At 40.8% G+C, this 144179-nt stretch overlaps 4 protein-coding genes across 4 annotated transcripts in view; 3 read left to right on the top strand and 1 right to left on the bottom strand.

Moving 5' to 3' along the window:
• The first annotated feature begins 28459 nt into the window (after positions 1-28459).
• Positions 28460-52955, top strand: LOC116889057 (collagen alpha-1(I) chain-like). Its single transcript, XM_032890246.1, has 3 exons — positions 28460-28481; positions 35540-36080; positions 52569-52955. Exons 1-3 carry the CDS (start codon positions 28460-28462, stop codon positions 52594-52596), a joined length of 591 nt encoding a protein of 196 aa, XP_032746137.1. The 3' UTR covers positions 52597-52955.
• Positions 35302-96695, top strand: Rai2 (retinoic acid induced 2). Its single transcript, XM_032889966.1, is given in 3 exon segments — positions 35302-35486; positions 94735-95161; positions 95164-96695. Coding segments are annotated over 2 exon segments (1587 nt in total). The 5' UTR covers positions 35302-35486; positions 94735-94758; the 3' UTR covers positions 96348-96695.
• Positions 96696-113342: 16647 nt separating this feature from the next.
• On the top strand, positions 113343-114153 carry LOC116889233 (prohibitin-like). Its single transcript, XM_032890384.1, is given in 2 exon segments — positions 113343-114124; positions 114126-114153. Coding segments are annotated over 2 exon segments (810 nt in total).
• Positions 114154-133885: 19732 nt separating this feature from the next.
• Scml1 (Scm polycomb group protein like 1) overlaps positions 133886-144179 on the bottom strand; it is a 19035-nt gene continuing 8741 nt past the window's right edge. The window contains exons 2-7 of the mRNA XM_032890244.1: positions 143368-143451; positions 140023-140127; positions 138585-138866; positions 137711-138452; positions 136296-136435; positions 133886-134116 (exon numbers count right to left, since the gene is read on the bottom strand). Coding sequence (XP_032746135.1) covers positions 133982-134116; positions 136296-136435; positions 137711-138452; positions 138585-138866; positions 140023-140127; positions 143368-143451 — 1488 coding nt within the window. The 3' untranslated portion in view covers positions 133886-133981. The remainder of the gene's footprint in view (positions 134117-136295; positions 136436-137710; positions 138453-138584; positions 138867-140022; positions 140128-143367; positions 143452-144179) is intronic.

Raw genomic sequence — 144179 nt, 5'->3', positions numbered from 1 at the left:
TTTCACTTAGAAGTATGTTTTCTAACTTCCAGTTGTGAGAAGAGCCCCATGCTTACTTATAAATACTGATTTCAGTTGTAATCCACTGGTATTTTACACCATAGGGCATAGTATTTTAGTTCTTTTAAGTGAGTTGAGGTTGGTTTTATGGTCAAAATACTGTGGGTTTTGGCATATGGCACTTGCAGAGAATACCTGTTCTTCTGTTGTTAAATAGTGTACTGTATAAATGTCTTTTGGGTCTTGTTTGTTGTTGGTATTGAACTCTTGCATTTTATTGCCTAATTTTCTGTCTAGATAGACTATGAGTTTTTTAAGAGAGGAACACTGTAGTTTTCAGACAATTGCAGATTTCCCTTTTCAGGTTCATATATATTATGCAATTCTATCGGATAATGTATACACATTTAAGATTCATATGTCTTCTTGGTGGGTTGATTCTTTATTATGGGAAACAATATTTATGATAATTTTTTCAAAATGAAATCTACTTTTTTGTAAAATCAACTTAGCCACTTCGGCTTTATTTTAGTGATAGCTACTGTTTGCATAATATATCTTTGCTAACAACCTACATCATATTTGAAGGTATGTTCTTGTAAATGCCACGTGGTAGTGTCACATTTTTAATTAAATAACTAATTCTAGCTCTTGATTGGTGTACTTAAACTGCTTACAGTAGATATAGTTACTAACATGTTGAGAAATAAATTTGCTATTTGATAATTTTCTTTTCTATTTCTACTCTATTTGGAATGTTCCTATCTCCTAATAATAAGTGTAGGTTATTTGAACACATTTATATATAAATTATGATTTATTCATGGTGTTTTGGAGTATTTATCCTTGTATAGTTTTTCCATGATTTCTCGAGTTATTGTATTATGGATTTATCAGTCTTTACTACACATTTGACCAGTTCAACTGAGTACAGAAGTTTTATTTCCCTTTATACCTTTTTAATTTCTTCTTTATAGATATAATTATGTCAAAACTTTTCTCTGTCTATACAAATTTAGAGACACACAAGGCAGTGTATAATTTTTCTCCAAAAGATAATTTAAAATGAAATGAAATATAAAAATGTATTTACTTGCTGTTTTTACTCTGTTTATCATTTTTTCTTCTTTTATTGTTTCATTTCTGTCTAAAGAACTTCCTTTAGGATGTGAGGTTGGAAGGTAGGGTAGAGGAGAGTATGGGGAGGGATAACTTTTGAAAAGGCCATAACAAGATCTACTCATGTAGAAGCTTACTAGAATATATACACATACAAAAGAAATTTAAATGGAGTTACCCTATGACAAGGTGGGGGTTGGGGGTAGTGCTTAGCTCCAATGACATCTATACCATGGCCCTTTCTTCCAAGGCTTAGGGATCACTGTAAAAGATGACGTACAAAAATTCTAAGACTCAGAGGTAGTGGACACCTACAGAGAAACAGTATTTGCTGGATGTGTCAGTCACACATGTGAACTCAAAGTGGTTGTGACTATATTCAACAAAAATTGCACAAGATGGAGCGGGTCAAGTCCCAGCATGGATGGGACAGAGGCTTATCCATAACTGAGACTCTTATTGGCAATTGTTGACTGCTAGAGTAGAGAAATAAATACATTTACTTCGGGCATGTGGGCTCTAAAAGGCTACCTATGCTTCAGCAGATGATTCTACATTCATGCACATATTGTCAGCACTAAGTGGATTCAGTGGGTTTAAGAAAGAGCAGGTAGAGAAGTAGGGAAGGAATTGAATAGGACAGAGAGGGTTGACCAAAACCCATGATATGCATGTGAAATTATCAAAAGAAAGCATTTCCCTTTGTGATCTTTCAGATAGATACTTTTCTGCCATCATTTCCCCTCTTTTTCCAAGATTTTCATGACCCAGATGCTAGATTCTTTTTTTTAAGTGCAATTCTAACCATTTTTATACTTTTTTGTTTTCCATACTGCTTAATTTTTTATTGTTCTTTTTTCAAGGATACTGACTATATCTGCTGTCTTCCAAATTTTGTATTTGTATTCACTCATTAAGTGCATTATTGTAATTTTACATCTATAATTTCCATTTGTTTTGTCTTTACATTTTCTCTTTGCTTAGACTTTGTACTTTTAATTTGCTTCAATTATATTTGTAATTGCCCAATGAGGCGTTTTTATGAGAGCTGTTTTTAATCCTAACAACTCTGCCATCTCCGTGTTGATTTTTATTTAAAACTTCTGTTTCAGTTGGCTTCTTTTGGTATTGCTCCAGAAGGGAAGTAGAACAGTCACTGTCCCTGCCAGCTAAGCAAAAAAGTCCAGGTTTCCTACTGAGAGTATGCTGTCATCTGAGGGACATTCCAACTGTCCTTGTAGACCCCAGTTTCCTGGAAGGGAAATTTAGTTACCATTTGGTGGGTGTAAAGCTTCCTCTGGTGCTCTGGCACAGCCAGGGTGGATAGAGAAAGTAGCTTGTTAATCCCAGCTGGTGGTAAAAGGTGGTTACCATCCAACAGGAATGAAATTTGACCTCCTCCTCCTCCTCTGACTCTTGTGACATTACTCTTGCAAGAAGCTGAAAAGGACTCAGTATGTTTCCATTAGTAAGTCTAGAATCTCCTCATGGTATTTTCCGTGGTTGGGTTTGTTTTGTTGTTTTGTTTTGTTTTTGTTTTGTTTTGTTTTGCAGTGGGGGAATAGGAGGCCAAGGGTTTTTCTTGAGGTCTACCTGGAACATAGTAGTTCCTTTTGAAAGATTCTGTCCTAGTACTTTAGTTGTAGGGAACAGTTTTGTCTGTTCCTGTTGATGTTCTCAAATTACTAGCTATTTCATAGTACAACTTCCAAAGACACCGTGTAAAGGATTTGACAGGACAGGAAGAGCAAGAAAAGTGAAAAGCATAACCAAGAGAATAAGGACAAAGAATGGAGCCGAGACTGAAGGAAAGGCCATCCAGAGACTGCCCCACCTAGGGATCCATCCCATCTGCAGACACCAAACCCAGACACTAATGCAGATGCCAAGAAGTGCTTGCTGACAGGAGCCTGATATGGATGTCTCCTGAGAGGCTCTATCAGAGCCCTACTGGTACAGATGTGGATGCTTACAACTAACCATCAGACTGAGTACATGGACCCTAATGGAGGAGTTAGAGAAAGGACTGAAGGAGCTAAAGAGGATTGCAACCCCATAGGAAGAACAACAATATCAACCAAACAAATCCCCCTACTCCACAAGAGTTTCCAGGGACTAAACCACCAACCAAAGGGTACACATGGAGGGACCCCTGGCTCCAGTTGCATATGCAGCTGAAGATGATCTTATCTGGCATCAGTGGGAGGGGAGCCCTTGGTCCTGTGAAGGCTTGATGCCTGAGCATAGGGTAATGCTAGTGTAGTGAGGCAGGAGTGGGTGGTGGGTGGGTGGGTGGAGGAACATGGAATAGGGGGGTTTTCGGAAGGGAAATCAGGAAGAGGGATAACATTTGAAATGTATATTAATAAAATAACCAATAAAATTTTTTAAAAAGAATTGTTAGTTTATACCATGGAAGGAGATATGTGGCAGAGGGGCTTGTATATGAAAGATGACACAAGGCATTTAGTACCTTAGCAGTCATAGATGAATTTGGGTAGCATATAAAGTCTTGACGACAACATAACCCTGGATCCATAGTGTCTGTGAAATGACTTTTGCTGTGATAGGAGATGGCAGTGAAAATGGCATCTGCACCATGTAAGATCTATCACCCCAGATGCATACTGGACCCTAAATACCCTCAAATAAGAAAGATTTCACTCCCAAGTCATCCAGGAAGAGCACTGGCTTGATCATTCACTGACTCGACCTGTTATTTTGTTATTCTAATAAAGTTTTCAAAAAAGCAAGAATATTTTTCATATAGTCATTTTGGGTATAACAGGTTTTAGAATATTTGAACACAGAGGTTTTCACCCTTCAACAAATTATAGTTATAATAATCAATGAATGCAATGAGGTCTTATTACTGAAAGTGTTTGACAAGTTTTAGGTCATTGAATCCTTACAACGACTGTAAAGTATACACTGATTATTGTATTATCTCTATTTTGTGCATGATAAATCTGGGGGTGTGGCAAATAAATCAGAAATATGTTCACATTTTCCATTGAATTAAAAACTGGCAAAAGCTGTCTCCTCTGTTGCCACATGCATTACAAAATAATCACAAAGAACGATTCCTTCCAATGCTTTCCCCCATTAATTATTGCATTCCATCTCTCCCATTTATTTCAGTTGCCAGGGTAAAAAATAATGGTTAGTCATGAGCCTTTCATCTCTGGCAATTCACTCAGTCTATTATCCGTATTTTTCCTGCCTTAAAAATTGGGACAGTCAACCCAAGGCACCCACCCTCTAGCCACGGAGAACAAAAGCAATAAGATATTATTGCAAAACATTTTGGAAAAAAACAAAACCCTGAACATGCATTAAATTACCATTCAACTCACAGGGAGTCAAGTGATGGCTAAAGGAGGAAAGCAGGGACCCGGAAGCCACAGTAGAAATAAGGGTTGCCGTGCAAGTTGAACAAAGGCACAGGGGAATTCGGAGATGGCAGAGGTTTCGTTCTGAACCTGATCTACATCCTAGTTGGCTCAAGACTCCTTTAGGCATAGTTCATGGGCTTGTCTTGGTCTCTCATAGATAACCTATCAATGCTTCTTTAGACTATTTCCCAACTCCTCACGCTCCTCCTCCCTTATCCTCCTCCTCCTCTTCTCATTCCTTCCCCTCCTCCTTCCTCCCCTCCCTCTTCCCCCTCCCTCCTCCTCATTCCTTCCCCTCCCTCCTCCCTCCCCCTTCCTCCTTCCTCCTCCGTCCTCCTCCTTCTTCCTTTCCATCTTCCTCCTCTTCCTCTTCCTTTTTGTCCTCCATCTGCTTTCCCAAAGGTTTTCAATATATGGTTTTTGTGTCTACCCACATTGATTTTTTTTCTTTATGCCTGGGCAACTCAGAGCCCCCGGACAGTGCTCAATGTTCTGTGTATGAGAGTGTGTACACATGCATGTGAATGTGTTTACAACAAAATTCTTCTGCCTAATGTAGATTTCATGCCACACAAATTGCATTTATCTGCACGGGGGGGGGAGAAGAAATGCAATGTGATCTTATTATAAACCATTTTTAAACACTGAAAATTCCCCCTTAATGATGCACTTCCAGGGTGGAGAAATTTGGATCCTTTTTGAGTCAAAACTATAAACAGAAAATTCTTCACTCCTGCATCGAAGGCCATCACGAATCAACTTACTCCCTGAAAATCTGCAGATTCTCCCATCAAATTGGCACAGACGCTGAGCAGACTTGAGGATTTCCATGCTGGCAGTTTTAGGAAAGCTTAAATAATGGCAGTTCAGAGCCTGGACTCCATGTATTTGCATACTCTTTCTGAGGAGGAATGGGGGCCGTGATTCTCACCAAAATATACCTCTTCAAGAGGCATTTTTTTTCTGCATCTCCAATCAGAAAGAGTAGCATGTAAATAGAGTTTTAAGCAAATTAAATAAATTTGCAATCTCTTTCACATTCTTTCTGAATTTATCTCTTCTCTGCCCGTGGAATATATTGCTGTGTACAGCACTGTACTGCTCTCCTCCCAAAGGCATGGTCATTGTTATTTTGAAATAAGAACAGCTTTGATTACTTGAATTTGACCCACAGAAGACTGAGTCCACTATCATTGCCTTATGGAAAGGGAAGAAGGTTCACATGCACACACGACACTGGAGGTGCATGAGGTTCCTCTATTCCTTCTCCCCAAATACATAAGCAATGGTTTGTTGCTAGGGGGTGGAGGAAGACTTCTCTCCTTGCCAGTAAATTGCCAGTGCTATAAATAACCCCTTATCTACATTCCTTTAAGTAACTCCTATTCCACATACTGGTTGATCAAGCTACACTTTGATGAATTTGTTTTTTGTTTTTCTTTGTTTGTTTCTCTTTTCATCTGACATTGCTCTCTGTATCTGAGATGTATAGAAATAGACTCCCCAGGAAAAGGCATATGGGAATTGTTGAAAAATCAGGTAGTCCTAAAATAAAATTTCAGTGTTATCTTCTTACTATTCAAAGACATTCAATGACTTTCATCTATCTGTAGGATAAATTTCAAAAGTAGGACCAGATTGAAACAGTGTCTTCTAGACACAACAGGACTACTGTACTCATGAAATCACATATCTGTGGTTTCAGACATAAAACTGCTCAAGATCAAGCAGCCAACATTCTAGCAAGGAGGGGAGTGGCTTGTGAGCTCCTACCCCTGATTGAGAAACATTTTTTTTTGAAAATTAATGGCTTCTTGGAGAGGGTAAGCCAGTTTTCAGTAAGGGTGTGCGTCCTGGTAGATCGGGCACACTGCAGTTGACAGCACTATATCCATGAATATATGAGCACCACAAACTAGATTCGGTGTTTTATTAAATGAAAGACAAGGGAGAAAGATGAGAAGTGGATTTGGAAGGAGTTATTGGAAGTAGTGAGATCAATATTTTGAAACTATATTTACAAACTAAGAATAAAAACATTATGTTAAAAATCTTGCTAGAAAATTTCACTAGGTAAACAGGGTTTATCATTAAGAGTGATAGAATTGTGGAATTGAATGCACCACAGAAAGAAACACATTTTTAGTCAAAACTACATTATCTTGTACACAGTCTATTCAGTTTGGAATCGTTATAAACATGTCTTCCTCTTTCTTTCACCTTATTTCTCTTGACTTCTTCCTTATCTCAACCTTTGAGAGCCCTCTCCCTTCTGCATAGAAAATACTCATTCGTGAAGATTTTCAAATTCTTCTCTCCAGACCAATAGCATGAGCTTCACTTGGGAACTAGTGGGAAAGGTAAGTGCTGGCTCTTCACCCCAGAACTGCTGATTCAAAAAGCTCTGGTGAGAGGAATCCACAGTCTGATGACATGTTCCCTCCCACTTTGACAGTTCTTCTGGTCATGAACTACACAGCTCCTGGATGCTTTCTTGATCACCAGAGTCTCTAAGACCTGAGAGACTTGCCTGTTTGCTTTCTTATTTAGCTATCATCATAAGCAGCCTTCTAGGCAGACAACTACCTTCTTTGTTTTTTCTCTCCTTTATTTCCATTTTCTCCCTGTTGCTTCCTCTCCCTTCCATCTTTCTGAATCTACCGCAGATACTCAGTTAGCAACTACTGATTGGCTGTAGTTTTAGGTAGCTGAGCAGAGTTTGCAAGTTTGCATGGTATCTTCTTAGATTTGGTGTCTGTAAGGAAGACACAGTCTCCCAAAAACCTATTCTTTAGTTCCCAGGGCTGAAAGAGAATGTCAAACTGATGGCTCATGGCCATGAGTCTTGTAGCACTTCTTGACATTTAATTTTCTTGACACACTGTAAATAATTGATGTATAGCACTAACCCATTAATTGCCAATAACTAAGGCATGTCTGAGAAACATCTTGACTTGCCAACCTTGTTAGTTAAGTTATTTAAGACAAAGAGTCACTCTAAATGGTGAATTAGAAATAAAACTTTGGGGCTGGAGAGATGGCTCAGCCGTTAAAGGCTAGGCTCACAACCAAATATATAAGAAATAAAACTTTGATTAACAGTAAGCTCTTCTGGCTTTCCACTCAAACCTGCTTCACTGGCCTGAGATGTTACCTTTGTCCACGTGAAGAACATCTAAGCCCAGTATCATGAGTGACAAATATTATTTCTGAATTCCTTGGAAGAGCAAGGCTCAGTATCAGTGCTCTGATATGATAACGTTCCAGTACCATTTGCTCTGCTCCATGAATTAAGTCATGAACCCAAACTTTTGACATTTTCATTTAAAACACAACCTGCCCTTAAATGCCATGATACCCAAAGAGAAGGTAAGGTGCAGTTAGTGAAATCTACTGAAAGCAGAGGTAGAGAGAGTTCTTTGTATGCCCCCTCTGGAGATAAATAAGGCTTTTGTGTTTTACATCTATCATTCTACTCTGGCCTGGAGTGTTTGACAGGATGCTTTAAGATCAAAAATTTTTTCTGAGGAGGTAGAGCAAAGCTTTTTCACTCTGGGGTCGAACAAATATACTTGTTTTTTAATTACATTGCTATCCCTATCACCATGTTAGATATTATACATGCAATATATAAATAGTAAAGTATTTGTAAAATATATTTTGAAAGGGTCAGATAAAGATAAAATGATTAATATTGATATGTTCATGTTTTAAAGGAATTTCCAATCATTATGCCTTCCTACTCTCATTCTTGCCTTCTCTCTGTCTCTCTTTTTCTCTCTCCTTCTTTTTGTTTATTACTTCCTAACAGATAGCTATGTAACCTAGCCTAGCCTTGAACGCATGACCTTGCCAATGCCCCTAAGTGCTAAATGTACAGGTCTGCATCACACGCCAAGCTCTGCTTCCACTTTCTGAAGGGTCATTGCACTGGCAGATGCCACCAAAGCACAACAGTAGCAATCATCGCCAGAGTGTCCTTTATGAGCAGTTGCTTTAACGTTTCCATGCATGAAAGCATTCTCTAGATGTCAAAATGATTAAAGTCTGAACAATGTGCACTGAAGATACCTGAAGTTCCGGGGAACAAACACCCCAGAAATGACTCCCTTTGGGCAAAGACAGGAATCACTGAAAGAATATTCTAACTTCTTGGAACCTCCAAGGGACAAACCAGGATGCAGTCTGTCTGGGGGTACACAGAAGGATGGAGGAGCCCTGGCTGAAACAAAGTAGTAACTCACTAGTCATACTTTATGGGCCTTGAAAAATTTATATGTCACTTTCCTGCCCTCCAAGGGTATTTCCAGGAATTATCTCCTAGTTATGATACTTGCATCTAAATCTTTATTTTTATGTTTGTTTGAGAAAGAATAAGATACTTGACAACAGTATATTTAAAATAGCCTCTGATTGTGCCTCTAATTGTGTCCTTTGCTCTATCATTCTAATTAGATTATCGCTATTTTGCGTAATGTGGCTCCTACTAGGGTAGAATTGTCAGTGCTGGCATCATTTTCTGGTTTGATATACTTACATAAATAGCTGGGCCTTGAGCTATAGTTTCTTTATGGGGATCATATTTCAAGTTACAGAGCTATTTTTAGAGGGTTATTAGTTACAGCTGTGTAACAGTTTAAAATGATACCTCACCTGGAATGCACACATGGTAAGACTTTGAAATACACTGACAGGTACAATCACATGAAGCCTCCATTGTCAACTCTGCCCACTGTGAAACATTCCTTCATCCCACAGGACCCCTCAAAAAACCCATAGGACACAAAGGGAGGGCACTGGCAGTGACTTACATGGTCAATAGCAGTATCATTGAGTCTGCGTACTTATCTATTCATTCTAACATTTGCTCTCTGCACTGCAGTGATTGGGCCATTCACTTCTGAGGTTTCTCCTTTGCAGGCCAGTTCTCTTCAGAATCTAAGGCCTCATTCAAAGAGTCAAAGCCAAGCAGAGGATTGAGGTTAATAACAACAAAATACTGTCTTAAATCACTTACCATGGGGGTTGGCAAGGGGATACTGTAGGCTGAGCAACATTAACTCCATGAATTAATGCCCACAAGTGTTTTTTTTAAGTTTATTAGTTTTATGTTTGAAAGAAGAAAGAGGATTTAGGTCTATGAAGTATGGAGAAAGAGAAAGCTGGAGAGATTTTAAATATTCGTTCCTGTTTTCGTGGCATGGTTTTGATCTTCAGCAGAGAAAGGTAATGAGATATGACATGGAAGGAGCCATTTTATGACATATATACTCTGGCGAGACTAACACAAAGTCGTTCTGCTTTGGAGCTCAGGTGACAAAATAATACCACACAGTGGAGAAGAGAGACATTCTCTGGCTGACTGCCCCAAACAGAAGGTCTCTCTGGGATTGTGTCATAGACTATTTAGATAGCATAGCTACAGAGTGAGGTTGGTAGAGAAACTGGAATTCTCACTAGCAGTAGCAGCCAGGGTAGGAAAAGGCTATTTATTGTTCCTTATCTGAGATGACACTGACCAGGAGAAGATGTTGCAGGAAAGAAGAAAATCCTGCTAATGGTGGTTGTGTGGAGCCTACAGCAGCCATATTGGTTCCAGAGACCTCTGTGAAATTTTGCCAGGAATGTACAGAAACACTCATTTGGGAAAGGGAGGACTATTCGTGAAAGTTAATAATGTTAAAAAGCAACTAGGATCATGAAGCTAAGGACTTTGGATTAATTCGACTTCATTTGTATCCTCAAAGAGACATTTGAGTTAGAATAATTTGTTTTTTTATTAAATAAACAAATGATCATTTATAGCAAATAATTTCTCCACCTTGGATTGGGAGTACAATGTTGGCCTCACTTCCTTAAGTACTTTTCAGAGTACTTCTTTGGTTGCCACTAATTTTTTTCCAGAGGTGAAGATATGCTTTGGAGGGAGGAGCCTAAGCCATCTTTTCCAGACAAAAACTTTCCAGTTGTTACTTATTTTAAATACAATACAATTCAAGAAAACATAAGGGCGATGGCTTTTCTAGACGGTTTATATCAAGGAAGTTTTTCGGTGAAAGAGAATGTTCTGAAACTTCACTTGCTATTACAATTTAGAGCAAGTGAAGAGGGAACTACTACAGTGCTCCTTCTCAGCAAGTCTGCATGGGCAGACCGCATGCTTCCGTGAGGAACAGAATTATATGTGCTGAACATGCCATCTGAAAGAGTACCTTATACCTCATGGATATCATCTGTATATCACTTGAATATTTTGTGAACATAACCTTCCAAGTAAAGCAAGAGTTCATACTAACCGACACTTCTGGAAAAATGCTCTGAATTTTTTTAGATAAGCACGTACTATATTCAAGGGATTTTTGGAGTGGAAGACATAACATGCTGATGTCTTTGAACTATTCATAGATTTTTTTCCCAAGGGTCCCTTCTATTTCTAGATATGTGTTTTCTATCTTTTAATGCAACAGTTGCAGACCATTTGTCAAAATACATTGACTTTTTATACTGCATAGCTAAACATACCATATTTTCATTGAGGATGCTACCTGTACTTGGGCACACTTGTGCATAATTTTCATAAAGGATTTTTGGGAGGGGTGAGAGGGAGTGCAAGCTAGGTCTTGTGTTTCAAGCTTATTTGAAAACTAATTTTTTCTTTGAAAAGGAATCTAAATTCACTATATACATATTCTACTATGTATTCCTTCATATATATATATATAATCACTAAAACACACACATACACACACACACACACACACACACACACACACATATATATATATATATATATATATATATATATATATATATATATATATTTACACTTTCCCCAGGATCAAATTTTAGAAATATAATGAAAGACTAAAATACTTTTAATTAGAAAGTAGTCAGTTAGATTTTATTTGGAGTCCTGTATATACTGTTCAGAAGAAGTGTTTAGCTTACATGGACAATGAGCAAATAAAACTCAGAGAAATATAAATTATTAGAAGTTAGCATGAGACTTCCAGTTTCTAGCTGGGGCCTGAACTTCACTGATCCTGGCCCACAGCTCCCTGCTACCAAAACCTGTGGGAGAGAGAGTTCATCGCCCAGACAGGTGGGCATTCCTGAGATTGCAGGACAGGACAGACCTACAGTACTGCCTACCCTTGCCCATATCCCTGGCCCAAGAGGAAACTGTATAGGGCCTCTGAGAACAGGAAGATAGGGGCACTCAATGCTGCAGTCCAGACACTGCCCGGATCTGAAAGGACCCGGTCAAACAGCTACCTGCACACAATTCCCGTGGGAGGGAGAGCTAGACCTTCAGAGTGGCAGACACGCCTGGGAAGCCAGAAAGGACTACTTTCTGCCCACATTTCTGACTCTAGAGGAAAATGCCTAGTGCCATCTGGGCCCCCTGGCACAGGGTCCAGAGAGAAGGCAGGGCAGGCCCTTCTGGTTGCTGCCCTCATGGAGAGCTGAAACCTAGCACCAAGGAGTGACTATAGGCCCAAGACCAGAGGTAAAACCAACTTTTCTGCTTCAAGTGACCTGACTGGTGGACTTAGGACACATGCCCACAGGAAGAACTGAAAGCCAGTAGAAAGGAACGACTACACGCCTGAAAGGAGAACAATCTGTTCCCATCGCTGGTTGAAAGAAAACAGGAAAACAGGTCTACAGCACTTCTGACACACAGGCCTATAGGATGGTCTAGCCACTGTGAGAAATAGCAGAACAAAGTAACACCAGAGACAACCTGATGGCAAGAGGCAAGCGCAGGAACCCAAGCAACAGAAACCAAGACTAAATGGCATCATCGGAGCCCAATTCTCCCACCAAAGCAAACACTGAATATCCAAACACACACCAGAAAAGCAAGATCTAGACTTAAAATCACATTTGACCATGATGATGGAGGACTTCGAGAAAAACATAAAGAACTCCCTTAGAGAGATGCAGGAAAACACAAATAAACAAGCAGATGGCTAAAGAGAGGAAACGGAAAAATCCCTGAAAGAATTACAGGAAAACACAATCAAACAGGTGAAGGAATTAAAATGGAAATAGAAGCAATAAAGAAAGCAAAAAGGGAGACAAACCTGGATATAGAAAACCAAAGGAAGAATCAAGGAGCCGGAGATACAAGCATCACCAACAGAATGCAAGAGAGAGAAGAGAGAATCTCAGGAGCAGAAGATTCCATAGAAATCATCGACACAACTGTCAAAGATAATGTAGAACGGAAAAAGCTACTGGCCCAAAACATACAGGAAATCCAGAACACAATGAAAAGATCAAATCTAAGGATAATAGGTATAGAAGAGAGTGAAGATTCCCAACTCAAAGGCCCAGTAAATATCTTCAACAAAATCATAGAAGAAAACTTCTCTAACCTAAAGAAAGAGATGCCCATAAATATACAAGAAGCCTACAGAACTTTAAATAGATTGGACCAGAAAAGAAACTCCTCCCTTCACATAATAGTCAAAACACCAAACGCACAAAATAAAGAAAGAATATTAAAAGCAGTAAGGGAGAAAGGTCAAGTAACATATAAAGGCAGACCTATCAGAATCACACCAGACTTCTCACCAGAGACTATGAAAGCCAGAAGATCCTGGACAGATGTCATACAGACCCTAAGAGAACACAAATGCCAGTCAAGGTTACTGTATCCAGCAAAACTCCCAAGTAACATAGATGGAGAAACCAAGATATTCCATGACAAAACAAAATTTATACAATATCTTTCTAAAAATCCAATCCTCCAAAGGATAATAAATGGTAAAGCCCAACACAAGGAGGCAAGCTACACCCTAGAAAAAGTAAGAAACTAATCCTTTTGCAACAAAACAAGGAGGAGACAAGCACACAAACATAATCTCACATCTAAATATGAAAATAACAGGAAGCAACAATCACCATTTCATAATATCTCTCAACATCAATGAGTCAATTCCCGAAAAAAAAAAAAAAACCCCATAGATTAACAAACTGGATACGCAATGAGGACCCTGCATTCTGCTGCCTACAGAAAACACACCTCAGAGACAAAGACAGACACTACCTCAGAGTGAAAGGCTGGAAAACAACTTTCCAAGCAAATGGTCTGAAGAAGCAAGCTGGAGTAGCCATTCTAATATCAAATAAAATCAATTTTCAACTAAAAGTCATCAAAAAAGATAAGGAAGGACACTTCATACTCATCAAAGGAAAAATCTACCAAGATGAACTCTCAATCCTAAATATCTATGCCCCAAATACAATTGCACCTACATACATAAAAGAAACCTTACTAAAGCTCAAAGCACACATTGCACCTCACACAATAATAGTAGGAGATTTCAACACCCCTCTCATCAATGGACAGATCATGGAAACAGAAATTAAACAGAGACATAGACAGACTAAGAGCGTCATGAACCAAATGGACTTAACAGATATTTATAGAACATTCTATCCTAAAGCAAAAGGATATTCATTCTTCTCAGCACTTCATGGTACTTTCTCCAAAATTGACCATATAATTGGTCAAAAAACAGGCCTCAACAGATACAGAAAGATAGAAATAATCCCATGTGTCCTATCAGACCACCACAGGCTAAAGCTGGTCTTCAATAACAATAAGGGAAGAACACACACATATACATGGAAGTTGAACAATGCTCTACTCAATGATAACCTGGTCAAGGAAGAAATAAAGAAAGAAATAAAGACTTCTTAGAAATTAATGAAAATGAAGGTACAACATACCCAAACTTATGGGACACAATGAAAGCTGTGCTAAGAGGAAAACTCATAGCGCTGAGTGCCTGCAGAAAGAAACAGGAAAGAGCATATGTCAGCAGCTTGACAGCACACCTAAAAGCTCTAGAACAAAAAGAAGCAAATACACCCAGGAGGAGTAGAAGGAAGGAAATAATCAAACTCAGAGCTGAAATCAACCAAGTAGAAACAAAAAAGACCATAGAAAGAATCAACAGAACCAAAAACTGGTTCTTTGAGAAAATGAACAAGATAGATAAACTCTAACCAGATTAACCAGAGGACACAGAGAGTGTGTCCAAATTAACAAAATCAGAAATGAAAAGGAGACATAACAGCAGAACCAGAGGAAATTCAAAGAATCATGAGATCCTACTACAAAAGCCTATATTCAACAAAACTTGAAAATCTGCAAGAAATGGACAATTTCCTAGACAGATACCAGGTGCCGAAGTTAAAGCAGGAACAAATAAACCATTTAAACAACCCCATAACTCCTAAAGAAATAGAGGCAGTTATTAAAAGTCTCCCAACCAAAAAGAGCCCAGGTACAGACGGGTTTAGTGCAGAATTCTATCAGACCTTCATAGAAGACCTCATACCAATACTATCCAAACTATTCCACAAAATTGAAACAGATGGAGCACTACCAAATTCCTTCTATGAAGCCACAATTTCTTTTACCTAAACCACACAAAAGACCCAACAAAGAAAAGAACTTCAGACCAATTTCCCTTATGAATATCAATGCAAAATACTCAAAATTACTCAATAAATCATTCTTGCCAAACATGAATCTAACAGACATATCAAAACAAACATCAATCATGATAAAGTAGGCTTCATTCCAGGGATGCATGGATGGTTTAATATATGGAAAACCATCAACGTGATCCATTATATAAACAAACTGAAAGAACAAAACCACGTGATCATTTCATTAGATGCTGAGAAAGCATTTGACAAAATTCAACACCCCTTCTTGATAAAAGTCCTTGAAAGGAACAGAAATTCAAGGCCCATACCTAAACATAGTAAAAACCATATACAGCAAACCAGTAGCTAATACTAAAATAAATGGAGAGAAACTTGAAGCAATCCCACTAAAATCAGGGACTAGACAAGGCTACCCATTCTCTCTCTACTTATTCAATATAGTTCTTGAAGTCATAGTCAGAGCAATCAGACAACAAAAGGAGATCAAAGGGATACAGATTGTAAAGGAATAATTCAAAATATCACTATTTGCAGATGATATGAATGTATATTTAAGTGATCCCAAAAGTTCCACCAGAGAACTACTAAACCTGATAAACAACTTCAGCAAAGTGGCTGGGTATAAAATTAACTCAAATAAATCAGTAGCCTTACTCTACACATAAGAGAAACAAGCCAAGAAAGAAATTAGGGAAACGACACCCTTCATCATAGTCCCAAATAATATAAAATACCTTGGTGTGATTTTAACCAAGCAAGTGAAAGATTTGTATGATAAGAACTTCAAGCCTCTGAAAAAAGAAATTGAAGAAGATCTCAGAAGATGGAAAGATCTCCCATGCTCATAGATTGGCAGTATTAATATAGTAAAATGGACATTTTACCAAAAGCAATCTACAGATTCAATGAAATCCCCATCAAAATTCCAACCCAATTCTTCATAGAGTTAGACAAAAAATTTGCAAGTTCATATGGAATAACAAAAAACCCAGTATATCTAAAATCATCCTCAACAATGAAAGGACTTCTGGGGGAATTACCATTCTTGAACTCAAGCAGTATTACAGAGCATTAGTGATAAAAACTGTATGGTATTGGTACAGAGACAGGAAGAGAGACCAGTGGAATAGAATTGAAGACCCAGAAATGAACCCATACACCTATGTTCACTTGATTTTTGACAAAGGAGCCAAAACCAACCCATGGAAAAAAGATAGCATTTTCAGCAAATGGTGCTGGTTCAACTGGAGGTCAACATGTAGAAGAATGCAGATCGATCCATGATTATCACCCTGTACAAAGATTAAGTCCAAGTGGATCAAGGACCTCCACATCATACCAGACACACTCAAACTAATAGAAGAAAAAGTGGGGAGAAATCTCGAACAAATGGGCACTGGAGAAAATTTCCCGAACAAAACACCAATGGCTTATGCTCTAAGATCAAGAATCGACAAATGGGATCTCATAAAACTACAAAGCTTCTGTAAGGCAAAGGACACTGTTGTTAGGAAAAAATGGCAACCAACAGACTGGGAAAAGATCTTTACCAATCCTACAACTGATATAGGGCTTATATCCAAAATATACAAAGAACTCACGAAGGTAGACTGCAGGAAGACAAATAACCCTATTAAAAATGGAGTTCAGAGCTAAACAAATAATTCACAGCTGAGGAATATCAAATGGCTGAGAAGCACCTAACGAAATGTTCAACATCTTTAGTCATAAGGGAAATGCAAATCAAAACAATCCTGAGATTCCACCTCACACCAGTCAGAATGGCTAAGATCAAAAACTCAGGTGACAACAGATGCTGGTAGGTGACAACTGATGCTAGTGAAGATGTGGAGAAAGAGGAACACTCCTCCATTGTTGGTGGGATTGCAGTCTGGTACAACCACTCTGGAAATCAGTCTGGAGGTTTCTCAGAAAATTGGACATTGAACTACCTGAGAACCCAGCTATAACTCTCTTGGACATATACCCAAAAGATGTACCAACATATTATAAAGACACGTGCTCCACTATGTTCATAGCAGCCTTATTTATAATAGCCAGAAGCTGGAAAGAACCCAGACGCCCTTCAACAGAGGAATGGATACAGAAAATGTGGTACATCTACACAATGAAATACTACTCAGCTATCAAAAACAATGACTTTATGAAATTCATAGGCAAATGGATGGAACTGGAAAATATCATCCTGAGTGAGATAACCCAATCACAGAAAAACACACACGCTGTGCACTCATTGATAAGTGGCTATTAGCCCAAATGCTTGAATTGCCCTAAATGCACAGAACACGTGAAACTCAAGAAGGATGACCAAAATGTGAATGCTTCACTCCTTCTTTAAAAGGGAAGCAAGAATACCCTTGGAAGGGAATAGGGAGGCAAAGTTTAGAACAGAGGCAGAAGGAACGCCCATTCAGAGCCTGCCCCACACGTGGCCCATACATATACAGCCACCAAACTAGATAAGATGGATGAACTAAAGAAGTGCATGCCGACAGGAACCAGATGTAGATTTCTCCTGAGAGACACAGCCAGAAAATGGCAAATACATAGGCGAATGCCAGCAGCAAACTACAGAACTGAGAACGGGACCCCTGTTGAAGGAATCAGAGAAAGGACTGGAAGAGCATGAAGGGGCTTGAGACCCCCATATGAACAACAATGCCAACCAACCAGAGCTTCCAGGGACCAAGCCAATACCAAAAGACTATACATGGACTGACCCTGGGCTCCAACCTCATAGGTAGCAATGAATAGCCTAGTAAGAGCACCAGTGGAAGGGAAGCCCTTTGTGAGCTGTCCGAGGAGCTGTCCTCACATATGTGAGGAGCTGTCCTTACATACTCCATTACAAGATGGCACCAGCATCCGCAGAAGCGCACCTAGTAAAAAGGGCAATCACATCAGGCACCCTGGTAACTTCCCTACTCGAAGGGACACGACGTTATGGTATCATCTGGCATAATTGGGCGACCAGTCAAGTGACACGTCCTATGCAGGATAGTTTCCTATATAAGGGGTTATTCCTCACTCGGCGTCTCGCATTGTAAGCTTATGCTCTCCCTCTCAAGACGCATTAAAGCTTTTCTGCAGTAGGATCCTGTGTGTGCCGCGTCGTTCCTGCTGGCGAGACGTAGCGCGGGACAGCCCTTGATCCTGCCAAGACTGAACCCCCAGTGAACGGGATTGTTGGGAGGAGGGCAGTAAGGGGAGGAGGATGGGAAGGGGAATACCCATATAGAAGGGGAGGGGGAGGGGCTAGGGGGATGTTGGCCTGAAAACCGGGAAAGGGAATAACAATTGAAATGTAAATAAGAAATACCCAATTTAATAAAGACTGGGAAAAAAAGTTTACTGCAGAGCTCAAAAAAAAAAAAAAAGGAGTTTTCATGAGTAATTGTAGAAGTAAGAGCCTTCAAGGGGATAGAACTATTGCTACCAAACTTGCACAAATGCCAATAATAACTGAACAGATTTTCTCTGAAAGTAAGCACTTCACTTGGTAATCATCATCTCAAGATGAAGTCTTGAACATTCATTAAGTGCTCTCCAAGCAGCATGATTAAGCGGCAATTAATAACACATATTTAATACTAGTCAGATTCAGTAAACATTTATTTCTACTTCAACTTGTTGGTCATTTGCAAAATAGGGAAAAGGTTTACTTCATGGGTGCAGTACTTTTTCTAGAAGATGTGTTTGGAGCTTGAAAGCAGTGCTCTGGGAAACAATATTCTGTTTCCATGGTTTGGAATGTCATCATAATCTTGAATTCTATAACCATGGTCCAGCCAACCCAAGCGGCCTAATGCTTCAGATCCTCTGGCCCCTAATCCCATCATAAAAGAAATATAATAACAACCCCACTCAGCTTCTTAGTACTCTTCCCCCCTTAGTTGAAGGCTGTTCTCCAAAATCTTTCTAATCTCTCCTTTGCTTTGCCTGCTCTCGATGACATACCTAATATATTTGACACCATGAGATCATTTTAAATGCTTCTTCTCTTTTGCTTTCTATGTCAAATTATTTTAGTATCAATCATATGATAGTCATTATTTTCTTGGATTTCATAATTTTAGATCAAGTATGCACCAACTGTAAAGTTTTGTTTGGAGAAAATGACTTAGGCTCCTCCCTTGAAAGCATATCTCTAGACCCTGTGGAAAAATTAGTGACAACCAAAGGAAAAGTACTTGAGGAAGTGAGTCTTGGAATCTCATGACAGAGATGGCATGGCAGCAGGTATCTTCTATCTACTCTCCTCAGTAGGACAAGGCAACTCGGAACTGACATTTGCAGATCCATGTGGGAAGGCTTGGAGAGAAAAAAAAAGAAAGAAAGGAGAAATGTAACTGTATTATAATCTCAAAAAATTGTTCAAAAACAACAACAACAAGATGAGGTGGCTCAGAATCTTGATGTGCCAGGGTGGGGTGATAGCCAGGGGTCCTCTTCCCTCTCAAAGGACAAGGGGAGGGGTGATGTGGGGGAGTGACTTATGAGTGTGCAACCTGGAGCATGGGGGAAATGGCTATTGGGATATGAAGTAAATGAATACCTAATGAAAAAAACCTGAACTTTAGCTTGTATAGATTGAAAATACATAAATGAGTTAAACTGGAATTAGAGCAAAAAAGAATTGGTGCATCATCATATCTTTCCTACTATGATGAACTGTTTTCTCCCAAACCAGGCACCAAAATAAACTCTTCCTCCTTTAAGCTGCTTTTGTCAACTATTTGGTCACAGCAACGAGAAAAGTAACTAATAGAACAACCTAGATACCCCTGCCAGATCAAGCTGCCCCTCTGACAGTGTCAGTGAACCTGGAGAAGGAGCTGGGACCCGTATGAATAAGCAGCTAATGCAAAATCTGAGATATTTTTCTTCTGTTGTGGGACAGTGGATTGTAGATTGGCAGCAACTCGGTACTATACACTAAGAGCTGTCTAATCCAGAAAGCATTCTTTAGCCCTATGGGTCCAAGACTTCTTTCCTTCACCTTGAGTCTGCAGGTGGTCCTGCCTTCTTCAACATCACTGGTTCCTAAGGCAGAATCACCAGGGACTGACCAGGGCCTCCACATCACAGGGCAAATGACCTGCATCACAAGTGTTGCAAAGACTCTGAGAATTAAATGATTATTGAAACTACAGTTCGTAAAATTCCATCAGGCTTTGAATGCCAAACCTAACCAAGGTGATTAGCTCCTAAAACACAATAAGTAATGCCCATTATTTACTAACATAATAGAAAAATGTCCAGGATACAAATAAAGACATTTTTCATAACATCAAGATACAGGGAAATCATGATTGAAAATTAAAACAACTGACATGAATCAAAAGATGAATCACTTGCTGGGATCATCTGATGTAGAGTACAAAACTTTTGTGATTTTTTAAAAAGATTTTAAAATAAATAAATTCCTTTTTATTAAATGTATTTATCTATTCACCGTGCAACACATTATCAGTCCTTATTCTCCTCCTAGTACCCCCTCATGCAAGTCCTCCCCCATTCCTTTTTCCCCTTCACTTTTGAGAAAGGAAGTCTCCCTCTGGGTGTCACCCACACCAACACACACATACACACACCAAAGTTGCTGTAGTGCTAGGCACATCCCTTCCCACTGAGGTCAAACAAGGCTGTTCATTTAGGGGCACAGGATCAACAAGCAGGCAGGCAGGCAGGCAGTGGGCTCAGTGACAACCCCTTCTCCAGTTGTTTGGGGAACCCCCATGAAGAGCAAGCAGCTCATCAGCTATCTCAGAAATGATACTATTTATAAGAATAATGAAAAAGAAATTCCTCAACCAAAAAATACAATATCCAAACTTTTAAACTTGTTGGTTAGACGTAACAGTAAAGTAACTATGTCAACAGATAGAATCATTGAACTCAAGGACAAATTAATAAAATGTAGGCAGTCTTTAAAAAGAGAAAATAGACTGAAGGGGGTAGGAATAGATTTGTAGTGACCTATGACACACTAATAAAGGATCCAACATTCACAACATCAGAGTTCCAGGAGAATAGGAAAATGGAGCTGAATTATTATGACTCCACATTCATCACAAAGAAATACTTAGATACAAGAAACAAAATAAGCCTCAAACATAATAAATTCAAATGAATCTAAATCAACATACATTGTAATTATGTTTTGGAAATAAAGGGAGAAATAAGCTTCTTGAAAGCAGCAGAAAGGAATGATGCATTACCTACCAGGGAATAGCAATACAAATGACTGGATTTCCTACTGGAAAGCATGGGAACCAATTCTTTAAAAGCTGGAATATTCTTAAGGAATGAAATGGAAATTAAAATATTTGCATATGAAAGACAAAGAGAATATATTGTTCTCAAACCTATCCTTTATACCAACTAAGGAGAATTCTTCAAGGTGAAAGCATATTATGAAAAGGGGGCTCTTAAGGTATTAAAGAAGAAATAACTGAAATAGGAAAAACTGTGGGTGCATACCATAAACTAGCCTTATGAATTTTCCAATTGTATTTGATAATTAAAACAAAAATTACAACATCACCTGATATCAAACTCAAGGTTTTAATACAACAAATCCAAGAATGAAGCTAGAATTAGATTTTCTCCTTGTTATTTCAAGTGGAAAACTTTTATTGACAAGAAATGATGATACAACATATATCTATGTGGTAATATTCAAAATTCATTTTCAATTAAGAGAGTAAACTAAAGAGCTACACCCAGAAATACTATAAATAATTCAAACTGGGTAAATTCAAAAGTTCAAGTAGTTCATGTGAAATCTAGAGAAGGAAAATATAAGGCTGAGAACGTGTCTACCTGTTGTCTTAGTTAGGGTTTTACTGCTGTGAACAGACACCATGACCAAGGCAACTCTAAGGACAACATTTAATTGGGGCTGGCTTACAGGTTCAGAGGTTCAGTCACCAAGGCGGGAACATGGCAGGGTACAGGAGAAGCTGAGAGTTCTACATCTTTATCTGAAGGCTGCTAGCAGAATACTGGCTTCCAGGCAGCTAGGAGGAGGGTCTTAAAGCTCACACCCACAGTGACACACCTATGCAAACAAGACTACACCTACTCCAGCAGTGCTACACCTTCTATTAGTGCCACTTTCTGGGCCAAGCGTATGCAGACCTTTACACCTATTAATTATAAAATAGCAGAATTAGTTTGTAAATACCAGTATTCATGTTAAATATGAATGGGGGAAATTTACTAATCAAAAGATCACGATTGCTACAGTAAGTATAAAAAAAACTCCTCACATTCACAAAACGTCACCTCAAATCAGTGACATAAGAAAATTGAAAATAAAAGGATGAAAACAGATAAACCAAACATTAGTTATAACAATTAGTAGAAGCAATATCAATATTAAAGTAGAATTCAAAGAAAGGAAAATTGCTAGAGACAGAGAATGATATTGCATAATGCTAATGGGGAAATATACCACGAACATGTATATACCCATAAAAGAGCCACAAAATTAATTAGTGAGATGAAAGGAGAGATACATTAAATTTACAGGTAAGCAAGGGATATAATTACTAAACAGAAAGTCAGAAAGGATGTAGGAAAGATGAGGAACAGAGTAAACCAGTGAGCACCATGACAAGAAACAACACATCCGCAACAGCAAACATACAAATTTTTCATGCACTCATATAATAGTCACTAAAATAGACAATCTGGAACCATAAAATCAATCTTAATAAACTTGAAAGGAATGAAACTCACATGACCTCTGCCAATAAAAGAGTGAAACTACAAGTCAGGATTTTTTTTTAATTAAGTATCTGGAAAATAAGCAAAACTTCTAAATAATCTATGCACCTAGAAGAATGTAAAAATATCCAACTTTAAAAACCATATAGAAATGAATGAAACAGAAAATACAAAATAATAAAGCACCTGGAATACAGCAAAAGTATTATGGACAGGGAAATTTATAGCACCAAAAACTTACATGAAAAAAGATTTAAATTATAACCTGAAAACTAGAAATAGCAAAACAAGTCTAAAGCAAGCAGAAAGAAAGAAAAAATAATAAAAGTCAAGTAATCAATAAAAATTAAAGTAGGAAGAAATAGTAATAAATCATGAAATAAAAATAAAATAGCTCATCAAAAATATATAAGACTTTGGCAAAAAGATAGAAAATAGTTATCAATATCAAAAATGATTGGAATATATCACTACAGACCTTACAGAAATTGGAAGTATAATAATGGAATACTGCATATAATTTATATTAAAAACTTAGAAGTAAAGAATGAATTGTTTTAAAAGTATAAATTGTCAAAGCTCAACTAAAATAAAATAGATATCCCAAATAGTCCTATAACTGCAAAATTGGTTGAATGTATACTTTCATAACTTCTTTAAGAACATATCATGATCTAGTCAGCTTCAATAGAAAACAGCATTAAATATTTAAAGAAAAACTAATACCAATTATGCATAATCTTTTCTAGAAAATAAAAGTGAGGGAAAATATCCTACTTTATGATGTGAGGCAAATATTAACATCAAAATTAGACAAAATTAACACAAAAGAGAAGCCAGATAGACACCTATATTGTTAATGAACTTAGACACAACTATTTTCAAAATAACATGTATTAGATTATAATAAGATGCAAACTAATGCAAATAATTAAGTCTAATTTAAGACATGAAAAGTTCAACATCAAAAGATTACAATTTATAATCTTTTATATCAGTAAGAATAAACAGGTAATCAATATTAACTGACTTGGAAAAGACATTTGACCAAATTCAATACTCATTCATTTTTTATTTAAAAATCAACCTAGAAAAAGAGAAATTATTATCCTCAATTGAAAAATAGTATGGACATCTAGTCTGTAGATAATATCATGCTTACTACTTACAGACTGCTTTAGGATTAGGAATAAGGCAAGAATGCCTACTGAAAGCATTCATGCTCAACATCGTACTAGAAATTTTTCTTACTGCAATAAAGCAATGGAAAGAAAGATATATATTGCAAAGGCAGAAATAAAACTGTCCATATTTGCAGATGATATCATTGTCCATACAGAAGATCTCATATATTTTTAAAAATACCTCTTAGAACTGATAATAATAGCACAGAACATCAATCTTACTTCTATGTACTGAAAATGAATACACAGAAGCAGAAATTTAAAACTCAACACTGTTTATACTTATCTTCTTTAAAAAAAATAAAATAAGCTATAATGGTTTGAATATGCTTGGTCCAGGGAGTGGCACTGTTAGGAGGAGTGGCCCTGTTGGAGAAGGTGTGGCCTTTTTAGAGGAAATGTGTCATTGTGGGCATGGGCATGGGCATGGGCATTGTCCTAGCTGCCTGGAAGCCAGTGTTCTCCTAGAGGCCATTGGATGATGTAGTACTCTCAGCTCCTCTTGCACCATGCTTGCCATGTTCCCACCTTGATAATAAAGGACTGAACCTCTGAACTTTTAAGCAGTCCCAATTAAATGTTGTCCTTATAAAAGTTGCCTTGGTCATGGTGTCTCTTCGCAGCAATGAAATCCTTAGAAACAAACCAAACCTTAACAAGTTATGTACAAGATCAGAAAAATGAAAATTGCCGTGTGTGAATAAAAGAAGTGCAAGAATGTACTAAATGATGATATATTCAAAATTATGAATTAGAAAAATTGGCATAGCAAAGATTTTAGTTTTAACCAAGTTAACCTAAATACATAAAGCAAGTCTTACCAAAACTTATGCAAATTTTTCTGTAGGCATAGGAATATTATCCTAAAATTTTATATAAAAAGACAAAGAAGCCAGTCATTGGTGTTGCATGCCCTTAATCCCCGCACTCAGAAGGCAGAGGCAAGAGAATCTCCATGAGTTTGAGGCCAGCCTATTCTACACACACAGCCAAGACTCTCACAAAAAATAAAAAAAATATGAAAGGGAGGAAGGGAGGGAATTATTGAGGAAGAAAAGGAAAGAAAGAAGAACTAAAATAACTATATCTGGATAAAGAGTTTGGAGAAATCACTCTATCTGCTATTAACATTTGCTATACAGACGCAATAACTATGACTGTCTATGGGAAGACAAATAGACACATAGGTCCAGTGAAGAATCCAGTACTAGATCCACAGACACATGGCTAAATAAGTTTTGAAAAGATACAATGGTAACTGAAAAGAGGGTGAGTAGACAGTTTCAGTAAATAGTGCTCAAGCAAACGAACTCCCATAGGTAGAACGAAAATGAATCTAAATTAAATCCTTTGCCCTGTAAATGAGCACATTAAGAAAGTGAAAAGACAAGATAGAGAGAAACCATTTACAAAACCAGCAAAGTATTAATAGGTACTTTATATAAAGGGTTTTCTTAAATTCATCAATAAGAAAACAAATAATGTAATTAAAAAGTGGGAGCTATGAATGTATATTTCAGTGAGAAGGACACAGAGGCAAGTAAACACATGAAAAAGTGTTCCAAATTATTGGTCATTAAGGAGATAAAATTAAAATCACATCTAACTGCACTGTACACCAATTAGAATGGCTAAAGTAGAAAAAAACATGTCTGAAACCAACTGTGACAAGTGTTCGGAGAAATGGGATCCCTCATCTATTTCTGGGAGCAATATAAGTTGCTATGGCCACTCTTTAAAACAATATATAAAAACGGCAAGCATCCAATTACCTTATGACTCAACAGTTGAACTTCTCAGAATTTATCCTGGAGAAATACACTCCAGATGTACTCAAACCTGAAAAGAGAAAGAAACTATGGCATGTGCACATTGCATGGAATGCTATCCAGCAAAAAGGAAAAAAGTGAACTATTGATAAACACAGCAACATAATGAATCTCCAGTGAATTATGCTAAGAAAAAAGTACCCCCACAACAAGATCTCACATTGTATGACACCATGGATATAACACTTTTTTTTGAAATGACAACCTTGCAGACATGGGAATATATGGTGTTTGTCTGTTGCTGAGGACTGGGTGATACAGAAGTAGTTTTGGTTATAAAAAGACAGTAGGAGGGATCCTTATGGTCATAGAAATGTTACTTACTTTGATTATTATGTGGACAAGTGCATGAAGTCAAACACACACACACACACACACACACGAAAAGTTAAGGATGGTAAATTATATGAGGGCCAATATTCTGGTTATGGTACCACACTTTAATTTTGCAAGATGTTACAATTGAACAAAAGTGTGGAAAACGTACAGAGACATCATTATATTATTCTATATCTGGACATATGTCAAAAAATTTTAAAAAGCAAAATGGAGCCATAAAACATAACTGAGAGCCCAGAAATAAAATCCAAAAATATCAACTTAGAATTTGCTTAAAAATAAAATACAAATAAGGAAGAGGGATTTCATATTAAATATGTACAGATATTTGACAACTGCTTGCATAAAAGTTGATGGTGAAAATCCCAAAATGGTTTTGATTTGTGTTCCCCTAATTGCTAGGCATAATGAACACTTTGTGAGATAGTTCTTAGCCAGTATTTTCTTCTACTGAGAATGCTATGTTCTGGTTCGGTTTTTTTAACTCTTTATTTTTTAAGTTCTTTATGTATTCTGGATATTTATCCTCTTCCAGATAAATAACTGGCAAAGAGTCTTTCCCATCCTGTGGGTTTCTTCTTTCTTTTGTTGTACAGGAGCTCGTTAGTTTCATGAAGTTCTATTTCTTGGTTGTTGGCCTTATTTTTGAACAAATAGCGTCCTATTCAGGAAGTCTCTTCCTATACCTATATCGTGTAGGCTACTGCTTGTGTTTTCTTCTAGCAGTTTCAGTGTTTCAGGTTTCAGTTTAGATCTTTGATCTATTTAGATGTTTTTGTGCAAGGCCATAAAGACAGGTCCAATTTCATCCTGCATGTGGACATCCAGTTTTCCCAACCCCATTTCTTAAAAATTATTTCTTCAGCATATTTTGGCATGATTGTCAAATAGAAAGTGTCAGAAATTATAGGTACTCACGTTTTGGTCTTTGACGTTGTTCCAGTGGTTCACATGTCTGACTGTGTGCCAGTACCATACTGTTTTCATTACTATAGCTCAGTCCTGTGCCTTAAGATCTGGAATGGTAATCCCCCTGCCCCAAATTATTCTTTTTGTTCAGGGTTACTTTAGATATCCTGGTTCTTTTTGTGATTCCACACAGATTTTATGAGAATTTTTTTCCTATTTCCACAAAGAATAAGAGGGGGGAATTTGACGGGGCTTACATTGAATCTATAGATAGCATTTGTAACATTGTCATTTTCACAGTATTAATCCATAAGCATGAGCTATCTAAAATCCCACCTTAAAAACAACCCAAGTCTCCTACATGAGTACAAGTGGAATGATTGAAGATATATTAGGCCTTATCCAAATAACAAAAAAAACTGCAAAACAGATGATAGATATACATAATTTTTACAAAAAAAGAAATAAATTTTGTCTATTTAAAAAGTAACAGCCCTACTCACAGAACAACAACAACATCAACAAAAGCCCCACGATGTGATGTTTATTTGTTGTTACTACGACATTTAGTTGTGTTCAGTAAAGGTCATGGGTGTGCTAATAAGATGCAAGAACTGTGGTGTCACAAAGAATGAAACAAGGAAAATAAGCTGACAACGCCAATAGATGGGCAAGTAACAAGTTCATAAACAAACAAAAAAGCCCTGCTCTCTAGTAGTCAGAGAAAACACTAGTGGTGTAGTATTCCTGACAGAGCCCTCCAGATCTCATGTTCACGGGGTAAGTATAATCTCCTTTTTAAAATCAGCTTGGCTACATATGTTTCTGTGTCTGTCCTTGGAACATTACAGCAGTGTACTTTCTCTGAGGAATACCTTTCAATGGGGGAACATTTATGTACACGGAGATAAAAATGTTCTTTATAACAGCAGAATTTGCAAGTATCTCCTCCCAGTAGAGGGGGGGCGGAATAAGTATATGCTAATGAATCCACTGAAGAAAATCTAATATGACCATTGAAAATGTTTGTTATGATTTGGTAATATTCTTAAAATGCTTATTATTTGAATGTATTAAGGGACCTGTGCAGGAATAAAATTATCTGGAATGTTATTTCAGTTGAGAAGTACTATAAACAGGAACACTTGAAGAAAACATACAGGTCATTGGAGGTTCTTGTGATTGAATGTTTATACTGAAGCTAGGATAGCCTTTTACACTTACTCGCAATTTTTAAATAAGGATTATAATAAGCAATCCAATTAAAGAACACATTTACATATTTCTCAGTACTGTTAGATTAATTGTGAATTTTTAAAAGCAGTAATGTATTCCAAAAGTCCTCTCTGTTTTATTTATAAATGTCCTCATGAAAACAAGGGCCTATGTAATAGAAGGCATGAGAGAATTAATTAATTAATTAACTCAGGTGATGGTGGTCCACAATTTACGCAACATGTCCACTAACATGTCCACATGTAAGGAAGGAGATGACTGAATGGGAAGCAACTGTGTATCATGTGTGCAGCCATGGGGACATCAAAGACAGGTCAGGATACTTTATGGCTCTACAGAGCTGGCAGAAAGCCTAAGAGTGCTGCAAATATTCAACCCCAGGTGCCTAGTTCTATGTCTTGGGTCAACGTGGGAAGAAGTTACAGAGGTGATCATTGGCAAAAGGCTGTAGCTTTGTGCCAGAGTGATACCCAGGGTTCTTCCCTAAGAACAAGGGAAACCTATGTTAGAGAAGCCAGCTTCAGCTCAGCCCCAACTCTCTGGTACCACATTAGCTAGTCTTATGCCAACTTGACACCCAAACTAGAATTATCTGAAAGTAGGGAATCTCACTTGAGAAAATGCCTCCATATGATGGGACTGTAGGCAAGTCTCTGTAAGGTATTTCTCCAGTGGGGGGAGGGCCCAGCCCATTGTGGATGGAACCATTCCTGGGCTGGTGGTCCCAGGTTCTAGAAGAAAGCAGGCTGAACAAGCCATGATGATCAAGCCAGGAAGCAGCACTTCCTCTTGCCATTACATCAGCTTCTGCATCCAGGTTCCTGCCCTGTTTGAGTTCCTGCCTGGCTTCCTTCCATGATGAACAGAACAGTGGTGATATAAGCTGAAGAAACCCTTTCCTCCCCAACTTGCCTTTGGGTCATGGTGTTTGGTTTCAGCAATATAATCCCTAACTAAGACAGGTAGTGTGGCCCACAAATCAGGCCAGGATAACCTTAATGGTGAAGAATATCGAAGATTTTGCCTGAGAGGAAATATCAACCAGGATGGACAAGATAGGTTTTACACTTGTGCTCTTTTCCTCTGTTAAAAGTATTCAATTCATGGGGGCTAGAGTGTAGGTCAATGATGGAGCCCAATCTTAGGATATCTCAGGCCCCAGTTCAATCTCTGGCACCACCCTCTCAGATGGTTGTACAGGGTGAAAAAACAGACTAAACTCCCTTTTGTATTAGCATTGCCATCTTGTTCAAAACTGAATGACAAGGTGAGAGAGACTTACAGAGGACCCAGACTCAGTTCCTAGCATCTACATCAGGCATCTGACAATGGACATCAATTCTATGTCCATTAGATCAAGTGGCCTCTTCTGGCTTCTGCAGTACCCTTCTGCTCATGCAGACAAAACACTCATACACATAATACATCAAAATAAATAAATATGTTGAAGAGTGAAACTTTGCAATTCCTTCAATCTCAAAGTTACAGACACAGAAACACTACTGATTACATTGGAGAGATTTTTTAATGAATGAAGCAGGACAAATCTTACTAGTCTTAGACACACATAGGGCATGGCAGAGTGACAAATGACATGTATATTGTGGCAGGTACCATCTGGGAAACTGATGATCACATTTTCTTCATGATGTTTGTGCTAGGAAGATCAGCCAGGGCATATCTGTGGGATAAGTAAGTACTTCCAATAGTCAGTTTGGTTGGTGACTGAGAAAATCCTCAGCACTCAATGGCCCTTTCAAAAGATACTGCAAAGGTACGATCTTGTCCTAGGCCTTAAAGGTCTGTGTTTTGGGGGTAATTGAGGTTATTTATGGGTTATAGCTTTAACAATAATAACACTGATTCATTGGAGGCTCTCAGCAGTTAGTTTTTAATGATCACTTTGAGATATTCTTATTTGATACTAATACTTATGACTAAGGGTGCTTTCCCTAATTTTTGTTTTCTTAGAGACAAATCTGGCTCATCTGTGAATGAATTTTTAAGAAAGAAAAGATAAAAAGTTAGACAAATAATATAATTTGGCACATATAAAGGTATGTATGAGGGCAAGTGTGTGTATGTGTACATACATACATGTTTATGCACATCTGTGTGAGGGAAATGAGGTTCAGAGGAGAAACATATAAACACACACACACTCGTACATTGCATATGCACACACGCACATACATGTACATACATATGTCTTTGCTCCTTTGTGTGTCACACCCATGTCACAATTAATAAAGGTCCATGAAGCAAAGAAAGCAACTTCTTCAAAATAAATCTGGATCCATTTTCCACTAAATCAAGTCCACTGTCCTATTAGTTCATGCATTTGAGTCCAAATTTCTATCCTGGCTGTAATTTTCTGGTCATTTGTTAGTGACTTTCTATAAGATCTCCTGTGTCTCACATAATCAGCCTCCTCCCTTAGCTTGTTCAGAGCTCTTTGCTAAAGTGGAGAGCCCTCATAGCCTCAGATAATAGCCACATAATTCCAGCCCCAAGCTTTCTCTGTTTGTACCTCATCTTCACTCAGAAAAGGAAAGTGCATTTGGTTGTAATACTTGTAGGAGGATATGGAAATCAAAGCTTCTTGGGAACAGGAGAGCAAGCACAAAGGAGGATAATAATGAATTTGACAATCACATACTGAAGGCCTTACATATAAGAGAACTAAAGTGGAGTCAAGGAAAGATGTAAGCAGTGCATCTCCTTGATGTTTAAAATAAAGTGGGAAAGACAAGACTTGAAGGGAAAGATGGCTATCATTGGTATAAGGAATTAACAACCTCAAGATAGAAGGCAACTTCAACAGAGAAGCTGTTCAAAGCCACAAGGAGCAGTGACAACATCAGACAGAAATACTCTTCCAGCCCCTGGCTCGGGAGTCTCCCTGCTTTGTCAGGTGCAAAATCATGCTTTGACGGTGTTGATAGAGTGAAAACCACCAGATGTCCAGATGGCCTGCCAAGTTCAGCACAGCCATGGATCACAACCACATGTTTGTATATGAACGTCTTTAAGGGTCAGATTATACAAGCCATTTTCTAATCTATTTCTTTTTATTAGTACTATCTCAATAATGTGCCTTAATTTTGAAATAGGACTAAAACAAAGCAAAGATAATCCTAGTATGGTGTATCACTCTTAGGATGCTTTCAGTCTGCCAACAATAGAGATTTGACCCAAAGAAACTTAATTGAAAAAGCCGCATATGCATTTACATAAAAGGATGTATAGGCCCCAACTCTAGAGTTGACTGTTCTAGTTGAGTAATAGACATGGCCTTCAGTTCTTTCTCTATCTTGAGTGTATTGTCTTCTGCAATACTTCCTCCTGGACCTACTTCTCAAGACCCAAATTTGGCCCTAGCATTATTATTAATAGTAGCTTCTTTCACAGTGAGTAGGAATATGGTCTAGATGTTCAAGTATATGATTGGGTTACATTTCAGCTGCAAATGGAGTGTCACTATCCTCACATCCTTTGTGAGAGGGAAAGATAATTTCCTGGAGAGTAAGAACATATCCACAAGCCCCCAGAAAAATATCTTCTTTTATCTACTTGACCCATCCTATAGCATGATGGATAGAGTATTTCTTAGATCAAACAGAGCCACCCTAAATCTTGGATCAAATTAAACAGCACCTAAGTTTTACAGGAGAGAGATGGGCATCTGGGCATTAATGTTCTGCTAGTCAAAAGAAATGGAGACTATGGAATGACACTTCCATAAGCAAAGCTCTCTACAATGAGCTTGTTTCTTAATCAAGATACTTTCTCAAAAATCTCTTCAAAATAGAAAGAGATGATATGCTCATTATGAGATTAGACAGAGCTACCTCCTCCTGGACTCAGAGATTTCAACACAGGCCAAGAAGTTACATTATTACTCTTGGTGTTCTAGCATGTAGCTTAGTGTTATAAAGTCATTGTTGTTCAGTGTATGCTTACCAATTACCTAACTGGAGGACAAACTCACAAATCCTTTGATCTAGTCTTTGATAATTGTATCCAATGTGCATAATACAGGTGAATGTTGAATCCCTCACCTCTACCCATACAAACCACCTTAGAAATCACCATTATGTCACCATTGTCATCCTATCAAATGTACCTTTTCCCCCTTTCCCATGAGCTTTGACTATTCCTCATATAAAATTGTTATTTGCCCTGGACAGTTTCTTTGAATGGTTACTATCTACTTTCCCTATATATTTGATTTTAACCCTCATGTTTCAACTGACTCTTGTATTTTTCATCATTTATCATTTTGCATTGTGATTACTCTTGTCAAATGGCCACCTCATTCATGCAGTCAGTAAACATTATTCACCCCCTAAATAATTTGACAACAAAAATTTCAGCATTGGAGACATTATTTGGTATCAGTAAGAATGTTTACTGTACTCCTGCTCACTAACATTCTGCCATCTATAACTTCAAGGACTTTTATTCACCCCTTGAGAACTTCATGTGTTCTCACTCATACAGGTTATGTCAGTGTGCCACGGGATAATGAGCTCAGGTACCAAATCAATTCACATATATCATCTACAGGTTTATGTGACTATATATCTGTAGCTAGTTCACCAATTCTCACTATCTCCTGCTTAGATTTTGAACTCTACACCTGCCTATATGGCTACCCAGCAGGCCCATTACTCAAACCAAGTTACCTAGAACTCCCTGGCACAGATACTGCTTGACATTTCACCATTCATTAGATGGTAGCCATTACTATTTCCATGTGCTCCTCATTCATACAACTACCAGGATCTCTCTATACTTAACAAGAACTCTGTCCATCTGCAGGAAAATCAGTACCGCTCACCCACCTTCTTCACTGTTCACCTATTCACTGGGTGCCCATGGCTTTAAACTCCAACTCCTCATAGTGGAAATTGACTCCAATAATAAATATCCTGTCTAGCGCTCTTGCACTCACATCTCAGTTTGCATTCCTTACTTCTCTACTAGTGTTCTGTCTATGTTCAAATCAAGCTTTTACATTCCAGTCCTTGTCTTGGAATTCCAATGAATTTATCATCTTTAGTCCCAGATCTGTTTCCCAGGGTCTTCTATCTCTCAGTGAGTACACCCCACCTACCCCGACACATGAATCAGCCACTCCTCTTTCTCCGGTCCCCAATCATTAGTTGATTCTACATCTTGGCTCCAGTTCTCACTCTTCACTGGTGCCTACACTACCTTGGCTCTATCTCTTATTACTGCAAATATAGACAGTCTCAACTTGTCTTCCAGCTTCCAACCTCACTTACCTCCTCAATCATCCATTAACATCAAACTCCAAACCGATCAGCCCTCAATCTATACCTTCCTTTATCAGTTCAGTGCTTAGCACACTTGGATGTGTCTGGCGACTGACACATCCAAGAACCCTGAACAAAGAAAGTCAACTAAATGACTGAAGACATGTTCACAGGTAACTATTACCACAGGTACTGTGTACTCTAGGGTGGGTTAAACTCCCAAATCCCATCTGAAAAAAAACAAAACAAAACAGGAAGATGTTATCAGCTCCCAAAATTTGATTATTTATCTTTCTGTCCCTGTATCGACTGACTTTTCATTAAATGAACTCTTTTTCAAGAAAGGAAAATATAGTAGGAAGGATGGGTACTAGCTGGGTGACTTCCACTAATAGTACAGTGTTAGTCAGGGCACAGTATTCTGGAGGTACATATAGAAACAGTCTAAAGATTGAAAAGCTATACCCCCTCAAAAAAATACTTTACTTGAAACTGAAGACATTTTATTTATCCTTATACAAAAACAACTGTAGTGTAACTTTTAATATCTTTTTTATGAGGACGTCCACAAGCTCCCACAGAGTCATAATTTGGCCCTGGATACTATTGCAGTAGGTTTGCATAACATCATGGTTAGAAGGAACCCTTATACATACAAGTACAGGTTCCCGTATTAGTTATCAACAGGTGGGTTAAGGTGGCAGCTCTCTAGGTATTTTGTGTCCTTGTTGTCACCCCAGATTCTACTAGAGAAAAGCCACAACTAATAGCCACAATGCTGAAGCTTGAAGGGGTTTGAGTGTACAAAGGATTATAAGAGTCACACTGTTCTCTGACCAGGTTAAAGCAATTCTTGCTGTAGCATTCACTCTCAAATATCGTCATCCTGTTTTAACAGGAAAAACCTCAGCATCACTGAGGATACGTTAAACCAATAATACAGTTGCTTCCTTTGCATTCTTAAAACATTGTAAAATGGATTTAGACTTAAAACAATTTTGATGACCAGTGTTTATTGATTCATAGTGTTTATTTATGGGACACCAGACACGTATTCATCATGTCTGTAACTCCCGTTCTTACATAACTCAGTATCTGGCAAACACTGGGTGCATAATAAATGTTAAATTAATATGTGAATCACTTCTTGGTTAGACACGATATTCTGTTTCTGGACTAATTTTGTCTTTGCTAATGTCCTGCCTTGGGAGTGTCATCTCTGACCTAGACCGCAATCTCCTGAGGCATATTAGGGAGGGTGGTAGCTGTTCTTCTGAATGCTCCCATTTCTATCAACCAAACACTTTCCCTTTCAGGGCTCTGTTCTTTTTTGCTTTTCATCCTAAGATCTAGAACGGTCTCCAGATCTCCTGGAAGCAGCAAAGTCTCCACTCGTCCAGGCCTTCCCAACCCGAGAGCACGGACAGACACACAGACACAGACACAGACACGCATGTACGCGCGCGCATACACACACACACACACACACACACACACACAGAGAGAGAGAGAGAGAGAGAGAGAGAGAGAGAGAGAGAGAGAGAGAGCCTCCCAGCTCCCCAGCCTTCTGTCCTGCACCGCCCACAACCACCCCCTCCCCTGTGGGGCGAGATCACCTGTCCCTCCTCTGCCACCGCCTCCTCGGGTACCCTTTCGCCCCCCCTCCTGCTCCCCTTCCTCCGCCACCTCCCCCAAGCCCTCCCCTTCCCCGCCTCCTCCCACCCCTTGGTGTATATAGTAAAGGCCAGGCGCTGCACGCAGACACACACTCTCCCGGACACAGGCACACACGCGCACACACACAGTCGGCAGTGGCGGCCAGCGACAGCGGCTGGGTGACAGCAAAGACAGAGGATCCCATCGCTGTGCACCCCTTCAGGCGCCCAGCGGCGAGGCCAGACCAAGAGAGTTCCCACACCAACGTCCACCCCGTGGCTTCCTGGAGGCGGCAGCCCGGATCCCGAGGTAGCGGCTGCGGCACCCCGGTGCTGTTCGGGGTTACCCCCGCCCTCCCCAAGCGGACCTGCCACCAGGACGCAGGGGGCGCGCCGGACTGGGCGCGCCTGGCGGGGCCCGGCGCCCGGGGAGGGGCCTGCCTGTTCCCGGGGGCAGGACGGCGCCCAGAGGCCGGGGCCAGCGGGGAGGGCCGGGCGGGGGCGGGGACGCGGGTCGAGGCTACCACTTGTGCTGCTCGCCCAGGCCAGGCTCCTGCTGGCCGGCGCTACGCACTGGCCAGCCCGGCCGGGGACAGTCGGGAAGGCGGCGCCAGCCGGTGGGGCGGGGGCCCCGAAGTGGGTTTTGGGCCGCCACCCGCTCTGGCACTGGGCTTAGAGGGCGGCACGAAGTGCGCTCCGTGCCCGGGCACCGCACCGGGCTTGTCTCGGTATCTGCCATTCTGCCCCAGCCAGGAAAACCAGGCGCCTTCCAGGCCCTTCGAAAGATGGATTCTGTTGACGTATCTGGCGGCCCTGGCGAGCAGGGTGGAAAGTTGGTTTTTGCCAGATCGTGCTGGGATCTTCTTTGTGCCGCTCAGCAAGTCCCGCATCCCGCTGGAGCAGGGTGAGTGCCTGTCGGCGCCCTGGGAGCCCCGGTGCCCCCACAGTGCCCAGACCCGGGGTGGCCACACCAGCCCCGGCTTTCTGCCATGTTAGGCACCAAGCAGCGTTCTGGCTGCATTTTTTTTTTTTGTATGCGTGCATTCGGCGCCTTTTGCTGCGAAGGGAGTTATTGCCTTCCTGCGCGTTGGCTTTTTTTTTTCCCTCGGGGTTGGGACTGGTTCTGTGTAAGTTTGTTGTTTGCCATTTAAACCCCTACTATTGTTCAGGATAAGCTCCGCCTGGGTGGGGAAATGGCATCCCACCACAGTTGTTGGCGAGGGGTCGAAATGTTGCCAAACAGCTGCTGCTTTGTGTTTCCCTATCCGAAGTCCGCGGTGGGTTTGGGGCACGATGGATGGGTGGAGAAACAGATAGCAAGAAGGAAGACCGTGGCTTTGCGAAGAGTGACTTGTTACCCACCCCATGGTATTCAGTCAGCCTCTCTTTTGACTGCCAAACTTTTATGAATATTTCTCTTTTGGAAGAGAGAAACCTAATGAATTTAGCCGTTTTTTTAAAAGGCGGCAATCCAGCTTTAACAATGGTTTGGGAACTTAATCAATGAGAAAGGGAGGGGGAAGAGGAGAAGGCGCTGGGGGATGTGGCTGCTTCTTACAGAGTCAGGTAGAGAAGTGGGGGGCTGGGCAGGGCACAGCGCCTGGGTGGCCACATTCCTAAAAACTATCAGTTGTTCTTACCTGTATCCACTGGATACCATCCACCTGTGCCTCACCTCTGAGCTGCCCAGACCTGGCAATGGGCTTGAGAGGCGGCTTGCAGCAGCGAGAGGGCCAGCCTCCCTCATCTGGCGTTTTTTAAGGATGTGTAAATATTTTGCTGAGGATAAGTGACATCAACAGAATGATATTCCGCAGAGCCCGGGTGTGCGGCGATGATAAATAGATACAGCCAAACAAAGTTTTGATAACCGCATATTCTCATGGCTCGCTCTGTTTCGTTTGGTCTTTGTTTTTGTTGGTTTAGCATTATCTCGCATCCTCTGGTGTGATCCCTTTATTTAGCCAATTCTTGGAAGCGTCTGCTTTGAACACAGAGAAAAGCAGCCGGCAGGATGAAAACAATTCTTAGCCTCTCCTGCATCAGGCAGATTTTTCTTTGCTTTCCCAGGATCTCTTTCCCACCGTTTTCTAGCTGTTTTCCCTTCCCTCCTTTAGAGTCATCACAATTGTGTGCTGGTAGAGCAAGAGACTTCAGCTAACTTTGAAAACGCGCTGTGGCAGAGCCTTTGTTACAGTGGTATACCAGGGGGACAGTAGAGAGGCTTGTGGGGAGGGTGCACCTCCCTAGAGAGTAGCACCATGCACCCATACCCTGAGTTTCTTATTTTCTCCTAGAAGGGAAACGTGGGGTGCTGTGCTACTTTCAGAAGCAAGGATGAGTCCAAAGACACAGAATTATAAGCCATTAGCCTGATAGCATCCCAATTTCTCTGGCCCTTAGGAGCTCAGGGAAGCTATATACCAATTTTAGAAAGCCCCGTTCCCTCCCCACAGACACTGTATTCTGCAAATGGCTATTTCCTTCTCAGCCTGACAGATGTCCACTGGGTGCATGCCCAAGGTGGCCGTAGCACTTGGAGCCAAGTCACACCGAAACTTGTGGGGCAGGGAGCTGCTGACCGTTTTGGCACCAACTCCGGGCCATTCAGCCTATCCAAGGGGGCTCCTTCATTATTCAAAGAATCCAAGACCACATGCAGGGAGGTTTGGCCCAGGAAAACCTGTTCATCCCAGGAGCAAATGAGAAAACTGTTTCCCAGGTGGTGTCCAGTGCTTGCTTGAGAGCAGTTTGGGTGGGCATTTAGGCAAGGAGTATAAAGCTAACTGCAACATCTTTTACCTAGAAAACAGGCAAAAGAAAAGAGCAGGGAAAAAAAGAAAAGAACGAACAATAACAAAACAAACAGAAAAAAAAAAACCAAAAAAGCAAAATCGTAAGTTTGGAGGCATGTGAGCAAATGTGGCCTAAGAGCTCCAGTGCCAGCAGCCAGAAGATTCTAGTTCCAATGACCCAGGAACTGGGGACACCCTTGACCCGGAATGGAGCTATTCTGTATATGCAGACAGCTATACGCAGGGTGTGCTCAGAAGCCACAGGGAGCAAATAGCAAGTGTCTGTTCTCTGGCCCCTCCTCTGACCTTAGATTGCTGGGGAGGAGGGAAGTAGAGGGAAATAAATTGGAAAGGAAACCAACATTTGTTCTTGCCCTGTCTGCCAGGCACTGAATATGTGGCAAACCTTCTCAGTGACCCTGTGACCCCAGTGAAGCGTTATTTAACAGATAATTCTCAGAGAAATTGTCAGTCTTGTTCTGATCCCAGTCTTCAGTGGTAATGATTTAAGCAGCAATATGTGTCTCTGCCCTGTTCAAAGCCCCTTATTTATTTCTTCTGAAGGCCAAAGTCCTAAACCCATACGCCCTTCACAAAATATGGTATGCAAATGAGTGTGGTATCTGTGAGTGTGGGGGGGGACCCTCCAGTGGAGGCCCCCTATTCAGCTGTGTTTTGCGCATGTGCCTGGTAGCACCAAACCTGTTCCTAATTCAGGCGGTGCCCTTTCATTTAAGAACCCCCCAAACCTACAATTATTAGCTAAATGAAAGTTGAGTGACCAAATGATGGAGTCGATGGAGTGAACAGTGGCAGAGGGAGCCATAAATCATTGTCAAGGGAGACAGAGCAAGAGAGATCCAGAGGTTTGTATGTTTGATGAGGACTAGTTTTGGGTGTCATATTCCTATTTGAGCCCCATTCTGACAAACCGAGGTTTAATTCTTATAATGCCTATGTGAGACTGTGTGGCCAGATTATTAATTTCATTATGCAGATGAGATGCTCAAGGTCTAAGGTGGGACCAAAGTGTAGGTGAGTTTTGATGCTTTATTATTTCTCAAATACTAAATAAATATGAGGAGGGAATTTGCTATGCAAGGCCCTGGACCTCCTTCCAATCAGATGATAGCCTTTAGACCTTAGCAATTCCAAAACCACCAAAGAGTCAGGATTTGAGTGCATAAAATGAGGGGCTTTGGACTGCCGCCTCTCGGAGCAGACTATGAGGAGTACCTCAGAGAATGAGGCTTTCTATGAGGGGAAAGATGGCTAATTGCACTTTCCCCATGCACAAAAGCCTGTGTGGGCTTCTGAATTAAGCTTGATTTGGGGATCAGAGCGACATGCTTGCTGGAGAGTTGGAGGCTCTTTGTCTTTGGAGAATGCCTCTGATTGCCACTTCTCCCTCCCACCTGATCATCTGCCTGGGTGCCCAGCATCTCATTCTTTCTGCACTCATGGCCTCCGCTTTGTGACTCACAGTGTTTGATGAGCCTCTTGAGTCTACTGCTCTCCTCTGTCTTCTGATGGCAGCTGGCGAGAAGACCATTTTGGCAGCCACATTAGTCCTTCTGGATGTTACACATGACCCTTCTCTTTCTTGCCAAGAACACACAAAAACACATATGCATGCACAGGCCCAGGCAAGGACACAGGCACATGTAGTAATTTGATCATGTTTCTGTTTCTGTATTTGATTCATCAAATTAGATTGCTAATGCACAATTGTTATTGGAAGATGTACTTGGCCTTGGTGATTTTCTATCACAGCCACTGCCTTAAGCAAACCAGAACCGTTAAGGTGGACGTAGCTCAACCAGCAGCTGCCTAGAGCAATGCTGGTTGTACTTAGTGGTTTCCCCACATCTGTGGGGCTGCCCCTGAAATATATGCTTGATCTGTTTTAGTTTGTTTGGGCTACTGTAACAAAACTGGCTAAACTACATGCCTTTGAGCAATGGAAATTTATCACAGTTCCAGAGACTAGATCCAGGATAAGTTTGCTATCAAACTCAGTGTCTGGTGAAGGCCTTTTAAAGTTCATAGACTGTGATTTCTCATTGTGTTCTCCCATGGCAAAAGGCAAAAGTGAATTCTCTATCTCTCTGTCTCTATCTCTCTGTCTCTCTGTCTTTGTCTGTCTCTATCTCTGTCTCTGTCTCTCCCTTCTCTCTGTCTCTCTGTCTCTCTCTGTCTCTCTCTCTCTCTCTCTCTCTCTCTCTCTCTCCTTGTCCTTCTCAGGGCCTTGTGCATGTTAGGGTCTGCCACTGATTTACCTCTCCTAGCCTCTGAGGTCCCTGTTATAAAGGCACTAATCCCTTTGATGAGGGTTCCACTCTCATGATCTAATCATTTCTTGGATGTCCCCACCCCCCAATCCCATTACCTTGTGGATTAAGAAATCCACAAGGATTTAACAAATGAATTGCAGGGGTGGCACACAAACCTTCAGATTATGTATCTTTTATGTGCGTTTCTTACATTTCCATTTGAATCTCCACCGGGCTTCCAGAATATTCTAATCTTCACAGTTTCGAATTCTATTGTTATCATCAGCTTTAACAATTCCATACATGTGAGAATTTTGGAGCGCATCATTTTCATGCCTGTCACTCCCCTTCCCACAGCTTTTTAGCCTTTCAGCTCCACACTAATAGAAATTCTTAATGGTCATATTCTACATGAGTACTGTAGCATGCAAAAGCCATTGGTACACATGGGTATGGAATGCTTGACGGGCAGCCTGTCCTAAATTAGATAAGCGTGATGTATCGCTGGATTTATAAGAGTACTAAAAGAATGCAAAAGGGCTCATCCGGCACTTACAATTGTATTGTGATGTGGTGAAATTATATTTTGGATATATTGGTCAAGCGATATAGAATTAAACTCAATATTGCTTGTTTATTTTAATTTTTAATGTGATGACTATCCACCAATGTTGTGATGTCATAGCACCTGCAAATATGCTGGGGAGTGGGGAGTTAAATACCTCTGTCTCCGTGACAGATGGGAGGCCTTGTGCTGACTCAGTTTGCACAATGGCTGACATTAGACGATCGTGATTTTCAGTAACTAAGGAGCCATTTGGGGAGTTCTCCACCAGGCATGCCTGTGATTCTGTTCTGAGAATCTCGTGGGCTGCAAAAACCCACTTCAGAATTCAAGGCAGGGTAGGGGCCTAAAGGTTAGACTAGCTTGAACAAAATGGCTTCTTCCTTTTCTTTTGCTCTCACTTCTCCAGAACACCCAGCCTATGCTCTCATCCTTTGGAGGATTAGCTCCTGCCTAGACCACTGATTTCTTTCACACCTGCCCTGGTAACAGCTTAAAGTAATATCTTTCTCAGGGATTTGTGCTTGGAGAATAATGTGCCAAGTAGATACTCTCATGCGAAGAGTGGGTTGTTTCTAGCTGTGGCCATTCTTAAAGAAGAAAAGAGGATCCATACTCAGTCATTTTCTGACAGCTTCATGTGAGCAGCAACAAAGATACAGTTTCTCTAAGGAACACAGAATGATTTCAAAGAAACCCAATATCACACACCCCAATAATACCACAGATAAAGCTACCTGAGGAAACCCCAGGAGTGGGAGAAGGGTTTCAGCTGGCACTGTGGGATCATCTCAGCCATGGCCACACATTCCTGGACCCTTCCCTGGGTGCTAGGCAAGGCATGAATAGATGGGAGAGGGATGGAATAATGAACTTGGGACTGTGGTGATTTATAGGTCGGGCGCCTGTGGCTCTGGCTCCTGAGGGCGCTGCCCCCGCAGGGAACCCTTGGCTGACCTCCTCAGGCTCCTCGGAAGGAGCTGCTTTTGTTTCCCATGGCAGAAGCAGACTGTTTACTGGAGCGCAGGAAGAATCCGACATTCTGGCGAAAAATAATTCATTAACAGCCAGGGTATTACCAGTTCCCTGGAAAAGCTTCTCCAGCTGCACTAGAGCAACTGTTCTTTTTCAGCAACAGAGAAAGCCTTGCTGGCAGCCAAGACTGGGTGTGTTGGGGGCGTTTCTTGTTGTGAATATTATTTTTGTCTTTGTATGTATGGCCACTTTTGCCTTATAATTCCGAGAAAGAAACAGAGGTCTAGGAGAGCCCAAATGACTTATCTGTCAGTCTGCCTGTCTTTACAGATTCAATCCAGCAAATCTAAGCTGACTGGAGGAGGATAGGCTGGCCCCCTCCCCCACAATCATTCCTCACCTCCCAAGCTGGGGGCACTGCAGAGCCACATAGAATGTTCCAGAACAACAACAACAACAAAAATCCCAGGGAATCACAGCACCTGCTCTTACAATTCCTTGAAAAGAAATTGACTGAAAGATCCTCTTCCCACCTTCCCACCACCGTACACACCAGGCAGAACGTCCTATCTTGGCTCTAGGAAATTATTTTGCTTACTATTAATTGGTACAGTGGGCCAAAGTATGCTATTCATCATCCCAGTTTTGAGGGCATTTGGACAGTCAGGCAAGCATAACCAAAAGAATGGGCTGCATGTTTTGTTCACTAAAAAATGACTGAATCTATATGAGTACAATGAAATGATCCCAGAAGCTTATTATCCTCTCTAAAAATCTACTTTTCAGAAAGGGTTTTGTCTATTTGTTTATTTTTGATGCTCATGCTCAGAAAGCTAAACCCAGCTTGCAAAAATGAGAAAGAATGAAATTTCCCTGTTTCAGTTGTTTTAAATGAAACAACCCTAATTGAAGTTTAAGTGAGACACAATATATTGATTTTGGTTTTACATGGAACATAACTAGACAATCATTTTATTTTTATGAGATATTAATTTCCATCCATTTAGACTGGTGAAATAGGCATTTTAAATACCCCATTGTTCTGATATTTCTTTACTGTTCCAAGATGCTGGCTGAGAATCTTTTTCATGTATGTAGAAAAACAGTACATATGTCCTTAGTGAACACATGGATAAACTAACCTTATATTTTGAAGAAAGTAAAATTTTCCCTTTTGTTGACTGCCAAGATTATGTGTGTTAAGGGCTATGTATCCTTTTTGGGTTTTGTCTGGAGTAGTTTCTCCATATTGGTCCTATTGACACTTGGGCTGAGGCCAGCCTTTGTTGTGGGAGACTGAGTACTGTAGGATGTCTAGAAATCTTCCTGGTATCTATTCACCAAAGACCAGTGTCATTAACCCTTCCCCTATCCTAAACCCCAGCAAAAGACCCATTTGTGACAAAAATCACCACAGTTGAGAAACACTGGTCTAGAGCAAAATTTAATAAGTAATTTGTGGTTTTCAGAAAATTCAATTTGAATTTCGTTTTTTAATAAAAATTTCAATTTGCAATGTCCCTCTGGATTTTATATATACAATTCATTAATTAGCAGTTGGAAGTGGGTCATGTGCTTGATTTTAATTGCGGATGGATCTATAAGATTTCTAAGCATTCGGGATTTTTTCCTAACATTTTTAGGCAGGCAATTGAATAAGTCATAGGTAAATGGGGGGGGGGGCCATGTTGCAGGACCCTGCAGCTTCTCCGACTAAGAGAAGAAATTACTCCCCATAATTTCTGTTTTATACACACCTGATTGCAGGTATGACATCAACTCCACTAGACATCTTCCTGCACTGCCAATGCCCCACTGTTGTATTTCCTATAGCAGCTTAATTTCGGAGCCAATGGAGTTAGCCCTTTAGTGGATTTAGGAGCATTCTGTTCTTAGCAGGCACATCTCAGACTGCTACATCCCTTTTACTCACCACAAATTCTGTGCTTCTGGTACTCTTGACAAAAGCCAGTGATGGGAAGATGGCATATATTCAGCAATCATTGTGTGGGTTCTCCCACCCCTCACAAGTTTTTTTCTGGTTAGCAACACCTCTAGTTGGGAAACACTTCCAGGAAAAAGATGCTAGCAGGTTCTTTGGATAGCAGGAAAATATGACAAATTTTCATCAGGGCAAACTCTGAACCATATTTTTAAAAGACTAGCTATAGGAGTTACGCATGTTCCGGAAGGCATTGTGGGGGTAATCCATGTCTTGCCCATATGTGGAAAGGGAAAGACAGAACTGTGGATCCTTCTGTACACAAAGAAAATCTTCCCCACTTACCCTGGCTGTACCAGTCTGTGAGTGGAATGAGTGCACGGGGATGCATGTAGAGAGGCAGGTGTACAGAAAGGAAATAAGGTGGGGATGGTGCATCTTGTAGCCACTCCTATCAGACTTCCCTTTTCCACAGAGTATCTGTGGTATTCAGAAATTCATACACAAAAGAACTCCCTGGTAGGCTTAGCTGGTGCACAAAGATGGAAAGATGAGTCCTCAGTGACTTGCCAAGGCCACCTTCCTCAGTGAGTTCCAGCCTCGATTACAGAGTGTTGTGAGTCTTCCCTATTGTTGAAAAGGGAAAAGCAATAAGCTCACAGTAATCCACAATATGCTGGACCCAGCAGATAAATCATTGATCTGCAGCAGACTTGATCACTCTGAGTTACCAGTACCTTGCAGATCAGGGTGATGGTTACAACTCTGGAAGAGGAAGCAGGATCATAAATCTGGGCTTTAGAGGCCAGTATGCGAGTGCAGAGGCCACTGGGGCCACTGCTGTGTGCTACAGAAACAAACAGACAGGTCTGAGTGGTATGTTGTTCCTCAAAATAATGGCAATGGAAATGGCTGTGAAAAACATTTAGACCCTTGTCATAAAAAATGCAAACAGTCTTCCTGCTATAGGAAAAGGGTAAATAAACTCTATTGCAGCTGGAGTAAGCAGAAACATATTTGAAAATAGCATGAATTTCTTTCTTATTCTTTTTCTGAGACTCTTATTTATAGCAGGTTGGGCAAAGGCGGCCACTATCTTTTGTGACTCCAGAAGAGTGTTTTCCAGATGGTCCTGATGTTTTCTCTTTATTGCTTAGCTGAACACGCCTATAGAAACCCTGTTTTTTTTTTTTTTCAGATTAAGAAGCCATTGATTGGCTAACAAATCAATGGATAGGAAATGGCTGAACCGGTGCTGTTGAGTTTTGTATTTTATAAATAAGACAAATGTTAGGGAAGCACAAAGTGTGGTCTTTTTTTTATATATATATTATATATATATATATATATATATATATATATATATATATCAGGGCTTTTGAAGATGTTTCCTAAGCATTTGCATTTACTTTTTCTAATACAATGCTCTATGCTCTTTGCTAAAACTCAGCAACATTACTGGTTTCCTTTCTAACATCTAAAAAAAAAAAAACATGGTTACATTTCAGATTGAGCAATTAGCTCTGGCTGCAATTTCTTTCTTCGTGAAAAACAAACCCCACTAACCTTCACACTGAATATGAAATTATTAAATGTAAAAATACCAGTGTGAGATCATTTGTCTTAAGATCTTTTGTGGCATATCACTTGCAGGGTTTTGTTTGTTTTGTTTTGTTCTTTTGTTGTTTGTTGTTTGCTTTGGTTTGGTTTTTAAGAACAGAAAGAAGATTCTTCTCTGTTCTTCCAGATGAGACAAACCCACTCCAGGTCTTCCAGCTTGGAGTGCACTTTTTGTAGCTGGGTAGCTGGACCTGAAGTTAGCATGGCTGTCCTTAGAGTTCTGTGGCATTTTTTTTCTTAGTGTTAAAATCTCTTTATGATGGATCAAGATAGCCAATGACAATTGGGTTTTAACATCTTTTTAGTTAACAAAATTAAAATTTGTCTAATTTTTTTTCTTGTGTGTGTGTGTGTGTGTGTGTGTGTGTGTGTGTGTGTGTGTGTGTGTGTGTAAGGATCGCCAGAGGACACCTGGGCTATTGTTCTCAGGTACCACCTTGTTTTTAAGACATACACTTTTATTGACTTGCACTAATCCATTGGAGCTAGGCTACCTGGACAGTGAGCCTTGAATGCCCCCCACACCCATGTCACCATCTTCACCTCTCCAGCAGCAGGATTACAAGTGCACCCCACCGTGCTCTGATTCTTTAGAATGTGGTTTCTGAGGGTCACACTGAAGTCCTTGTGCACAGGTACTTTACTGGCTGAGTTCTCTCTCCAGCATGGATTCTGCATTTAAAAATAGTCACATCTTATTTTTAATTATATGTATGTGTGTGGATATGTACATGCAAGTGAGTGTGCCCACAGAAACTAGAGGCATCAGATCTCCCAGGATCTAGAATTACAGGCAGAGTGAGCTGCCCAATATGGATGTGGGGACTGAATTCTGGTCCTCTGCAAGTGTAGTACACTCTTAACCACTGAATTTCTCAAGCCCCCACCCTCTTTATAAAAACATGTTGCTTATCCATAATATTAAGCAGTCAGTGCTTGTCCCCAAGGAGCCAGTATATCAGGAAGGGTAGCCTTTGTTAAACTTCCTAAACAGAGAAGGAAGAGGAGAGTCAAATAAAACATGAGCAAGGATCCTGGGGCTGCTACTGCAAGTCCATTACTCATCTCTCCTACTCTCTGACCATAAAGAGCTGGTTCTATGTGAAAGAAGGAGTTACTTCTTCAGAAGAATTTGAGGGAAAACTTGAGCCATCGCGCAGGAACATTTGAGCATTCACCTTTCACCTTTATCGTTGGTGTCTAAATGCCAGAATTGCTGCCAATTCCCATGGGCTTAAATGTCCTTCGCCTTCTTCTCAGCTCTGCCTACCATTGCTATGAATAAAAACTTCAAAAGCATGCCCCCTCCACGCCTGGCCCTATCCTCTGTCCTGCTCTGACTGATTCGTGCTGCACTCTTAACTGCTGTTCCATGGGGCTTTGCCAGCTTCCTTTTGCTCAAGGGCTTCTCAGGTAGCATCATCCTAGCTAAAGGACATGTTCCCAGGGAGTTCAAATAAGGTGACATGCATGAAGCTCTCAATTCATTTTCCTAACCCCTTCTTGTAGATTCCTGACTGACCTGAAATCGGGTGTCCGGAGAGGTTATCTCCACGTTGTGCAACCGGTCTAGGCTGGGTTATATTTAGCACATATGCAACTCAGGGTGGAAATGATCAACAAGAAGGTCTCAAGAATTCTCGGGTATTTCTATGTGGGAAAACCCATGAAGTGTTAAGTCTAATGTCATTATATTGGCTGTTCCAGGCATTGTGGAATTTAGTGACAAAGAAAGACAGAAAGATAGACAGACACAGAGAAAGGGGAGGGAGAGATGGAGGGGAGAGAGAGGAGGGGTGAAAGGAGGAAAAGGAGGAAGGCAAAAGAAAATCCCCTCACCAAATGAGGCTGTCCGGCTTCAAGAATGACTAACTACACATCCTCCATTCCTTTCAGTCAGGATGCCACCTCTTGGACCTGCTAGCCAGAGATAAATACCACTTTTGCATAGCACTCTTCTGTTGTCTTGTCAATAACAGCTGCTTCCACAAGCTCTGAACTCTGTGATAGAAGCACTGAAGCTAACTAAAGCCTTGCTTAATTAAGCAGTGTATTTTGTCCATCTCATTAAGAAATAACTCCAATGGATACACAGAAAATCATAAGAACAGCAGTGTTCCCTGTCACCTACCCAACTCCTGCTCCAGGCGGGGAGAGTACTACCCAGCGACTTCCATGTCATGTCATTTCTGCAAGGTGGATGTCTGAAGGCCCATTTCACAGTGGAATGAATGCTCGGGGGTTCGGAGAGGATTAGTAATTGGCACAAGATCATACTACTCACACACCTTAAAGCTTGGATTTTAGACATAAATCAGTAGAACTCTCATCAGTGATGGAAGGAGGCTGCACTGTTTATTCTAGTAGCTGTTTCCCATGAGCACTAGAAAGCTGGCTAATGTGAACAAGGCCTGAAGTGTTGATTGTCCTCACCTCATGAGACTAGATGCAAGTGCACTGGATAGCGCACTACTTCGAGGTACTACTGACTTACTTCCTGGCCATAAGCTCCCTCTCTGCTCTCTGCTTTATGTAACACGTTGAGTCTTCCTCTCTCTTGATCCAGAACAGTTAATCCTTTCCTGGGAGCCCAGTGTATTTTAGTGTGCATTTGAATCGCCCCTTCCCCACCTCCGCCCCACCCCCACCCCAGGCTGCAGATGGCCCTAGTCAGAGCAGCTTAGAGAGGCTTCCTTCTGGCTGTTGTACTAGAGAACTGAGCCTTCATCCAGCCCCACCTTTGTTTTGGGAGCAGCTGGATTTAATGTTGAATTTGACAACAGTTCTAGAAAGTATTGGCTTTACTGTGGGCAGTTGGGGTTGGGGGTGCATGTTGTGGAAAGCCAGGCACAGAATGGAGGAAAAGACCAGGTCTCCAGGAATGGTCTGAACACCCTGGTGAGTGAGAGCACAGGCTGGCAGAATGGCTCATTTGATGTCCCATCTGCTGCTGTCTGTGATCAAATGGGGACAGAATACTTAGCTAGGAAAGGAGAGGAGTGAAGCCAGTAAGACGTGATAACAAAACTAGGTTCTCCTCACTTCTCCCTTAGTATTTCCCCCAGTGATAGTCTGTTCTGTTTGAAGGGCAAAGGCTACAAGCCCCAGAGCTGAAAAGGCAGATGTGGCCTGTGTTGATTCTTGATCAACAATATTTTAAATAGTGTTGGTTTGAACAATATTAAGGCTTCTCTTGTTTAAAAAACAACAGGTGGAAAGAAAGAGCTACAGTTTCTTATAAAAGTAAGGGCGAAGGCATTTTTCCTTTGGAATGATACAGTAAGTAATGTGGAATCTTCTTTTTTCATAAGTATGTACAAATCTGCTTTTGTTTTTGTTTTTTTCCAAAAGAATCTATGCTTGGTTTCTTCCCTCTCTGTGTCTTGCCCTCTGTTTTCTCCTTTCTTTTTGGATTTTGGTTGTGTTTTGAGAGCAGAAATCATGTGTCATTCCTGTGGCTTGGTCTCATACCAACCTTCATTCTCCCGAGTCAGGCAGCACTTCCCAAAGCCCGTATGAATCATGATCTCTGACAATCCCATGTTTCCTGGCTCCTGACAGGGGACCCATAGCATCTAGATGCAGATAGTAAGGCCTTAAGGCCTCCTTTCTATTGTCCTAGGGTGTCTGCCCCTGTTAATTAAAGGGAAAATGTGAAAGTCATGCGCTTTTGTTTAATTCCATCTTCCCACCATTTAATTCCATGCCACCTAGCCGTAAATGGGCCTAGCCAATGAGGATGCTCCTACAAAACCATAGCCCTGGATCTCTCTAATCTCTGTCACTGCCATTCATCATGACTGAGCCCACTTTCCTTTACTGACCTCCATTCACTTTCAGCTCCCTCCTAGGATTTGAAGCATGAAGCTCTTCACCTTTCATCCACACGGGACATCTAAGTGCTTCCTTCAAATGCATTGCTTACCTCTTTCTTTCTATGGCAGACCAGGCCCTTTCCAACACTTCTGATGCTGGAGGTGGAGGACTGACTTCACATTCTTTCAATCTAAGGTGAATTGAATGCTCCTGACCAGAATCTAATATGTGTGCTTCGACTTAAATGACATCTTACCTGTGAGAAACACATGTTTTCTTTTGTGGATAAGAAAATCAAGGTGGTCAAAGGGTAGGTTTAGAGCCATGCAAAGAAAAGGTGACCACACACAGATCATAATGGTTCTTGTTAGTATTGATCAAGAACTTAGACTTAATCCTGAGCAATTTCAAGGAGGCCAGTGACAGTATCTAACTTACATATTTGATCTTTCTTGTGGTAGGGAATGAACCACAGTGAAGGCTGGGAAAGAGGAGGAGGAGGAGGAGGAGGAGGAGGAGGAGGAGGAGGGGAGGAGGAGAGAGAGAGGGAGAGAGAGAGAGAGAGAGAGAGAGAGACGCCCAATTTCTGTGGATCCAAGAAGGGAGACAAGAAACTAATGGAAGCTATTATAATAATTCAAGACGTGTGAGAGTTGAATCCAGATGAGCTAAGTCTGGGACTTGGGGATGGCTGGCAGCTAGAGTACACTCACAACATTGTGGCTTCTATCTTGTAGGCCCTTTGGTGGGCTAGAGAACTCAGAAGGGAGAGAGAGTGTGTACCTGTGCAGCATCACCTTCTCTTCCCAGTCAGGAGTAATGGGAGCCTAGTCTTAGGTTCTTGGTCATAAAATCTTGGGCTGACCCATGTCATCTTTTGAGCCCCTAGTTCTGAATAAACTGCCATAAAAAACAAATAAACGAATGGATCAGAAGATTAAAATTACTCTAGGTCATAAGCAAATTAGACAGACCTGGACATACCCAAGAGTACCAGTCCTTGGCAGCCTGAAAAAAGACTTTACAAATACATAGATTTTTCAGTAAGTAAGCTTCTTTAAAAGCGGAAGCATGGAAATGATCTTGCTGGTTCAGGCTTTGAACAGAACAGACTAATAAAAGGAGTTGGCTGGTGGCCTACCACTAGCATGAGCAGTCATCTGTGCATTTTCCTCTCTGTGATTAAGAAAGGTTCCTAGGACATGAGACTTTCAGTTTCAAAATCCAGACAGTCTCAAACAAACCAGGAAGAACGCTCATCATTCATAGAAAAGCCTTATTTTGATAGGAGCACCAAAAAGCTGGATCCAACCTACCAGCAGTCAACCACTCCGACCTTTATTTTTAAAGTGATTGCAGCTCTTCATTATTCGTAAGACTTGCAAAACCAAATTACAATTTTGAAGTTTTCAGAAGCTTCCCTTCTCCACCTCCAGCATAACTGTTTCTCTTATAAAATGAACCTCAGGGAACAAAACAGAAACCATGTTGTAAATGGTAGGGCGGGGAGAGCACTTGAAACAAGGAGCTAATGGAAGGGACTTTTTCCCCTTTGAGGCCTGGTATAAGCCTTCAACTACATTCAAAATGCAGGAAAAAATGATTGAAGAAAGGAATATCACATACTCCAATACATGAGTAAAATTGTGAGTGTGTGTGTGTGTGTGTGTGTGTGTGTGTGTGTGTGTGTGTGTATCAGTTAAACATCAGAAAAAGAAAAGTAAAATTAAAAAAATTACATCAAAGGGAGGCACGACTCATCTTAAATAAGGTACTCATCTTTAAAATCTTATTCTTTTGGTGGCTCGAACCTCCAGCAATAGGGAATAATGGGGTAGACGCTTAGAGCAATTCAGTTCAGTGAAATAGCACAGCTGGAGAGATGGTCAGTGGTTAAGAGCATGGACTGCCTTTCTAGAGGTCCTGAGTTCAAATCCCAGCAACCACATGGTGGCTTGCAACCATCTGTAATGGGATCTGATGCCCTCTTCTGTTGTGTCTGAAGACAGCTACAGTGTGCTCATATAAATAAAATGAATAAATCTTTTTTAAGAAAAAGAGAAATAGTACAAAGGAGAAAATAGGACGAGGTGCAGAAAAAGGGAAGAATGAGATTGCTCCCACATGCCTCAGGGAGCAAAGGGCTAACAAAAGTCCCAGTGGAGACTGAGTCTGCGGAAAGACACAATCCTTTAGGGCACTACAATGTCCTAATTTGATCCTGTGGGTGACAGTGAGCTTTTTCACTTATCTTTGTCCTTCCTTTCTGATCAGTCTGTGAGGAACAAATGAACAAAACAAGTAGTAAATAGCTCTATTTTCCCAGGCAAAAGGATGCCGTGAGTGAAATTTAAATTAGCATCAGATTTTACGGGTTTCTAGGTTCAGCTATGATTTAAAGAGGTCAAACTTTTTTAAATAGTAGGGCAGCACAGTTCTCTGGATAATACTTCCTTTTGAAAAGATTGGCTATAGAGACGGAGAAAGCTCTCAAAATGATCCATCCTCAGTTTTCATTTTCATTTTTTTGTCTAAAATCCTGAGAGATACACACAGGGATAAAAGCCACATATAACTAAGTCTACATGTTGAAGAAGTTCCGCACACAGTATGCCAGTGTCACCTGACCCCAGTGGAGACAACGGCTGCTCCAGCCTCCAGCATTCTCTTGTACCCTCTTCATCGCCCTTGTCAACAGTAGCTTAGATTAGCTATGTCAAACACAAGAATTTTTTTGATTGTTTGTTGTTATGTGTTGTGTTTGTGGTAGCATCTCGCACCATAGTCCTGCCTTTCCTGGAACACACTATGTAGCTCAGGTCAGTCTCAGACTTACGCAGTTCTCTTGCCTTGGTATCTTTGAGGCTGGATTTAGCAGCACGAACAACCACACCCAGATGAGAATTTTCAAATCGTAATTTGGAGCATGAGTACTAATGGAAAGCAAAGGCCTGACAATTTCTTAAAAGAGAGGGAAGGCATTTTGCAATGCTTTATTTTCTGGGGCTGCTCTGAATTAAGGTTATTAAGCTAGAAGTTTCCAAACTGGGCTCTTGCTAGTATAGGATTTGAGGGTGACCGGTCTGTAATGGCTGTAAGCTAGTCACCTGCTCTTGGCAGCATCTCTGTCAAAGGCTTTCTTTATCTGCCTTATCAAAGCCACTGTCAAACCTTTCAAAGCCACATAGCTGGAAGCACTGAGCACAGGACCACAAAATGGCCGATGGTAGCCCAAATGTATTGGTCTTTTAAAAATCAAGGCCAGGATCAGCCACTGAAATCTCATATCTGGTGTGGACGCTTTTCTCCAACTTCCAAATGAGATTATGATTGATTAATTTCACATCCTCACAGGTCTCGCCATATTTCTCGATGTGCTTTCTGCTCCTTTTTCTTTTTGCTGCAGGAGGCAAACAGCACGGAGGCAGAAATAAAGCAATGGAACATACATCGTAATGCGTCTGGAGCAGCATCAGAAAAGGACTTATTTGTTCTCCTGGGCTGTGGAGTGCCGAGTGATTGAATGCTCGCCAAGCTGTCAGTTTTATGAAACAAATTCCCTAACCCCCTTGGCCCAGAGCTTTGCTCAGTCTGAGATGGAAAAGAAATAACTTTTAATAGAAAACTCATTGCTAAAATCTAAGATAAGATTTCAGAGTTACTTCCCTCCTAAGACTAAAATGAAATATGGAAGCAGGCATTTGATGGCAGAGGAGGAGGACAGGCTATTAGGGGGTCTCGTTTCTTTTCAGTTCTTGGTTAATACACTGTTAATAAAAATATTTAGACTTTTGTGATGCATAATGCATTTTTATTCCTAGTGAACTGGCCTGTTTGTATACACAGATGTTTCCTGTGGTCTCTATTTGTTCTAAAACAATATTTCGAGCAGGAAACAGGATTTTTTGTTAAGAACCTAGGTCCTTCACAGACCCCATTAGTTTGAGTGAGGATATTTTCATTTCTAGGTATAATACGTAAGGAAGTGGGAGGGGGAAGCTCCTTTTATTCAAAAGCATGGAAGACCCTTTAATAAAAAGCAAATGCAAGCAAGGCAGTGTGTGAAGACACTATACAGTTCTTCCCTGGCCTTCGAGATTAAACCTGACTGATTCATCCAGGCTTGTTCATTGCTGAAGGGCTGTGTGGCTTTTCAGTCTCCCTTCTCACTTTGTCAAAGCCACCATGAGTAATGCCTGCCCTTTCATCCAAACCCTCAGTGTGTTCAACTGGGTTTCAGAGCCTCTCCACAGCATTATCCTGTGAGAGCTGCGGCTTCCATTCCAGCACCAACAACTCTGTAGCAACACAGTTTGGTTTCTTTGCTACTCTACCAAGGCCATGGAAATCAATTAGAATAAAATGCACAGGCGGGTGTGCTAAGGAAGGAAAATGAGGTTTTACACATCAGCACTTCAAAAACAAATAGGTGAGTCTGTCTTAATTGAAAAATGGCAGAGTGCCCTAATGAAAAGCCAGGCTTGGTATTCAGTTCCTAGTATCTCCCTGTGAGTGAATTCTGAAATGATCAGGCAGCATGTTTGAATAAGAGATCATTCAGTGTGAGGACACAAGCAACACGTCACCCTGTGTACAGGCTGACTTGCCAATGACTGCCTAAATACCAGGAAAAGAAAGAATGGAATGCAAGGAAGTCTTTTGTTTCTTTGCAGTTCTAGCTCTTTGAACTCTCATACTAATTTTTTATGATTTTAATATTAAGATATATTTAAAAAGTTAAATATAGGAGAATACAATTTGTAATCCTGCCACCAAAAGATTGTCTCAATCAGTATTTTTGTTTTATGTCCTTGGAGTCTCCTCTCCCCCCTCCCCAACACCACATACCCTTTACTTTCTCCAAGAGTTTGAAAAATATATCCTACAGCTCAAAGTCTCCTCTGATGTACTTCAGAGCTCTGCTAACACACATTTTCCCAATCATCAGCATGAAGAATGAAGTGGTACCTGGCCTATTGCCTTACTTGTATGACCAAAATGTTTAGCAAATGTCTTCCCCTCTTCTATTGCCAGCACCTCAATATCGGTGACTATCAAATCCCTCAGCACCTTGAACAGCGCCTGACACCTAGCAGTTTCTTAGTAAATCCTGCTGAATTAATGAATGATGACAGCTTATCCTCACATTAGTCTTGGGGTATATGCCTTGTCTCCTGAGGCTGACATCTTCTCACTACCCCTTACTATCTCTCCATAGTAGTAAGATTGAGCTGTAGTTATTTCTTGACAGACTGGGTCTACTCGCTCTTACTTCCCATGACAGAAAGTAGGAAAAGGAGGAAAGGCCCCGCCCTGCCTTTGGAGCTAGACAGATGGAATGCTCAGAGCAGTACATAAGGGAACAAGTATCTTTCTCTGGGCCTCAATGATGCCGCTATCCAACAGGCAGTGGCAATGCCTGCCTGACAGGATGACTTACAAGTATGCACAATGCCTAGTTTACAGGAGGGATCCAACAAATAAAGCATGTGAGCAATCCTGGAGCACTGCCTTTCTCTCAACATGCCCACTCATTTAATCTAGCAAACACATGAAGATTTCTGGTGACTAACTTTGTGTCTCCGTGACAAATAAATCAGAGAAATAGCAAATAACTGAAGGGTCTTTCTAATCATCTTTTATTGGTCTCCTGCTGTGATTGCACATGCTTCCTCCACAGCAAGACAGCAGCTACATTGCACCTGTGCGCTCCTATAGCTAATTCTCTCAGCAGTTAGAGGATGTGCTTTCCATCATGGTGTCTTCAGGCTGGGACTCACAGTGCCTATTTCTAAAGAATTACTCAATGTACACTGATTCAGTCAGTATGAATGAATGAATGAATGAGTGAATGAATGAATGAAATATATCACATTGCGCTCATCTTTCCCTGATATCAATTATCCTTATGGACTTTGTGGGATTCCCTAAATGAAAAGAAAAATAAGCAACCGGAGCTTAGAATTCTATCTTGAGCACTTGAATCTACAGTGTAAGCCCACGGCATACAGACACAGAAGGATTGATCCTGCCAAGTGCTGGCTTAAGGGGAAAAGTACTTCCTCTTAGTTTTGATGATTAAGTTCATGGACTCACTGGATAGCATGTAAAGTTTGTTTGAAGGAGAGGTGGTAACGTGTGTGCAGTAGTTTCTTGTCTGCACTTTTAGCTTGAGTTATATGTATGCTGACATCTCCTTCACACAAAATCTGATGAGCTGGCATTTATTTTTGACAGCATCTCAAAGCCTGTGAAAGTCAGAGCTGGGGGCTCCCAGTGACTTTTAGGTTTGTCTCAGACAATGGCAGGACAACCTGGATAATAAAGAGAGTCTTTAGGAGATGTTTTCTTAGAGTTCTTCCAGAATGATAATTAAAGACAAAAACATAAAATATCAGTAAAGAAAAGAGCCAAGCTTCGCAGAGCAATGGCCTCCTTAATAGTATCAGCGTTTCTGAGACTGGCCACAAATAAACCCCCAATCACTGAGCTAGGCTTCCTTCCCTAATTCACAGTGGTAGTGATTGCTGGTTAGGTGCCAAAGCATATTTTGTACATCTCCCTTGACACCCAGTTAGACTGCATTTCCCAGCCTCCCGTGTCGTTGCATATATAATGCATGCCTGAGTTCTGATCAAAAGAATGGAAATGGGGATAATATGTCACCTCCAGTTCAACCATAAGTTTTCTTCCAAGCTCTTTTCTTATCTGCTGATTGTCAGAGAGGAAAGAAACAAAGTCTCATGGACATCTTAGAAGCTAATTTCAAAGATGGTAGCGCCTTCTCTGCCTAGAGAGTGTCATTTCATGACATAACTGCTTGGTGTGGAGTGCCCACCCTGGACTGTTACTAAGCATGAAATAAGCTTCCATAACGGTTTGGATGTAATTTCCATTGCAAGTTTGGATCTATTTGTGAGATAGCTTGCCCTGTCTTAACTAAGTCTTTATTGGGTTTTGTTTTAAAGTGTCTGTGTTTTAAAGGTAAAGGCCTTTATCAGCCATTGTATGTACGCATAGATCAGGAATTGTTAGAGCAATAATAATCCTTTCCTGAGTTCTGCAAAGGTGCCCTCAATCATTTTATAGCTATAAATACAACTCCGAGTAGGAAAGCGTTGAGACTTGCCCACCACAGTTGGCACAGAGAAGTGGCTCTTGGGTGAGGCATATTAACAATGGCAGAAAGGAAAACACTTTGTCACATTACCATGGGCCACAGCTACTCAATAGTGGCACTCACTGTTGAATCTTCTGCCTGGATTCAGAGGACAGTTACCTCTAAGAATCAGACATTTAAAAACGGGTGGGGAGCCTTAGGATAAATGCCTTGGTCTCTCGCTCCCTCCTTCCCAACCTGCCTCTCTCCTTTCTTCCCTGTCTCCCTCCCTCCCTCCCTCTTTCTCTCCTTGCTTCCTTTCTCTCTTCTTCCCTCACGCATTCCTTTCCTTCTTTCCTTCATTGAAATGGGAATTTTATGCAGCCTAGGCTATCCTCAAGTTCACTATGTAACCAAGACTGATTTTGTGCTCCCAAACCTCTGGCCTCCACCTCCCAAGTGATGAAAATTGTACCTGTATGACAGCATGCTAAGCTCTTTTCTTTCATTCTCTTGAAAGAGAATCTCACCCAGTTTTCCAGAAGAAAGGGTGTCCAGAATGTTTGAAGGCTGCAGCTGTGCTCCAGGCCTGTGACACAGGATAACAGTGAGGAGGCATTGACATCCCGAAGGGAGAGAATGGCACCTTCCAGTATAGGCTGGTTTCTCTACATAATTCTAGAAATCAGGCATCATTGTCTGGAAGGTCAGGGCTGATCTGGGTACATGGATGTGAAGCAAGGCTTCTACTAGCAAGGGCCTGTCAGATGGAGGGGGGAGGAAGTGTCTAGGCTAGCTGTCACTGCAACATTCCTATTGTAGCTGAAGCTGAGGGTTGCAAGATACTCATTACGTGGAAGAAGACATAAGCCTGATATGTCTGGACAGATTTCATGGTTGGTTGTAGCTCCAGGCAGATGGCTTTATGTGCCCAGCTGTGTGTGCTCTGAGGTGTCTCTGTCCACAAGGGTTATTCCAAGAACTATGATGATGGCAATGATAATGATGATGACAGGGGTCATGGTAGCAGAGAGAGGAAGGAGATGATTACCCAGACAATGCTGTGACAGCTTAAAGTAGACCCTTGGAGGAGCAGGCCTTGCCTCTACTATACATAAGTGTGTGTGTGTGTGTGTGTGTGTGTGTGTGTGTGTGTGTGTGTGTGTGTGTGTGTGTGTGTGTGTGAAGCTCAAGGGCTATATAGCCAAATGGTCTATGTTCTGCGTATGTAATGTGTACAGTGCTGTATGTGCCCATTTAAGGTGTGCTGTAGTGGTAAAATGAAGAGTGAGTGTGTGTGACATTTAAGCTAGCATAGAACATGGGGTAGAGTGTATGTGGATGGAATGATGTGTGAATGTTTGTGTGTTTTTAAAGGGGAATATATTAAATCTCACATACCACTTGTGGTGCCTGTCAAATACATGCTCATTTGCTTTCATTGTTGTCTGTTACAAAGAAAATGCTACCTTTACCCTAGAGAATCATTTGGGCTAGGTTCTTCCTCAAACGCTAAGGTCTAGTGAAGGGCTTAATTTTCCATTGGTCACAGTTAGAGAGGGGGTCAGAGCATCCTCCAAAGTGGCCTGATTTTTACCCGTTGACTCTTTCAACAGATCCCATTTTATTTTCTTTTTTTTCCTTTTCTTCTTTAATAACTTGAGTATTTCTTATTTACATCTCGATTGTTACCATTTTATTTTCTTATGAGATGTTTTTAACTAAAAGATTTAACTAATATAATAAGGTGTGGCTTGGTGGTAATCTAACCCAAGCCCTTGCACATGCTAGGCAAGTATTCTTCAACTGTGTACAAACATTAAGAACCGATGGTTGTTGAGTGCACGCATTCTCACCCATGTAATAACCCCTAAACCAAAAAAAAGTCTCATTCCAGAACACCCCAAAGCTTTCCTGAACCTCACTGTAGCCAAGAACTTGTGAAAGCAAATGTTATTCTGACTTCTGTCTCTCTGGATTATTTTGTCTCTTCTCTGTTTTTGTAGAAATGGACTCATGAAATGTGCAGCCTCTTGTAGCTGGCTGTTTTCACTTAGATAATGCATGTGAGTGTGTGTTGCTTGTGCTCAGAGTTTCTTTCTTTTTATTACTGCATAGTGTCTTATTATATGGATGTATTGCAGTTTGTTTATACACTTCCATGCTGATGGACATCTGGGTGCTTTCCAGTTTGGGGCGATTGGAAATAAAGCTGCTAGGATTATTCTTGAACATGTCTTTTGGTGGCCATATGTAGAGCTGTCTTAATGTTGCCTGTGATAGCATTTGACAAATATAGAGCTTGCAAAAATAACCCCTTGCCAAAAATCAAACAGTAACAACAACAAAACCCCTGAATACCCCAGCAGGCTTCCCAGAAAGAAAGTCTTGAAAGTGACTACTTATCTCCCTTAGGAGACAAAACATTGTACAAGGAATGATGACAGCCTTTTTGGGATCTAGAGCTCTTCTGCAAAACAGACATCATCTCTTGGGGTTTAGGAATTTATGGAGCCACTATATACAGTGATTAATTACTCCTTGGGTGTACACTGGGGTCTTTGAAAGAGCCAGTGGTTACTTCAGATTCCATGGGTTGTGGTTTGAGTGCTAATGCTAATGTTTGCTTATTGGATGTTGGGTACTCTTGCAGCTCTACTCTAAGACTTTGGGAATGGCCCTGAGGCATACTTGGTCCATACATAGGACAAGTAAGATCCCTGGTAGCTTATGACCCCTGGAGCAGCCCTCACCCAATGTTGCAATGGAATTGTAAGACAAATGCCCCAGATTCTTACTTCTCAGATCAGAGAAGCCTGACGCTCCCGTGACCTATAGCAGTTAGCTACTCACTGATACAACCAGTCTAGGCTATCTTCCCTTCCTCACTTGGGTCCCTACTCTTCCACAGGCACTTCTGGGATCTTAGAGACAGCATTTCACTTGGGGGATCCCTCCCAAGTACAACTACGGTCCATCTCCAAGGAGAAATGTTCTCTAGCATGGAATGCGATTTAGTTTGACTTGGGAAGTTTGAAAATTCCATGGTGTCCTTTGCATCATCTGCCCTAAGGTTAAGTCACCTCCAAGTATCTTTGCTGTAGAGAAGTTTGTAATTACTGAGTGGCCTAGGGGAGGGCAATAATAAATAGTATTTAATTTTCAAGCTACAATGAAGGCAGACAGGTTTGGTCCCACTGCTCCTTGTCACTGTCACTACCAATACTGTGCATAATGGATGCATGACCACAGAAAAGTGTAAGGAAATGGAATCACTTAAGACATGGGGGATTAGAAACGGATAGAAGGAGTAGGGGGTTGGGCATGGACATTGCTACTTAAGAGGATTCTAAACATAGTGAAAATACCTTATAAAGCAAGGGGAAAAGCTCTATCTTTACCATGAGAAGCATTTCCTTAGAAAAATGAGCCAAACACAACCAAATAAATAGTTCCGATTTGTTGAAGGCAAAAACTTTGTCCTTTCCCTCTCTCCCTCTCTCCATGTCTCCCTCTCTTTTTCCCTGTTTCTCTGTTCTTCCCTTCCTCCCGCCTTTTCCTCCTTCCTGCCTTCTGTCTTTCTCTAGTTTCTTTGGAGAGACAGGTTATAATGTATTCCAGAATGGCCTGTAACTCACTTTGTTCTATGGGGTCAAGACTGCCCTAATGTTTCCTGTCTCTACTTCCCAAGTTTTTGGATTGGGAACATGTATTCAGTATCTATGGAACCACTATATACAGTGATTAATTACTCCTAGGGTGTACACTGGGGTCTTTGAAAGAGCCAGCGGTTGCTTCACATTCCGTGGGTTGTGAATTGAGTGCTGATGCTAATGTTTGCTTATTGGGTACTACCATACCCAACCTTAGGACAGAAGACTCTAGAATGATTTTTTTCTCTTTCATTTTTCCAAGATACAACTACAATGTAGATATGAACATTTTGAAGATAAAAATCACAATCCATAAAGTAATTTGTCTGGTTCCTTTTAAATAGTTCCTTGAAGGAGGATTTTTTTTTCCCCACGAAGTTTAAGAAACGAACAGAGGAAGACAGTGGGGCTAAGGGACCAGATATTATTTGCTACAATGTTTCAGTGATTGGAGTCTAAGTTCATAGTTTTGCAAGGTAAAGAACAATGACCTACCTCAGCGTGGGACTGGAGCAGTGGAGGCCTACAGCATTTGGAGACTGCAAGATTCAAACTGGAGTTTGTTTTGTGCACACTCAGGGCACAGCTAGATCAAGAGACCTATAGAGGATAGATCTGAGGGCAAAGATAAACCTGGGCTATAGAATGTTCTGGGGCTCTCATTTGCCTGGTGTCCCTCATCATCTGGGACAAACTTGGAAGCACACAGCCGTTTAAATGGCATTCTATTAACCTTTCCCCAGTGGCTGTAATTACCTGGTCTGATCCAGCATAACACCACACACATGTCCTAATCTTTTTTTTTTTTCTGTTTCACTGATTGCAGAATTAGAAGCATCCACTGTCTGATAAAAGTAGGTCACAGGAGTTCCTGACTCTGCTCTGGTGCTAATAGATTTCTGAATGGCAGTAGAGGGGTGCCGGAATGTGACATCTGAGCAGAACGACAATGGTGACGGCCCACTGATGATTTTGTGCTTGAGTCATCCTTTTCTGAAACTTTCACATGTTTGGAGGTGGGCTCACAGATTACAGGTGCTGGAAAAAAATGAATGAGGCGTTGAGATGTTCATCTGAAAGCAAGCGAGTGCTTTTCTGGGGCTTTATCCCTCTAATGCCCTCTTCTTGCAGGCGCCATTCTGCCACTCACCTTTCTTGGTCTTCCCTGAGCTTCTTTCCCCACAAAAAACTTTTTCCAGGTCTACTGCCCAATGAATTGGCAGGACACACCGGATCATCTCTGTTCACATCCCATCCCCCCAACCTCTAGGCTGTTACGCAGAATGTTATTTCCTCATTGCACGGTGCAGTGCATTTCCTGCTTTGTCTTCTCCTGAACCTCTTCCTTGCTTTTACTCTCTCCCCTTATTATTCTAGTTTTAGAATACTGTTGTCCTCCCACACTGCACACAAAGTGAAACCACGCTGGTTTATTATGAAATAATTGAACCTTTAGCTTTTCCCCAGGACAAAAAGGAAGTTGTGTCAGGTGATAAAGTCCTAGACATTGTCAAAGTCACCATGTGCTTATTGGTCTTGTTAGCAATTATTTATACATAGCAGCTGTGGGTAGCGCTCTTACTTGCTGTCTCCTCATCTCGGTTAAAAAAAAAATACAATTTTTGCTTAAACCACTTCTTTCATTTAGATCCACAAATGGTGATCGTAATCATGTCTGACCCAAGCCTATTGCTTATGCGTGCTCATGTTTAATTTGAAACCTGCCAACAGTAATTACTACAGTCTCTTACTCAGAGCTACTCTGCCATTGGGTGTACTAGGATCCTAGAGGAAGGAAAGGAATAAATCAACATCAAATGATGTAATAAAATCTTCTTAAATAATAACCAGGTAGTAAATTAACATATACATGACCTTTGAAATGAGCATGCACAGGAAAGTTGAATCCAACAAATAGCTGGCTGAGTGCCTGCCCTTGACTAATAGGCTGAAAGATACAGCTGCTAGAAAGATATTTGAAATTTGACATTTATACACTCTCTCTCTCTCTCTCTCTCTCTCTCTCTCTCTTGCTCTTTTTCCATTTCCTTCATTTGATAAACTTTAATTTCATAGAGATTGACAGCATTGCCTTTGTCGAGCATGCATTTAACAAACGAGATTAAACAACTATCCCACTCAGTTTCCTCTAACTCAATTTGACAGCCAACGCAGGTAGATAGAATAATGAATTTCCAGAGGAGACAAGAATGCTTTCATTGGGGTTAAGTGACATAACTTCCTGAGTCAGGGCTACAGCAAGCATCTCCTTTGTTGTTTCTGTTCTTTTGTTTGACTTTTAAACTATAAAGTCAGTAAAGTGAGCCAATATACAACATTCCTGTCCACCAAAGTGCAAAACCTCACTTCCTAACCAATACACCTCCATTGTCCCATCCTCAAGGTTATATTGACTTGTAATAGGAAAGATTGATTTTTGCCTGAATTTGGACTTCATGTAAATTGCATTGAACATCATTTGCTTTTGTTTGGTTTATTTCACTCCGGGTAATGTATTCTAGGCTTATCCATGCTATTGAATGTATCAGTAATTCATTCTCAGGCATTGTAACTTGCTATATGGCACAGCACTTACCATTGGGCAACAGGACTGTTTCTGGATTGGTTCTTGCCTCCATGTTACATTTTTATTAATTGGTTCTTTGATGATTTCTTTCATGTATACAATACATCTAGTCACACTGGTCCCGCCACCCACTTTTATTCTCTCTACATTTTCTAGACAGTCTATGTAGAAGTACTCTTAGAAATAAGCACGTATTATATGACTGTGAGCCAACTTGCTCTATGCTAATGAGAAACTGCTCACAAGTGCATAAACATGTGCTTTAGAGCTGGAGTGCTGGACTGAATTAGGTTTTCTTTTTCTTAAGACATCAAGCCAGCTCCTGGATGTGTTGTTACATATCTGAAAGAAGCGTTGAGGACGTACACTTCAGTGCTTTGTCTCCTCCAACCCTGACATGTGCAAAGACAAGTGAGCTTAAGGAACAGATGACAGCTGATAATGTGGAGGGGCTCTGCAGGCACCCAGGAAGAAAGAAAGAGGAGCAGTTTTTCCTCTGCCATGCTCAGGTATCTGGCACTGTGCCTGCCTTTGGGCAGACCCAAGGACACAGCTTCACGTCCATTATCTTTGTTGACCATTCTGACACTTCCCATTTTCTGAATCCTGGAAATAAATTCTCCCTGAATCTCATAAGAAAACAAGCCGGCCAGGTGGTATGGCTAGAGTAGGTATTAGCCATCTGGCAGAATCTGGCACAGAGGACTATCCCTTTCTTCTAGCTATCAGATGAGAGTATGCAGATATATGTCAGATCTAGAAGCTCCTGGGAGGGGAAGGCCAGGTATGCAAGTTGGATCTGGTGTTGGGACGCTGTAAGAAGGTGAATCATTTAACTGTGCTACTTTGTCAGGGATTGTCCTAGCTCACATACTGCAAAACCCAAAGCCTTCCATCTGAAACCCCTCATTCCAAGATGGTTGATCACTATAGATAGGAAGCCATTATTATGCATTTATTCATGCATTCAGTAGAACAAGTACCACTGTGCTTCTATTCCAGATCATGAACTTTGCAAGGTGAGGGGGATAGAATAGTACTTGATAAGGGTACAGTGATTCTCGTCTCCCTTCCAGAAGATTTTCTCTGGACAGAAAAGGGTGGAACTTAAAGAAGTCATTGTAACATAGTGCATAGCTTGCCTTAATACAGCTAATAAGGCAAGGAAGGCTTTAATTTAAAAATATACCGAAGGCTGTGGACATAGGTGACACGAGTCTTTATCTCCTAAGCACACCCACGGAACGCTAGAGCTGAACGTAAAAGCAACTCACTGCAAGCTTAGGGGCTGTCACGGTGACTGTGGAAGAAAAGGGTGGGAAGAGCTCACAGATTCCGGCCTGTGGATGCCATCCCTTTGTGCTGCATAAGTCTCCAGGTATACAGCACACTTTCTTTTCCTACTTTGAGAGCCCCTGTTGGGTTGTGCAAAAGCAGTCAGTGTGTAGTGAACAGGAGTCTTTGGCATTGTCCATACCCATAAATTCAGATCGACAAGCACGCCCTGGCAAACCTTCCTCATCTTTTCAGGTCATACAGATAAAGTGAAAGGATGATGTACTAGATCTAATAATTCAGTGTGTTTGTAAACAGGGCTCCAGGGTTGCAAAGCTAGTGCCAGATTTTCTACATGCTGTGTTACAACAGAACAACATGTACTTCTAGATATCTTAAACTAATGGAGATGTACTCTTGCTTAAGAGGTCTTGTTATTGTTCATTTAAAAAAAAAACCAATAACCCTTTTTAATGCACTTGAAATATATGGCAGCTGTTGTAAAGGCTACAAGGCCAACCTAATGCAAGCTGGCAGACACAAAACACACACACACACACACACACACAGAGAGAGAGAGAGAGAGAGAGAGAGAGAGAGAGAGAGAGAGAGAGAGAGAGAGAGAGATTTTGGAGTAGTTACTTTCCATTCAGTAATTACATAACAGGAAATAAAGCCCTTATCTGGATGGGAAGGCCCAGACATTTAGTTCAGTACCAAAGGCACAGCCAAGCAGGGAAAGTCTTGTACTTCAGTCTCTCTTTTCTTCTTCAGCCCAGAGGGCACTATTAATGATGTTTTCCCTGAAAGGCTCTGTTGAAAATATAAGGATAGAGATGGGTGGGTGTGTTTTCCCCGTAAGGGAGTTTTTGTTGTTTCCAGTAAGTGTTAGAAACAGTGTAGATATGTTGGGTCAATTTCTTCTTCTACCTTGATTACCATTACAAGAAAAACAGAGATCCTCCCAAACATTTTTTTCCTTTGACTGGGTGTCATCTGGGAAAGCAGTGTCACATTAGTCTTCTCTGAATACTGATCCTTCCAGAATTGCAACACCCATGCAGCTCTTTGCATCTGTGACAGGTGGAGGAGGGAGAACTCCAGCCTCCCCTGGATGACCTCCCAGCTTTCCTCTGCAAAGAAGCAATAATGGAGGCTTATCCATGAGGAACAAAGTGCCTCTTCCCTTTACAGTTTCACGATGCCTTTCTTTGTAGCTTGTTCGCACGGCTTGGCCTGATTTATGATTTTTTTTTTTTTTGCCATCTGGTTTATTTCTCTTGTTTTGTATTGTTTTAAATCTGCTCGAGGCCATCTTTGACTGGGTCCTTTTAACGAAAACAATACAAATTACAAAAGAAAAATCATAGGAGTGTCATCTGAAGGTTAGAGATGAAAGAGAAGTTTAAATAGGACTCCGATCATCCCTGTGGAGTCCAGTAGCTAAAAATAAAGTTTCTTTTACTTGGCTGATTATGCAATAGAACATAGCCTCACATGTGAGTGTGGTGGAATGGAGCAGTTGTTGCTCGGAGAATTCTTGCCTGGACTTTCTTCTAGGGAGCTCCAGTAGCTTTGTGAATAACTGATTTCCCTCAGTTAGTGGTTAAGCACGCACTGGGTGCAAGGAATGCTATTAGACACTTTATGATCTTTGTGAGTTTTGACCAGGCCAAGATTTTTCTTTTCACTTAGTCTGGGCTCAGGTTTTAGCCCATAAAGGAAGCCATGCCACGCTATCTAAAAAGTAAAATGGGGCAAGAATAAGATGAGGCTTGAGTCCTTCTAGAGGAAGAAAGGGTGGATTGTTTGAAGGAGAAGTGTCTTTTGGGAACTGGGTGTCATCTGTGTCTGGAAAGCAATGAACTATCAGTGATCTGGAGAACTATGTATAAGCCATGTTCTTATTAAAACCATCAGGCCTGGCTTTCCAAGACAAGAAATTCTGAAACAATTTTGGAAATACATTTATAAGAGTGGAATTCATAAATGGAACTGTAGCGCCATTAGTTATGCTGTTTAGATATAAGGTTGGATGAGCTAAGGGAATTTTACAAGTGTGAATTCAGAGCTTTAAAATGAACTTCCCTAATTGGTAGTAATGGTATAGAGCATCTTGCTGGAAGGAAAACAAATCTCATATCTAAAACTATTCTCTTGGATATAACAGCAAAGGGAGCTTCAAACAATGAGTATAAAACATCTTGGTTAAAGATTTTGGAAGGAAGTTAAGGATGGGATTGTGGGTTCATAGCTGGTGCTTGATAAGCTGCCCTACAAAAATTAGAAACCTTGTATAGAGATTCCTAAACCTATTTAACCTTAGAATCACATTTAGGGGGTTTTGAACCTGCATATTCCTGATCCCATCTATGTGGGCTAGGTCTACTTTTGCATTGCTGTGACAACATTGCTTGTCCTGTTCAGAAGTTTTGTTTTGTCAACTTGAGGCAGACTAGACTCCTCTGGAAAGAGAAAACCTCAGTTGAGAAAATACCCCCAGAAGAAGATTGGTCTACAGGCAAGTCTGTGGGCTATTTTCTTGTTTCAGCCCACTGTGCACAGAACCATCCCTGAGCATATAAGACAGCAGGCTAAGTAAATCAAGGAGAGCAGGGCAGTAAGTAGCACTCCTCCATAGCCTCTGCTTCTACCTACCTCCAGGCTCTTACCTTGAGTTCCCACCCTGACTTCCATTCAAGATGGACTGCAAGGGTGGGATAAAATTATCTTCATCACAGCAGTAGAAGCCAACCTCTGTCAGTGCCTGACAGAAACAAATTAAAGGAGGAAAGATTTGCTTTGGCTCATGGTTTTGGTCCATCGTGGAGTAGAAGATAGGGTGGGATTCATGGCAGTGGGAACATGTCATGGAGGCTTCTTGAATCACAGCATAGCACGAAACAGATACTATTGGAAGGAGGAAGAGGGCCATAACTTTCAAATGCCTATTCCAAGTATCCTATTTCTGCTAGCTAAGGGTCTTTCCACCTCCCAAAAGAGCCACAGTTTCCTAATAGAGTATCATCAGCTGGTGAGGAAGCATCCAAGACACAGTGCTGGGGAAGGTATTTCCAATTCAAATTATCATCATTAGACTCGTTAGGTCAGACTTTTGAGTGTCAGGTGGAGAATCTGTATGCCCAGAGAGCGCTGCAGGGTACTGAGTTTGAGAACTGCTGCCCTGGTCCGTTTTTTTTTGGAAAGATCCTATCTCTATCATTCTAGACCATTCAGTCTGCAACAGAGAAGCAAGAACTAGAATCTTAACACATGCTATGGACAAGATGGTACATGCATTCATTAGCTCAAGACCAGTTTTAAATCTCAATCAACTCTATAATTCTTTCAAAGAACTGCAAATCAAGCCACACACAGTAATTATTGGATGTATTTGTGTTCATTATTATACTGCTGAGTTCTTAAGACGTGCATCCCTTTCTGGGTTGGGGAGCCAGAGGGAAAAATAAGTTTTGGGCTCTCTTTGCTATCAAGATGTTTGAAAGGATAAATAGTGGTAAGTGAATAGAAAGTTGAATGTTAGTGAATGAGCAAACAAAAATTCTATAAGGCTCTATTATAATCCATGTGCATTGTGAGGACCTTCTGTGAGCCTCCCACTGACCGTCACAGCATCTTTATTTAGGTGTCTGGAACCCCATTTCACACAGGAGAAAGTAAAGTGATGATCATAGTCACCAGCCAGAAATGGAACCAACAGTCAAGTCTAGGCCTTTAGGGGTTTACTATACCACTTGAGTCGTCTCTCTGCCACACTTGATCTGATGCCAAGGAGTCACATTTCTTCTTCTTCTTCTTCTTCTTCTTCTTCTTCTTCTTCTTCTTCTTCTTCTTCTTCTTCTTCTTCTTCTTCTTCTTCTTCTTCTTCTTCTTTTCTTCTTCTTCTTCTTCTTTTCTTCTTCTTCTTCTTCTTCTTCTTCTTCTTCTTCTTCTTCTTCTTCTTCTTCTTCTTCTTCTTCTTCTTCTTCTTCTCTCCTTCTCCTTCTCCTTCTCCTTCTCCTTCTCCTTCTCCTTCTCCTTCTCCTTCTCCTTCTCCTTCTCCTTCTCCTTCTCCTTCTCCTTCTCCTCCTTCTCCCCCTCCCCCCTCTCCTCCCCCTCCTCCTTTTGCTTCTTCTGCTTCTTCTTCTACTGCTGCTGTGTCTGCTTCTTCCTCCATCCTCCTCCAACCTCTTTTCGCCCTACTAAAAAAATATTCTAAATCTTGAATTTTGCTGTGTGGTATAGCTTACAGATCTGCTTTGGCTATTGCTGGACTCATCCAGGTTCACTCTTTTCTCCAAAGACCTTCAAAAAATCTATTTGTAGGTACTGTGTGCACAGTTCTTCTCTGCTTTGGCATGCTTTATATAAATCAAAGGTAGGACTGTTTGTTTCAGAATTATATGAAGTTCCCTTCATGTCTACAGTGGAATTAGCCAAAGGGGCTTTAGGAATCACAAATTCCAAGCTGACAGCATTAAGAAGCGGCTAAAGACATAGGTATTGGCAGCTTCAACCATTTGGGCCCGGGTTGTTTTCAGCCTCTGGGCAGAAGGGAATAGCTATGATTCCAGGAATTAGAAGAGAGACAGGAAGGCAGAAAGCAACTAGTCTTTGCCTCATCTGCAGAGATCCTATAGAGGAAAAGCAAGTTCCAGTCTAGCACTTCTCAGGCTCCTGGATGACTTTACCACTTTTTACACAGAATTAGTACAGAAGTAGGAAGGGAGGAAGAGATATGCTAGGGAGCAGAAGCACTAGCTTGGGAGCACAGACGGGGTGCCCCAAAGCTCTCAGCTCCTTTTCTTCAGCCAGCAGAGATACCACCAGTTTATGGAACTTTGCTCGCCAGTGTGATACCCCAAATTTCTCCATTTATACTTTTCCATGTCGTCCTCTTCCTTGTCTAGCCTTGGTACATAGTTTTGTGGCTCTCAATACCCTATGTGGCCTAGGTCAGTGGTTACAATAACAGACTTTGGAGCTGATGCTGCAATAAATTCAAGCCCCAAGTCCGCCACTAGAAAGTAGGTAGCTTACTATTTTCGTGGCTCAGTATCCTCACCGGTAAAGTTGTGGTACCAACAGTATCCTCATTGTAGGGTTGTTGTTTGTGTGGGGTGATTATTTATAAACATTTAGTGATTCCTGGCATGCAATGAGCATTTTGTTTAAGTGATTTGTAAATAAGACATAAAGAATCTGGATGGAAAAGGTTTGATAAATGCAGTCATTCAACAGCTGTTTACTGGGTGCTGATCAGGGCTCCACCCATATCTTGTAGTTGCTCTGAGTTTGGCCATGGTCATACAGTAAATTTTTTTTTCTTTTTTTATTAACTTGAGTATTTCTTATATACATTTTTGAAAAGTTATTCCCTTTCCGGTTTCCGGCAAACATCCCCCTCCCCCTCCCTTCCTTATGGGTGTTCCTCCCATCCTCCCCCATTGCCGCCTCCCCCCCAACAGTCTAGTTCACTGGGGGTTCAGTCTTAGCAGGACCCAGGGCTTCCCCTTCCACTGGTGCTCTTACTAGGATATTCATTGCTACCTATGAGGTCAGAGTCCAGGGTCAGTCCATGTATAGTCTTTAGGTAGTGGCTTAGTCCCTGGAAGCTCTGGTTGCTTGGCATTGTTGTACATATGGGTCTCAAGCTCCTTCAAGCTCTTCCAGTCCTTTCTGGTCATACAGTAACTTAAATAGAGCTCTGACTCATTGTTTTGCATTTTAAAGGGGATCACAGAGTTTACTCTCTTCCTCTCTGGACTAGGAGCTACTGTGAGAGCAATACCCAGGGTGGGGCTGTGATTTCCTCTACAGTGCCAATATCAAATGCTCCCTCTTCCAGTGGACATGCCGTATGGCTTTAGGGCCACATGCAGTGCTTCTTACTAACCCAAAGATGAGTGCTAATTTACACTGCATGGGTTCAGCATCCCACACTACAGTGACTCAACGCTGTAGCTATTCAGTTATATTTAAAATATATTGAACCCATTATTCATTTCATGCCACTTATGTGAGAAATTCAAAGTATATTTTGAGTACATTCATTGGAAATAGTATATTCTCTCACTCCCTTCCTACGTCCTTCCGTTCTCCAAACAAGTATTCATTGAGTACCAGCGATGTACAGCTGCTATTCTAGATGCTGGAAAGACAGTAAGGACATGGCAATGGACCTCTCATTCCAAATAAGGCAGTAAAGATGGACGACAAACGGAAATCAAAGGAAAAAAGAATGTGATATCAATGTAATAGGCCCCTGAAAAGGCATGCAGAGGATGGTGTGAGACAGAGCAACTGAATGGAGATGGTTATAGGACCTTATTGAAGTAGGGGCTGTCTGGATTTCAGCTATAATGTCTGAGAGAGATCCAGGCATGGTGAGGGCATTACAGGTTGAATATACAGTCTGTGGACAAGCCCCAACTCAGGAAACAGCTCAGTACCTTAGGAGAGAAATATTCTGAGCAAGGGATGAAAGTCATTGGGGATGAGAGAGGAAGAGTTAAAGTGAATCCAGATCCCACTAGGCTCTGTAAGGCCGGGCATTTCTTCTAAAGTACAACGAGATGCCATTAGAGAGCTTTATGCAGATGAATCGGCAATCTAATTTGTTTTTAACATTTTTAAAGATTAATTTTTTTAAATTTTTGTGTGTGTGAATGTATGCTCTCCCCACCCCGTGTGTGTGTGTGTGTGTGTGTGTGTGTGTGTGTGTGTGTGTGTATGTGTGTGTGCGCGCGTGCATACTCACATGCACACATATCCAAGAAGACCAAAAGGTGATACATCTGCAGCTAGAGTTACAGGCGGTTGTAAGCTACCTGACATGGGTGTTGGGAACCAGACTCAGGTTTTCTGTAAGAGCAGTAAATGTTCTTAAGTGCTGAACCATCTCTTCAAGTCATGATTTATGTTTTACAAAAAGGAGGGAGTAGGAAAATATGTTGAACACTGCTGAGCTAAGATGAGGGAGAAGAGATTATCTCAGTCCACATGGAGGTCAACTTGACCTTAGCAAGAGCAATTGCAAAGGAGAAGTGGAGAGCAGTTCCTCTCTGCCTTTCAGTTTCAGAACACAATAGTACTATCAAGCTGCAGGCATTTGCATTTAAATGGGTTTGAGAGGTCAATACTATTTCTTAATATTAATTTGGTCAGCTCGTTTTATTCTTTCCAGAAAAAGACATAGTCACAATGATAGTGGCGATGCCAATATGCTGTGACTATTTGCCATTTGATAGCTTGCTTGCCAGTGTGTCAGCAGTAGATCCTTTCTACACACACACACTGTTCCTCCATACCAGCCATGCCCCATGTTATCCCATATTATAGAATGGCTGCCTAGTGCTAAGAGCTGTCTTTGACTTACCTACTAACACTCCTTATAAATGGACTTTGCAAGACACAGAAGGGCTACCTCGGTCTCCCTCAGTGCCACGGTCTGCTGCTTGTCTTCTCTGCTTTTTATTTTCAAAGTCCACCCCGACTCATAACCTTGGGTGAAACTATAAGTCCAAGAATGGTAGGAAATCCGTCGGCATAAATCCTTGAAGGGGCATTTGAGAAAACATATAGAAACTCATTCTTGGCGGAAAGTAACTGGAGAGAAAAACATGTTTAGCACTAGTTTAAATATTAGCCTGCTTTTCATGCGGTCTTCCACAGCATTTTGGAACCAAGACATTTTTCCTGACTGATCATTCCCTTTGATTTTTTTTTTGTCCACTGCTTTGATTTTGTAATACAAGAATAATATTTTTCTGGATTAAGCTTCTTATAAGTAGCCTTACCCAGGAGATGTTTTTAACTTTAAAGATGATTCTGTTTTCTCATAAGCACTGAGAAGAACGAACATAAATATCAAGTTGGTTCAGATGAGCTAGCTAGCTTTTGATTTTTTAAAGGCATAGCCTCTTCTTGATTCTAGCTCCAAATTGAAAGTCCTATTAATTTAATGTTGTTGCATACACAGCGAAGGACAGCCCTCATCAACCTGCATGCTCTGGTCCTGAGAGCATCACACTAATGCACTGTGCCTTCAAGGTATATACTCAAAGGTGAATACATCCCATTTCAGAAAGCAAAGCTTGTCAGCACCTCCCAGTCAAATACCCATCTTCAATGAGCTCACGAAGACCCCAGAAAGCTGATGCTTTTGTTCCTCTCAGCTGGCAAACTTGAGTCATGTCATTAACCACAGAGAGGCACCTTCTTTTTGCAGTTAACTCACTCTGTGGAACTGATAGCTGTTCTGCTTAAAATCAGACATGATGCCTTCCCTGTGGCTTGTGATGTCTAAATGGTTAACTGTCAGGGCCCTTCTGTAAGCTTTCATCTACCTAAAGATATCTCTTGTCTTGGACCATCCAACTACACTGAGGGTTTTTCTTTGAATGTTTCTTATTTAGTCTTTGACATTTCCTGCACGTGTATTGTGCATTTTAATCAGACCCTCAAATTTCCCTCCCCAAGCCCACTCCTACTCCAGACCTCTTCTTCCCTAAAAGTCCCATTTTCATTATACTGAGTTCTTCTCTGAAAGTCTGCAAATCCCAAACTGTAATGCCAGAAAGGCAGAAAAACAACTGCGGGCCTTGCCTAAAGTACCCCTTTATTGTAATCCAAAGGAAGTAAGATCATAGGACCATTGTCACCCTTTGACTCTCCCCACTCCAGAGTCGGTGAATTTCTCTGTAACCAGAATTTCAGGCACTTAGGAGGAGGCCAGCTATGGACTGCATTTTCTTGGGATGAATCCAAAAAGCAGATTTTCTGGGTCAGTAGGTATGACTGCTGTCAAATTGCCCTCTAGAAAGTTCTTGCCCATTTTACTTCCTTATCAACACACATTTGTTCAAGTGTGTTCCTCCTTTGTTTACTCATTTTTCTATCCATTCCCCTGATGATTCAACAATAAGGCTGTGTACCAAGTAGTGGCGACCCAGAAACAGACGCATTAATCATTTCTTACCTAGGCTGTGGCTTGGGGTTTCTTTTATCCTCTCTTAAGAGCATTGAGACTTGGTCTTGGTTGCCCAGGAACTGGCCAGGCAGGATAATCCCTCACTTATGAGTAGGGGATTGTGGGGTGGCCAGAACACAGAAAAGGATGCCTCAGCAGCACTGTCTGCTCCTGGGAATGAACTGTGTAGCTTTCCTGTAGTATCCTGATTTCTAGGTTCCATTGGGAAAGATTTAAGTGATCTGGTCAGTGACTTAGCCATCCTAATCCTTCAAAGTTCTTTTATCTAGTCTGCTGTGTAATCACCAGGGTTGACGCTCCCTCCACAGTCTTAGGGGACTCTGACTTAGTGAACACTCTCCATTGGGCCTTCATGCACTAAACCAGTTTTTGACCTTACAACTTGTCACTAGATTTGATGCTAACTGTTGTCTCCTTATCATCTTGCCCATGATAGACCATGAGAAACCAGCCTATGTCAGGCTTATATTTGAATAGGTTAACCATTGTCATTGAAAACTGTTGGAAAAAAATCTCCTTTTCATCATATTTATTTCTTATCTATAGTTTCAAATGTAAGTCTCATTTTATTTAACACTCCACAAATATGGTCCTTTGACATCCTATCTTTTATTATACTAACAGCACACAACTCTCTTGAATGCTTACTTACCATGTGCCAGGAATAATTAATTTTGAGTGGTTTGAATCTGTTGCTCCCTTCTCACTAACAGCCCTGTGCCATCCACATAGCATTATTACTTCTTGTACCTGTCAGGAAACTGAGGTAGCCAGGGGTTATGGGATTTGTTCATACTCACATAGCCAGCTGGATGCCTGCGTCCATCTCATTTAAGGAAGTGCAGTCTTTTGTTGTATAAGTCAGAAGGATTTGTCTCTGACTTATGTCTTTCCATTGTGTTCTCCTTCAGTTAGAACTATAGTGGAATGAGTGAGCATGCACCCGGGAGCTCTGAAGGTTCCCCTAGGCTAACATTATGACATGGAGCTCAAGATAGAGCTTGGGAATGGAATCAGTCATTGTACTGCTTAGAAGTCAATGATTTGAGTCACTTTTGTTGCATCCACTGGACTGAGTTGTCTTGGTCTTATGGAGAAACGCTTAACAAAGTAAAACCAGATGGCTACTACCAATGCCAGTGGCTGTCAGACTCTTCTGCCATTTGCACTGTCATATCTGCATACTTTTTGAATAGTCCTCAAAAAAAATGAGAAGCAAAGAAAAGGCTGGGCTTGAATCCTAAACAGCTTGGATTTGTCTGTCTTTGAAGATATGAAGGGCTTCTCATCTGTTTATTCTCCTGGGAGGAATCAGAGGCTCCCGGAAGTCAGTAATTGTGATCTCTTGAGTCATGGTTTCTGCAGTTGTGTCAGAGCCTGGTGTAGGCTTGCAAGATGGAGACAGCACATGGGTCTGTTGCCATAGACAAATCAGTGAGTGGAGGGGCTAGAACTACCTCTTGGAAGGAAGAAAATAGATTTGAGAAATTAATTTAGCCTGAAGGTTCACTAGGGAATGCAGGACACATTTACCCAAATGCCTTTAGTCACACTCACTTCTCTCCTCTGTTTTTATCTCACACCCAGCTCAGAGTTTCAAAAGAGAGGGCAAAGGTAAACCTCTACACCCATACCTTTACTAGTCCCTTCCACATGGGGAGAAACAAAGATTCTTTTCAACTTCTCAACTGAAGGGGTATTATTAAAATACATGCAAACTCATTATTTTACTTGTATATTTCTCAAGTATTTTCAGATTATTAAGACGGATTTATGCTTCTGCCCTTGTGATCCTAGCTCTCAACTCAAATTTCAAAAAATGTCACTAACATATTTTTGTTCCCCCTCCCCCACAGAATAAATATCACCTATGATAACACAATAAGTTAGATATATTCACATGGCTTTTGATGTAGCTCTAAGAAGTTAGTCATTAAAGAATGTCAGAATCCTAATTAGCTTTCAAGTAATCTTTTTCATGGTAAAGCACTTCTGCTTGGAAGAACACAATTTCAATATACTATTTGTCACCTCATTACCTAAAGGCTGCTTGGAGGCATTTTGTGGAATTCAAATCATTTGAGGGCATGAGGGGGCTGTACAATGTCACAGAAGATCTACAGAACTTTGATTTCTAACTAATCCTGTTGCTAAGTAGCTACATAGCTTGAGACAGGCCAGCTCTCCTGGGCCTTTGCTTCCTTGTCTATGAAATTGATTGTACTAACTTTTGTAAAAGGAAACTCAGAAGACTGTATGTGATCACCTTTTCTTTTCTTTTGATGGTTTTGATGGTTCCCTTCTTTAGCACATAGTACACACATGTACTTGTATACACCCCTCCCCTCCACAAATGTATATACAAGCACAGAATCATACTCATGGCCTAGCATATCCCTCTCCTCAGCTTCGTGGAGTCAGGAATGCTCTTGTGGTATGGTGCTTCCTTTTCTTTTAGGTCTTTGCTCACAGAGGTGGTCCCTGACCACCCTCCCTGTAATAGTCAGTCCCACATTCCCCAGCTTCCTGACACTCTCAATCTACTTTCACTGATTGCCTTTCTTCTTGGTGCTCAGCAACATTAGAAAATATAATAAGAGAAAGATGAGGGAGCTGAGGGCACAGAATAGAAAGTCCAGAGATAGATGCAGGATTGTTCAGTTGGTAGATGAAGCCATTAATGTTCACTTATTTATTTTAGGATGCATAACATTAAAAGTAAAACTTCAAAATAATAATGAAAATGGTGGGCCGTTCATGAAACTTGAATTATAATTATGAAAATTTAGTGTACCTGAGGCTCAAAAATAAAAAAAGAAAATGGTTAATCTGGTCGAATGATGTTGCTACTGACAGATTGGTACAGACATCTAGAAAGTTCCTTGGAACCCAGATATGATTCTACATTGAACATTTGATAGGCATTAGGAAATTTCCACTTCACTAGTAGGTATCATTTTTAAAAACTTATAGACTAGGAAAACTCTAGCTCAGAAGAGCTAAGTCATTTTCCTAAAGCCACACAGATTCCACTAGGTAGAACCAAGGTCCATGGGCAGCCTCAACTTGCAAACTCACATCTGTGCTAATAGATAACAGAGCTTTTTTTATGTTTCCTATTTGAGGTTTGAACATGTTGGATGCAACTGACTGTGCCTTTGAGTAGGGATACAGATTCCTCTCCACCATATAAATTACATGAGGAGACCTTTGCCTTTAAGGAACCCCTGACTGCCTTTCTACTGCATAACTTGAGACCCATGCAAGAAGCTCAGTACCAGCGCTTTGATGTCCCTGGCACAGAACCTTTATTTTATGGTGGGACAGTATTCACTGTCTCTCTCTCTCTCTCTCTCTCTCTCTCTCTCTCTCTCTCTCTCTCTCTCTCCTCCCCTCCTCCTCCTCCCTTCTCCCTCCTCTCCCTCTCTCTGTCCCTCCTCCCCTCTCCTTCTCCTCCTCCCTCTCCCTCCCTCCCTCCCCTCCTTTCCTCCCTCCTCTCTCTCTCCCCTCTCCTCTGTCCCTCCCTCCCCCTCTCCTTCCTCCCTCCTCTCTCTCTCTCTCTCTCTCTCTCTCTCTCTCTCTCTCTCTCTCTCTCTCTCTCCTCTCCCCCCCTCTCTCCAGATATCTTCTTTCCAGATGAAATATTGGCATTTCCTGGAAAGCAGTTGTGGCTCAGAATTTGCTATGTAGCCCACAGTCTGAGGCCAGCTTTGCTTGGGGTCCCTGTTATTTTATTTCACTGAATACTTACATTTGGGGCCTTGTGTTGCTGCTTTGTTTATGCCTGTGATTAAGGGATCCTGGCAGGTGCCGTGAGAGATGGCCTTTCCCACTTGCCACTAGAACCCTCTGTCCTGTATATAATACCCTCTTCGCACTGGGCTAGGAGTGAACAAAACCCACAGTTGTGTGTATGGAGACTTTTCTCTTTCTGGAATACTTCCATAATATCTGAAACGTCTTTGTTCTTAAATCAGGGGAAACATAGCATGAAATATAATAATTCATAAGTGGTCAGATGCTCTGTGTTGACAATTTACAAGCACCTGTGTACTACTACCAGAAAGACGATTTAAAAAAAAAAACATACCCACATCCACAGGGAATCACCTAGGCCCATTTCTAGCCCATTCTCCCTCCTTCCTTCCCATAAACAATCACTTTCTGAATTCTAATATCTCAGCAGAAATATTTTGGATTGTTTGTCTCATCTGTATCAGGCTTTTGTTCAAAACAGTCTTTTGAGCCACAGCTATATCATTGCAGGTAGCAGCGGTTCATTGCTCTAAATTGCTGAGCATTGTTCTATTGTGCGAGCATGGCATAGCCTAGTTATCCATTCATCTGTTGACAAACATGTGGGCTGGCTGTTCCCAGTGTGTGCAACCTGTGAATAGAATTGCTATGGGTGTCTGGTATAAATAGTTGTGTGATTATGCACTTGCATTTGGAGGGAAAGGACATATATGAGTGGGATCACAGCAGTAGAGGAGACTAGCACTGAACTTTACTAGATGCTGTCAGGCCTGTACCAAAAGTGTACAAGGGTTTAATTTTTCCATATTTTCAGTTATATGATCACTTGGGAGTGTGTGTGTGTGTGTGTGATGAGAAAGAGGTGAGGGTGAGTGTGGTTGCAGGTGCACATCAATGACAAATGTGTGCAAATCAGAGAAGATAGGGTTCTGGTGTTAGTCCTCGGCACTTTACCTTGTTCTGAGGTAAAGTCTCTACATGACTGTGAACATCTGAAGTTTCTTGTATCTCTGCCCACCTCTTCCCATAGGGGCCTACTGGGGTTACTGTTTTTCTGTGTCTGGTTTGTACATTTGGGAATCTGAATTTAGGTCCACAGGCTTGGGCAGCAAGCACACATTAACCCCTCTATCTTCCTAGCCCGCTTGGTGTTTTGTTGTTGCTGGCTTGCTTGCTTTAAGGACAGTTTAGAGAATTTTCAAGTGTCTAGCTCTGCCCCCTCAGATGCTGAGAGAAGGTCCTGTGGGAGGGAAACTGGGTGTTAAATTTTATGGACATGAAGTTTCTAGTCATAATCTCTATCACTGAAGCAGTCTTTTCACCCTAAGGAGGTATCTTTGTATTGCCACATGGCCAGCTGAAAGCCAAAGCAGGGTATAGTGTAGCTCAGGCAAGCCTTGTACTTGCTATGTAGCTGATGATCTTGTCCCAGTTCTCCTTGTCTCCATTTCCAGAGTGCTGGGGCTATGCACTACAATGCCCTGTCTATGCTGTGCTGGGGATTGAACCCAGGGCTTTGTGCAGAGTAAGCAAACTCTTTACCAAGTGAACCGCCCATGTCTCAAATATTGATAGGGATGAAGAGATGACTGGAACTGCTATGGCAGCTTTAGGATGGCAGATGCTGTGCCCCTGATATGAGACCTGTAGGTGACAAAGCTGAGGCTTCACCTGAGTCAAAGACAGGCCAAGTCCTTCCAGAAGAACAAATATCCCAGCTTCTATCCAAGTCACTAGAAATCCAGAGAGCTGAGAATTTTACGAACCTTGGACTGGGGGGAGACAAGGGTGAATGGAGAGTCCTATCTATAATGTAGGAAGGACCCCGAATACTTCTTGAGATGATATTTAAAGTTACAGAACATATTTGGATGTACCCTTTGCACATGCAAGACCCACTTGTGTAGCAAATGTACTGATCAGCTTGGTCATTCAAAAGTGGCAAGGACTGCTTGTGTCCTTAGATGAACCAGTTTTTTTTGGGGGGGGGTAACCCAGAAAGAATGCAATAATGTTAAAAACAAGGCCAAGGTTTGCTAATGATGATATTCCTGTGGGCAGTGGACAGAGGAAAGACTCTTGAATCTTGTTCTTTGCTTATAAAATCAATATATAGGATACCGAGGGAGAAAGGGCCTTAAATCATGGAGCTATAGATAGTGAACTCCTTCAAAGAATAACTGACCAAGACCTTACTATAAAGGGTCTGGTGCAGGGGTTGGGGGACAGCAGATCCAGGCTTCCCTGTGCTACATAGACCAACAAACAATCAAAGGAGTGAAGTAACTTCTGTCCTTACAGATTCCTCTAATGAGAAGCCAGGAGTGCTTGTTCCCAAGTGTATGAATGTGTTATAACATGATCCTCCTGCTTAGTCTTCTACCATGCTGTATTAGTCAGGGTTCTCTAGAGTTACAGAACTTATGGGTAGTCTCTATATAGTAAGAGAATTTGTTGATGACTTACAGTCTGTAGTCCAACATACTGACTGACATGGGCCTTCCATCCCCAGAAGATTCAGGGCTCAGGAAACAAAACTTCTCACAGCCCTGCCTCTCTGCTCACTGGAGACAACTCCCTTGTCTCTGCAAATGCTAATGAAACACACGATTTGGGTGTATCATTTATGTAGTAACCAAGCAAAAAATAGTTCAGAACACACATTAATATATCAAGCCAGGAGGAGCAGCCGAGGGTGCTTGGTACTTTGACAACGAGAAAGTTAGTATGATAAGAGCCTGGCATTTGAAATTTGCTTACAGTTCTCTCTTTCAGCCAGTAGGTTTTGGAGTCTCCGAACCTAGAGGAAGAAACTGAGTAGACTGTCCGAGATGGTGAAGACAATCTATCCCCTATTTACTTTGGTGAACACATGACAGTGGGTCCCAGGAAGCACGTATGGAACTGCCAAATGTTAAAATGTGTTGCAACAAAAGATTGAAAATATACTGAGGCTTAAACACAATCAACACTGCTTTCTTAATCATGTAAAGCCCCCAGTCTATGCTGATGAAGGATACCTTATCTCCAAGGAAAGATAGGGGCATATAGTCCTTCACATCTTCTGCTCAACTATCTTTATTAGGCAGCTTCCCAAAGACCCTTGTGTGAAAAGGAATTGGATCATCACACATGGAAGAAAGGTTTATAGTAACCAGGTCTGGAAGTGAGTCACACTGCTTTTATTCCCAGTTGATTGGCCAACACTTAGACATATGACCACAACTAACTACAATGGAGATGGGAAACTGTAGTCCAAGAAGAAGGGAACATAAATTTGATGGACAGGCAGTCAGCCAATCAGAGATGAAATGTTCTTGGATGGGCTGACATTAGCCCCTGCTTGGGATGTAGGCTAGTTCTGAGACAAAGTCAGCTTTCCATTACTTTTACATGTATCTGGGACAATCATCATTTAAAAATGGTTTATTTTGGCACTCAGCCTTGGAAACTTCGAACAACAAGTTTGGTTGTTCCTGTTACTTTATTGCCCATGGCAAAGTAGTACTCTGGGGTGTGGAGTGCACAGAGAAGAAAAAAGCGGTCCCCTTATAGCCAGTAAGTGAAAAAGAGAGCAAGATGAAGGCCTGAGGTCCCATTATTGCCTTTAAGAATATAGTTTCAGTGGTCTGAAGATCTTCTATAAGGCCCCACCTCTCAGAGTTTTCACTAGACCAAAGATTAAGCTTTTTAACGCACAAGGGTCTGAGGTACAATTATCCAAACTCTGTTACACAGTAAACAAGAATTGAGGTCTAAAAAATGTAAGGGAACAGCAGATTCAAGATGTGCCCTTCTGGGCCCAGGAAACACTAGTGACGGCGATGGGAGAAGGGAACTAAGGCAGGGATTGGTCAGGAGACTAAAACTAAGTAGGTCTGTCTGAGGTTCAGAAGGCAAAACAATTCCAAGTTCTAAACCAGGAGCTATCACCTACTTTGTGCTCTCCTACTCTCCCTGCCCCCATGCATGCTGCCAAGAATCTCTACTTTGCCTTCCCACTCCCCTCCCCCAGATCTGCCTTCCCCGCAGCGCATGTTGTTCCAGTTCTGGAAAGCTTTGTTCCTTTCTCCCATCAAAACAACCATTTCCTGGGGACTCACAGGGGTGCGAGGGGGTAGGAAACAACAATTCAACAAATCAAATCCCACCAAGGCGGTAGCAATCTGCCGGGGTTGCTGAGAAACAGATGAGAAAATGAATGTAGAGTACCTTGCAGGGTGCCTGGCACCTGATAACTCAGAGCTCAGTAATAGTTTATCATTATCTTCCTGTGAGTGGATAAAAGAAAGGCTGCAAAGAAGCAGGTATTGTGGCGCTAACAAAGTCCTGGGAATTAAATTGCTTCTTCCTGTGCTCTCCACCTAAGAGTCTCATTATTTAACGGAGGCCTCCTAGTCATTTACAACTACGAAGACACAAAAATATTACCTGCTGGTAGAGTGGATAATCCTTTAGGACATGAGGTTAAGTGCTCAGGGGTGACACTGAAAACCCCTGGAAGAGCTGAACAGTTGTCTAAATTTTCAGGCATCCTTGTTCTCAGAAGTCCTGGGCTCCAGATGCCCAGTCAGCTGGATCTCCTGGACACACTTGTCCTCTTGTGCCTCTCCTTCAGTCCTGTACTTGTAGAACCCCATGAGCCCTACATCCTCCTATTCCTTCTGCTGAAATGCTGACAAAGTGGCAAGATTCAGCGTACCTTACCACCTGTGTGGTCCCTCACATCTTGTGTAAAAACACCGTGGCTGAAGAGGGAACAACATGAATCTCGAAGACCTGTTTCACTCCTACTTGACGTGTGTGTGTGTGTGTGTGTGTGTGTGTGTGTGTGCGTGTGTGTGTGTGATCACATGCATTCTAAAGGAATTCTTTCCCCTAAAGAAAATAGGAACCAACACCTATACTTTGCATTAACAAGCCGAATGTTATAGAGCTAATCGTTTTCCTTCCCCACCTCAACTCTATGTTGTCTATGCTACATTAGCTTCAACCTTGATACTCCCTTCAAGATAAATACAGTGAAATTTTGGTGACTTGAAACAACTCAACCTCCCCAGGATTCAGCCAAGTGTAGTGTTCTTAAGAGTGTTGCTTGCAGGCAGAGGGGTGTTTCTGAGAAAACAGAATTCCAGAAAGAAGTTGACTGTTTAAAAGATGAGCACATCATCATCATCATCATCATCATCATCATCATCATCATCATCAGACAGTTTGCACTATGAAGTAGTGTTTATTTATATGTTTGGTCCCTCCTGTGTTGGAACACAGGATTACTAAAAGATATTTGCTCTGTAGATTTATCCCAGGAACATCTTGTATTCCAGCTGACAAAAATAATATCAAAAACCTATCAAAATAGAAAAGAACTTTCTGTAGGGCTCCAGATATGTTCCAACAAAAGACCACGTTAGTTAAACTGACCATCTCTTGAAATGTTTGCTTTTGATAGCTAGTCCTTTCTGCTTTCCTTGTGAGCCTTCCTTTTTTATGAAATCTTGAAGCATGCTTCTCATGATTCCTCTAAGGCATTGGCATTGTTATTCAAGCATGGTGTTTTCCTCACATGGGTCATAGAAGGTTTCACCCAGTGGGGAAACACATGACCCTATGTAGTGGTCAAATTAGTGCCGTTATTATCACATAATAATCATTGACATTTTTAGGGTATGGTTGGCATAGGAGATAATGTTGGTATCTTGCCTTTCTTGAGGCTGCTTACCTCAAATACCTGTGACTCTCCCTAAGGGTTTACTTTTTTTGGTTTGGTCTTTGGAGTACATTAAATCTGGTCTTCATGGGGTTGGGGATTTAGCTCAGTGGTAGAGCGCTTGCCTAGGAAGCGCAAGGCCCTGGGTTCGGTCCCCAGCTCCGAAAAAAAGAACCAAAAAAAAAAATCTGGCCTTCATGATAGGCTAGCTGGAAGTGCCAAAGAATGAACTCATCTTCCACTGACCCTCAACCATCAGTTGTTGGAGTCAATGAATAAATTCCAACCTCCTAGCTTTTCAGTTGACATAGCTCTGGAGAATGTGATCTTTCCTGTCTCTTGCCCTTCACTAGTGGAACAGAGTTCCAATTGTTCACTGGTAATGGTAACTTGCTTGATAATTTGGCTTTCTTCCTTTTCCTGTCTCTCTACTTCATTCCTTTTTTTGAATCTGTACTCAAATATACTAGCTTTAGTAAAATCTTTGTCTATGGTTATTCTACAGGGGAATCCAAGATAACCAACCAGCTGGGATCACTCAAACACAAAACACTCCACCCACCCTACCCCCAGTTTTCCTCACCATGATCATCATCATTGGCGATTGAGTTTCCATTGTGGCTATAGCCTTGTATATCATAAGTGGGATACAGTCCTGTATTCTTGCATGGCAAGGCAGAAATAAGAAGGTAGGTAGCCGGTCCAGTTACCCAGTCCTATGAGAAAAAGCCATGCCTGGATACTGAGAAAGTCTCCATAATGGAAAGTAAAATATTAACAATTTCCTTTTGAATGAGAAATAAATGTTTGCTTATTGAGTCTATAAAGAATAACTGGGTCATGTTCATATCTTGCCTTAGCTCTGAGTGCCTAAATTTGGAGGCCATGTTGTAATCAGGTACTTTTTAATACTGCCAACTGACTTGGTCAGTAGTTGTAAGGTCTTGTCCCTATGGAAAGATGTTAAGATCGACAGAAAGTCCTTCCTGGTGATTAGCGTCTTCAAGTTCCTCAATTAGAATCACATTTCTTTGTCCATGGCTTTAGCATGCCTGGATTATATTTATTACGTTAGTAATGAAGACATAATACTTAGTCATACATCTAATCAAGACAGTCAAACACTTCATTCAAGATTAGTTTATCAGCTTTTATCTAGAAAATCAAATTTTGATGAGAGAAACTCAATTCTTCCTGCTCAGTGTATAGCAGGAGGTGCCAGAGGTATGGATAAATAGAAAGACCAGACTTGATAAGAAGGCACGTGTGTGTAGTTTTTCCTAGTACTGTGAACACAGCAAGTCCTGAGTGAAGGTGCTTGGTTGTTTGAAAATCAGGAGAGTCCCCGACTTCCATCCAATGTTTGGTGGTGGGTGGCTGCATCTGTTTCCGTCAGCTGCGTGGTAGAGCCTTTCAGAGGACAGTTATGCTAGACTCCTGTGATACCCTTTTGGGTCTGGGTTCCCACACTCAGGATGTTATTTTCTAGTTCCATCCATTTGCTTGCAAAATTCATGATGTCCCTGTTTTTAATAGCTGAATAGTATTCCATTGTGTAAACGAATCACATTTTCTGTATCCATTCTTCAGTTGAGGGACATCTGGCTTGTTTCCAGTTTCAGGCTATTCCGAATAAAGCTGCTTCGAACACAGTTGAGCACATGTCCTGATCTGTTCCCCAACAGGGCTGCCTTGTCTGGCCTCAATGGAAGAGGATGCCCCTAACCCTGTGAGGGGTGGAGAGGGAGGAGCAGCCCTGGAAGCAGCCAAGCTGCTGCAGCCTTGCTCCTTGACATCACCCCGTGCGGCTTTACTGAAGAACTTTCATTCTGTTTTTCCCCCTGCAGCCTCCCTCAGTTTCAGTGTCTTAACACTTCTATCCAAGCAAGCTCTTTCTCATTTGAACCTAAAATCTTTGGACTGTACCTTTTACTTTGGCCTACTTAGCAGAGTCTCCCTTTGCTCTCTTTTTCCCTCTTATCCTTTCTTAATCTTCCTCTTTGGGAATCCTTTGTTTTTGTGAGTGAGAAGATGTCCCTATTATCACTAATAAATGGGGAGAGAAAACTCTTTAGAACCTGTGCAAGGACGGAAAACTGAAGAATCCTAAGTGATATTATGCATAAATGGCTGAAATCTCAGACTCCATGAAAGTTCTCATGAATCCACACGTGCACGATACATAAGACTTTGCTCTGTTTCTCTCTCCTCTCCTCGTCCTGCCAGGTGAGAAACAGACTTTTATATTTATACATCTTTTCCTGTCATCTTCGGTTTCTAATACTATGACAGTGTGGTCTTCTCTTTTTACTGGAAATGTGTGATGTTCTAGTGATGTTGGGATTAAGTGTGCTAGAGAGTTTGCCTGAAAACTTGACCACTGGGTGTAATACACATTTTATGATACACACTTTCCCAGTCCCTTGCAGCTGATTTTCAAGGTAAGATTTGAATAAACAGGCTAACAGATGTGCCAACCCATTCACATATTCTCGAAACTTTGATAATTCTACTCCAGATGGTTAGAGAAAATCTGGGCAGTGGGTTTGACAAAAAAGCAAAACAATGATGCCATGACAATTAGCAACAAAGATGATGGCAATGGGGATGATAATAGCCATAGCAATGTGAATGACAACTAAGAGGACAGTGGCAACTGCATAATGATTATAGTGAAGATGAAGATGACAGTGAAAGCAAGCAGTGATGAAGTCAATGAGGACCATGATGGTGGTGTTGATCGAGCCTTCCATGTGCCAGGCCTTGTAGAAAGCTCTTCACTTAACTGAGCTCCCTCTTCATTACAGCCATCTCATGGGAAGGCTCTTTATTTTTCACTCTTCGTCTTGCATAGAGGTTAACTGAGGCTTGGCACTAAAGGGCCCAAGGTCATTCAAAAGGTAAAGTTTGAACCTGGGACTCAGTTCAATGTTTTTTCCTCTTCCTCATTCGCAGGAGGGCACAGTGCCCAGAGTAAACTGACACTATCTCCATATGAGTGGTTGATGAGGGGCCTTAGAAAAGGGAAACTCTAAACCCAAGTACCTTAGAATTCTGCACCCGCTTTCCTTCTAGTGACCCCCTCAGAGGGTCTATTTCTGGCATAGTGGCTTCTGGAAAATGTCCTTCTAGTGACATAGAATTATAAACAATCTTTTTTTCCCCAGAACAAAAATTTAACCTTTGTTTTTTTTTTTTTTTTTGGTTCTTTTTTTCAGAGCTGGGGACCGAACCCAGGGCCTTGCGCTTCCTAGGCAAGCGCTCTACCACTGAGCTAAATCCCCAACCCCAAAATTTAACCTTTGTATCTCAATCAGAAATATGCTTTCTTCCAGAAGACAGGTTCCCCCACTTCTTCATTCCAAATTTAAGAGGTTTCTTTGTTGCCAGAAATTTTTCCTCAAACCATTTCTCTTCAAGATGATAGACCTGGCCTAAGGCCTTAAACATGACTTCTGTGAAAACTTCCTTTAAAGCCCAGGCACCTGTGCTTGTCTAGAAGCTGGGTGTCTGGTAGGAATTTGTAGGGACTCAGGTAAATGCAAGGATCATCAATTGGTAGTTTATGCAGTCCACTGTCCACTCGAACATGCTCAGCCACCCCAACAGTTCCTCCTGATTGACTCCTGTGGTACTGGTGTATTCTTCTTACCACCTACTGAAGCTCATCGTAATGGGAAGAAAACATGTCTTTCCTCTCAATGGCAGGGGCAGCCCTCTATAGATAAACACTGTTCTCTATCTTATGTCATGCCTGCCACAGCTGTCCAGACACTGGCATTTATCCTTTAGAAATGTATTTCTTTATCTCTGTAAGAAAAATTGGCCTCGAAAGAACCCTGAAGGAAGCACATAGCCCAGGGAGACAGTGGATTTGATTCCTGTTTCAAAAACTACACCAATACACAAGGCAATGGTCCTTTAGAAAAGGAAAAGAATAGGAAATGCAGGCCTAGCCCACAGTAGATCTCCAGATCAGTTTTGAAAGAATGGATGAATGAATGAACATAAATCTGGTTTTCGAATCCTTCCTTATACTAAGACCTGCATGGTTCTAAGGACCACCATCAGTCCTTAGGACTATTGGGACAGTAAATGAGAAAATAAATGTAGAGGCATCTGGCATTATTTACCAGAAAGACAAAAGAGACAGAATGACCTCCCCAGCCAGGCTCCTAGAATCCTGTTGAGCTCCTCTTGAATCCAATAACACACTTGAAAACTCAGGCCTGAGAACTGGGGGTTCTGACCCTTCAATTCTGCTTGGCCCACATGTTCCTTTGTGTCCTCTAGCATTTGAAAGAAAGGCTCAGATAACATGTCTTGGGGAGGAGGAAGCACAGTTTTAAGAGTCAGTGTCCACTGTGCTGTATGAACCTGAACAAGCCACGTGGCTTCTGGGTGTCAGTTTCCAGCTCTGTAACACAGGAAGAAGGGTGTATTGAGCTAGTGACCAGTCTAAACTTGGACAGAAGAGTTCTAGAAATCTACTTGGGTCCTGCCTGAAAGTTTCATCTTTCTTGCTGAGTAGTGTCATTTCATGCTTGTGTTTATATCAGGGAAAACTGAACACACGCCTCTCTCTCCTCTCTCTCTCTCTCTCTCTCTCTCTCTCTCACACACACACACACACACACACATTCTCTCACTCTCTCTCTCAAACACACACATTCTCTCTCTCTCACACACACATTCTCTCTCACACACACACATTCTCTCTCTCTCTCACACACACATTCTCTCTCTCTCTCACACACACACATTCTCTCTCTCACACACACACACACATTCTCTCTCTCTCACACACACATTCTCTCTCTCACACACACACACACAAACACACACACCATGTGTGTTCTTATGTTTTCATATTACATGCACACAACAATAAGAAAACAAGAATGCAAAGGATGAGATTTTAAGCTAAACATACATAATGTATCATTCCAGGGTATGCATTTCTCTCCTTTCTTCAAGATGATCTTCAGACTGTTAACGTCACTGGTCCAGTTAATGGCACTGGATCTGACCCCCTCTATATTTTTTGAACCAGTATAGGAGACGATTTAATGATTTTGCACCCTTTCTGGAAAGACTACAGGACTTTCCATAGCCAATGCCCACTGTTACGAAGGTTGATCTCAGTTGAAATTTGGATGACCATCACAGTTTTAAGTACTGGATTGGGTGACTCGATTCCAAAGTGAATTTGGATCCCCACATTACTTTTGGAAGACTGTATAAATCCCTGCAGGTAAAATATAACAAATGTGACGTTGGTGAATATTCTGTTATTTTTTTCATATTGTAACCAATTTGGGAATACATTCAAGTAGTAATTATGCTCACAGCTTTGTTAAAGTAAAAGGGCTTTGTGCTGATGTTTAAAGCTCAGAAAATTCAATCACTGGGGCAAGTAATAGACAATTACTACACCCTGTGGGGAGAGAAAATCCATTTTGAACCCGGTTGGAGTTGCTTCTTAGATAGTGCACCCTGGGTCCTAAATGATGAAACCATACATGTGTACAGTATTAAAGGCCATAATATGCTCTTCTCTTGTGGTTCATAGTTAATGACTAGTGATTTTTGTACAGAATTAGGCCATTTGTTGATGGTGTTTTGTAAGTCTTAGTCAAAAGTAGAAAACAGACTAAGAATAAGGAGCAATTGGAAGGGAAACAAATTTTATCAGAGGTCTTTAGCAAACTAGCCTTCCAAGAGGGAGAAACTTCTCACTATTTTATGGGATTGAGGCACAGAGGGACACAATGCAAGGGCCAGGTGGCAACTGAGAGAGTTTGGGACGATAATGGCTTCAGTGTTTTCTGTGACATAAAAAGGAAAATCAGCCACTACAAAAGGCAGCTCGCTAGCTGTCTAGTTTTCTAGCTTTAAGTTAAGGGTTACAAATTTGACTGCATATTAGAATTACCTGGTGAATTCTATGTACTCCAGACGCAAGCTGTAACTCCAAAACTTTGAATCTGTCTTGGGAATGAGACAGGCATTGCATTTTTTTGAAGATCCCAGGCAATTCCAATATACAGATCCAATGTTTGAGATCCAATAATAAGACAGTGTTTTGCAAACCTGAATATGCACACAGATCACCCAAGGATCTTTATATATTTTCACTTCGTGTGCATTAGTGTTCTGCCTGCATGTATGTCTGTCTGTGTCAGATCCCCTGGAAGTAAAGTTACAGACAGTTGTGAGCTGCCTTGTGGTTGCTGGGAATTGAACTCAGGTCCTCTGACAGAACAGTCAGTGCTCTTAACCACTGAACCATCTCTCCAGTCCCCCCACCTCCAACCCAAGGATCTTGTTCACATGCAGATTATGATTCAGAGAGTCTGGGTTGTGGCTTAAGATTCTGCATTTCAAACAAGCTTGTGAGTAATGCTGTTGTAGCTGTTCCAAAGACTTCACTTTCAACAACGATGTAGACAGTCCTGCTGACCAGATATAATTGATAGCTGGTACTTGCTCCATATAAACTAAGACTATTTTACCACTTGGAAAATATTTCTTAGGAAACTTCCAGGATTTACAGCCATATGCTATATGTCTTGTAACGATTCTCCTATCAACGATGGACTGCAGTACAATGGTTATTCCACAAGATTGTATCACCAGGAAATATGATAACCACATTCTATCATACAATCACACTCAGCTGTGTTTACAAGTGACAGAACTAACCAACACTATGCATCTCAGCATATGTCACCGCCATTAAATGACACATGGTAATCATTTAAAGAATGGTTGCTTTAGGGAAGAAACTTGTGTTAATTAAGGGGAAAAATCTTGATGAGACTTATTTTGGTGACAGGAGAATGAATCACATTTGCAACCTTTTTATGATGAAGGGAGCATCACTGGGAGCAATGATAGACTTTGGTTCTCTAAAACAGGGACAGAGGCACAAAGATGGGACTTGTAAAACTTGCTAAAGCTTATAAGTCCAGAATATGCCACAAACTAGCCCAGATCATTACAGTTGTTTTCCATGAAGCTTAGTGCACTTTCTGAGTGACCCCTCAGTTCAGTAATCTCAAAGGGCTCTGCAGGGCCTTCAAACGAGAATCAATTTTGGCTCCAGTTGCTATGAAATAAATCCCTCCCTACTTGTCCTCCACATTGAAGTAGTCAGTCCTATAGTCTTTGATTAGATGTGTTTGATTCCTCACACCATGCAACCCATGGAAATCTTTAGACTAGCTTCTGTGGTGAAAATGCTTTTAATTTACAAAATACAATCAAACCCTTAGTTAGATGGTGATCTGGGCCTCTGAAAGGGCTCCTAGTATACCCTGTAAATTCTTGGCTCAGAAATCAGGCTTGGCCAGAGTCAGAGACTTTGTCGCTGGAATTCATAGTTCCGTTAGTTTTAATTTGTGCAGGATCTTCAGGGGTGCTCTCAATGGTATGAGTTGGGATGTGGCTGAGGATATTGATATTAGGGGTAAAAGTAGTGGGATAATTACAGGCATGTGTGTGTGTGAGAGAGAGAGGGGGGGAGGGACTTAGTGCTAAATAACCACAATAAGGAAAAAGACATATTTTAACATCCAGAGATCTAAATTATCTGAGCAGTGGTAATTAAAGTAGTTTGTTTTCTAAATTAGACCATAAATGAAGCCTCCTTATAAAAGTATCATTTGTATGGCAGCTTAAAGTAGATTGTTGTGCAAAGCTGTGGAAGAGGCAGTTAGAGAAGGAGGATGGCTTGTATGAATATCCACCATGGTGCACATGTAGTGCAGGTCACTTAGGCTATGTGTCTGAGGTTGCCTTCGTCATATATGTACTTCTTTATAATGACAGTAGTCATTTTCAGTTTCTTTTTCTGGTTATGACAGAGAAACACAGGATGACACCATATCCTTAGTCCACAAAACACTTCCACATATACACTGTCTCATGGGGGTTGTTAGCGTTCTAAGTTCTACCCCACAGTTACCTGGCAATAGCCAGGTATGCCTGACACTATAAAAGGGGCTGCTTGCCGCCCTTGCTCCTTGCTCCTTTGCTCTTCTCTCTCTCTCTCTCTCTCTCTCTCTCTCTCTCTCTCTCTCTCTCCTTTTCTGCCCCTACTACCTCTTAACTCCCTTCCCCGTGCCCCTGAATAAACTCTGTTCTATACTACACTTTCATGTCGCTGGTCCCTCAGGAGGAAGGAGTGCCTCATCATGGGAGCACAGAGGCACCTCCTTCCCCCACACCTCCATAGAACATATCCCTGATCTCGTAATCTTTTAATAAATATATCAGGAGTCCCTCACAGTAGAGACAGTAACCACCATTATGCTATCCTATGATACTAATGGTCTTACCTAGTACTCTTCCCCAAAATTCCTACACCTCAATGTTGGTGAGCATTGGCCACTCTAGGTCACAATCTCCTCACTCATCAGAAGGGTCTGGAATATACTAAAGTAAAGATTCTCAATCTGTGGGTTCCGACACCCTTGAAGTCAAATGACCCTTCCACAGAGGTCACATATTAGGTATCTTGAATATATGATATTTACACTAAGATTCATAAGTCAAAAAATTACAGTTATAAAGTAGCAACAAAAATCGTTTTATGGTTGGGGGGTCACCACAACTGTATTAAAGGGCTACTGCATTAGGAAGGTTGAAAACCACTGGGCTAGAAAAATGCCCAGTTTAATGCTCCCCCTTCTCTCCTCTACCCCATGTGTTTGTCTTCTTTATTTCTCTCCTTCTGCCTCCCACAGTGATAATGGGCATAGGCAAAATGGTTGGTGATTTCATTTAAACCCATTTGAAAATGAAGTTTTACAAAATCCAAACATGAGAAAACATTCCCTGCTACCTCGGAGAGAATCCCTGACCACTCTGCTTGAGTTTAAGTTGGTGGCTTCTGTGGTGGTTTTGATTTGAAGAAGCCGGAACTCACATTCAGCCTGCACTGAAGTGACTCCAGTGCAGCTTGACTGAGTGGGCAGGATGGGGCTTTGTCTTCTTCAATGCCGTTAACTACCACTGGCCTCATCCTCATGGACAAGGACTTGCCCTTTGAACCCTTAATTTGTGAGCTGCTATTTTTATTCTCTGTGCATAGCCAGAGCTCCTAATACCAGTTCCTGCAGCAGCAGTTCCTGAGGTATCACACTTTCTCACTCACACCTTGTCCCTGCTGACCCAGAGCTGTAGAAGGGTGTCAGTTGGCATGTTGAATAAGGGGAGGAGGCACAAGCAGGAGAGAGAAAGAGCCTTTCTAGAAGGTTGAAAGGTATATGATAGAAGGTCTTTGTATTTTCTTAACCTGGATATCCTTGAGAAAAGTGTTATACCTGGTAGCGATAAAGTGGCAGAAACAGCCTGTCTAGGCTGGCCAATGGCTCTTCGGAGAAGCAGATGGAGTTATTCCCAGGCAATCTTTGGCTGAGAGCTCTAATGGTCAGGGAAGTGGAAGGAAGACTTTGTATTTCTTTCCCCCACCCGCAATGTGACAAGGCCTGCATGCCATTTATCTTGTCATATCTGTTTCCAGAAATAAATAAGACCCCAGAAATGGACCTGCCAGTTTCTCTGTCACTTCTGTGACCTGAGGACAGGTGGCTACTGGGTTGTAGGCTGAGAGATACCCTGCTATCAGTCCCCTAGTAACAGCACCAATCCAGCCAATCCAGGCTCACTCCCAAAGGACAGAAACTCCAGTGAGAAGGAGCTAAGCACAAACCTAATGGAGAAACTAGTCTGATGACAGCTTCATGAATTTGTTGGGAAATATCTGGCCTCTACTTTAAATTTCTGCAGTCATCCTCAGATACACCGTGTACTCCACATTGAAGGGGAGGCTATAGAGATTATTCTTGCCAGAAATCAAAATACAGGGGGCATACCTTAGACTGGCCTGGAATTCTAATTCTAGTCCCAATGTACCCTTAAGCTACTTATCTGACTTCACTGGTGGAATTAATTTCCCTGTTGACCATATGGGCATACTATTAGTCCTCTGCAAAGTTCATTCCAAGGACTGAACAAGTCAGATATTGAGTGGAACAAAGCAAATGTGCAATTGCTCCATATCTTGCTGTCTGTGGAAAAAGTAGAGACCTGTTTGGAGGCATCAAAAGTTTCGCTTGTCACATCCTGATCAGGATGATGTTGGAGAAGATAGCAGGCCTATTGGGATCATATCCTACTCTGGTGAAATCCTCTCTTTTTGCGTTAATCAGAAGGGTCATGGAAGAGGTAGCAGGCCTAGATCAAGGCCAATCTGTAGGAGCAAGGGAGGTTTCCCAGAAACAGTGAGGGCTAGCAATTGATCTGAGGATATGTACAAGTAACAGGTGAAGGGGTATCTAAAAAGTTGTCTTTTTTCCTTTGGGAGTGACTGAAGGAAAGGTAAAAGAGGGAAGAACTCAGGGAGGGAGACTACCACTTCTGAAGGTGCAAATAGACACAGTCATTGTGAAGAAGTACATAACATTCAAAGATGTCCTGAGACATGTCTTGATTTCTGTTTGGTCTTGGATGTGTGACTTCTCTATAGTTTCTGTCTTTGTACTTATCAGTCCCACCTAAGATTCTCTTCATCTTTTCCTCATCCTTTCATGGGAGTTCCAGCCACAGTGAGGGACAAGTTAGACCCTTGTGGGAAAAGAATCTTAGATTCATGGAGCCTCCACAGGACTGTGTGCCTGTGCCCCAAATATTTCTCCTGTTTTTGTTACCTCTTCTGTTCTTCCCCTTGTTCATGCTACAGTCTTGTCTGATGGAGGACATAAAGCTTCACTAGACAATAATCTCCATGAAAATAGGAGTCTTATCTCTCATGGCTTAAACTCTAGTCCTCAGAATATAGTAGGCATTTACAAAATAAATAGGTCACCTGAGTGAATGAATATATATATACATGTGAGAATGACTGTGAGTTTTGGCTGTCTGAGGTTTTCTGAGGCTGAAATAAGGGCCAGTCTTCTCAGGAAGGAATAAAGCCTTTGGTTAGGGTAAGTGCCTTCAGCCTTTCTAAAAGCAGGCTGCTTCCCAACTGTCCTAAGGAGATTTCTTGCCAACATACTTGGTTAACTTGTAGTTTCCAGAGGGCATGTTGCCCACAGGGACACAGGCTCTAGAGTCCCCCCTTGGAATTACTGCAATGTGTCATGCCAAACATCAGTTACACTCCACAGAGAAGTTTGGGCAGCATCCGTCACTTTCCTCACCCCCTCCTTCCTCAAAGCAATTCCTTATTTTGTGTATTTGACACATTCTGATGGCTTGAAAATGTCATGGAATTGTTCATTTGTTAATGGTGCATTTCTATAGAAAAACTATTTCTAACACCATGATGTGTTGGGTCACTGCTCTCTTTCGTTTGAGAGGTTGTAATCACAGTTTGTTGGTGAGAGGATAAAGATATGATGACCACACGACTAAAGTCTACACAGGTGAGGTCAAGAGTCTGTCTTGCCTCAGGCTTTTCAAGTGAAATGGAGGATTATTGAATTATTATCAAGCCCAACCACACTCCAGGGCTTCACAGATCCCTGAGTTAGACATGGTGCCTGCTTTCTCCATGGCAACAAGGCTAAATATGGACGCGTTTCCATGGAGAGCCATACCACAGCTGCAGCCCTGCCTCCTCCAGGAAGCATCCTCTCTGGGTTCATTTGCCCCCTTAGAAAGTGACCATCAGTGTTCAGGAGGTATCTAAGACATTGCCCCTAGATCTAGGCTCATCAGTACTCCTTTCTCTTGGTAACTACATGTTGGTAGAGGCAACAGGTCAGAAACATGGACAGGTGAGGCTCATGGGCTCAAAGACCATTCATACAAATCATTCCATCTTCCCTTTTCTCTGAAGAGTAGAGTTTCCTATTATCAGAGGAAAGGAAATTTGATTGGCTAGGAGGAGAGAGTGGGTAAGCATACTACTCTTTAAATTTCCACATCTCTTAGGAGAATTATTGCTACAGAGCTTTTGAAATATTTTCTGAAATTTCCCATACTTTTCAAATTCCATAATGACAACCCCACAGAGTTTAAATGTCTCTTTCCACAGTCATAGAATATTCCAATGTGACAAGGTTTTATTTTTCCTCACGGGAAAGTACGTTTGTTGTGTTTTCAGATTTGAACTGGATTAAATATCTGCATTTCTTAACGGTCTGACAGAGCAGCGTGGAATGAAACTTTGTTTTTGTTGAAGGCTGAAGATATAAGCTGAGTATTAGGCTTCAAAATAGCCTGTTTAACATCACTTGGTTATTTAGAGATTACATCATGTGTGTTTATAACTTAATCACTTGTTAACTTGGGTCTTTATAAGCACAGCTGATCATATGGGTGTGTTCGTGTATATTAGGAAATATCTATAATGCATATGTATACATAGAGCTGGGTTGTGCTGCCCAGTTAACTAAGCTATGGAAACTATTTTGAGACTGGAGAGATCTCGTAATGCAGTTATAAATAGTCTCTTAAGAAAGATTCATATCATGTGTTCTGTGTTGCAGGCCACGTGGCACCGGAGCCAAGTGATGGATGAGCTGCAGTCCCAGAACCTTTCAATGGACATGACTGATTCCCCTCCCACTTTGGCTAATAACAGACTGGAGAACGGCATGGCCCAGCTGATAACTACCGAGGCCTGGAACATCAACTCCACTGACCTGGTAAAGAAGGCCCTGGTGACCGTGCCTGCCCCATCAATTCTGAACCCCCCAGCTGAGTCACAGAGTGGCATGGCTCTGAAGGTAGCAGCCACCGTGCTGCAGCCCCTGTGCCTTGGGGAAAGCCCAGTGGTGATGCCCATTCACATGCAGGTGGAGGGAAGCTCTGCGCCAGAACTCAACCCCAACGGCAATGCTACCTATGTTATGACGACACAAGGCCCCGTGCAGTTACCGGTGATGTTGGAACAGCATGTTTTCCAGCATCTCAACACCCTCTAGTCCTGCCTCAGGAGGCCCCGTGCTCCTCCAATGCTATCCACAACAATCTCTTCCAGGGGGCTGAGGACTCTGAGGCCCAACCTCAGCTCCTGGACCTGAGGATTCCAAGTCAACCACAGGAGCCTACGTTGCCTTTTGAAGCTGTGCTCCAGAATTTATTCCCCACCCAAGGCTCTTTGGGCCCTCCACCCTGCCAGCCTCCTCCTGGCTATGCTCCAGTGCCTCCCCAGTCCTTTAACTCCCCCTTGTCTCCCCTAGTCCCACCAGCTACCCTCTTGGTGCCCTATCCCGTGATTGTCCCCTTGCCAGTTCCAGTGCCCATTCCCATCCCTGTCCCAGTGCCTCAGAGTTCTGAATCTAAGTTCAGCCCCAGTTTCCCCAAGCCACCATCTTCCTTCGGCCTGCACTCCTTTAAAGGTACTCAGACCACTCTGGAAAAGGATGAACTGAAGCCCTTAGACATCCTCCAGCCAAAGGAGTATTTCCAGCTCAGCCGCCACACAGTTATCAAGATGGGGGGTGAGAATGAGGCCCTGGATCTGTCCATGAAGTCAGTGCCCTGGCTCAAGGCTGGGGAAGCAAGCCCCCCAGTCTTTCAAGAGGACGCGGCCCTGGATCTGTCTTTGGCAGCCCACCGAAAAGCTGAGGTTCCCCCAGAGACATTGTATAACACCAGTGGGTCAGCAGATATTCAGGGTCACACCCTGCTGGAGAAACTTCCCAGTGGCATGGAAATGCCCTTTGCCCCGGCCAAGTCTCGTGAGGCCTCAGCCATGATGGATAGTCACAGCAGCAGCAGCAATGGCACCGAGATGGTCAGCCAGCCCATCCATCCTGGCAGTGAGTTAAAGCCTGAAAATAACATTGAGATCGTAAGTGAGTCTCAGGCGGCCAAGGTCATTGTGTCAGTTGAAGACGCTGTGCCTGCCATCTTCTGTGGCAAGATTAAAGGCCTCTCAGGGGTATCCACCAAAAACTTCTCCTTCAAAAGAGAAGACTCTGTGCTTCAGGGTTATGACATCAACAGCCAAGAAGACGAGTCCCTGGGAAACACCGAGCCTCTTAGGAAACCCATCAAAAATCGGAGCATAAAGTTAAAGAAAGTGAACTCCCAGGAAATACACATGCTCCCAATTAAAAAACAACGGCTGGCCACCTTTTTCCCAAGAAAGTAAATAAGGGCTTTAAAACATTTTTATGATTATGATGTGGGGAAAGGTGCATTGTTTTTTTTAAAGGCATCTAAAACAAATTATCTTTGTTAATTATTTTGGGGCATAGGTGGGAGCAGAAAGGCAAATTAGCTAGTATCATTTTCTTTTTTAATTTTTGACTTTTCACAAATGAGTAAATAAGAGCAACCTATTTTTCAAGCAGATTGCACATTTTTTTGCAGCTTTAATGGAATATTGGGTGAATCAGAGGGGGTGAGAGCTATTTTCATTGCCACAAAGTGCTTTGATGATGTAATACCTAATAAAGGGTAGGATGACTATTTCACAATAAATGTTTGTTTGCACTAATTGGTTGCAGTATTCTGTCATTTGTAAAATTTACATTTCTCAACTGGCGTGGTTGGCCTACACTTTTGCTTGTAAAGAGCTCTAATTTATTACTATTTAGAGACCTAAGCTCTTCAGGCATGTTGGGAAATACTGCCTTGCGCCCCAGAGGAGGAGGATTCAGGGTTTGTATGGTCTCTAACAAATCACTTTTCCCTCTGGGCCTTGGTTGGGTTTTTGCTGCTGCTGCTGCTGCTTTTATTCTAATGTGGCAAAGGCCCAGGGAGGGGGCAGAAATGTGAGTCTCAAGTACTCAAGGCCTCTCTCAGGTCACTCAGTTCTTGACTGTGTTGAGTTTTTTTTTTTCTTGGACTTCTCCATGCTTAAAAAAAAACACAAATGAGTGTAAAAGAATAAAAACAGTGCCTGTGCTTGGCATAGTGGCCATTGCCTGTAGTCTGGAGGCTGAGGTGAGAGGGTGGTAAACTAAAGGCAAGCTGTGATTCAATGCAGAATAAATGAATGAATAAAATAACAAAGTAAAAGTACCCCTGCTTCTCTCCCTGGACCTCAGAGCATAGCTGGGAATGGCTGCCCTTTGGCAAGGCAATAAGAACATTGTTCTTAATGGTTTGAAAAATCTTGTGAGTCAAGTGCTGTTGCAGGCCACTCAGAGCCAGGGGAAAGTCAACTTCATATGAATCTAGACCACAAGAAAGTCAGTCTTTGTTAGATTAGCTCAGTGGTTCACAAATGAGCGTGATTGTGTGTTGCCTCCCTGCCCCGCCCCCACCCCCTAACCAGGGGACATCTGGCAATGTCTGGCAATGCTTAAGGATGATTTGGGCTGTCACAACTGGGGGGAGGGGCTTTCTATCATCATCTAGGAGGTAAACTAGGGACACTGCTACTGCTGAACATCTTATGGTGCAAAAAAGCACAAGCTAGCCCCACCCCTAACAAAGAATGGCCTGAGCCACGATGACAACCATGCTGAGGCTGAGAGCCCTAGCTAAGCCGCTTCTTGACGGATGGAAGCAATACACTTGAAAGGAGAGCGCAGTGTGTTGCTCTTCCGTGACAGCATACAGCCACCCACACAAATGAGGAACTGTGAGCAAGTGTCTAAAATAGGCCTGCTAGGTGGCACATCGCACTTGTGTCTGAAACTGTGCTGGCGAGAGACTGATTAGAGCATGCCTGCTTTCAAACTTAAAGCTCTTTCTTTCACTTCTTGCAATTAGTATGTATCCAGCTGTTACTGCGAACATGAACAGGAGGAAAAACAGTTGTAAGACTGTTCTTTTATTACCAGTCCCTCTGTGGATTGGGTTACAGTTTTAGCTGGTCCTGTATCATACAACCAGCATGGATTTTCCTTTTCCCTGCATTTTTTTTCTATGCTATTCACATTTCTTTTTTTTTTTTCCCCAAAGTTTGACCAAATAGCTGTTTCTCAACTGACTGGCTAGTCTCGTTCTACATCAGCCAGATGCCATCTTTTCAGGATCTCCAGGGTACAGCTACCCTCCCCAGCCTCTGTTCTTCTTCCCAGTGTGAATGTCTGGCCATGTTTCCTAAGCACAGTATGCATTATAGTTTTAAATCAAATGGAAGTATGTACAGGGACTAGTGTTGTCTATTTGCTTGCTCTCGTTTTTCCCCTAGGCTTGGGGTAGGTGCTGCTGCCAGCCAGGAGATTTGGACTCACAACAGATTTGAACCCTTCCTTTATCTAGATTCGAGGAAGAAAGCTTGCAATTTGCAGCTGTTAGAAGCAAGCCCTTAAATCGATAGACATACAAGTAGAAAGGAAGGCATTTGGAAACTACAATTACCTTAAAACCTCAAACCACAAATGTCTGTTGGTTGTAAGGGAATTCCCTCTGTCTTCAGATGAAAGCTTGGCTTTGGTGGGGAAGGGCAACTCCATCCGTAGGTGTTGAGGCAATGGGAGCCCAGATAAGATTCTGGAACAGGCTTTTCCCAACTGAGTCACAATAGGTATGTGTTCCCTGCTATACATTTCTCAGGATTGAGCGAAGGTGAGAGAAGTGTGTTATTATTATGGGTGCTTTGTTGCGTAAGGACAGATAGCATTGGAAGGTTTGTAATTGAGATCTGTGCACAGAACATTTATTGTGCTGTGCTACTAAAGGTAGAGACACTCTTACTTTCTTTTTTCTCTTCCCATCCTTTAGTGGGAAACTGGAACTCAGTACATTTTGTTACCTACTGGCCAGGGAATCAGGAAATGAGCAGGGCCCATTGTTGTGGCCAGAGTAAGCCCAGTGATTTAATTCAACATCCCTTCCAAGCCAGAAGTTTGCAAATTTTCACATCAGCCTTTAGGGTTAGCAGCCTGGAATTCTGGTTCCCTGTCAGAGAAATATGATCCCCATGGGGCTCACCAAGTAGGACAGCAGCAAACTCTCCAGCCACATCATTTTTTTCTGCTCAGTTTAGCTGTATTGTCAGTGTTATGTGTGCACTCCTCACTCCTGTATCCAGGTAACCTGCTTTCAGGGTTCAGCCATGAAAGATTTCCATCAGTTTTCCCTGCTGACTTCATTTTCCATCTCTTCTCACAAATATTTTGGACCAACTAGCAGAAAGTTCAGCTTTTTAGTTTTGGGGGCTTTTGTGGTTTGTAAAAAAAACCATGATTAGTCCTTGGAAATGTTGATATTTGCTAAGACTTGTAAGGAAGGCTTCAGTTGGCTTCAGTTCAGAATGGATATTTTTTTAAAGAAAGATCACAAAGGTCCACATTTGGGGTCAGAAATCCCCTTGTAGAGCAAAGTGTCATTTATCTAAAGGAAGGGAGGGTGAGGGATTACGATTTGATCGAGTTACACTTACTATCTCATCCGAGGAAGTCTTGGCCAATAAATAGAAAAGTTCAAAACTGTGCTCAAAAGGTTTTGTTAAAATATACAGGCAAAACTATCACAATTTAAGTATGAAAAGAAAAGTCTGCGGTGCAAAGAACTCCAAAGTGAAGATGGGGAGGGGGCCAGAAAGGGGAGGAAAAGAAAGATGGAAGTAAGGGAAGGAGACAGAAAGGAGAGAGCATGTCAGTGTCCTTGTTATCTTCATAAACCGCACAATTAATAGAACAGCAGGAAATGATTTAGACTTCATTTTACAAGAGAGGAAATTGAGGCTCGGAAGAGTTTTCTGCTTTCAGTTTTTAAGCATCAACAACTCAAAAATATGTACTTTGGGTTATTCTTAAATATTGGGTCTTAAACCCAATGAACCCACAGGAATTTGGACTCTTTGGGGCAAAACCCAGTATGAATTAGTGATGATTCTGAATTACAGATTCTTTTTCAATCATTTTCGAGACCATTCCAGCAAACTGGAATGCTCAGAGCACTTGGCACAGTAGTTAAGGGGAGACTTCAAGCTGAAGGGCGTAGATGCCAAGCCTCTAAAAGCCGCACTTAAAAGCTGCTAAGCTGAAAACTTTAACAGCAGGGAAAAAGTGTTAGAGGTCATTCTGGCAGACTTGCTCCTCATTAAATGAAAACTGCAGTTTTCCACAACACTCACTTCCACCAGGTCAAATAACTGACTTCCCACATCAGTGAGACAAAGCAGGGTGACTTGGAAACCCTTAGGGTGTCATCCTAATAAATCTATCATTTAATTAACATATTGGTTGATTTGATGTGAGTAGAGCATGTGTATATTTGGAAGAATTACTTCCCAAACATTGCGAATAATCTACTTGCCATTGTTTATAGACCCAGGGATTACTAAACCAAGTGAGATATTAGTTATGTGCTGTTAAGATTATGAGTAATTCCAATTTAAAGGAGTTGAACCACGGAGGATTACCATATTAATTTAACTTGTATGCTATTTCTCACTCAATTCTTTAGGAACATGCAGATAAAACTAGACGCCCTCTACTGACGAAGATTGTAAAAGTCACCTAGAAACAGTCCCTCTTGTGCTAAATACTTTTCAAAGCTAAGATTTACTAGCCTAGACAATTAATAATATAATATATCATTATTACATTAATAACATCATGGGGTTCTCATTATGGTCACTTCAAATACATCCCTTGATTTTTCTTTAGGACACAATTCAAGGACTATGAAAAAGTACTACAATGAGCAGACTGAAGTTCTAGGGAACAGGGGCTGAGTTATCAAGGTTTCTCGACCTCAGTACTGTTGACAGTCAAGTGCTTGATGTCTCTTTGCTGTTGAGGAATAAGAGGAATGGGGAGGGACAGCTTAAAGGATATTCAGCAGTGTTTGTGTGTGTTTTTTTAACCTCTTCCCACAATATTACAAAAAGACCTCTCCTCCAACATTGCCAAACATCCCTGGAGGATAAGTCACCCCCCCAATCTAGAACCTCTGTTTTTGCTCTAGAGCAGCGGTTCGCAGCCTTCCTAATGCTGTGACACTTTAATACGGTTCTTCATGTTGTGGTCACTTCCCACCATAAGATGATTTTTCATTGTTACTTCATAACTGTAATTTTTTTTACTTCTTATCAATCTTAATGTAAATCTCTTATATGCTGGATATATGGTATGTGACCCCTGTGAAAATGTTGTTAGACCCTCCTAAAAGGGTTGTGACCTACAGGCTGAGAACCACTGCTCTACACTCTGATAACTGACCCATAATGGAAGCTCAAAACGTCCTTACTGAATGAATGTATTCAACCAGTCAGGAAGATGGGTATGGAGTTATGTTCTCTGATGTCCCACTTCTTTCTGGTTCTTACTATGAAGCTGATCTAAACAGGAAACTATTACTTGGTATAATTGTTTTCCTAGCCAAGGAATTGTTACTCACCCACTGTAGTAGTTTCTCTGAGGCAAAGAAGGCTCAGCAGGAGAATTCCACTTAGAACAGACTCTGCCAATCCTCAAGGGAAACCTTATCCTTTTACTCTCACCTTGAACCTAGAAGGGCCCCTTTCTCAACACTCACCCTGTTTTCATCGGTCTTATTACTAATGATAGTGTGATACAAGAACTCACAAACATTGCCAGGAAGAGGTTTGGTTTTTTGTTTGTTTGTTTGTTTGTTTGTTTTATTTTCCCTGAGTTGTTTTTGCTGTAATGGAGCCCAGTGATTTGTCTTTAATGGAAACAAAAGCCAAGTCTATCCCCCTCCTTTTTGTAGACCTTTAAGCACCAGATAGTTTTGTAGCCTCTTTCTCTTAGATACAAGAGTCCCACCTTCTCTCCTTTCCTCGGAGTTTATACCTTATAACACCATCCAGCTTGCCCTGTCCCCAATTCCTCCAGCTACTTTGTAGAGTCAAGAAGTCCAGGTAAGTGTTGAAATGGTCTGAAGTTGATTACGGTGATGGTTGTACAACTTGGTGAAAATACTTTTTAAACCTTTGAATTGGGGGTTGGGGATTTAGCTCAGTGGTAGAGCGCTTGCCTAGCAAGCGCAAGGCCCTGGGTTCAGTCCCCAGCTCCGAAAAAAAAAATCTTTGAATTGTACACATTTAAATGGGTAAAATGTATAGGATGTGAAATATTTCTCCATAAAGTTATTATTTAAAAGATTAATAAAATAACCCCAGACAGAAATGGTGAACTGATTATGGATTTCAGCAAAGCCTCCTGGAACTGCATAGTCACTCTGTCTTTGGTCAGTTGCAAGCATGCTAACAGCCCCTCAATTTCCAGTGGGGTTAATTAAAATAGTTGCACTATTTTCTCACTTCTTCTCAGACTCTACACATATGAACTTGCCTTGGCATGTTCTCCTCCCATATCTCATTTCTTGGATTCTGGAATCATCTTGTCCAGGTGGTTTGCCCTAAACAGACCTTTACAGAATTTCAGCTTGGCATCACCGTGTATCTATCTGGATTAAAATTGCATGTGGCCACAGGTTTCCCAATGGAAACAAAACATCACAAAGGACACTGTATTAAAGAAATCGTGAAGCAGCATTCTGCTGTACAGTCTCACCTGTCTGCTTCTCATCTTCGGTCCTGAACATATGGCTAGCAAAAAGTTACCTCATGATAGTGGCATTATATTTACCTTGACACTGGAGTTTTATGCTACCTTCTAGACAATGTCTCTATCAGCGTGCACTTTTTACTAATTTGTCTCATCTTCTACACAGTGGTAAAAGAACCATTTTGAGCATGTGAGTCCTAATGACTTACAGGCTCAAATTAGAAAAGGGAGTTCTTGCTGTCATTTCCTCTCCTTGAATGTAGTCAGGGACCTGGAATAACAATCAAAGGTCAAGTATTGTCCCCCCGAAAATAAAGAATCCTCTTTCCACCATGCAAACACCAATTACAGCTGTCTAGTAGGGAGTCACAATAGCAATGCAGGGCATTGAAATGACTTCTGAGTGCTCAGGAATTCAGTGCCGGGGTTGCCAGGGCCAGCATACAAGGTTAACAATTTCTTGTTAGCAAGCGATTTAAACACACACACACACACACACACACACACACACACACACACACACATCTTTATGATTTCAAGTACTGATGGAAACCAGCTAACAGGGTCTTGCCCTTCTGAAGTCCTTGGGGGAATTGTATTAACACAAAGATAACATTATTTGGAAAGAAGGTATCAACTATTCTTGAATGAAGAATACTCCTGAGGTACTTGACAGTGGGGTGAGAATAGTTGATTTTCTTTGTGTGGCTGGGAAATGGTACTCACCAAGCAGTGGGAGAGCCAGATAATGGAGGGCTAATTCTTTAAGCTCCGAAACCTTTTATTGCAACTGCTTTCAATGGGAATCTTTTCAAAAATGCATTAAGTGTTTTGGCATGGGGAACTTTTCTTTGACTCAGTCATTGTTATGGACATTGGAAACTGGCTTTGGCTGAGAGGACAAGATGCCCTCCAGGCTGTGTGGGGGTGGGGTGGGGTTGTCTCCAGGTGGTACTGGCTCTCTGACCCCAGTGACCACTCTTCTTATTTCTTTGCGTGTGTGTGTGTGTGTGTGTGTGTGTGTGTGTGTGTGTGTGTGTGTGTGTGTGTGTCTAAACTCTCTTTACATCTTGCCCTTTCTCAGCTTCAATGGCAGCCACCACTAAGCAACTGGCTCTTATCCAGAAATTGACCCACTGCATGAAACAGCCCTTGTTCCCTTGTTAGTACCACCTCTTCATTCTGCATCTGGGAGGGCTGTTGAGGCTGAGAGCCTCTTCCTCAAGGCTTCTCCGAGATGGGCACAACAAAGGACAGCATCTCCCATTTTACTGAGCCAGTCAGTGTCTGTCCCTTAGGTGGCAAGCTCCTGACAGTAAACCCACACAGTAAGACAGAGCTCCGTGTCCTCAACTTTTGGTCCACAACGCACAGTAGCTAGTTAATCCTCCAAGAATTGCTGACCACAGCCCTTTCTCTGCTTTCAAAGATGTCACTTAGATGTATTGGCTCTGCCCCAGGGTCTGTCTGACCTTTCTAATTCGGGCTTCTTCTGAATCCAGGTCAAAGGTGTCTGTACAAGCACCAGATGAAGGAAATGCTGTACTTTAGACATTTCATTCATAGCTTATCCATGCTATTTTCACTGCTGAGAACATGAAAAATTAAAAATCAATCCCCAAACTCCAAATTATTGGTGTTTCAATTATTGGGTCACTGAATAAAGTCAGTCTCTCTCTCTCTCTCTCTCTCTCTCTCTCTCTCTCTCTCTCTCTCTCTCTCTCTCTCTCTCTCCTTTCCCCTTTCCCCATTTCTCCTTTCCTTATTTCTGGTATGCCCCCTCTCAACACTCCTTCCACTTAATTTTACAGATGACAGTAGTTTCGTAGGGAGCCATGAATGTTTCTCAGGTTGCGTTCCCTGTCTTTATTGTGTTTACCTCCTGGCTTCTGTTCCACCCGCCTTTCCACCTTGTGTCTCCGGTAGAACATCATATGTATCATACCTAAAGCTCTCTTCTCTTCCCTTCCCAGATCCAATACTTACATACGGGTTTCCTGCAGACAACTTCTTCCTGGTGGCTTAAGAGGAAACATGGACCTGTTTGCCATGATTTCTCTTTCATCTGTACTACTCAGGCTCTGGTTTGCCTTAGACTCTTCAATTTTTCTCAAATCTATAATTTCTTCTTTTTTTCATACTGTTATTGACCCAGCCCGTACCATTCCTTGCCAAGACTGTAAAAATTAACCTCAGAACTGAATGAGGGGGATGCCTCGACTCTCCTGCCTTTTCCCCTCTATACTGGCACAGAATCGTTCTGGTAATTGGTAATTCAATATACGTAGAAAATAAAACAAGTATGCCTGGCCTCACGTGTAGGCAACAATTCTGATGTCAGGCCCCGGCCCAGCTTTGTGCTCACAAGTCGCTTCTTCCCTCATGTGTAAATTCCAGGTATACAGAAGGGGTAGTTGCTCCCAGCACATGTCTCTCACTCAGGGTTGCCCTCCTCCCAACGCTCTTTCCCCTCTTCTTAATTTGGTTACTTCCTCAGTGTGCAGTTCAAAATCATTCCTCCTCTACAAAGCTTTCCTGAATATGCCAGCATAAGCTAAGAGCTCCCTCACCCATTGTAACATGAGCACAATGATATCACCCTTCCCAATTCATTCCATCGGAAGCACGGCACTCTCTAGGGTAAAAGTCACAATTACTGCATCCTACATGTCTAGCAGAGTATTGGGATTTAGGGGACCCTTGTTAAATGTGCATGTACCCAACTGACTCCATGAAGACAGTACACATATGCCCTTTGTAGCCAAACAGTACAGTACATGAAAATCCATCCATACAAAAGAGATACATCACAGTATTTTCTAAACAAAAGGCATTCTTCAAAAAGGTCTCCTGTATCTTTATTGAATTCTTGAAAAAGGCTCTCCCGCAGTCTAGACAGGCTGACCTTGAGCATACTACTGTAGCCATAGAAGGCTCCTTTAACTGTTGATCCTGCTATCTCCCGTTCTCTTGGACTGCATTACAAGTGCACATCACAACAGCCAGACTGTTTCTTCATTCTTAGACAGGAATACACATAGAAAATAAAACAAGCAATAGCGCAGAATCTCACCACTGAAATACAAAAAAATAATTGTTTGAATATTTGCCTTTCCAGAGTGTGTGGATTTTTTTAAATAAATTGCATGCATGGACTCCTGAATAAATAGGAACATTACAAAATATGTGCAAAATCAAAGTTTTGAAGGGATGGACCCAATAATAAATAAGTCCCATATTTTCCTTCTGTACTTCAGTTCATCATCTTATGCATTCCATGACATAATAACAAACGGGAGCACTCTGAATCTTTCAACCAGCTGAATAAAACTTTAAATCCTCATATAGAGGCAGGAATTCTTTTCTTTTGAAATATTGACAGTACTGAAACACAAGATGTTTCTGCATCAAAAGCCACTTTGCCCGCTACACCTGACAAAAATGTGGCTGGAAGACCCTAAAGGAGAATTAAGAGTATTGGTGTTCTCTTGGTATTGGTAAGGAATCTGGACTTAATTACCACCTTTGTCTCTTTCTAGCTGAGTACTTCATGCCAGTCATATAACATCTCTGGCTCCATTTCCTCATCTATAAACAACAGAAGCAATAAAGTAGCATTAAGACCATGGCTTAATTTGTCTGGGACACCAGGAACACAGGATGCAGAATCTAAGTACATGATGTATGTGCAGCAAATTTGATCATACTACATTATACCTTCTTTATAGAAAGTAACAATGAGCAAAGCCAAGATAGGTCAGTCAAATCTATGATTTTCAAAAGATTTTCATTCCAGCCAGTAGACTGTTACATTGCTCTTACCTCCACAATGGGGGGCTTCCAGCCTGATCCTTTCATGCCTATCTTCAGACTAATAGTTGATCCCATGTAGATGTCATTTTACTGTTTTTCCTGTTAGCCTGAGGGATGGGTTGATCACTGGGCCACCACAAAGAAGAGGGGGAAAGAAGCATGGTTTGGAAGAAAGAAGCTCAGAGACAATATTGGTCGTACATGGTATCAAAGCCTGGTGATCTTCCTTATTGTACCTGGTAAGAAAAATCATGTGGACCAGGATTAGAAGTAAATGTGTTCCATCCACAGCACTTTGTTCAAAAATGGGTAAGCACCCATCAGGGATGGCACCGCCATCCAGCCTCCAAATCCAGAACCAGGTCCTTGTCCACAGTCTACTGAATACCTCTTGTTTCAGGTGTCCCACCCCCTCCCCTAAGGACAGTACTCTGGAGACAATGCTCTGTGCTCTCAAAACTTGCAGTCTGGTAATAGGTCCCAGAGCTTCATCTACTCCCTTCACACAGACTACACAGAACTTCCCTTCTTGGAAGATCTGATATCTTAACACATAAAAAGATCTTTGAACTATACATATCAAATTAGTTCTACAGGGGAGAGGCTCTCTCTCTCTCTCTCTCTCTCTTTCTCTCTCTCTGGGAGATTTCTCAAATCTAGTACAGCTCTAGAGGAGAATTTTTTTTAAATAACTGCATTTGAAATATAAAAAACATGGACTCCTGTTTAAAATGCAACCACTGCCATGGAAAGGAGACCCCTTTGCAGCAAAGGAATTCTACAAAAGTCAGAAGAACCACTCCTCTTTCTACTGTATAAGGGAGAAACCTTTCTCTCTCAGCTTCAAGCAGACACTGCCCCGTGCTGGTAAACTCAGCAGCATACCTTTTCCAGTTTCGGTGCTGCAAATTTTGATCTGAAGAAACTAATTTCATCATAGGACGAAAACCCGTCAGACAGAAAATAGGTTCAGCAAAGTCTTTCATCCATTATTAAAAGTAAAGCCAGACCTACTATAACTGCAGTGTCTTCTCCCCTCAGCTTGAAGTAAAAGCTGAGGACACCGCACAATGGTGTATAAGTGCACCAGGCAGGACCAGGTTTCTGAGTCCAGAGAAGCAGGGCTGGGAACATGTATAGGCACCTTGGAGTCTGCTAATGAATGGAGGGGCAGGAGAGCCTTGGAGAAGCAGCAGGAGCAGGGTGGCTCCTGAAAGTATGGCCCCAGACTGGTAGCCCCTGCGTGGGGTGGAACTAGGGCACCTCTTTTCATTTGGCAAAGTTGTTGTCGATGGCTGCTTTTCACATTAGCTGCATAGGGAGGTCACTGAGGCAGAGAAACACAACCTGGGCCATGTTTCATGGACATAATAAAAGCATCAACACTTTGGGGGACACTGCCCGCAATCATTTTCCTTCTACACCTGAGTCAAAGTCTGGACCTTGGGTTCCCTGGAAGACCCTAAGGGGGAGTGTCTTTGAAATGTAAGCAGCCTCACTTGGTGATTCCCCCTGGCGCTGCTGGGGTAACCATGGTGCAGGACTACCAAATGCCAAAATCTGGACTTAATTACCACCTATTTTGGGTCGTGTTATTCTTTCCTGGTTTTCAGGACAACATCCCCCCTAACCCCTCCCCCTCCCCTTCTATATGGGTTTCCCTCCCATCCTCCCCCCATTACCACCCCTCCCCCAACAATCACGTTCACTGGGGGTTCAGTCTTGGGATCAAGGGCTTCCCCCTTCCACTGGTACCCTTACTAGGCTATTCATTGCTACCTATGCAGTTGGAGGCCAGGGTCTAGTGGCCACTAGAAAGTCCCAGATGCTAGGGACCCAAGAGGTTCCCAGGATCCAACAGGGAGGGTGTTAGCCAAAATAGCCAACAAAGGGGAGATAGAACCTGTAGAGACCATATCCAGTGAATAAGCATGGCTCCAGTTTGAGGGATGGGGCCACCCACCCACCTCAAAAATATTAATGCAGACTTCCTCCTGTCAAAATTGCAGGGACAAAGAGTGGAGCAGACTGCCCCACCTAAGGGATCTGTTCCATCTGCAGACACCAAACCCAGTCACTATGGATGCTAAGTGCTTACTGACAGGAGCCCAGTATAATTTGAGGCTCTCATAGTCAATACACATTATGTGCCAAACCAGGACTTTGGAGAATTAGGGCAAAAAGAATGTAGGAGCTGAGGGGTTTTTCAATCCATGTAAGAACAATCAACCAAAGATGCCCCAGAGCTCCCAGGGACCAAATCATACACAACCAAATCATACACGGGGGGCCCATGGCTCCAACTGGATATGTAGCAGAGGATGGCCTTATTGGGCACCAGTAGGAGGGGAGCACCTTGGTTCTGTGGAAGCTCCATGATTCAGGGTAGGGGAATGTTAGGGCACTGAGGCAGGCATGGTTGGTGAGGGAACATCCTCATAGAGGCAGAGAGAAGGGGATGGGATGGGAGCTTGCGGACAGAAAACTGGTAAGGGGGATAACAGATAAAAGGGGATAAAAAATAAAAAAAATAAAAAATTTCCAACTTTCTATGCTTTATCTAAGTATGTAACTAGTTTTATAAAGGCTCAGGAATGAAGCAACGAAAAGTATCTGACCAACCTTCCAATGCCTCACTTCCCTTGATATGATGATATTGGGAGCTACAGAAATTCAAGGGCACAAAAAGAAGCAGTAGCTAGAAAGTAGATTTTGCCTGAGAGAACGAGCAAAGCCATGAAGACTTCAGGGTTTGTTACTGCAGCATTTGGCATAGATTATCCTAGCTAATATTAGCATGGTGATCAATACCTCATCTTAATCAGGACATATAACTTACCATTATATAATATTAAGACTGAATGGCTTTACAGTATGATTATAGTGTGGATAATACAAATATGGATCTTGGACTCCCATCAAACTGCGCCTTTTAACAGTTCAGTAGATAGATATATTATTACTGTCTACTTCAAGAATCAGAAAAAGTCTTATACCAAGGCATTCTTTTCTGACTATAGTATTTCTTCTGTATTTGAATTTTCAAAGGAATCTTTGATGTGGGTTTCACAAGTGTGCTAATTCTGAGATGTATTGCTATATCAGTTAATAAAGCTAAATGTATTATTAACAGCCAGGAATGTTTACTCAATGAAAACTTCTAACATGCATATACTGATTATATCTAATCTTCTCATGCAGGAATTGTTAATTTCATTTCAGTCACGATGATAAAAAGTGGACAGCAAGAAAATATTTTTAAAGAAATAGTAAGGAGAAGACACATATCCATGTACCTGTACCCAGTTCTATTCTTCCTTCAAAATGGTCTCATTTAGTCATAACAAACTTTGAAAGACAGGTAAAAACACAACCCAGGCACTTGCTGGGAAAAGATTTAAAACAAGATGTGTACACACACACACACACACACACACACACACACACACACATATATATATATATATATATATATATATATCTAACTCATTAAAAGGAGTCAGTAAGTTCAGGCTCATACTCAATGGAGGGGAATTACAAAATTGTGGATATGGATGAATAAAGAGATCATTAGGGGGGCATCTTTTAAATAAGAAGCAAGCTGTTTATTTTTTAAATTGAGAGGAAAGTTGAGTTCAGAAGATGGAACAAACACTTGTTATCGGTTGGGTGGCCTAGACTACATGGACTGACATAGAGCAGGAAATGGAGAGGAATCAGGGTCACCTTAGGAACTAAGATGCCATGTTAGAGTACCAAGTGCCGTGATTAAAGCTATGCACTCAGATGACATAATAGTTTTAGGTTTCTAATGTATAATATCTTAGAGAAGACTATAAACAATGAGGGCAAATGGTTGCTTCCTGGAGAACAAAGCATTAAAACCTAACAACTCACAAGAAAGTTCTCACAAGAAAGGGTTTGGCATTTCTGAAGTCTACCTGGCTTCAAGCTCCAGTAAGAACCAACCAGGAAGAATGAAAGTCAGGAAGAATCCATGACAGGACAGATGCCTGTACTCTGGTAACTTCAGTACTATGGAGTACCTTTGGGTTGGGGAGACTGGGTATATGAGTGGTTGAGGGTTTTGTGCTGTTAATAAACAAAGATTATTAGAAGATTATTATTATTAAACAGAAGATTAGATATAATCAGTATATGTGTGCTAGAAGTATTCATTGAGTAAACATTCCTGGCTGTTAATAATACATTTAGCTTTATTAACTGATGTAGCAATACATCTCAGAATTAGCACACTTGTGAAACCCACAGCAAAGATTCCTTTGGAATTGCAAATACAGAAGAAATTACTATAGAAACTGATAAGAGGATGGGCTGGCATAGTGAGGACAGGTAGGAATTGAATGATGATGTTTAGGAGACCCCTAAAGGCAATGGGGATAGATATGTAAGTCAGTGTGTAAATAACAGTGAGACAGATTCAGGAAAGAATCTGAAGTTAGAAAGGTAGTAGCTAGAGGTTACGATCAATTTGGTTCTTCTTCTTCTTCTTCTTCTTCTTCTTCTTCTTCTTCTTCTTCTTCTTCTTCTTCTTCTTCTTCTTCTTCTTCTTCTTCTTCTTCTTCTTCTTCTTCTTGTTTAATTTTTTTAATTTACTTTTTACTTATTCACTTTACAGCCTGCTCACTGCCCCCTTCCTGGTCACTCCCTCCACAATCCTCCCCTCCTCACCCTGTCTTCTGAACAGGTGAGACTCCCCATGGATATCCCCCCACCCTGGCACTTCAAATATCTGGCAGGATAGGCAGTCTTCCTTCTTCCACTGAGGCTAGACAAGGCAGCCTAGGTAGAAGAACATATCCCACAGACAGTCAACAGCTTTTGGGATAGCCACCCCGTTCAGTTCTTTAGGATCTACATGAAGGCCAAGCTGCACATCTGCTACTTATGTGCAGGGAAGCCGAGGTCCAGCCTATGTATAGTCTTTGTTTGGTGCTTCAGTCTCTGAGAGCCCCAAGGGTCCAGGTTAGTTGACTCTGTTGGTCTTATCCCCTTCAGGTCCCCCAATCCTTCCGTAAGAGTCCCAAACTCCATCTACTGTTTGGCTGTGGGTCTCTGTATCTGTCTGAGTCAGCTGCTGGGTGGAGCCTCTCAGAGGACAACATGCTTCTGTCTGCAAGCATAACAGAGCATCATTAATAGTGTCAGGGATTGGTGCTTGCCCATGGGGTGGGTCTCAAGTTGGGATGGTTATTTATCGGTCATTTCCTCAGTCTCTGCTGCCTCCCTTGTGTACATTTCTTGTAGACAAGGGTAAATTTTTGGGTTGAAAGTTTTATGGTGGGTTGGTGTCCCTATCACTCCACCAGGGTTCCTGCCTGGCTGGGAGATGGTCTCCCGAACTTCATATCCCCAATGCTATGGATTGCAGCTAAGGACACCCCCACTGATTCTTGAGTACCTCCCCATCTCAGGTCTTTGTTTCTTCCTAGAGATACCCTCTACCTCCCCCTGTCAATTGCAGATCTCCTTTCACTCTCATGGCCATCTGGCCATCCCCTGCCCCTCCCCACACCTGATCCCAAACCCTCCCCACTCCCTTTCCGATCCCCTCACCTATCCATCCAGTTCCCTCCTTCCACCTGCCTTCTACAACCATTCCATTCCTACTTCCAAATAAGACTTAAACATCATTTATTGTACCCTCCTTCCTGTCCATCCTCCTTTGTGGAGTATAGCATAGGCATTCTATGTTTTATGGCTAATATCTACTTATAAGTGAATACATACTATGTGCATGTCCTTTGGGGACTGGATTACCTCACTCAGGATGATATTCTCAAAATCTATCCATTTCCCTGCAAAATTCATGATGTCATTATTTTTCATAGCTGAATAGTATTCCATTGTGTAAAGATACCACATTTTCTTTATCCATTATTCAGTTGAGGGACATCTATGTTGTTTCTAGCTTCTGGCTATTACGAATAAAGCTTCTATGACTGTAGTTGAGCAAGTGTCTTTGTGGGGTGTTGGAGCATCTTTGGAGTATATGCCCAGGAGTAGTACAGCTGGGTCTTGAGGTAGAACTATTCCTAGTTGTCTGAGAAAATGACAAATTGATTTCCAAAGTGGTTGTACAAGTTTGCACCCCCACCAGCAGTGTAGAAGAACCTTGTGTTTGGGGGCATAGATATTCAGAACTGAAATACCATTTTGGTAGATTTTTTTTCTTTGATGAGTATGGGAAGCTTCTTTCCTGTCTCTTCATTAATTTCGAGAGTCTATTTTATTAGATATTAGAATGGCTACTGCAGCTTGCTTCTTGGGTTTGTTTGCTTGGAAAACTTTGTTCCAGCATTTTACTCTGAGGTAATATCTATCTGTATTGCTGAGGTGTGTTTCTTGTATGCAGCAAAATGGTGGATCCTGTTTCTTCATCAATTCTATTAGCCTGTGTCTTTTAATTGGGGAATTGAGTTCATTGATGTTGAAAGATATTAATGACCAGTGATAGTTTTGATGGTGGTGGTGGCAGTGGTGTGGGTGTGCAATGTGTGTGTGTGTGTGTGTGTGTGTGTGTGTGTGTGTGTGTGTGTGTGTGTTTCTGTGTGCTTCCCTTGTTTTTGCTGGAATGGAATTACTTTATTTCCTGTGTTTTCTTGGTTTAGTTATCCTCCTTAGGTTGGAGCTTATCTTCTAGTATTTTCTGTAGGGCTAGATTTGTAATAGATAGTGTTTGAATTTGGATTTGTTTTGAAATATCTTGTTTTCACCATATTTAGTGATTGAGAATTTTGGTGGGTATAGTAGGGTAGATTAGCACCTTTGGTTTTTTTAGAGGTTGCAAGAGTCTCTGTTAAGGATCAGGTGTAGGGGAATTCATGTGGAGGTCAGAGTGGAAACACGTATGAGTGGAAGCAACAGAAGGAGTGATGGCTGCCAAAGTGTTTGAGTCCATCGGAATGTTTGGCCTGGTGTTATCAGTTGCAGGAGGTGTGGAGAACTCTGCTTTACATAACATGGATGCTGGACACAGAGCTGTCATCTTTGATCGATTCCATGGCGTACAGGATATTGTGGTAAGGGAAGGGACTCACTTTCTCATCCCTTGGATACAGAAGCCAATTATTTTTGACTGCCGCTCTCAACCACGGAATGTGCCGGTCATCACTGGTAGCAAAGACTTGCAGAATGTCAACATCACACAACGCATCCTCTTCCAGCCAGTGGTCGGCCAGCTTCCTCATATCTACACCAGCATTGGCAAGGACTATGATGAGCGGGTGCTGTCCTCTATCACCACAGAGATCCTCAAGTTGATGGTGGCTCGATTCAATGCTGGAGAATTGGTTACCCAGCGAGAGCTGGTCTCCAGGCAGGTGAGCGATGACCTCATAGAGCGAACAGCAACATTTGGGCTCATCCTGGATGACGTGTCCCTGACACATCTGACCTTCGGAAAGGAGTTCACAGAGGCGGTGGAAGCCAAACAGGTGGCTCAACAGGAAGCAGAGAGAGCCAGATTTGTAGTGGAAAAGGCTGAGCAGCAGAAGAAGGTGGCCATCATCTCTGCTGAGGTTGACTCCAAAATAGCTGAGCTGATTGCCAACTCGCTGGCCACAGCAGGTGATGGCCTAATGGAGCTGCGAAAGCTGGAAGCTGCTGAGGACATCGCTTACCAGCACTCCAGCTCTCGGAACATCACCTACCTGCCAGTCCGTGCTCCTCCAGCTTCCCCAGTGAGGCCAACCAGGCCATGGCCTCCATCACACTGAATGACGCCTTCCTTCTGCCCCACTCCAGAAATCACTGTGAAATTTAATGATTGGCTCAACGTGAAGGAAATAAAAGTAAAATCACTTCAGATCTCTTAAAAAAAAAAGAATCAGGTGTAATTCTGATAGGTCTGTTTTTGTATGTTAACCAGTTCTTTTTCCCTTGTTGCTTTTAATATTCTTTGTTCTGCAGATTTTATGTTTTGATTATTAAGTGGCGGGAGGATTTCTTTTCTGGTCTAGTCTAATTGGTGTTCTATAAGCGTCTCTTTGTTTACGGCCATTTCTTTAGGTTGGAAAAGTTTTCTTCTATGATCTTGTTAAAAATATTTTCTGGGCCTTGGAGCTTGGTCTCTTCACCTTCTATTTCTATTATTCTTGTTATGTCTTTTCATGGTATGCCAGATATCCTGACTGTTTTGTGTCAAGAAATTTTTAGATTTAAGATTTTATTAGACTGATATATTAGTTTCTTCTATTGTGTTTTCTACACCTGAAATTTTCTCTTATGTCTCCTGTATTCTGTTGGTGATTCTTGCATCTGTTGTCCTGTTCTGTTCTCTGTGTTTTCCATCTCCAGAATTGTCTCAGTTTGTGTTTTCTTTATTGCTTCTATTTCCACTTAAACGTCATACACAATTTTATTTCCTTGACCTATTTAATTGTATTTTCCTATAAATCTTTAAGGGATTTGTTTATTTCCTCTTTAGAGGCATCTGTCATCTTTATAAGATTGGATTTAAAGTCATTTTCTTGTGCTTCAGTTTTGTTAGAATATCTAGGACTTGTAGAGGGGTAGCTGTAGCTGTGCTCTGAATATGTCTTTTTTTTATTTTGGATTGTGTTCTTTTGGGGGCCTTTAGCCATCTGGATGGCTTCGGTCCCTGGATTTTCCTATTGTAGTAGGTATTGGCAGGGAGTGAACCTTGATGGTCCTGGTATGTCAGGCCTCTGATGGGTATCCTTGGATTGTATAGTTCTAGATCTGGAGGTTCAGGAGCTTCAAATCTGATGAAGGTGGGCATACAAGTTTGGGGGAGAATGGATTTCCCGCTGGGTTATCAGGCTGCTCAGGGAAACAGGGCTTGCTCCATAGGACTCAGCAAACAGGGAAGCTGGTGGGGGAAGGGAAGCTTACCTCTTTTTCAAAAATTAAACCATAATCTTATCTTGTAGAATAGACAGACACAGAACTACTGACAACCCCTAACTTTGCTCCAGCCTGGTGGAGGTTATTTTGTTGACTCCAATCTATTAGTATTTCCTTTTCATTTATATCAATATCTATTGTTTAATTTTGCTACCACCAAAGGCTAAAAGATAAAATCTACCGAGTACTCTTGTATTTCTATTCATTTCTCTAGTTGTTCTTCTTGGTTTTGCTTTTTTTGCTTTCTGATTTTATGTTCCCTCATGCACAACTTTATGATATGTATTTGAGCCTTTTACCATGGAATAAGTTCGGATGTAATGAGTGGTTTTATTTTATTTTATTGCCCGGAGTTCTACCTTGCTTAGATCAATTATTGTTAGTATGGTCTACTTTTTGTTTGCTTGTTGACCAATTTTTGTAGAACTTTTTATGTTTCAGACAAATGACAAAATATCTATAAATGATTGTTTTTAAAAATAAAACTTGAAATTGCTTTCATGTAGATAATATATAATCATCAAATTAAGCTTCTGCTATAAGCTATATCATTTTCTTTGCTTCTCTTTTTGTTGCCTACTAATTGGCAATATTTTATATTCTTTTATCTTCCACTGTGATTTGGAGATGATTTATGACTAAATCATTATTTATAAAAATAAGCTATGCTGATGAGAAATCAGAATGTAGAGATAAGCAAAATGCCATAATTCCACTTACCCCGGGAACCTAAAATTAACAGGTTTGTGTGTATCTTCCAGAAACTCTTCAAGGAATGTAGATATATTTGTACATAAACACACACTAGAAACCCTTATAGAATAAGGCCAAAAATTCTTATCTATGGCCTGCTTGGATCTTCACATCATCTGAATATTTTCCCATATAAATAACTTTTCTCTATACAAGTTTGTTGTGTGTTTTTTTATATACTATGTGTGTTGGGGTCCAGGTGTCACCCCTTAAACCACAGAACACCAATCTCTGTCAGACAGGATGGATTATTGAAAGCACACATTAAGACTGATTAATCAGGGCAGTAGATCAGAATTCCGGGGCTGAGGATACAATCGGAACATTTCTCAGGAACAGCTTTTATAGAAAAAAACCCACAATGAGCTTGTATGTGGGTGCAGGAAATGCTGCCTGGTGGTCTGCTCTGACTCAAGCTATTTTGACTAGCTAGACAAAACAGTTTTAACTGACCTTTATTCTGATTGGCTCTTAGTGGCACTTAAAGTTGTCAAATTTCTTAAGATTAACAAACCTCAGAACATAACAGGGTATGTGGTCAGTATGACCCTGCTTAGAGTCAAAGTCATTTTTCCGTGTCAATGACTGGCAGGCATGTTACAGCAACAATGTGAAATAGCTGGCAGCATGGAACAAAATGACTACAGCTATGCTAGGGAGGCTGCCTCAACACTATGTAATAGTTTCTCTATTGTGAACTCACACTGTGGACTCTGTATAAAACCTACTGTGCTGAATAATCCTGTTATAACTTTAATCTTTAAGCAGATGGGTATTTCCATTGGATAAAATTAAAATAGTAAAATTAGCAAGTCAATAGGGTTTTTTTTTTCAGATTTTTACAAGTAATTTCAAACTACCTTCGGGATCTATTACCTCAAATTTATGTCACATTCAAAAGAGTATTTACTATTGTTTGGGGTCTTTGTTAAGGCAGAAATGGTAAAGAATAATGTACATCCTGTTTTAATTTTAATTTCTCTCTGTGTGTACACATTTCCACATATCTGTGTATGTGTGGGAACTTGCACATCTATATGAAGGTCAGAGGAGAACGTTGAGTGTTCTTCCTCATATCCATTGACCTTCTCTTGCAACATGGTCTCTCATGACTTAGAACATTCTCCAGGCTTGCTTTCCGGTGAGTGAATCACAGCAATCCCTGACTGCCTATCTGTCTCCCAGCCACAGAACTATAGTTGTGTGCCACCACATTTGGCTTATCACACACACACACACACACACACACACACACACACACACACACACACACACACATACATGGGAGGGATCTGGATATTATTTGTTGTGTGTGCATGTTATAGGGAGTTATGCACACCACAATGTGCCCGTGGAGGTTAGAAAACAACTGGTAGTAGTTGATTCTCTCTTTATACAATGTGGGTCCTGAGGATTGAGTGTGGGTCATCAGGGTCATCAAGAAGTATCTTTACTTGCTGATTTTTTTCTCAATATTTGTTATCTGTGTCATCAGCTACCAAGATAACTCCCAATAGCTCCTGCCTTTAGTAGTTACACCCTGTATAATTCTCTGACAAAGTATATCAGGGCTGGTCTGTATGATCAATAGACTATGGCAGATGTAACCATTTATTGTTTCTGATACTGGATTATAGAAGACAATTTCAGTTTTCGTAAGTTGTATGTTCTTTGGAACTAAATGTACACTCAATTGCATAAAAAAATCCATGAATGTTTTAGTCCTCTTTGGGGTTACTTCTGACTCCTTTCTGTCTCCATTGTGGAAGAATTAGCTTACATCCTATAGTAGCTCTATGAGATGAATGGGGCTTTCTGCCAACTGAAATTGAAATGCTGAGATATCTGTCATCTTCTCTCTCTCTCTCTCTCTCTCTCTCTCTCTCTCTCTCTCTCTCTCTCTCCCTTCCTTCCCCCCTGTGTGTAGGATGACCCCTGAGACAGAAAAGCTATAACTAGGATGTTAAACTTTGTGTTTGTGTATGCTTAATAATAGTAACCATCTTAGACAAACTGAAGGTGTCATCTTTTAAGTAGATGATCTAGTCCTAGTCAAGCTCTGGGGTGACTGCAGTACCAGGTGACATCTAACATGTGGTTTTCTATTAAGACCTTGAATAATAACCACTTAGCTAAGCCTTTCAAAGATTGCTAACCACCAGAAACATGGTGAGGTCACAAATATTTGTTGCTTTAAGTTTCAAAGTTTGGGGACAATTTTGTTCTCCCCAAATAATGAATATGTGAATTAATACGTGATTAAGATAATTCATTTTATTCATTAGAGGAGAGTGGATTATTTGATAAATGATGTAGATTGGGCATAGGGAAAACAAGATATTCTTAATAAAGTAATAACCACATGTATTTATGATACCTTAAAAATAAATCCAAGTACCTTCTAGCTGAGATTCAATGTGTGCCAACAGAAACACACTCTTGCTCACCACCTTTCAGCATACACACCTCCTTCACCTCTGCCTGTCATCCTCCAGGTCTTAGTGGAAACACTTCTTTAGGCGAGCCTAATGCAAGCAAAAGCTGTATAGTGGCCTTTCAAGGTCACATCACTTTTGCCTTATTTTGTATACTTACAAATGAATAGGTGTCTGCTTTTATTGTTGTCTTCTCAGGCAGAATATAAGCTTCCAGAGGTCAGAAGCTTCCATTACTCTTATGTAATGACTGTGTACAGTTATTTAATACTTTTGTGAGATATTTTTCTATCTTGCACTAGTTCTTTGACATCAGTTTTTAAAAAATACAGTACAGCCACTGCTCCTTTCAGCTTCTACTTAGAGTGCATTGCTTGGTTATGAGGTAAATGCTAATGCCCCATGCTCCATCTCAAAGAACTGTCATGCATTCTAAAGTTGGGCATTTTTCTGTGTATCTACTACTCCTTTGTGTTCCTGGTTGCCTGGATCAACCTTGGAGGCCTTTGGAAGAAAGTGATATTATTGTGCTGTAGAAAGAACATGCCCCCAAAATTTAAACCTGTTTCATGTATTCAGAAAATATTGCTCTTTTAATAGCATAAAAATACAGTGGTTGTTTTCCAAAGCACACATCCAATAACCACAGTGTGAGCATGTTTGAAGTTTTATTTTAATTTTGAATATTCCAGAAGATCATGATATGCTTATGCTTACAAAGGGAAGCCTGAATTTAAATCTTCAGTCAATGCCACTTTAGAACATGGACTACAAAACATTTTAATTATTAGAAATCATCCCGATGACAGATGAAAGCAAACTCTAGTTATTCATAGAGTGGATGAGAACACAAGTTTCAGAATTCTTCTGGTTATGTATGTTCAAAAGATGGACTGAGAGGCAAAGACAAAGAAAAGATAATTTGTAAAAGTCTGAAAAATTCACAGAGCAGGTACCACTACAAAGTAGTCCTTGAATAAATTTGTAAAAACAGTTAAGAAATAAATGTGATGAACAACTCAAGCTTCAGCACATTCAAGTACACAGCTCCATTTCAGCCCATTGAGCATTAACACCATATCTTCTAGCAGGGCTTTTCCATCTCCAACAACTTGTTGCCAACCAACAGGTCATGCTTCTGGGAAAAAGCAACAGTGAATGTCTGCTGCGGTGCATGGTGGCATGAGTATAGACTGACTAGTTGTGGCTACTCAGCTGTACATGGGACCATCCGAAGGTAAGCAAGGACAATAGGTGTATCAAAGATGTGGCTTCTGGCCCCCAAAAGAGCAGCTGGAGTTGTTAGGCAAACACAAATTTAAACAGTATGAGGCATCTAGTGGACACTGGCATTTTATAACAACCTTATAAAATTCCTTCTATTGTTTACAACAAGCATTCTGAGCATAAATAGAGCTTACTGGTTAACCTTTTCATTGTGAGCCTCCTGGAAAATGACAGAAAATGAGCAATATACTATAATGTGAGAAGAGTAAAAGACTATATCACCCTTTTGCTCTAAGGCATCTATCTACAAATGCACCAAAACATGCTTTAAAGGTGAACTAGTTGTGAATATATGCCATATTTTCCTTATTCATTTGTTGGCAGCTACCTGGGCAGATCATAATTGTGAATAGTACAACATTAAACATGGATATGTACATACCTCTGTGACACTTAGAATTCATTGGCTATATACCAAGGAGCGATGTATCTAGGTCATAAAGTAACTCTTTCTTGAGGTTTTTTTTTTTTAATATAAGAGAAAACTCCACACCAATTTCAGTAGGGACTGCAATAGTTTACACTCCTAACAGTAAATAAGGTTTCTGAGGATACAACATATCCTCAACAGACAACATTAGTTGTCATTTGATTTATTTTATTTTATTTTAGTATTTCTCATTAGGGTGTGGTAACATCTCAAAATAATTTTTATTTGACCTTGTCTGAGAATTAAGTATGGACACATTTCCAAGTATTTATTAGACATTTCTATTTCTTCAGAGAACTATAAAGAAAAGTGAAATAATAATATTTGTGAAAAATTAGATGGAACTGGACATTCTATTATACAGAAATATAGACACTGCTATTTTTACATATAGGGATCTGTGCAGTTTAGTTTTATGTCAACTTGACACAAACCAGAGTCACTTGGGAAGAATGAACCTCAATTGAGAAAATACATCCATAAAATTGGTCTATAGGCAAATGGCAGGCATTTTCTTGATTAATGATCAATATAGGAGGGCCTAGACCACTCTAGGCGGTTGCAAAACTTGAGTAGACAGACCTGGTATGTATAAGAAATCAAGCTATGCAAGTCAGTACACAGTGTTTCCCCATGGCTTCTGTTTCCGATTCTGTCTCCAGGTTTCTGTCTTAAATTCCTGCCTGGCGTCCCATAATTCTGGACTACAATTTGTAAAAAGTTAAAACAAAGTCATTCCTCCAAGTTGCTTTTGGACATGTGGTTTTATCATTGATAAAAAACCTAAGACAAGAATCTTAGATTGGTGTGCCGAGGAGGATGTGGGTTATGAAACTAGAAAGGGTACAGGATTGTGAGAGGGAAGCTGAGATTGTAAGTGGGAAACGGAAAACAGCAATAAAATACATGAGACATGAAAACAGAAGGGAAACTATTGGGAGATGATGATCAACACGAAGGGGCAGGGAGAGGGAAATCAACAAAAAGTATATAAAATACTATAACAAAACTAATTACTCAATTACTTTGAATATTAATGTAAGAATAAATATTAGATCAATGATGGTCCAAACAAAAATCCCAGGTCAGAGGAGTAGAAAATACAGTCAAGGAAATCATAGAAGAAAAGTTCCTAAACCTAAAGGGGAGGTGCTTATCAAGGTATAAAGTATACAGAACATCAAATAGGACAAGAAAAGATGTTTTACGATACATAATAATTAAAAATACTAAATTTACAGAACAAAAAAGACTATTAAAAGCTGCAAGTGAAAAAGAACAAGTAACATTCAAAGGCAGACCCATTAAAATAACATCTAACTTCTCAATGGAGACTCTAAAACCCAGAAGGGCCTGGACAGATGTTTTATAGACTCTAAGAGACCAAGGGTGTCAGTCTGGACTATACTATACTACTATACAGCAAAACTTAAATCAAAATAGGAAGAGAAAGAAAAACATTTCATAACTGTCCCACGCTATCGTCTCGCCAGCATATCGTCTCGGCAGCAAGAACGCACGCGGACACCAGGATCCTTCTGCAGCAAAACGTTTATTATCTTGAAGAGGAGAGACGCCGCGGCCCCAGAGAGCATTAGCTTTATATCCCCCAAAGCAACATGTTCCTTCCTGATTGGCCGCATAGCCGTGATCTCATTGGCACGCCCTGGGGTGGGCAAAGACTTGGCGCGAACACACCCTTGCGCATGCGCACTGCGTCCTTCGGGGGTGGACAACAGCTGTGCCCTGTACTAACAGACAACAGCTGGTACGGGTGGCTACCAACACATAACAAAACAAAATTTAAACTGTCTACAAATTCATTTCTACAGAATGTGCCAGAAGAGTAACTTCAATCTGAGGTCAATCATATCCAAGCAAATGCAAGAAATAAATAATTCCAAACCAATAAATCAAAAGAAGGGGTGAATTACACACTATAAGAACAAAATGCATTGCCCTACTCTTTGGTCATTATTGAAGGTCATTATTCTCTTTTTCCTTAATTTGTGTAGCTATTGGTAATAGCATGAATCACTTCATTTGGAGAGCCTCAGCAAAATTTCCCATGCCTAGTGGGACTCAGCCTTTTTCTGGGCCTTTCTGCCTAGGGAGAGGTTTCAGGGGAGGTACTCACTGAGAAATGGTCCAGGGCGCCACTCCTCTTACTGAGTCCAAAGAGGTCTTGGATGACTGAATGTTCCTGGACATCAAGACGGAGTCCTTCTGATACTCAAAGGGGGTAAGTCTGTATACTCAATTCAGTTCCAGTTCTGTTTGAGGATGACAAGCTCTGTGGGGAGCCTTCTAATTAAGATTAATAGACCCTTTCTGGAGAGTCTTATTCTAAATAAGATGGTAAAACTTTTCTGGGGGGGGGGACATTATCTGAATGAAGGATTTTCCAGGTGAGGATCTTTCCCCAATGTTCCCACACTAAGTTGGGACTCCAATAGCAAAGTTTTATGGTTCTGCCTCTTATGAGAGATCTGTTTTCAGTTTTGTTTGAAAGAATGGCCAGCCAACTGTATGAGTGATTGAATGCATACTGAACAAGTTTGGCCCAAGGGGCTATTTAATTGATTTTTTTAAAAAAATGCTGTTTGTATTTCTATTTTGTCTTTTTTGTCACCCCTTTTCTTTTATTGGTCCTGAAAAGAAGGGAACTGGGCTGCTCCCCACATTCATTCTGATTTAATGAGAAAACTCTCCAAGGGGCTGCTAAAAGCTTCTCCATCTTCCCCCACTTCGCAGCACCCTTTGTATGCTGTTGTTTGCTTGGTCTTTTTGTCTGCAAACTCCCCTAATTGTCCCCTTTCTTCTCCAGCCATATTAAACTGCTCCCAGAATTGTCCCCTGGACAAGGCTTCTCACTTGCTCCTACAACATGGGATCCTCAACAAGTCTTCCATGGGTTTTTCTTCTCTTAATTGCTTCTGGGTTGATCCTGTGAAAATTTCTACTTCACTGAATCACTTAAATTTTTCGCTAACATGGAGACTGCAAACTTGAAACTCTCACCCCTTTGAAATATGGTGAAGAATTTCTCCCAAGTATTTGGAGAAGACTACAGGGGTTAACTGTCAAGGGAAAAGCTGCATACTTATTTTGATATCAACTGGCACTCCGATGAAGTGGTATGGCCATTGATCAGTCCATAGACCCAGCCATTGTGAAATCAGTCTGACTCAAGGTCACAGGATTCCTCAGGGTACCCTGGTCTGTATTGATCACTTGTTTAAAACCCATTCCCTTATCTTAAAGTTACACTTTATGGATTATCACAGTGTTTTGGTTTCTAAAATACTCTGCCAACATCAGGCTCCTCTATTTTATCTCACCCTACTCTATCAATCTTTCCTCTGCAATCCATCCCCACTTCCCCTTCTAGATCTATACCTCCTGTCCCCACCCCCTTTTCCCTCTGTAACCACCACAATGCCTCCTGATGGAAATCCAGTTTTTCCCTCCCCTGCACTTCCTTTGCTGCCTTTGGAATCCTGCTTGAGAGCCTGCCATGCTCCAGATTTCAATTAATTAGTCCCAGTTTCTGTCTTTCCCCTGATAGAGGCCCACTCCCTCCTGGAGGTGGGGGCAGAGGCTTAGGGGAAAGGCAACATTTGTTCCTAGTCTACATCCCTTTCTCTACTTGAGATTTGTATGATTGGAAAATCAACCTCCCCCTTCCGCTTTTCTAACAAAATCCAAGCCCTAACTGCCTTCCTGGAATCTGTCCTCCACAGCCATCACTCACTGTGGAATGAGTACCAGTGACTTCTGATTCTGTTGATTTCAGAGGAAAGGGAACATATTGAGGCAAAGAAAGCCTTTTTGACCTCAGCCACTAGTCCTGATTGCTGAGACAGCTTTGCCATGTAAGTGTCCTGCTCGGGATCCCAATTTGTTCCCCACTTCCCAAGCCCTGGAAAATCTTCACCAGCACATAGAATTCAGGACACAACTTGAAAACCCACTAATTTGTCTCAGACTACTAAGGTTCTCCAGGGCCCACAAGAGTCCCAAGGCATTTCTTGGGTGATTATATGATAGATAGCATCCATCCTGTACTCACTAGCCATTTGTATCTGACAGCAATCCTTGGAAGGTAAGTTCCCAGTAATGCTGACACAGGGACCTCCCACCCAAAAATGTACAACTGTGACTATCTACTCGTTATGATATGATGAACTGTTTTTTGGCTTCTATAACTTGCATACGCAGACATTCAAGGACTACTTTGAGGTTGCCTTGACTACCTAATTATGGCAGAGAAGAACAGTTATTGACTTGTTTGTGAAGATACAATGGTTTCTTGTGGGTTTTACCCTTAAAAATGCCCTCCTCTCCCCTTTGTGCAAAGCAATGTCAAGTTTGACTCAGAGATTGTTGTCCTGCTAGCAGCTTTAATAAATGTAACTAATTATAATCTGGATTGAGTCTGTGGTCTTTTTCCCAGGGGTCATAAACTCGATAACACAAAAAAAATGTACTTTACCACTCTTGACTCACTGGTTCTGGAAAAGGTTAGGGCACTAAATTTGCTTTTTTTGTCACTAAATAAGCCCAAGATATTCACAAGATCAATGCCCAAAGCTACAGGCTTTTGCTTGGAATGACTGTTTTCTAGCTCACTTGAGTGGCCCAAAAGGTTTTTAATAACATATACTGAAAAACTGCCTTGACTGCTGATTGAGCTACAATAAAATATGATGGCTGATTTCTAGTCAACCAAGCCCAAGCTCTCTAATGCTTATGTCCAGAGGACAGGTCCCCCCAAAATGGAAAGGATGAAAAAGGCTCCACTGGAAAAGGAATCAGTGTGCTTACTGTAAGGAAAAGGGACATAGAAAGAATGAGGGCCTGAGACATCCCAACCCAGGAAAGCAATGGCATGACCCTCCTGACCACAAGGAAGATGGGTAATGGATCAGAGTGAAGGACCGGAGGCTCTATAGTCTTAGGCCTCCAATACCTCTTTGTCACTATGTCTATAGAAGAACATCAGATTAAGCTTTGATCAGACACTGGGGCTATTTTAATTTTAAACACTCCAATAGGGATAGTTGCAAATAAAAAGAAGCCAGTACAGAAAGACATGCGCATGATTAAGGACAATCATCTCACATCTGAAAGAAGGATTAACCTAGACCACAGACAGATGACTTACTCCTTCAGGTCATTCAAGATTGCCCTTTTCCTCCTTCTAGGCAGGGATGTTCTTTCAAACTGAAGCACCACCATGACCTTTACTCCTCAAATGGCTACAATTCCCATTACAGCTGCATATCAACTTAGTTTAACTACCCCTCTATCTGAAGAATGTCTTCTAACTCTTCTGGACTCTACAGAAAAAAAAACAAAACAAATCAAGAACCAAGGATCATGCTCATGGGCTGAAGCAAATCCTTCCATCTTTGTAGAACACCAGTGACCTACCAGTCCTGCTGAGTCTCTTGGCTGCAACCACAAAAGTAAGTGTCCAGCAAATCCTGTTAACCAAAAGACTGGACTTGGAATTGTTCTCATATTAAGAGGCTACTGGAAGCTAACATCCTTACCCCATGTTAACTGCCTTGGAATATGTCTCTCTTGTCTGTTTATAAACAAAAACCTCAGATAATTGCCCAGTCTGAAATCTCTGTGAAGTTAATAAGCAGACAGATTATTCACTCTACTGTTCCAAATTCATAAATCTGTTCAGTATCCCCCCTGTTTGACTACCAGGTCTATATGATCCTAGATACTAAGGATACTTTCTTTTTCATTCCCATGGCACCAGTGAGACAGCACATATTTGTCTTTGGATTGATTCAATGTCCAATGAGATTAGTCAGCTAAACTGGGAAAGACTACCATAAGGGTTCAAACATTCTTCTAACACCCTGTTAGGGAAGCATTGTAAAAAGATTGAAAAGGGTTTTGTGTGCCACACCCTCACTCCACTTTGCTCCAGTATTTAGATGATCTCTTATTGACAGCATTTTACACAGACTCATGGACTCTCTCAAGTTACTTCAGACATTTTTATATTGTACAACTCCCTCCCCCCAACCCTGCTCCCAAAAGACTTAGCTTGACAGATGTCTCCTCTCTGGGATAAAAGCTTGCTCAAGGTAGAACTCTTAATGTTGTCCAGAAGAAAGCCATCCTCTGGATTCCCATTCCCCAAACTAAGAAGTAGGTATGTAACCTCCTAGAATTGGCAAGATATTTCAGGCTCTAGATTACTGAGTTTGCTGACATAGCCTAGACCCTTTATTTGTCCACTGTGGGAGACCAACCTTTAAATTAGACTGAAGCAGAGAAACAAGCTTTCTAAGAACTAAACCAGGCTCTAATCATAGCTCCAGCTTTAGCTCTACCAAATATTACCAAACTGTTCTATCTTTTCATCCATGAAATTTGGGGCATTTCAAAGGAAAATTTAACTCAGATTCTGTGATTTTGGCAGATAACTGTAGCATAACTGTTCAAGCATGGTCTCCCACTGGCCATCCTGTTTGCACACAATATCCATTATCCCCAAACTAGTAAGGGAAGCTGACAAGCTCATTCTGGGACAGTATCTGACTCTAATGGCTCCCCATGCTGTGGAAACCCTCCTATGAGAGCAAATACCCAATGAATGTAAAATGTCCACATCAGTCAATATCAAAAATCTGATACTTGATCAGTACTGTCTTATTTTTACTGCTATACAGAATCGTCAGTCCCAGTTCTGTGACACTGATGCCTGATGATGATACTAGAGTTCTGCTCATGACTGTCAAGACAAGCTGGGTCATTTCTAAGGCCATTCACCCAAACCTCCATGACACTGCCCTGCCTAAGGCAGAGACTGAATTGTTTACCTATGTGTAGGGGGAGTTTCCCTAATTGTTTGAAGCCAATCATTGAGAAAAGATAAGGAGGGGATTTTCCAGGTTTCAGAGAGGAAGAGGACAACACAAAAGAGAGAAGGCCTTTTCAGCTAGGCTGTAGAGCAGAGACGATGAACATTATGGAGGCTTGGGGGCTATTAGACCCAGTTGCAGTCTTCACCACCAGAAGAATTCCAAAACAGAATGGCTGATGAGTTTAGGACAATAGATTCTGAACCCAGCGGTTGTGACATCTGGTTGATTTTAAATATTAAGATTGTCTGGTGTTTTCCATTTGTGACAATTCAGGTGGGGAAAAGAGAGGGCGCAGCTAAGTGGTGGTCCTTGGTGGTTGGCAGAGCCAACCACAGGGGTGGATGGTTGCTGTAGAGTGATCACAGCATTTATGGGAAAAAGATAAGCTAGACATGGGAGCTGGGTAAGACAGCTGTTGCACTGGGCAAGTAACAGAGACTGAAGAGGCTTGGTGAGGTTAGCTATAGGGGCTGGGTAAGACAGCCATTGCTGGCATCTAGCTGGAACAAACGTAGATTTTTTTTTAAATTACACACAATACCTATGGAAGCAGACTTTTCATTAACCAAGTCTGGAAAGCCAGGGCAACAGTAACTACCTAATGCATCACCACATAGGCACAAGCCGCACTTCAGGGCACATGGGTCTAAATGACAGAATTAATTGCTATCATTCAAGCCCTATGCTGAGGGAAGGACAAAGGAATAAATATTGATACAGACACTGAGTGAGTCTTTGCCACCTTTCATGTCCATTTCATGATTCATAAGGAAAAGGTTTATTAACTGCTGAAGGAAAACTGTTAAAAACAAAAATGAAGTTTTTTCCTTGAAGTGCTCTGATTTCCCAAGGAGGTAGAGTTTATCCACCAAGGGATACCAAGCAGCCAAAACACCTGAAGCCTGATCTGTACAACAGATCAGGTGGCCTGACAAACAATAATGATAACTGGTGAATACTTTTCTGCCTTTCCTGATTCATAGCTCCCTCCAGTCCCTTGCCAACTTATCTACTCAAAGAGGAGGGTAAAGCCCACTTTCAAGACGTGAAACAAGACTATCTGGACAGTGGATATTGCCAGACCTAAGAATTATCCTCCCTGCAGCTATAAGACAGTTTTTGGTACACCAACTATACCAGACCACCCATCTGGGTACCACTAGCCTGACTGAGTTATTATCTTCCAGGAACCATGTTCCAAATCTTTGATATGCCCACTCAAAACCAGGTGGTCACAAGTTGTCAGCCATTTACCCCGTACCTGCAACACCTCTCTATGCTACCCACATACTAGCAGCCTCCAGACACCGAAAGAGAAAAGGCAGAACCTAGAACCACACCCAATCCCATAGTGGAAGAGGAAGCATAAAGATGGTCAGAGCCAGAGGAGATGGCTCAAGAAAATAGTGTCTTCCAGAACAATAGAACTGGTACATTTATGAACTCACAAAGAATGTGGCAGCATGCTCAAGTCCTGCATAGGTTCAAGCCAGATGGGTCCCAGAGCTGAAGGGGGGAAGTGTACATAATTTCCTACCCCTAACCAAAATTGATATCTCCAATTGACAACCACTTGCAAATGAAAATCAATTTTCTCCAATGGAGTCTCACTGGTTTTATAAGCCACACATACGGGGAAGTCCTATACCAAAAGTAGATACGCTACACAAAACAAATGCAATGGTGTCTTTGTGGATTTTTTTGTTTAATATTGCTTTTATTAGTTATTTACTTTTATCTTACTGAGCCTTGGTTTCCAATTTTTGTGTTTTTTTATTGGTGTGTGTGTGTGTGTGTGTGTGTGTGTGTGTGTGTGTGTGTGTGTGTGTGTGTGTGTGTTTCTTACACTTTTTTCCGGTAATTTTTATCTTGGTTTGTTCACTTTTTTTTTTATTTGCCTGATTATTTTCTAAACAGAGTGAGAACAAAAAACAAGGATTTGGATAGGTGGGTAAAGGAGGGGATCTGAAAAAAGATGGGGGGGCATGAACAGAATATATCTTATAAATTCTTAATTTAAAAAAATTGAGAGATTGGGCCTGCGCCCTGAGCTGACCCAGTGCCATAACTCTCTGTACCCAGATCCCATGGGGGAGAAAGTCAGTTTCCAAAAGTGCTGACACACAAGCTTACAAGAGGATCAAGACACTGTAAGAGACAGCAAGACCAGCTAACACCAGAAATAAGCTTATGGTGAGAGGGAAGGGCAAGAACCTAAGCAACAGAAACCAAGACCACTTGCCATCATCAGAACCCAGTTCCCACACCACAGCAAGCCCTGGATATCCAAACACACCGGAAAAGCAAGATTTTGGTTTAAAGTCACAAATCATGATGACGCTAGAGGTCTCTAAGAAGGACATAAATAACTCCCTCAAAGAAACAGAGGACAATACAGGTGAACAGGTAGAAGCCCTTAAAGAGGAAACACAAAAATTCATTAAAGAATTTTAGGAAAATACAACCAAACAGGTGAACAAATTGAACAAAACCATCCAGGATCGAACAATGGAAATAGAAAAAAATAAAGAAATCACAAAGGAAGACAACACTGGAGATAGAAAACCTAGGAAAAAAATCAGGAGTCATAGACAGGCAAGCATCTCCAAAAGAATAGAGATAGAAGAGAGAATCTAAGGGGCAGAAGATACCATAGAAAACATTGAAAAAACCACCAAAGAAAATATAAATCTAGGAAATCCAGGACACAATGAGAGGATCAAACCTAAGGATAATAGGTAAAGAAGAGAGCGAACATTCCCAAATTAAAGATCCGGTAAAATCTTCAACAAAATTATAGAAGAAAACTTCCCTAACCTAAAGAAAGAGATGCCCATAAACATACAAGAAGCTGACAGAACTCCAAATAGATTGGACTAGAAAAGAAACTCCTCCCGTCACATAATAATCAAAACACCAAATGCACAAAGAAAGAATATTAAAAGCAGTAAGGGAAAAGGTCAAGTAACATATAAAGGCAGACCTATCAGAATTATATCAGACTTCTCCACAGACACTAGGAAAGCCAGAAGATCCTGGGCAGATGTCATGCAGACCCTAAGAGAACACAAATGCCAGTATATGCTGCTATATCCAGCAAAACTCTCAATTTGCATAGATGGAGAAACCAAGGTATTCCACGACAAAACCAAATTTACACAATATCTGACCTCAAATCCAGCCCTACAAGGGATAATAGATGGAAAATCCCAATGGAGAGAAACTATACCTTAGAAAAAGCAAGAAAGTAATCTTCTTGCAATAAACTCAAAAGAAGAGAGCCACATAAACATAATTCCACCTCTAATAACAAAAATAACAGAAAACAACAGTCTCTATTCCTTAATACCTCTTAACATTAATGGACTCAATTCCCCAATAAAAAGACACAGACTAACAGAGTGGATATGTAAAGAAGGTCCAGCATTTTGCTACACACAGGAAACACACTTCACTGACAAAGACAGACACTGCTTCAGAGTAAAAGGCTAGAAAACAATTCTCTAAGCAAATGATACAAAGAAATAAACTGGAGTAGCCATTCAAATATAGAATAAAGCAACATTCAACAAAAAGTTATCAAAACAGATAAGGAAGGACACATCATATTCATCAAATGAAAAATCCAAGATGAACTATCAATCTTGAATATCTATGCTCCAAATGCAAAGTTTCATAAAAGAAACCTTACTAACGCTCAAAGCATACATTGCAACTCACGCAGAAACAGTGGGAGATTTCAGCACCCAACTCTCACCAATGGACAGATCATAGAAACAGAAACTAAACAGAGACACAGAGAAACTAACAGAACTTATGAACCAAATGGATTTAACAGATATTTATTGAACATTTCGTCCTAAAACAAAAGAATATAAATTCTTCTCAGCACCTCATGGTACCTTCTCCAAAACTGACCATATAATCAGTCACTAAACAGGCCTCAAACAGATATAAGAAGATTGAAATAATCCCATGCATCCATCCTATCAAGTCACCATGGACGAAGGCTGGTCTTCAATACCAACAAAAATGACAGAAAGCACACATACACATGGAAGTTGAACAATGCTCAACTCAAGATAACTTTGTCAAGGAAGAAATAAAGAAATTAAAGACTTTTTAGAATTTAATGAAAATGAAGGCACAACATACCCAAACTTATGGGACACAATGGTACATCTACACAATGGAGTACTACTCAGCTGTTAAAACCCATGACTTCATGAATTTCATAGACAAATAGATGGAACTAGAATGGATCCTGAGTGAGGTAACCCAATCCCAAAAATCATGCATGGTATACAGTCACTGATAAGTGAATATTAGCCCAAAAGTTCACATTACCCAAGATACAATCCACAGACTACATGAAACTCAAGAAGAAGGATGACTAAAGTGTGGGTGCTTCAGTCCTTCTTAGAAGGAGAACAAAAATATTTGTAGAAGGAAATACAGAGACAAAGTTTGGAGCAGAGACTGAAGGAAAGGCCATCCAGACACTACCTCACCTGGGAATTCAGCCCCTATACATACAGTCACCAAACCCAGACACTATTGCTGATGCCAAGAAGTGCAAGCTGACAGGAGCCTGATATAGCTGTCTCCTGAGATGTTCTGCCAGAGTATGACAAATACAGAGGCAGGTGCTTGCAGCCAACCATTGAACTGAGAATGGGGTCCCCATTGGAGGATTTAAAGAAAGGACTGAAGGAGCCGAATGGGTTTGCAACCCCATAAGATCAACAATCTGGACTGTTGTCCATCTGTTAACTATCTTATTATCTTGAAAGTATTCTGACAAACTTAGAACTGTGAATTTGCTACTTGGCCCTTAACTCCCATTTATAAACAAATCAAAAGTTTGTAATGGCATCAAAAAAAAGACTGAATCTAAAAAAAAAAAAAAAAAAGATCAACAATACCAACCAACCAGAGCTCCCAGGGACTAAACCACCATCCACAGTGTACACATGGACAGACCCAGGACTCCAGCTGCATATGTAGCAGAGGATGGCCTTGTTGGGCACCAATGGGAGGGGAAGCCCTTGGTCCTGCCAAGGCTGGATCCCCCCCGCCCCAGTGTAGGGGAATGTCAGGGCAGGGAGGCAAGAAGGGATGGATGGATGGGTGGGGGAACACCCTCATAGAAGAAGGGGGATGGAGAATGGGATAGAGGCTTATGGACTGGAAACTGGGAAAGGGGATAACATTTGAAATATAAATAATAAAATATCCAATAAAAAATGAGAGATTGGTATCAATTGTTGCATTTATTTAACTTTATTATATCTTGAAACCTGAAAATTACAGAACATTTTTCAAGCATCTTAATCTTATTCAACTGTGCACAGCATCTTTATATGATTTGAAAAGTATGAAGTTAGAATGTCTTATCACACAAGCAGGAATACAAATGAAGCAATCCTTTTAATTACTGTAACTAGAATAGTTCCTTTTCTAAAGAGAGAAGCTAAATTATTACTCCTGGTGAATATTTCATTACCATTTTCACTAAGTAATCAATATTATTAACACCAATTCTCACAGTTTCCCTTACATCAAAAGTTATACAATGTGATAAGCAATAACAAAACAGCAATGATCCATGTTTCTATTGACAGTTTAAAATTATAAAATAAAGTTCCTAACATGTCAGACTAGTGTATCTTTCAATAGTGAACATCATAGATACCAGAAACCATGGTACAGGACAGACCACTTCCATATGTAGAAACCAGCCTCTGTACTATTTCTGCTTCTGAAGGCTAAACTGAGAAGCCTAGTAAGGGCAAGTGGCAAGCAGAATAAGAGCATCTTGTTTATAAACGGCTTAACATTGTCCTTGTATCAAAGTACCATTTCAAATTCAAAATACAATATTTACTTATGTATATTTTTGGTACAAAAGTAATATCTCCATGAAGAATAAGCACATAAAATAATATATTCTATTATATTATATATTTAAAATTTGAGTATAAGTATCTTCAAAGATACATTTGAACAATGAATTCTTTACTAAATGTCCAAAGTTGATAAAAATATAAAGGCTTTAATATAGTAACTATTCATCTTCTCACTATAGTCAGAATTCTTCCATACTGCTCTTTAGGTATACTTTCGTAGATAAAATGAATGATCATTCTATATATCCAAAATTTTACCTAAACACTTAGAAAAATATTTAGTTACCTGAAGCTCATAGACACTTTGTAAGCTTCATTTTCTCCTTTTAAATCTGAAATGGTATCTTATTCTATATATACTATAAATTACCTAAAAACCTGGTAAGAATATTTTGTTGGGTGAAGCTCATTAGATCCTTTAAGCTTCACTTTCTTTTTCTAAATCTGAACACAGGAAAATAAATTATATGTCTATTGAGTGTTTTCCTGAAAACTGGGAGAACATGAAAAATATACTCCAGTAATATATAAATAAGACATCCAAGGAGGGTAACTATATATTCTCCTTTAATTTTCTCTTCTGTAAAAATTTCTCACCACTTTAATTATGGGAGTTATTGGTTTCTTATATTTCCTCTTTAGTTGCTTTAAAAATATGCATAAAGATAAACTCAAATCCTTTTTTGTTTCTTACATGAAGCATGTTTATAAATTATAAAATGAAAATATTATAAAGATGGAATAAACTGCCAGTCTGTATATGCTAATATTAATATGTTAAATGTATCTTGAAACAGACTTTCAATATAATGTATTTTTTCAATTCTAGTTATAAGGTATCATAAGAATCTTCTTTAAAAATCTAATAAGCATAGGGAATCATCTGTGCATTAAGGAAGAATTTGTAAGAACATTTAAAGTTTCATAAACATTTTTTTACTGGCCAAAGTTTACTCCTTCTTTAAGCTTTTTAATATAGTCTCCAAACTTTATGGCTACTCCCACCTTCACCCCCATATATTTTATCATTGTATCAGTATCGATCAGCAGCAGGGCTTTCCCATCGATATCCTATAGAAAGAAGAAGTTTAAGATGATTAACAGTAGTAATATTCGATGAGCAGTTGTTTCTTTATATATAAGAACAGTTAAAACTAAATTGTCTCATTATGGTTATAAAATCGCTGAATATGTATCTCCTGTACAAAACTATCAAAAATATCACTGCATAGCAATGCATCATTTTGAAGTTTGTATATTCATATCAATTTTAAGAAAAAGCAAATCTAACTTAATTTATATTAACTATAACAATTGATATAATTTTAAGTACTGTATGAAGAATAAAATACTGTGTATCTATGACAAAAACAAAAAGAAAGAATGGCAGAAATGAATTTCATGGCTGTGAACACTGGCTGGGAATATGTAAACATCAAAGCAAATAGTAAATTGTTCAATAGTGTTGTCTTTTATGAAAGTGAGTTATTTGTCTAAAGCTAATTAGATGTTAAGACTAATTATTGGTATTCTTTTTATACTGAAAATAGTACATGTAGTTAAGTTGACACTTTACTATGTGATAACTATAAGACATCTTTACAAAAATTCTTTGCCTTAATTTACCATCACCTAATGCTATTAAAGCATGTTATTTGTTCTTTTTTAGTTCCAGCATAAACTAAAACTGTATTTAATTACATAGCCATGTCTGAGAAGACCTGAAATCTTATACAGTAGTAAGTAAAATTAGAAAGGAAGGGAAATAGGACTTATTAAAAATCCATCTCATGTCAACAAGATAAGAAAAAGAACTAAAAAAAAGATACAAATAGGGAAAAAGTCAATTATGTCTATTTTCCAGTCATATGATTCTATATTTAAAAGACCCTAGAGATGCCAGCAGAAAAATGCTTAGATATGACAAATACTTTCAATAATCACAGTACACAAAATAGATAATACAAGACCCAGAAGCTATCTAGCTGGGTTACTTCACCCTTCCTTAGGTAACTGGGGATTCCCTGCTCCCAGGAAGTCATTATATTGATGACCAACTTACTGTAGACACCCAATGGGTATAACACATCATAGTCCAGGACTTCTGGGGTCATCCTCTCACATAGTTGAGACTATGGCTATCTTTGGTATAAATGTTATAGGGAAGCCAACCACTTTCTTGTTGGATTTAAAGCCTGGTCCACAGATAGAATTAATCCTATGGCTAGATAGGTCATAGGCCCTAGGGGAGGCTTACTATCTTCTTCTAAATGAACATAGCAATAAACTACCCCATAAGTTATTATTTTTATACATATATTAGTGTATTTCTTGACTCTCAACAGAAAATTTTCTTTTTCTAGTACATAGTGATTAATACAGAGACCCACAACTGGTCGATGTAGGGAGATGCCCCTATGCTGCCATCCTGCCACCCAAGGCTCAGAAATCTTCTTGAAAGAGGTCAGAGAAAGATTCTAAGAACCAGAAGTAGTGGGAATCTGTAGGGAAACTCTAAAATCATTAGAAAAGTAGCCCGAAAACTCAGTTTCTAAGAAGTGGTTGTTTTTCTCTATATAAAACAAAACAAAACCAAACAGAAACTTGCCAAGAAAGGAATTAGAAGAAAAAAATCTGGTTCCCAGTATTTTTAAAGGTATCTAGGAATAAACCATGCCAAGAATGCCAAAGACCTCTACAACTAAACATTTATGCCATTAAATAAAGAACCTTAAGCAAATACTAGCAAAAATGAAAATAAATACAATTTAACCATGATGTTGCTTTGTAAATGGCCATCAGAATCACAAATCCTCAAAAGTCACATAAGGTGAATAGAACTGACCAGCTAAAATTAACTTCTGGATTTTATAACAAGAGGGCTATTCTGTTATGCATTATAGGTAAACCTCTCCTATGGTTGTGATCCTAGAGTGGAAAAAGGTTAGTTTGGAAAGGGTTTGTATATTTGCCCTTGCAGAGGAGGTCTGCCTTAAACTTGTAATCCTGAATCACAATCTTCTGAGAGGTTGAGGCTGCTTAGTGTAGTAGAAACTTAGATGCCCATATGAAGAACATACAGTTACCTTACCATTTAATCATAGAATGATGAACAAGATAACCTTTTTTTACAAACAAAAGTAAAATGCCATAATAGGATTCTCCTGGCATGCATATCCAAATGAAAGTACACAGAGGTCATTCAATGGCATTAAGGTAGCAGAGAAACTAGATTAAAAATATACATTACATGTTTTCTGATGGTAGGGTAGAGTTGGTCTGCCAATGGAGGATCTAAACGGTTCAGAAATGTTATCACATCACTCACAGACCAGTTTACAGGGTTACCAAGGTGTCTTACAACAACCCTGTTACACTCAGGTGATGAACCTGCAATTACAGTGAAACACAAATATTAAAAAGAAACTTGATCAGTATCTTGAAAATAAGAGAAGTTAGGTAGAACGTAATAGTCTCATTCCTGGAACCTTCTCTTAAATACCTAAGATCCAACTATAAAAATCCCGAATAAAGATGATTTGAGGACTGCTGCATACCAATGCGCCAAGGGACCTTCCCCAAAGAGCAGAAGCAGCTTCAGAATGTACCTTAAACTGCCATTGTCATAGATGATCAGGAAACAAATGTTTCTATCCAAGGCTTCTTTGGCCAGGAGCAAGTGAAGGAAATGGTGCTACTTGGATTAATTAGGGAGATCTGAGCTAATTTAGTATTATTTCTTATTTGAAGGGTTTCAATAAATTTCCTGACTATCTCTCAAATGTCTCTTTCTCTAAATTAGTTTTATTGTACTAAATACAATAGAGATCCGTCAAGTTTATACTTTATAATTGCTTATTTTTTAGTTATACAAACAAATTTTAATAGTCACAATTATCACAGGTAACAAGATTAGTTCTTTGAAGCAAATCTCTCCATTATATTCAATATTGTCATTTTTAGATTCACCTTTACTCTTTAAATTCACACCGTTTGTGGTTTAAATGTTAATCTGAATTAAATATACTTTCTGATGAGTCTAATCAGAAGTAGTTTTGACATTTAAGGCAATTATTCTTTTATGTTTAACTGAATAGCAATAAGTGTTTTGGTTGAATAAAAACATTTAGTAAAGAAATAGTGATACATGAAACATGAGTGTTCACATCTCAGCAAGTTTTAGCTATGCTATTCACTGACTTGTACAGAAACTTCTTTGTATTCAAATATTACCTTAAGCAAAATGTCTGATTTCCTATGGCTAATGTATGATTACAAATGAAGAAAACTTGGTAATTACTAGGAAATTTTTTTTTCTAACGAAGAAAGTTATTGAGAAATTTGATTTGTGTGTGTGTGTGTGTGTGTGTGTGTGTGTGTGTGAATTATCCAAAAGTATATCCTTTCTTTTTTATCACCTTATGATCATTCTGAGTATTGACTATAGAGAATGCTAAAGAGAATAGATTTTAATATCACAATAGTGTTATTATGAAGATCACCAGAGAAGAGACATTTTAGTTGATTAGCACAATGCTTTACCCATAGAATACCTACTCAATAATTAGTAGTAGCCATTGTGAATATCAACTATCAAAATAGGAAACAAGAAGCTTCTACTAGCTTTCTTAGAGGATGTTAATCATTGGTGCCATTAAAACTCACCAAAAGTGTTAGGGTCAATCACAGGTGTACGCTGAGCCTCCAGTAAGGCCGTTCGCTTCATTTCAGGATTCTGTATGGGGATAAGCTCGCCTGGAGGGAGTGTACTTTCTTCCTTTGCTCTTGAAGTGGCAGAAATGATGGTGTCCATATTGGGGATTTCAAAGTCACTAAAGTAGGGCATTGTAGAAGAGCCAGGTACATCTTTAAACCTGTAATACTCCGCATATGTTTGGGTAGTATATTCAGGACTTGGTGGAGTTTCTTGATAGTCTCTCTCTGGTGTAGATGCAGCAAACACTACTTCCTGGGAATCCTCTGAATCGAAAATATCATCGTCCTCAGTATTTTGGATATTCTCGGTGTTGTTGACAGTATCGGTATACTGGAAAGACTGGGCATTATTGACAGTATCAGCATGCTGGACAGTCTGGCTGAGGTCGTCCGTATCAGTGTACTGGACAGTTTGGCTGAGGTCAACATTATCAGTGTACCGGATAGTCTGGTTGAGGTCCACTGAATCAGTGTACCGGATAGTCTGGTTGAGGTCCACTGAATCAGTGTACCGGATAGTCTGGTTGAGGTCCACTGAATCAGTGTACCGGATAGTCTGGTTGAGGTCCACTGAATCAGTGTACCGGATAGTCTGGTTGAGGTCCACTGAATCGGTGTACTGGATAGTCTGGCTGAGGTCGGCTGTATCGGTATACTGGATAGTTTGGCTGAGGTCAGCATTATCAGTGCACTGGATAGTCTGGCTGACGTCGACTGAATCGGTGTACTGGATAGTTTGGCTGAGGTCAGCATTATCGGTGCACTGGATAGTCTGGCTGACGTTGACTGAATCGGTGTACTGACCAATCGGGCTGAGGTTGACTGTATCAGTGTACTGGAAAGTCTGGCTGTTGTTGATATCATCGGTATACTGGAAAGATTGGCTGTTGTTGATAGCATCAGTGTATTGGAAAGGCAGGGTATAATCCATGGGCTCGATGTTTTCCATATCCTGGTCATTATCTTGCCTCCTGCAGACTGGTGAAGTTGGACTATAACTTTGAGGATAGGTGAAGGAATTATCATGAACTATTTGTTCCACTTTCTGCACTTTAACTTTTTTAGACCTCAGGTAATTGTATTTTCTGACTGCAGATCTCAGAGGCTTCATAATCAAAAGAGAAATAAAAAGAATAATCAAGACATCATGGTTTCTGCACAATATTATTTTTTCATTAGAAAATGGTGTTTATTTTGATCAAGCAATTTTGTTCCTCTTCTAACCTATATTTAATTTGTTGTGTACTTTATAGGCACAAATATAAAAATGCTCATCACCAAAGCAAGCTCTACTGTGCTTCCCAGTTGAGGTGTGTTGGGGGATACTCTACTGATAGCTGCATCTGGTGAGGGGTAAGGCTAGCTCTCCTGCTCTCACGACCTTGTGGCTGGGCCAGCTCTCCTGAGCTCACACACTTGAGAGCAGCTCACCACTGCCTCTGCCACCAGGGGTGGGGGCCAGGTGAGTCAGCCCTAAGGGCATGAGCACTAGAGAAATGACCATGCCACTTGCTGGCTTTGGCATTGTGTGAGCTAGCTGGGGCAGTGCTAGAAAGCTTACCCTTGGTAGTGTGGGTATGGGAAAGCTGTCAGACTGACCAACTCTGCTACCACCCAGGCCTAGATCCAGAACTTTGAGTTGTCCCATGCCAAAATCGACCTCATCTATAAACTGCTGGCATGTGTGAAAGGGCTGGTCCTGCAGATTCAAGTACACAAGATTACCATGACACAGGACAACAACAGGAAAACCAAAATGAGTCCTGGTAAAAATACAATATTGATGGTGTAGCAGAAGCTATAGGCCTTGAACCAGACCATGACTCATTGCAATGATCATTTGAAAGTAAAGATGGACAAAAGGGTATATACTGTATGACACACTACACCTTCCAGGATGAGATGTTTTCTATGCTTTGTTTTGGTTTCTGTTTGTTTGTTTCGTTTTCTTTGTGGGGATGGTTGTAAGGGCAGGGTATGGCTATGAAAGGATGGGGAGATGAGTGGGACTAGGGTACATGCTATGGAACTCACAAAGAATCAATAAAAAGTTTAAAAAACCCTTATTGTCCTACATTCATTAACTCTGAACATGAGCATTTTTTCAAAAAAAGTTATAGTCTATAGTCATCTGTTCCTGCAGCAAATATAGATAAGCCTTGATACTCTCACATTTACTAGTTCTCTATCATTTTGAACTGACTGGCATCTTTAGACAGAAAATATTTATCAAAGTTGTAATAATATATTTGTATACTTACAGGATAATTCCAGAAGGATCTAGAGCGAGCACGATAAATTTTTGTTACTTTTTCATCCAAGTCATCAAACTTATTTTCCAGTCTTTGAACAGTTTTAAATATAAGCTGTTGTAATAAAAGGTATTAGTAGTTATTGTTTCAAAAGAAAAGTAACACATGTGAAAATACACAAAGCCAAGGTTACTTGCTAGGCCCAATGGAAGATCTCCAGTAGTCAGAAACATAACATTTTCTACTTGAGGCCTGGTATTTAAGGGACACAGGACAATGGCTGAGATGCCGAGTCTCAACCTGCCACTGCACTAGCTGATTTATGGACACACATAGAAGGGTCTTCAGTGCCAGAAGGTGAGTGCATCATAGTTTTATACAAACTCCCACCTATATGTGCTGCAGCCAGTTCCCATTGAGGAGGGTACTGACTTAGGAGTGATGTATTCAAATCTGTTAAGAAAAAGAACTACCTTCCATACCACGGCTTTAAAAAGAGAGGCAGAAGGCAGTAATTTTCCACTCTGAGAAGAATATATGTGATGTTGGGCTTCAAACTATTCTAAATATTAAGCAGCTAGAAATGATCTCACAGTGCTATTGAATATACCTTACATGCCATATAAATGAGGTACACACTACTGATAATATGATGTTTTTTTCTTGAAATGTTCAGAAATTTCAGAGAACATATTTATGAAAGACCAGAAATACTTTTTCATTCAATTATGAATGCCTTCCTCCTGTCAGAACTAATTTGCTAGGTGCTAGGACCATGAAACTTAAAAACCAGAAAAGAAGCAAACAAACAACATTAAAAAAAAAACTACAGAAGACAAACTCCTGTCCCAGAGAAATGCCTATCTCAGTCTGGAGAGAGCTATAAGCAGTGACCATTTCAAGAGGACAAATAACAGGCATCCTGGGACATCTCAAACTGTGCCCTGTGGAGCCCAGTTCCAATGGATACATCTATAAGACAACTCCTGTATCAAAGGCCCATAGGAACATCATGAAAAATTGAGGCAGAAAGATTGTAAGAGCCAGAGGACCAGGAAGCCTGCTGTGATACTGTGTCTTCTAGTAATGCTAGAAACTACACCCAGAAAGTCTCACCAGCATAACTAAACATCAGCTGAATAAAAAGGACACTGTAGATATACCAAAGTAGATGAGAGAAAGCTTGTGAGGACTCAAGCCTGCTCAAAGAACTACAGACAACTAAGGAATGCTAAGACTGAGAGAACTCATCTTCCTCAGAGAAGAGCCTACTGATTGCTTGTTAGTGCCAAATAGTCAGCACTGAAAACATGCACACAAGTAGCATTATGCAGGCTAAACAGTTTGTATTTAGGGATGTGTGTGTGTGTGTGTGTGTGTGTGTTTGTATGTGTATATGTGTCTGTATGTATGCACATATACATGCAATACAAATTGATGAAAAAGAGGCCATAAATGTATGTATGTGTGTACATACACATGCAATAGTAATTCATGAAAAAAAGAGGCAATAAATTTGAAAGAAAGGAGAGGTATATGGGAGGGTTTGGAGGGAAGAAAGGAAAAGGGAAAATATTCTAGTTATATCATAATTTCATCCAAGAGAGTAATATATATATATATATATATATATATATATATATATATATTCATTTTTTTTTAGACCAGCTCTCACTATGTGGCTCTGGCTGACCTTTAACTATTTAAATGAAGCTGGCCTTGAACTTGTGGCAATATGTAGCAGTGGACCATACCAGGAAAATTGGTAATGTTGAGGGGTTAGGAAGCCCTGGAACAGAGAGGACCTTAGGAGCTTTAACTGATTCCTACCAGGCCCCTATCATGTGACCACACTTCCTACATAGGAACATGTAGATGACAACAGAGTTCTCCATGATAATGAGGTATCTAGAGGCCCTAAGGGTTTAACCAATAAACTTCTCTTCCTAGAAATTCCTTCCTGCAAAAGGTATTTCATCTCTGGTCCATCCTGAGGAAGTGATATTTATTTATTTTCCACATGAAAAATCAATAAACAGTTTTGAACAAAAACTGTCTCTTTCATCAAGAACCTCTGTAGGGAACATGGAGAAGGCCTTCATCTACAGAGCTGTGTCATCTAAGTCTCCTGCAGAAGCTCCCTCTACACTCCCAGACTAAGCTAAGGAAATTGCTAATGAGCTAAGCTGGAGTTCACCCCCCCCAAACATACCCCCAGGCCCTGGGTTCATCCTCAGATCAAGGGCCTCCTGCATTCTTTAGCTCCTCCATGACTTCCAGCAGCCTCTGGATTTCAAGAGTCTGAGAAGCCCTGACCCAGTGCTTCCAATGGCAGTGGAGGGTAAACTCAGTCTAGCATCTCTATTTTGCCTGCCCAGCAGTGTTTCCCCACCACACCAGCAGGGAAAAATGCAGAACTACAGCAATCCTGCCTCTGCCTCCAAAAGTACTAAGATTAAATATTGTTGTTACTTTTATCATCTATTATATAGGTAAGGAGGTCATGTCAACAACACCCAGCAAAGTGAAGTGAGAAGATTCTTAAGTGCCCCTTAGGGGTGCAGCTTGGGAACTGGCACTGCTCACCTGCAAAACCATATCAGACAGCCTTGTCCACCTTCCCCTATTTCTATGCAATTGTAAGACCAACTCCCATCAGCATGGCTTCTGTCCTCACTACTGTCAGCCTAGAAGATCTCTCTCTCTCTCTCTCTCTCTCTCTCTCCTCTCTCTCTCTCTCTCCCTCCACACACACACACACACACACACACACACACACACACGCAAGAGAGAAACTTACTTTTCAAACCACTATCATTTCAGTCTATTCTGCAAACCTTATCAATAAAAACCATTTTTATGAACTTCTATTGCCTCTGGAGTATATAGCTCATAAAAGCTACAATAACTACATACTTCTATCAGTTCTTAACCACAAGTTTATTTTTATGACTTTCCCTCAAAACTATACAAGATAAAGTTCTTACAAAACATGAGGAAGCTATCTTAATATGTAACTAAGTAGGCACATACTAAAACTGTATCCAAATCTTCCAATTTCCTTTAAAAGTTTTATAGTAGAAATTAATATTAGGCAATAAAGATGGAAAATATACAAATACAGTACCAGTTCAATATTCTTTTAATATTCTAAAATACTAATTTGATATTTCAAATTTTCACCTAAAAATACTATTCTAAGTGGAAATTGTCAAAACAATTGCAATGAGGTAAAATAATCACAAGTAATCTGATATGGAAAATCTTCAGTTAACTATACAATTTCCCCTTACATAAGAAATGTTTACAATTTAATGTTCTAGGAAAATACTAAAAAAGAGAGAAGTACCATACCTGACAATAGTTCAGGATAGAGGCAATTGCTCGTGGTCCTTCAATTTCTTGAATTTCACAAATTTCATGTGGATGGACTATATTCTAGGATAGTTTTCATACCACAAGTAGTTAATGCTTCATTTCAGTAAGAGTCACATTGATTAGTGAGCATACCTTATACTACTTATCTATTTAAGTTTTTATTTGTCACCAATCTTTCAAAAGTCTTAATTAAAACAGAGATGAAATAAAAATTCGAGTTACAAGGGATGGAAATAATTGCCAGTCAAGTAAAGGAGAAAGGAACGACTTTACCAGAAGAGTTTAGGCAGAGAATTCCAGTAAAAAAAAAAAGTTGCTCACAATGTCCTAGTACATAAGGAAAGGAAAGATGCAAAATGGCCAAGATCTCACTGTCTAAAGAGATTCAGGATGAAGCATATTTTTGAGTATAAGTTAAGAGGAACTCCATAATGCATCTGAAATGTAAGTCTTTCTCTTTAAAATCGTAAACAGTGATATACTGGGCAATTTGTTACTTCATGTTACTTATATTACTGAAATGTGTTTTTGGTGAAGTCAAAAAGCATATTAAAGCATAATATCGCTAATATCATTTTTTATCATATGAATATCCTAAGGGGATATTCCTAATGAATATCCTAAGGGGATATTCATATCCAGATAGGAGAAATACTTCTCAGCAAATTTTTAAAAAAGACAAAATAACACAATGAAAAGCTGCGGACTTTAATTTCACTTATCAGAAGGTTTGAAAACCTGTTGTATTATCAAAAGACCTTTGCCTGCTTTTAATGCCATGCCTATGT

The sequence above is a fragment of the Rattus rattus genome, chromosome X (genome assembly GCF_011064425.1).
Source record: "Rattus rattus isolate New Zealand chromosome X, Rrattus_CSIRO_v1, whole genome shotgun sequence".
Classification (NCBI taxonomy): domain Eukaryota; kingdom Metazoa; phylum Chordata; class Mammalia; order Rodentia; family Muridae; genus Rattus; species Rattus rattus.
The sequence above is the reverse complement of the archived record's forward strand: the minus strand, read 5'-3'. Positions and strand labels throughout refer to the sequence as shown.

Coding starts and splice junctions, on each gene's coding strand:
- LOC116889057 (XM_032890246.1), top strand. CDS start 28,460: ATGTCCACTAACATGTCCACAT. Junction 28,482..35,539: donor GTCCACTAACATGTCCACAT/GTAAGGAAGGAG, acceptor GCCCTCCCCAAG/CGGACCTGCCACCAGGACGC. Junction 36,081..52,568: donor CCGCATCCCGCTGGAGCAGG/GTGAGTGCCTGT, acceptor TTTTTGCTGCAG/GAGGCAAACAGCACGGAGGC.